Raw genomic sequence first — 144,179 nt, forward strand, 5'->3', positions numbered from 1 at the left:
TTTTCCAAGTCAGTCTGAAGTTTTTTTTACCGAGACCTGGGTCTTAAGAGGTAATTATGAATTATTATTCACATTTTATAGATGAAGAAATTGAGCCTCATTAAGGTTCAGTTGGTTAAAGTTGCACTGCTCCAATAAATAGACTGACAGAATTCCAGGGTCTGATTTCAATTCTGTTACTTTCCCTTGAAAATAAATACGGACCAGGAGAATGAGGGTGGGTGTGTGTGTGTGTGTGTGTGTGTGTGTGTGTGTGTGTGTGTGTGTGTGTGTGTGTGTGTGTGTGTGTGTGTGTGTGTGTGTGTGTGTTTTATTTAGAACTTACCCTTTTTCAAAAAAAAGGACTTGTGATTGCTTTTTGCAAATTATAATAGCCTGTATATACCTGTTCGTTATTTTGTTTTATTCCAAACAATTCTATCTGGTTGATGAAGGAACACTTGGACATTTTTGAGGCTAAATATATCAGGGTAGAAGATCCACTATTTAATGGCAAACTTGTTTTTTTTATTTGGTGGCTGGATTGTATGGGGACCCAAATCCTTGACCTTGGTGTTATAACAACACACTCTGACCAACTCAGCTATCCGGCCAGCCCCCCAACTTTCTTTATGCACTGGGCAACTTGGTATTCTCAGCCAACACCAAAAATTCATAAACTACTTTTGTGATAACACAGGGGTTCCAAGTGGAGTGGAGTGCTGGTGCACCCTTGAGGGTGTTTTTCAGGGATTCGGAGAGAGTATGCCTCTTCCACACACACACCCAGTTTGGAATGCACCTGCAGCCCCAAACAAGAATGGGGCGGGACTAGATTGTGGCCCTGTCGGACGTGGCAGAAAAAAACAGCAGTTGCTCTTTCACCTCCTTTCTGACAGTCAAACCATGCAGTTCCTTTATATAGTATTTGGACGTTTAAGGCAGAATGTAAACTCATAATCTAAAAAGATTAGTTACTTGGCTAGCCCAGGTACTGACCGTTGCGGGGGCGGGGTCACAGTTCTCTGCACTTGCGAGTTTTGTTACCTGCCTTATAAAGCCCGGGAACCGAACCCTCTGCCCCTTGCGAGGTGTGATCTTCCAGGATGCCACTGCAGCCCACCTCGAGTGTTGGAGTTTTTGAACCCTTTCTGGGACCTAAGTTCCAGCACCCTAAGGGCGGCCCCGCTGCCCGCTCAGAGTCCCGCCCACTTTGGCCGGGGTCCGAGCCGCCGGGAGCCAGAGCCGGAGCCCGAGCGGCTGCGGCCCCTTTAAGGAGCCGCTCTGCGGTAACCCGAGCCCGCAGTCCGGGCGGGCGCGGCGGCCGCGGTGGTGTCTGTAGTTTCCGTGACTGCTCCTCCAAGCGGCTCGGAGCCCACGACTTCCCTGGCTCCCGCGAGCAGCTCGCGGGGCGGCTCTGGCAGGCGCCAGCCCTCGGGCCGGGGCGGATGACCAGGCGCTTGTAACCACCCGTCGCCCTCTCCCGGCCCGGCGCAGACGCCGCCCGTGCGCGAGTCGCCCCGAGATCCGGCACAGGTGACGCCGTTTGGAGGTCTCGGGGAGGAGGGTGGGCTCTCTTCGCCCCGCGGCTCCCCCGGGCCGCCGAGAGCAGCCAGCTGGCAGGGGCGCCGCGGCTTCCTGCCCCCGGCCTAGTGCGGCCAAGGGCTTCTGAACCCGGAGGCTGGGTGGGCGTCCCGCGCGCGGGAGGTGACCCGGAGCCCCGGGAGGGATCCAGCAGGTGTGTGCAACGGGCACAGCATCCTCCCAGCCCCGCGGGCCCTGGCGCCGCTCCGGGGGCAGATGGTGTCCCGGGGCCCGCGGCCCCCGCGCCGCCAGGGCGCCCCGCATTCCACTCGCGTTTCCCGGGCTGCACGAGTCGGCTGCCCTGTCCGCCTGGCGGCGCCTCCCAGGGCTGAGCTCAAAGAAGGTGGGTGCAAACCTTTGGGCATCCAGGATAGCGTTAGAGACCAGCACACAATCAGGCTCATCAAGTGGGTAAGGCCCCCTTTCCCCTCGCTGCCTCTTTCTGAAACAAGTAGCTTTTATTTACCCTTGCAGTTCTCAAGTGGTTCCCATTTTTAGCCATCGAGTGCTGAAGAGTCTGGTGGAAAAGGACCCGGCGCAGAGTCAAAGGGAGAAATTGGTTTCTATTTCCGGCTCTACCACTGTAACCCGTGGCAAGTTTATGAAACTAAGTGCCTCGGTTTACCCAGCCGTGAACTGGGGTTCGTAATGCCAGCATTCTCTTACCGCCCCAAGACGGTAGGAAAACCTCTGTGAAAGCACTTTGAGTTGTCTAAGTTCATTGAAGAGTCACTGTTGCTAGTCTGTATTTTCTTAATTGTGCACATTTGAGTGTTAATGTCGAGCACATTTTTGTATGAAACTATAAAATTTACCTTAAAGAATGATCTTTGACAATATTCAAATTAATCCAGATACCAGTTTGGGGACAAGATGGAAGAGTTTGTGTGGATGTTATAAACTGATGTGTGAAATAGAAAGAAAGCTTTCGTTTTAAGTAAAATTTTTAAGCAGTCATAAATGGTGCTGGGAAAAATGGTCCTTGGACTGTGGTGTTTTAAAGTGAGATACTGCAGTGTGTGCACATGGTATAATTGGAATGCAGCTTCATCTTTGCCTAGCCAATTAAGGTAATAAATTAGAGAATCCCAGTTGCCTTTTAGGTGTGCTATATATGAGGTAGAGAATTTTTTCCCCTTGTTTATCTTTTCCTCAAGTTGTGTGGGTGAAACTAAATTAGAATAGCGAACTCCCGCCATGCTTGAAAACTTGAAAGAATGACTTGAAGAACCCTGGGTTTTAGTTTATTTGCCACCTCCCTCCTGTTCTATCTGATGGTCCAGAGAAAGTTTATTTTGACGGCACTTCTTTTATTTATTTATTTTTTTCCTTCCTACCCCTGCAATTCCTTCTGTAGCATTGCCTGCCTCTAGAGTTCAAGTTTTACTGTGGGATCTTGCAGGAGTTTCACTGGTCTAGGCTGGATGCCGCAGACCCAGCTGCTCAGTCACCATTATTAACACTATTAGCATTCTGTTTCTATTCCCTTCACTCTAAGTCTTCTTTGCCCTGATAGAAAAAATAATGGCTCTTCACTGCTAAAGCTGTATACTTGGAGGTGACTAGGAATGGCAGTGACCAAGGGGCTGAAACTTTATTACAGATAGGCTGGGGTCTTCTGAATAGACCCTGGAGCAGGGATGCAAGAGTTGGCCTATCTTTTCTTCATTTTCTGAAATCTCCATTGGAGAGATTAGTTTGATTACCAAGGGAAGCTTTGGGAGCAAGTTAGAAACCTAACTTGGTGCTAGTCAAGTTAAGAGTATTCCCCGCAAAAGAATAGAGAGGAGGAAGTAGTGGCTTGAGAGGGAATGGACGGGCCCTCCCTATTACCAGATAACCAGCTTGGTAAAGGAACCTGGATTCCCCAATGAGAAAGGGGCTCGGTTGCAAAAAGGGATTGGCACAGCTTTGAAGCAAATTTTGGAATGTACCGAGGTTTGATGGGACCTTCTCTCCCTTTCCCTTTGAGGGTGTTTCTTGCCCCTCAGATTCAAGCGCAGCTATCCCACAGTTTTCAGCGCTGTTCACTTTGCTCTTTTGGAGCTCTTAAGGAGGCCCAGTGTTTCTGTTCCCTTCTCAAAGCAGGTCTTAGATGTATTAGAGGAATCCGAGCAGTTTAATTTGTAGGCAACCCTTCACACCTTAGTGTATCCTCCTGCCCTTCTTTCCAAATTGGTATCCCGTATCCTACAGATTAAGGATTCATTTAGGCTTCAGTATCTTTTAGTAGGTTAAAAAGTGTGACACTGTGGCTGGGAAGAGTAAACCGAACAGTTTACACTGAGATATAGAAAACTAGTTTTTCTGTCGAGGAAGATAATGAATTAATTATCTGGGTGAGAATTGTAGGCACTTGGACAAGGGAGGGCAGGACTAGGGTGGAGTTGTGCTGGACAGCTTGTGCCCTGTCCTTGAGAGAGGAAAAGATACCACCAAGCTAGTATAGTCGCCTTGTGCTTTCGCTTCTTCCATTTGCCTTGTGAGAGGAAGAAGATGACAATATGGAGGTGGAGTAACCATCTGTTCTCAAGGATGGAAAACAGACTTCGAATGAACACTAGGAATGAGCTATATTCACCTGGCATTGGTATCAAGCACTGGATATATTACACCAGAGAATTACATCAGGAAAGTGAAGCTAATTTTGTAAGAAAATCTAAGGTATTTCAAGAGTGACTGGTGTTATTTTTTCTTGCTGGAGATGAAAGGTAGCACACAAAAAAATGGAATCCTGCTGTTCTGAGGCTTGTTATTCCTGGTGAGGCTGTTGGATGTCTGCAAGTTGATCCTAGACCTGAGAAGGCAGGATAAGGCAGGACTAGCAAAGGGTGTTTCTGGTGTTTCTTTGCTCAGAACATTGGTCTGTTCAAGGAGAAGGCAGTCTGTCCTGTGTATTCATGAGAAAGAGCTTATGAATCAGTGCAAAAAGCCAAGGTTTTTGAAAATAGTCAATGAAGAAGATGGGTGGAAGTCAGTTCAGAGCTTGAGCCAGCATGAAGGAAAGAAGTTGCTGAACAATGGGACCAATATCATGGGGGGGGGGATTGACTACATTGACAAAGGCTTGTCTAAAGCAGTGTTTCAAACACTTTTGAATTACAATAGTACAAAATGCATTTTTACATTGTGACCCAGGACATAAGTAAGTGTATGTGTATCTGAAAAAAAATTCTGTTTTTATTCTCTTTCTGTTTCTGTTCTGTGTTCTTAAAAACTCATAACCTATTAATGGATCACAGTCCACTATTTAGAAGCCATTTGTTTAATGGGTAGAAAAACTGGTTTCAGTGGAGCAGGGTGGGCAGGGGGATTGGAGATGCTGGAGGAGGTGAGGGGGAGCATAGAATTGATTGAGAGAAATCTGGATCCCTGTCAGTGGGGACAGAAAAGGGTGTGAAAACTCATCTGGTGTCTGACAGGTACAGGACTCACATAGATGAAAGGCAGCTGGATGCAGCAGATGCAAAAAAGGGGACTTCCCAGCAGTTCTATCCACTTCAAAGCAAAACTATTGTTTTGGTTGTTTTTTTTTTGGCGGCTGGCCAGTAAGGGGATTCTTGAACCTTGGTGTTATAACACCCATTCTGTAACCAAGGGAGCTAACTGGCCAGCTCCCAAAACAATTGGTTTTGAAGAAAGAGGAAGTGTGGAAGGGGTGAACTGGATTTGAAAGCAAATTTCTTTAGAGCAGTAAGTTTTTCTCTGCAGGTTAAATGGGAAGACAAATGGGTCCAGACCAATTGGCTGATGGATTTAGGGGGCTAAATTTAGGAGGCTAATTTAGCCCACTTTCATGGGCTGGATAGGGAGCAAAGGGGCTCAAAATGCAGAGTAGGTGAGTAGGAGGCTCACACCTCACCTTCCAGCTTTGAGAAGTTGAGCACAAGAAGTGGATACAATGTGTTGTTTCAGTACCCCACTTGCTGATCAGACTTGTTAGGACGTTGGCTGCTTGCCTCATAAAGAATTGGAAAAGTGTCCTCATATTTTATAAAAGGGTTAGACTATCAAGACTTCCTTAGAAGTCAATTTCCGGACCTGCAATCAATCTCAAATCATCATTCATAGTCCTTGGGATTGCCAAACAGTCTTCTTGGAGAGATAGGTGAGGCAACACCTAGCATCTGTGAGCTAATTCCAGTATCTGCCCTGCAGTTAGTCAAAGGTAGAGTCTGTCTATCTACAGGCTTTTGATTTCTTTTTCATAACAATTAACATCTGACTCAAACATCTACCACTCCATCAGCAAGTAATAAAGCCTGGAGAAATAGTACACAGGTATCAGAGGTCACCCCAGCAAGTTACTGCTTGTTTTTATCATTGACATTCTGACCTAATTGGATCCTCCCTCTGACCTCGCCATCTCTTGTCTGACTTTCTAATCTCAGTTAATATTTTTTTCAGAGTTCACCCTTCCTGGTATTTATCTAATACTTTCAACTCTGGTTGCTCTAATGTTATCTCTGACACCACCCCACCCCACCAACTTATGAGTCCACCTCACTATTCCCATGGGGCCCAATCTTGGATCCTGACTTGTGCCATGTTATTGTCCATTGTACTCTGCCACAACAAACCCTAGAAACAACTGCCCATTGATGGATTTATACATTGGTTTTAATTTAACTTTAAAGTTTTGGGGACATGGAGAAACTATCTTGGTCAGGTTAATTTTAATTAGTTTTCTCCAAATAGGCTTAAAAATTTTGAAAAGTATATTTTGAAGGCATGGAAAACTTCTTGCCATTTGGTATGTATATATTTTGTGGAATGGGAGGAAGAAGGAATTTTCATTTGATGAAAAATTGTGAACACATTTAAAAGCCCCCTTTATAAAGTGTTACTATTTAGAGATGTGATTCTTAAAACTAATCTTGTTCAATTAACATGTTTTGTTCTAATACATATAAAAATATTGAGACAATTAGGAATTTAATTAAATGTTTTATGATTTTTTACATGCTACTTTAAGGACTTAAAAAAAGACTATAGCTTTGTTCAGATTGAGAAAGATTCTCTTTTCATATTTTTAAAACCTGTGTGAGTGCTACCAACCATCAATTTCTTACGTACTTTGTGGAAAAATGGAGGAATCCAGGGCAAGATAGGGGCTAGAGGGTGGGAAGGCCTGATCACCTGTAGCAAAGGCAGCATGTCTGGTAATACCCAGCTTCATATCTCTGAGCCAAACCCTTAAGACATTTGGCATTTTGAGGACTTGAGAATGCTTTATAGCCTCAAGTCCCTAAATAGTTTCTTTAAATGTTTTTTTAATTACAAAATTGAAACTAACATGTTATAAAAAATATTACAAACAACCAATATTCAAGAGAATGAAATGAAGGTTCACCTCTCCCCGCTTCCCCAACTCCCTTCTTCTGTTGTTTCACTTGTAAACACAACCAGTTTTAGGGGTATATCCCTCCACACACTTTTCTCTATGAATAGCAAAATGTGCCCAGAGCTATTTATCTATGAAAAATTTATAATTTACAGCTTGCCTTCCATATCACCTTGTTCATTTAAATTCCTATATAGCATGTGATAGTACAGCTGATTCAATCTTTTTAACCATTTTCCTCTCAATGGACCTTAAGTTTGCTTCTAATGATACTGCAATAAACACCCTTTTACATATGTCTTTTCACTCTTGTGTGAATTTGTTTTGAGGGTAAAAGATCAATTCGTTAGTATATACTGCTTATTTCATAATTCTGGTATCATAGTGCTATCAAAATTTACATATTCTGTTTAATTCCACAAATATTCATTTAGCAGTGAAATCACAGTAATGGACGCTATGGGGGTTTCAAAATGGGGCAGTACACAGACCTTGCTTACAAGAGCTCACTATCTAGTAGGAGGATTAGACAGGAACATTGACTATAATATGTTTTATTTATACCCTACCTTGTTCCAAAAAGGATTTGGGATGGCTTACAAAGATGCATACAATATAACAAGATAAAATAAATTTCATATAAAAGAAGGAAAATAAAATGGAAATAAGAATGAGGCTAGTTAGTGTACTTGCTCTCTTGTAAAAAGTTCTGGCTGTAAGCTTTCCAGCAGCCAAAGAGAAGAGGCAAATGAGCCATAACAAGCTTCAGGGTGTAAAGAAGAGAAACCAAATTAGAGAAGCCCACCTATTCCTGATTCCAGGAGGGAAGATACATTTGTCCTTTGGGTTTCATTAAGGAAACACTGCATTTGCAATGGCCAGCATTGTCAACATCATTCCCAGTATCGTACAGTAAAACCTAGTGACTTTGCTTTATGATGCCATTTCATATCATGTTCCTCAGTGCTAGCCAGGGGTATCATGCCTTGGTACTGCTTAGTTAAAGATCAGTAGGAGGAGGTATAGGTTCAAGGATTTAGTCCAGAACTAGCTTTAGGAGGATCTAAAGGGACACATGACCAATGAAAACAGCAATGTGATATTGTTCCTTGACAAATTTTCCACAAGGTAGTATAGAATATACAATTTTAGTGGAATTTCTGTGAGTAAAGCCTATTTGCCCAAGGATACTAGGCTTGTAACTTACAAAGCCAGAAATGAGAATGTTTAGTTATTAGAATTAGCTTATTAGAATTATAACAATGGTTGAGAAAAATATTTTTCTAAAAATAAAACAAAAAACAAAATTCTGCACTTGTTCCATGCAAGAAGTATGGTATTTGTTCACATTGATCAACCCCAAAAGTTAGAAAGGCTCAGAGCTACCTTTCTAAGAAGTCTTAAGAGCCTTTTCAAGCTTAAAATTGTTAATAGGTTGTACAGTGTTGAGAGTGTTACCAGGGTTTAGAGATCTGCAAGTTGGGGCAGCTTGACCCTATTTCATAAAGCTGGGAAAAGTTTGCCTCTCAAGAGCCACCTGGATCTGAGCTGCCATGACCACCTTCACCAAATTCTTGCCTCAAGGAACATTGCTGCAGAATAGTTCTTCATTGCCAAGTCTATGAGCCAAACCTTTGAGGTCCTTTTGCATGACTTACCATGCCTGAATTTAAACATGAGCTTAGTGGTGAGTGTTAAACTTTAGGCCACATGTGGTTTGTTTTGCACATCACTAAACTGTGAAGAGGTACAGAGAAACATGTCACTATTTAGATTTTTTTGGCTGCCTGATAATGTCAAACCGGATATTGAGTCAGGTAGATGAATACCATGTTTATTGGAAAATAGTGCAGCTGGAACCAGTTTTAGGTGATGGCAATTTTATGCGAAGAGGTAAAAGAGAAACCACTTTCAAAGTACCTCAGGTAGAGTTTTCTTTTTTCTTTTTTTGGCAGCTGGCCAGTAAGGGGATCTGAACTCTTGACCTAGCTGTTATCAACACTGTGCTCTAACCTAGTGAGCTAACTGGCCAGCCCTCAGGTACAGTTTTAAATGCCCCCTAGGTAACAAGATAAAAGGCCACCCATAGAATTTAGAAACATTGTGAATGTATTCCCATTTTAGCTATCAAATTCTCCAGTCAGATTATAGGTGTAGACAAGCTGCAGGGTCCTTAGGTTAAAAGAAGGGGGAAATGATCATATTGCTTCAAATACAGAATATAATATTCCTCTATGTTTTGGTGCCATTAGAGAAATAAGGGTAACATTTTTTGGTTAAGAAAGGGCTAGTAATATCAGGAGCTATTCTGTATTGAGTGGTATTTCGATTTACTGCTGAATAACAAACCACCCTTAGTGGTTTAAAACGATGATTTATTATTTCTTGTGATTCTGTGGGTGTTGGCTAGGCAGTTACTCTGCTGGTTATAGGCTCACTCCAGTGTGTGCATTCAGCTGGGGGGGGTGGCTTGGCTGCAAGATCAAGATGGCTTGCCAGCATGGCTGGTAGTTGGCATTAAATGTTGGCTTTCATCTGGGCAGCCTCAGTTTACTTTTTGTGGCCTCTCATCCTCCAGTGGACAAGACAGGTTTTCTTACCTAATGGTCTCAGAGCAATTTTCCAGGAGAGTGAAAGGCAGATGGTGCAAGATCTTTGAGGCTTACCTAGGCTCCAGAACCCTCTTAACCTCTCTACTACTCTCTTCTATTTGTCAGCAGCTGGCAAGGTCAGCCCAGATTCATAGGGGTAAAGGGACATAGACTTTGACTCTGAATTGGAGGATTGGAGTGTCAATGTCACATTACAATGGAATTTATTGTCATTAAATGGTTTAACACAAGTGGCCACGTGTGCCAAGCACTGTGCTACGTGCATTTAATACATTTTCTCACTTAAGCCATGTAACCATTGCTGTTGATTGAATCTCCCCCAAACTAATTGAAACTTAGTCCCCACTGTAACAGTGGTACGAGTGTGGGAAATCCTATTATGGTAACTGAATGCTGGGGGCCTTTAAGAGTTGATTAGATTTGTGTGGACTCTGCCCTTGTGAATGGATTAATCTATTGATGGTTTAATGGGTGGTCATGGGAATGATTCTGATAGCTTTAAAAGGAGAGCAAATGAGCAGATTAGCTCTCTTGCCCAGCCAGTCTCACCATGTGATACCCTGTGAAGAAGGCCCTCACCAGATATATTCCCTGGACTTTGGACTTACCAGCCTCCAAAACTGTAAGAAATAAATTTCATTTCTTTATAAATTACCCAGTTTCACATACTCTGTTATAAGCAATAGAAATGGACTAATACAACTATTTCGCAATGAGGCATTCTTATCTCCATTTGATATAACTTGCAGGTCAGAGGGGTCAAATTGTTCTTGCCCAAGGCCACTTGATAAGTAGTGGGACTAGGATTTGATTCTAGGTCTCTCTCTAGCTGAATGGAATTCATCTTAAGAACCCAACAAGTGGATAAAATTTGCTAAATTGTTCTTCAGCCCCTCTACCCCATATAATACTATCTTATTTCCTGTGGGGAACAGGCAAAAAAGAAAGAAAAAAGGCAGAAGGTAAAGCCCTACCTTAGTCACTGCCCTGTATCCTAAGGACATTCTCAGGGGTAATCAGAGTGACAATTTGGAGGTGAGAAGAACCTCCCCGTCCGCTTAGGTTCTGACTTGTAGGTGGCTTGGCAGGTGTCCCAATGATACTTTAAAAAAATAACAAAATATATTTGGGAAAAATCATACTTGTCCAGCTTTTCCTTGATTTCACAGTGTTGGCAGAAAGCTAAGAGATGTTCCCAGCCAGTAGGCTCCTTCTGTGATCCCTCCAGGAAGGGAAGAGCACTGATATGGAAATAAGTACATTAGAAGCTGGGTAGAAAAGGTTGGCTGCAGAACCTCTTTCCTCTTCCCAATGCAGTGCATTCCCCCCGGCAATGCAGTGCCACTTGGTCCTTGGTTCTTCAGGGTCCCTTACTCGAACAGTTTCCTTCTAAGGCTCTTTTCTAGTGTTGTATTTGAAATGCTGATTTCCTTAAAGATGGGCCCTCTAATTGTATAAGCTTCAAAACCTTTACTTTTTATTTGTGCCAGTTACTGTATTACTGTGACCTCCCAATTACTCTTGTCTCCTGGCTTAAGGCATTCTGGCTTATCCAAAATTCAGTGGCTGTAATTGGAACACATAGGTTTAAAAAACAAAGACTTCTTTATAAAAGTTTTAAGTGGGGTGAGATGCTGGGAATCAATGTTTATCACATAAATCACATGTGCCATCTGTACTCTGAGCCTAATTAAGGCCCTAGAAAATGATGTCCTGAATTTTCCAAGGGTAGAATTCTTCAGGGGGTTTGGAGTTGAGAAGCAGAGGAGCAGTAGGGAGGGCTGGGGAAGGCAGCCTTTTTCCTTGTAGGCTTTCTTATGGTCACACTGCTTGTTAGGCATTGTAGAAACAAATCCCAAGTAAAGGAATAGTATAAAATGGAGTAAAAAAAAAATTTAAGTAAGATGAAAGATAAAAAGTTGACACAAAACAGATTAATTTCATTTTAAGTTAAAAGCTAGAACATGTAAAAAGTTTAAATAAATGTAAGCTAGGAAAATAAGAATAAGTTTTGCTAAACGCCCAATTAAAAATACCTGTAATGAAAGGGGGACCTGATCAGGTGTTTGGGGAAACCAGGGGGAGAAATTATTTCTTGTAGGAGTAGGGAGGGGTGAAAGAGATGGGATAAGCCCCCACACCAAAATCTCTTAGTGGGAACTCTGGTCTGTTTGAAAAAGTCTATATCAAGAGACCTGTTTTCCCCACACAAAAACTGTAGAAAGGAAAACTACAAAATCATCTTCACTGGTAGGAATAAGCAGAATATATACTGAGAAAGTAGTGTGTGTGTGTGTGTGTGTGTGTGCATGTGTGTGGTGGGGGGAACTCTGGGATGTGAAAATTTGAAAAACATTGAATTAGAGGTATCAGAGAAAGATTCCTAGATGGCATTTAATATGGGATATAAAAAGGTGGATGACATATAAAGGGAACTCTTAGATTAAGAGATTCATAGCACAAATATGAATTAACTGTAAAAACCATACCTTGAGCTTTAGTAGCATGGTGGGGCCACCTCATAGCCCCTGAGTATGGATACATTTTTGTTGGAGGTGGATGACCTGTACAGAGTCCAGTTTGGGGAACAGGGTTTAGCCTCCTTCCTGCTGTAATAACCTGTGTTTGTAATAATTATATAGAATTGTGGGAAAAATAAAAGCTAGTTAGAAATGTATGAATATTTAACCTTAAATATTTTATTTTTGTTATAATTAAAACCATCTGTAAACAAAAAAGATTGTTTCAGGGCAGTGTCATTTGCCAGAGTCTATTGCAGGCAGGATTGAACATTTTCTCTTTAACTTGAATTTTGTTGTATGCCCTTGGAGAATAAAACGTTAAAGGAATAGGAAACAGAAACTAAAAATTAAAAGAATACTCTTATTCAAAGTTTAGTATCTTAACTAACAGGTAATAATTGTAGAGAAATCTTTTCTATAGTCATGAGCAATACCATGTTAAATCTTAAATAACATCATTTATCTTAGGGAGTGTAACTTAATCATATTAATTTAGGGTTCCTTTGCCTTTCCTGGCTTTGTCTTCATTTTCTTCCCATTTGCTTCTGTTTAAAAGCATTACCATAAGACTATGGGTTGAATGTGTCCCCCAAAGGTTCATGTGTTGGAAACTTGATCCCCATTTAACAGTGTCAAGAGGGTGGGAAATCAGACTATGGCAGTTGAAAGGTGGGGCCTTTAAGAGGTGATTGGATCATGAGGACTGTGCGCTCATAAATGGATTAATCCATTCATGGAGTAATGGATTGTTGTGAGCATGGACTGGTGGCTTTATAAGGAGAGTACATGAAACAGCTCTTGCCGTCCTCACCATGTGATTGCCTGTGTCACCATGGGACCTTTTAAAACCCACCCAGAAGGCGGCCCTCTCTAGATGCATCCTGTAGACCTTGGACTTCCCAACCTCCAAAACTAAAAACTAAATTTAATTTTCTTATAAATTACCCAGTTATAGATATTCTGTTACAAGTGACAGAAAATGGACTAATACACATGAATTAGAAGATTTATAGAAGTTGGGTTGACTCTTTTATGCATCTGGCTTCCTATAGACTTTCACACTCGTACTAATGATTCTTGAACCTGATGCTCAGAAATGAAAAAGAGATGGAACGTTTTCTGCATATAATTCTCCAAACTTTTATTTCCATGTAGGTGTCAACACACAATGTAAAAAATGAAACAACCAGAAGCAAAAACTGTAACTGCAGTTAGCTGGGATCTTTGTAAATGTATGCTTAGATGCTTAACAGTTTTTATATGAATTAAAAGTCAAAAGTGAGTAGTGTGATAGTTATTCTTTCCCAAGAGATTTTAATGTCTCTGGTCAACTACTGACATTTTATCAGCATTGAGACAGATAATTGCAATGTACTGTATATATGAAAATAGAAATGAAAACCAGAAGGGGTGGAGGCAGGTATGCCTTTTTTACAGGGCATTTTGTCTGTTCAGCTTGGTAAATAGCTCATCTTCTGCATGCATGTGTTCATTTACAAATGATTTACAGTTTGCACATAGAGACTTTTTAAAATCCTAGTGATAGGGCTACTGATGATAGTAAAGAAATCAGTAAATAAGTACTTCTGCAGTTGATAAGAATATGAAAAAGTGCAGATTATAATTATATATATGTATGAAATCTTTGAATACATATCATTTGATGTAAGGAATTTGTGTTAGACAAATGAAATATACTTAATATTAGTTCATTTGTAATATTGGTACTCTTTGCTTTTGGACATATTTGGAGATGAGAATCCTTTTCAAGTCAAAATAATTTCATGCCATAATATTAGGGTTGTCTATTTAGAAAATTGTTTTTCTGGTATTCTGATTACATTAGTAGAATGAGTGACCTGTACCTGATGAGATACTAGCAGACAATGGTAAGCACATGCAAGAATGTGAATGTTTGTTTTCATTATTTTATTTAATGTACATTTATTGAGTACATGCTATATGGCAGGCATTGTTAGGCACGGGAATACAATGGTGAGGGGAAAAATGGCCATGTTTCCCACCCTCATGGGGCACATATTTCACTGAAGGAAGGAGGCATCTGTTCAAGTTGCAGCTATAAAGGAGAGGGACGTGGCGCTATGAGGGCTGGTAATGGGGGAATTGACATGTTGACAAATCACAGAGAGGTCTTCCCTGAAGAAGTGAGGATTGACCTGAGAGGTGAAGAAGCATGGGAATTAGCTTGGGAATGGAGGGGCAGGGATGGGAGTGAAGGAATAGGACATGCAGTGCTCTTATGGAGGGAGGAAACATGGCATCTTTAAGGGACAGAAAGAAGGCCACATTGGCTGGAGTGCAGCAAGCAAGGGCAAGTGCCAGTTGAGGCTGGAGAAGGTAGGACCCTCCTCATAAAAGCATTGAGAAGCCAATGAAGGTTTTAAGCTGAGGGTCAGGGAGGAAGTGACATGATAGGAGTTAGCTTTTAGAGAAGATTCCCCTGGAGCCCTCCAGTCTGTTCTCCACTCTAAGGAGACCAGCCAGTTTGGCGACAATCCAGTAAAGTGGTCGTATTGGTTTGAGAAAGATGGATCTTTTTGAAAGCTATTTAAGAAATAAAATCCATAGGATTTGGTTGTAGATTGGATATGGTGACAGAGTAGGAAAGTACTGAAGGCAAGTTGTCCCAGTGACTCCTGGGTTTCCGGCTGTCAGATCTGGATATAACATGATACCATAAACTGTGATGAAGAACCTAGGTGAGGACCAAGTTTAGGGATCAGGTCATGAGCTTGGTTTGAGATGCCTTTGAGACACTGTAGTAATGACCCATAGCAGTTGGCTATGTACGTCAAGAATTCAGAGGAGAGACCTGGGATGGATATTTAAAGTTGAGACTTTTCTGCATATAAGTGGTAACTGATGCCATATGTACAGGTGAAATCATATAGGAAACTAGTAGAGAGAATAAGGTCTGGAGCCTTAGAGAATTCTGTTATTTAGTGGTTGAGTAGGGGAAGTATACTGTTACAGAAGCATAGGAAAAAAATGTTTCAAGGAGGAAATGGTCAGTAGTGTCTGATGTTTGCTGAGAGGTCAGATGACATGAAAGCTGCACTTACAAGTCATTGTTGACCTTAGCAATGGCTATTTCAGAGGACTGATGAGGATGGGGACAAGAATGGAGTGGGTTGAAGAGTGAGAGGGTTGAGAAATGATGAGAGAGTATGGACAGATCTTTCTAAAACTCTGTCTGTAAAGGGGTTGGGGTGGGGGGAGGGAGAGACCACAAGCACAAAACTATGAACAGGAGAGAGAAAACCGTATAGGAAAAGAGACAGGATTGAGGAAGAGGTTGTGGGTCTGTTGATTTTTGTGTTTGCTGGGAATTTGAGACTGCCTAAAGGCTGGTAGAAACAGCCAGTCAAAGAGGAGAGAATAAAAGATAATGGGAACCAAAAGTTTCCCAAGAAGGCCAGAAAGGATGGATCCAAAGAACACAGGTTAAGGCTGGCCAGTTAGCTCAGTTGGTTACAATGTGGTGTTATAACACCAAGGTCAAGCGTTTGGATCTGTACCAACCAGCTGCCAATAAATGAATGAATGAATGAATGAATGAATGAATGAATGAATGAATGAATGACTCAAGAAGGGTTTATCTACAAAAGGATGAATTATAACAGTATGGGCACAGTGTTGGGAAACCACATACAAAAAAAACATTCAGGAAGCCTGAATTGCATTAAAGGAGCTGTCAGCACTGTAAGGTCCAAGGGAAAAACAGGAGGGAGGAAGAGGTAAGTGGAACCTGAAAGAGAGGGAGAATCCTCTAGAGCAGGCTCCTTTGGCTAAGGGACACACCAAAGTGCACAGGTTAGAGTGTTGGCTTTAGAAGGGAGGACAGATGGGTGCAGATGCAGGTAGCTTGTATAGTTGGTAGTGGGATATTGTGAGTTTTCATATGTTGGCTTCTATTTTTTCATGAAGAAGGATGTGGGTTATCTGCTGAGAATGGGGGTGAATGGTTGGAGGTTTAAAAAGAATAGGGGCGATTTGGAAAATTTATTGTTTAATATGAGAGGATTGGTTGGCCAAGGCAGTGTGGTTGGAGTGCAGGGCATTGATGAGGGCTGTTTGATCCCTCTGCAATTTCATTCTCACAACTTCAGTCTCTTCTGGTGTATGGCATCCTCCAATAGTGCTCTGATTGTTCAGGGCTCATCACTGAGTAAATAGTAGGGCATATCCAGGGTTGGGATTTTGCCAGCTCTTAGCAGTGGAAAGGTAATGTAGGGTGTTAATAAGAGTGTTAGGGAAATGATGGGGGCTCTAGGATCTAAGCTGATTAAAGAGGGAAGTAAAAAAAGGAAAGGGCTAATGGGCTGGGGAAAAGCTGAGGGATAAATGGACTTGAGAATGTTGTAATACTGAACAAGCTTGAGAGAAGGGAGGCTCTGGTCAAAGAAGGGAATACTTGAAATGTTATTTTAGAGGCAGAAAAATGATGGGTAAGGGACAGTAAAGGTCCTTGGGTGGTTGAGGTGGCATGGAAGAGCTGCCATTCCAGATGAAGATGAAAGGACTGGGCTGTCAAGGAGATGCTGAGCCATCTAATAAATAGGAAGTTACTCAGGGTGATGGTGGGGCTTGAGGGCATCAGTGGGCCAAGGCCAACATCTTTGAGGGAGAGGAAATGGAAGGTTAGACTATTATACCAATGGGCGGGGGGGGGGAGCGGGAAAGGAGGATATAACTAACTGAATGGCAGGAGCAAAAAGGATAGGGGTCGGGGTGGGGGGAATGGAGGAGTAAGGCCTGAAGTGGACCATGAGGAGCAAGGAGGATACTTGGGCCACCTTCTGACTCCAAAGTGTGAGAGGCTAGGTAGCCAATGCCTAAGAGGGTTGCAGGAGAAAAGGGATGTCTTCTCAGTGCTGGGAGGAGAGGCCAAGGATATAGCATTATTTTCTGGGTGTAGGGTGGCAGTTCTAGGGGATCTAGTGGAAGAGTTTAGGAAGTAGAAGGGGTGATGGGCTGGGTCAGGTGGCTGGGAAGGAACTTTAGAGTATGGAAAAATATTCAAGTGGTAGAGGATAGATTTCTGCAGTGGACACTGCCTACATTTTAAGTGTTGTCTGATTGTATGTCCTGCATATTGCTGGAGATGGAAGATAGTGGAAGCAGGAACTAAGTGCAAACCATATGCTATATACTGTTCTAAGTGTCCAACAAACATTACATCAATTATTTCCTATGACAGCCATGTCAGGTTAGTACTATTGTTATCTCTACCCTCCAGATGAGGAAACTGAGGTACAGTTAAGACAAGTTAAGTAATCTGTCCGATGTCACGCAGCTAGCAAGTGGTGGAACTGAGATTCAAACTCAAGACTTGGAGTGAGCCTGTGTTAAATGTATATATAACACACCATGTTATATGTTCTATGTTATAACCCATTGTGTTGTATGTACTTAGCATTTTCTTACATGTGAAATTTTGATGTTTTTTAACATAAATGATAGAATATTGAAAAGTTTATGTAGCATTTAATACAAAATTCTTTTTGTTAGATACCAAAATTAAGTTCAATCCTAGACCCAGAATCTCACTTCGAGAGCACTCTGAAGGTTAGAATAGTGCCCACCCTTCTGCAGACCAAGCCTACTAGCTGTCCTCTTACCACTTCCTTGATGGATGCTAGGACACGTCTAACTTGTTAAAAGGTTCTTCTTTAAATTAAACTGAACTCTTTCTTCCCTGTAATTTTTGCCTACGTGTGTCATTTTGATTAATGCAAGGTAAGTTCCGTTTCTCGTTTTTTCATGTGACAGTTTTTTAAATGTTCAAAGAATACTCTCAAGTCCTTTCTAAGAAATCTTGTTCCCAATCTAACATTATTCAGCCCTTTAACTCTTCATGATATGATACACTTTCTAAAAATCACTGTTTTATTTAACCTGCTCTAAAGATGCTTTGGTTTGTGATTAATTCAGAGTAAAACGGGACTAACACGTACCTTGATCAAAAGGTAGTCTTCCACCCTCTCTAGTTATAACTGAGCCTGAAGTTTGCTTTTTTTTTTTTTTTTTTTTTGTCTTTTTCGTGACCGGCACTCAGCCAGTGAGTGCACCGGCCATTCTTATATAGGATCCGAACCCGCAGCGGGAGCATCGCCGCACTCCCAGCGCTGCACTCTCCCGAGTGCGCCACGGGCTTGGCCCCTGAAGTTTGCTTTTTGTGTTTAGCCTCTTTGTTATACTGTTGTCTATCACTGATTTGTGTCACTGAGGTCTCATGTTTGGCTATTATGCCAAGTCCTATACTTGGATATTGCCTTTAAAAAAATTGCTTCTTTTATATTTTGCCTTTGTGATTGGGATTCATTATTTCAGCTAATGAAGATAATTTCAAAACCTAATTCTGTTAACCCAATATGTTAGCTATCTTTCCCAGCTCTGTGTTATATGCCAATTAAGTAAGCATACAAATATTCGTAAAAATATTAACTGAAACAGGACTGAGAAGAGAAAAACCTTTCAAAATACCAGGATATATTTCTCAGGTTTACTTCAGATTATTTATCTATACACTGCTTTGAGTTTTTCAGCTAGTTCTGGATTTACTTAATTTTGTTATCTAGCCACACTTCTTCGTATTATTCATAAGGCTATCATGAGAAACTTTCAGAACTTTGCTGGTGCTATGGTCTGCATGTCTCTGCAAGCTCATGTTGGGGTTGGGGCTTAATTCCCAATATTGTATTTGAAAGGTGGGGCCTTTAAGAGGTGAATGGATCATCAGAACTATGCCCTTGTGAGTAGATTAATCCATTCATGGTTTAATGGGTTAATGGTTTAGTGGGTTACCATGGGAGTGGCACTCATGGCTTTATAAGCAGAGCCAAGTGAGCATGTTTATCAGCTCTTGCCATTCTCATCATGTGATACACTGCTTTTCCAAGGGTCTCTGTACAGAGCCTCCATCAGGAAGAAAGCCCTAACTAGAAGTACCCCCTGGACTTTTGACTTCTCAGCCTCCAAACTTGTAAGAAATAAACCTCTTTTCTTTACACATTACTCAGTTTCAGGTATTATGTTATAAGCAGTGGAAAACAGACCAATACAGCTAGAATCAAGTTATCCTTAATTTGATATTCTCCAATCTACCAGGATTTGTCAGTCAGTTATTTGTGGGAGTAAGGGATAGGAAGAAGTCAAGGATGACTGAGTTGTTCTAGGTTGGAAGATGGGGAATGTGGATGGCAGTGTCATTCACTGAGATATGCAACTGAGATTAAGTTCAGCTTGGGCCAGGTAGAGCCTGTAGGGCTTCCAGAGTGCCCACATGGAGCCATCCGGAGGGTAGCTGACCATCCAGGACTGGTGTGCTGGGGTGTGGTGGGGTCTAGTTGCACATAACATAAGCAGTGTTGAAAGTGTGGGGTGCATAGCCAGGCAGAGCCTATAGTGTGTACAGAATGCACAGTACAGGATGCACTGGGTGGGGGGGGGGTTAGTAAACATTGCCAAGTTGAGGGAGTTCATACCTGATAGCCTTCATTTTCTTGGTGAAATGGGAAGAAACCTCTTCTATTATAAGAAGGAGAACTAGAGGTTTGAGAGTAGTGCGTATTTGGAATCAATGTTGGAAATAGGAAAGAGAGCTCATAAGGGATGGAAAAAGGAATGCTAAGCATGAGTGGGGTGTTCTTCCCAGTGTCCATCTTCCTTGTTGCCCTTAAAGACAAACACACAGATCTTTCCTTCTCTTTTTAAGGGTTTTTACTGCTAAACACTACAGTAGCAGTTCTCATCTGGGAGTCATGTCAGAATGTGAAGGAGTGGGGTTGTTTGCAACATGGAGTGGCATTGGTGATTTCAATGTATTTCCTAAGAAATCCCTGTACTTACAAGGGAATAACAAATGGGGAAATAAGAGTAGTGGTGTGTTGGGGAGAGGAGGTCAGTAGTTCAAAACTCATCTGGTGGAACTGAGTCTTTTGGGCTTCAGACTCAAAGTGTTTGTTAGGATTTTAATAGAAGAGAAGATACCCTCTTGGTTCACCTTGAATACCTTTGGATATCTCCTCATTGTTTATTTGTCATCTCTGCTAGATATTTATTCCCTGAAAATCAGGGAGTGTTTCCTGAGCACCCCAAACTTACTACCTTACATGGCAAGGATCAATTTCTGTGCTTTCCTACTGGCCTGTAAGCATATCACCCATTTTGTATTCCTAACACCAGCACAGGGCCTAGCATGTGGTAGACAAGTGACAGATGTTGGGCAAACTGTTTGCTAAAGACTGGATCAGCCTTGGCTGTGCTGTTCCTGGGGGTCCTTCCTCTGAGAGTCCTGCTGGAAGAGAAGGGCTCTCATAGCTGATGGCTCAAACCTTTTATATTCTTTCCTACTAAGAAACCAGCTTTAGTTAAATTTTATGTAAGCCATCTCGGGGGGAAAATATAAACATCATTGTATTCAACAGGTCTCTGGAAGTTTCTTTGGTGTCCACAAATTCCTGTGAGTCAAGATGAGCTACTTACACTGTAGGTTCATGTCTAGACTCTTGTAAATTGCGACAGAAATATTTCCCATATCTGTTTCAGCTGCTTTTTAGAATAGCTAGTATCCCAGTCTTCTGCTGGGTCCTTATAGAAGTATATGAACTAAGTCTAATGCTTCTCCTCTCTGTATATTCCTGTACCTAATAATCACCAAACTCTCAAAGGTCTTTAATCTATGTTCATAATGAGCATCATTTGGTTTTATTAATTTTTACCATTTTCTTACCTGATTCGGGCACCTAAAGTGAATGAACAGGGACTTTCTACCAGAAGCCTTTCCCCGGGTTTTCTGAGGAAATTTGTGAAGATCTCTGGATTAGTCCTTGATTTGGCATGACTGATTAAGCAAGCAGCTGCTTATTAAGAAGCAAAGCTTGGGGTAGAACAATTTAATTAGCTTCTTTCTGTTGCACCTTTAGTGGAAGCCACAGCTTGACTATATGGAGCTCTTTATTTAGTTTTAAATGAAACATTTTTGCAAAGGGAGGCTCTTGACATATACACCAAAGACTTAACTGAAAATAAGTCTGTTGAAAATATAAAATATTCATCCAGTGTAACAAAGAATTAATAAAAACTATATATTGGGGGAATGATAAATTTCTTAATGGTGAATTGTTTGAGTGCTTTTTAAATGTATAGTTAAATTAACAATTCATAAAATGGATAATGTTGGATGATATAAGTATATTTTATGACAACTTTTAACAAACATTCGTGAAATAAATGCTCATTATATACACTGAATTCTAACCAAAGTAAATGAGCAGCCCATGCCTATCCACTGCTCCAGGACCATCAGGGAGCGTACAAAAGCCTTCATGGCAAACCGTCTTCACATTTAAGATTATGCTCTCCACTCTCTTCTGATTACTAGTCCCATTTTCTTCGGTTATCTGTCCACATGGCTTCCAGATCCCTATTTGCTTTAATCTTAGAAAAACATTTTCCCCTTTACATCTCACTTAGCAAGTTATAATATTTACTTTATGTACAAAACTTATTTTTATGTATTATTTGGTTATTGTTAATCCTAGGCTAAAAGGCCACAAATTAAATTTTTTAATACCCAATAAACACATGTTCAATTAAAAAAAAAAGACAATTGAGCAGTAAAGTTAATAGAGTCTCACAGAGAAAAAATTGAAATATCAATATTTTTACCAAAGTACACACACCAAAAAAAAAAAAAAAAAAAAAGAATGAGGAAAGAATTCATTATAGACATATGAGTTCTGTTGGAAGGGGCCCTGTGGGAGACTGATTCTTATTATGATATCCTAGTTAGAAGGGAATGGAGTGGAGCTGCTGCTACTGCAGTCAATGACTTGGTTTTTCTCTAGTGAATTGGCTTCAATAGGTGACTTTATTTCTCCACATTAGGAAGCTGGAAATGTGTATCGATTCATTTCCTTTTCATTTGAGGATCATCTCTATCAAAGATGCAGGCATCGAAATGCTGTATTTGCTGGATATGAACAAATGCTTTAGTGTCTTTTTTTGATCTGAATGTTCCTATAGAGTTAAGAGCCAAATAAAATTCAGCTCATTGAGACAGAAAACATACTTTGTGTATATATTAATATTAATATTCCTTCCACTAACCTTATCATTAAAACCTGAAGCTCTTTTATTAAAATCTCTTTTTTTTTAGAAGCTAAAAAGCCATGGGGGGGTTTTGGTCCAAGGTTATGTGTGATTGCAGAATTTTTTTAAGTTAGATAGTAATTTAAGCAGTAACAGTGATATGTTTTTATTTCTAAGACTGTGTTATTCTTAAGATTTTAATTTTTTAAAAAATGTTCTGCTATACAATTAGTTTTTGTTATGTAATCAGTTTTCATTCGGTTATTGCAGGTAATGTTCTACTATGATTTTTGTCTTGTTTCTTAGAAACTAACTAGTTCTCATCTTATAGATGAGGAAATTAAAGCAAAGAGAAATCAGATGATATGTCTTAAATTGAATTAACGATAATATTATTAAAAGAATATTTTTGTTATAGTACTTGAAATTCCCTCTTAATGTTAAATTCTAAGACTCAGATAATTGGAGGAATGGGGACAGTGGGCAGCTGGCCAGTACAGATCCCTGTAGACTTAGATAATTTTGAATGTCAAAATTTTTAAACGTCTTCTTAAATTTATAATGTAGAGATATTTAAGATGTTTTTTCTTTTATTTTAAATGCTAATATAAAATTCATGACAAATACGAGGGTACTTCACAAAGTTCATAGAAAGACTTGTATTATTTTTCAATTCCATTTTTTCATGAACTTTTTACAGTACCCTCATAGATGGTAAAAAGGTGAAGAAACACACAAAAGGTTTGAAATTCTTATAGTTTCATTGTATTCTTACATTTGTGATAAATTTTTAAAATTATTAAAAATACAAGTATATACTCTTTAAAATTAAAAATAAATACCTAGGTTTGTCATGAGATAGCAATTTATAGTCATTATTTCTCTTACCAGGTTGAAGAAATATGGATACCAACACGAAACTAGTCATCAGCATTCTTTGTACCAGCTTTTTCACCTTTCAGCTTCTTTTCCACTTTGTAAGTTACTGGCTTTCAGCAAAAATTTCTCCAGGTTTTAATAGTCTCAGCTTCAAAAAGAAGATTGAATGGAACTCAAGGTAAAGCATATGGAAATGTAATAGGCTAAATAAAAAAACAAAAACAAACAAAAAAGAAACTAGTTTTATGAAATAAAATTATTTAAAATATTTTTTAAACGTCTTTCATTTAGAACCTAACAAAATCTAAGGCCAATTTTTTTTCTTTGACCTTAGGAATAAAAGGAAAGATAAGTGAATAGATCTCATACTAGTATAAGAAAATTTTAAGAATTTTTATATTGAAAGATGTTAGCAAAATTTTATTTAACTTTATGGGCAATTGTGGGAAGATTAAATTGACTACAGCTGACTGTGAAAGTGTACTGTTTTGCATTCTTCTCTGAGCCAAATTGTTTTGCCAGCATCCACTTTTATAACTCAGACTGTGAATTTAATAAGACTTTAGTTGTTTTCTTTTTCACTTTACACTGATAGGTTCATACATGCTACAGTTATTTTCATACAGAAAGAGAGAATTATTTTTCCACATACTTTTGAAAAATAACAGGTATGACTCATCTTAAGATTAGCACAAAAATATTATTCAAATGCATTGTACTAGAGATATGGTGGTTTTATTATTTATTTATTTATTTATTAAAAGATGACTGGTAAGGGGATCTTAACCCTTAACTTGGTGTTGTCAGCACCACGCTCTTCCAAGTGAGCAAACCAGCCATCCCTATATAGGGATCCAAACCCTTGGCCTTGGTGTTATCAGCACCACACTCTCCCAAGTGAGCCATGGGCCGGCCCTGCGAGATATGGTGATTTTAAAAAACTCATTCTAACATATGAAGACAAATGGAATGGTGGGAAAGAAAAGGTGGGAAAATACATTCTCTGATTAGATTTTGATCTATTTTCACTTCCCTTTCACCATGGTTAGGATAGGTGAAGGCATTTGAAACTTGGGTAGCTGCAAGCCAAAGAAATAGGAGGGTACAGAGAGAAGCAAAGATGAAAATGAAGTGATGAAATTGAAAAATATTTTGTGTTATTCAGTCTTATCACTGTCATTCTATGATGTGGGAAATTATTGGGAAAATGATTTCCTACTTGAAGAAGGAACCTGGGACTACATAAAATTCATTTAGCTATTCTAATAGTGACTTCTCTTTCTTTCGCTCAAATTTACTCCTGCTTCCCACTCCAGCTTGGTTTACATGGGACTTAAGCTGTGAGGTAGAGAGTGCAAAGAAGGAAAAAAAAAAGGCTTTTTTTTTTTTTTTTTTTTTTTTAGCAAAGGGCATATATACTTCTTAAAATTCAGCCTCCAGCCTTGAAACTTATGGATCAATAGAGCACACATAATTCTTCCTAGTAATCAGGAATCTCTGAACAATGGGTGGTCTAACCTATCCAGCAGAAAAAGGACAGGAAGAAAAAAAATTACTTGAAAATGCTTACTTGAGAGATAACAGTTTAATTCTAAGTGAGAAATTGTTGTACTTAATTGCTGCTTTTTTTGAAAATACATGCACTTACAGGTGTTACTTATATCTTATAATTTAAAAAAATATTCTTATTTATATCCAGTTGCTTACCTATGGCAATGAAAGTCCTGTTGTATTGAAATACTACTAATTTTTAAATCTACTTCTCCAAAATTTAACTCTCCTTGTCTGTTTGAGCTGTGTAATTTATATTGGCAATACTTATACTGCTTGCAACTGATTAAATCAATAACTCTAAATTGCTATTCTAAAATGGTCATTAATTATTTTCTTTAAAAAATGCTGTCTCTTTAGGCACAACCATTTATTTTTAACCCTCTTTTAAAAAATTGAAATATTTTATCGTGGGTAGCATCTTAGTGTTTGTTTTTAGATACTAAGGAATCTATATTTTGCTTTGCCAGGAATCTGATTTTAAAGAATAAAATATGAAATTTTTACTAACAGAAGTTTCTGAAAGCATAGACTTTTAATATAAAGTAGTGTGTGACTGCAGGGTGTGTGCTTTTCCTGTTTATTATAGTAGGAGCTGTTTGACTGGACTCACTAACATTTAACTTTTCTCTTATGAATTGTGTGCCATTTCCATCAGCCAAAGTCTTATAAATACTTTGCATTTACCATAAAACATCTCAAGAGAGAAGGGACTTTGAGCCATGAGTGCCAGAAATAAAAAGTTAGATTTTATCTGAAAGGAAACTTTTTGACTTATGGTTACTAAACACTAAAACAGGTTAGTGAGAGAGGTTACGTTTTTTCATTTTGTAGAGTTTTTGAATAGCAAGAGATAGCTGGCTGTATTTAGATGGAGTGTTTTACTTGATATCAAGGAATTTTTATTTTTATCCTGCTATGCTCAAGTAGAATACAGATGTGCTTGGAATGAAAATTCCAGACTTGTAAACCAGATAAATTGTGTTAATTATTCACTTTAAAATGATCCTTTGTAATTACAAAGGATTCTTTGTCAGTGCTTTTAAATTAGTGAGGCTCTTGCACATTTGAAATATGACTTGATTTAGCATGATGTATCTATTTAGGGACACATCATCTATTGGATCAAGTTAATTGATTTTTCAAGTTACAATGAAATTTTTTAATATTAAGCTCAATATTGGTTGATATATTTCACTTATTTTTAAAGACTTGGGGTCATGTTTTAGAGAGAAATTCATTGCGTACCAGTAATTTCAAGAGAGAAAACTTTACTATTCCGTTTAACTTTTATTCTAGTGAAGAGAAAAGAAACTTCATTACGTGTAAAATTCTCAACAAAGATGTAAGAAATCTGAAACTGTTGGGTAAAAAACTTTATTGTATGGATAAATACACAGTATCCTGTATAAAGTTCTTTAAGTAGCATATCATTGTGTTTGGGTATTGGTTGAGTCTTAAATTATTAGCAAGATATATTCATAGAAACCAATGTTTTTCTTATAAACCTTATTTTCTTCTTTATAAGAAAACTTGATCTGGGTCTTCTGAACATCTTGCTTTCACTTGGGTGTTTCTTTTCTTTTTCTTTTTTCTTTTTTATCATAACTCATGGTTTAATGCAAATAAGAAATGCTTCCAGAGAACAATACAAACTTTGTTTAGACTTTCAGAGAATAACCATGGTAAAAAAAAAAAAAAGGTTAAACCCCTGGAACAGGACAAAATTCATGCTGAGATTTTGAAGCAAGGAAAAGAAACATTGCTTGGGTGTTTGCATAACATTCTCCTTAATATTTGATCATAGAGGGACTAAAACTTGATCCCTTTTTTCTTTGATTTTATATATTGTTAAAATAATCTTTAACATAAAAAGCAAACTTGGGTTTTTTAAAATGGATTTTCTGTATACATTTATCAATTTTTCTGTTTAGAAGTGCGTTGATAATAATAAAGACGTTTAATAGCTGCCCTTGCTTTCTCACAGACTTGTTACGAGAATCGAGTGCAATAATGCATGTAAATGTACATTTGAAACAAATTTCCAAGATAATAAATCTTTCTATCATGATTTATTCGAATTTTTTTAAGAATGTGGAGTTGGTTAAGGCCAGTAGATTTGGAAATCATTCCCAGCTGATTGGAGCAGGAAACTCAGCCTGCAGTAATGCTGTTGGGTATGGAGCTGGGAGCAGGGTACAGGGTAGTGGCCTTACCAGTTGCCATCTGTCTGCAGGAAACTTGTCAGCTGCATCATGATGTATGCTTCTGCTTTAGAACTTTTAACCAGGAAGTGATTCACCAGTTTTTGAGCAAGAAATTGTAGATTTTAGCATTCTACTTGTCATTCGTTCCAAAGTAAAGTTGTGGACCTTGGATTTCTAAATGGCAGTTTTATATTATACTTTTGGATGTGCTCTACTCCTATATTTAAGTACTTTGAGTTCTAACTTGTTCAGAATATTAAATGTCTTACCAGGATGAGTTAAAATTTATTGCAAAGAGTCTAAAATCTTTGTGTGTATCTTATTTTATTTCAGGGTAGCATCTACATGCCATTCCTTGGTGGCTGTGAGTTTTGGCCTGTACCTTTTCTTTTTTGATGAGGCTACTATAATTGATCGACTTTGGTAAGCTATTTCTTTCTATGATAGTCAATTTGATTTATGTTTTGATATTAATTATTTATAAGAACCTTTCTTACTTTAAAACAGAAAGCTTATTGATGGTATATACTTTATTAAAATGCTTGTGTTCAGACTTATTTCAACAAAATGCATTAAAATTATTTATTTTAGATTTGAGTACAGATATGGGTCAGTTTACCTTAGTATCATAATTGTTATCTGAAACAAGGAGAATATGATGATGATGTAAACATTTATACTATTAAACATTATGCTGTTAGTAAAACCAAATTATTATTAGCACAGTTCTGAGCAAAAACGAGTCATTATTGTGATCAGATAGTCAACTTGGATAATGTCTACTTAACACTTTGTATTCAAATTAATATTTGATCTGTCATTTGATGTCAAAGAAATGAAGTGAGAATTATAGATGGACATGTGAGAGGAATTTAATACCACATGAAAAGATTTGAAGCACTAATAATAACTATGTTTGATAATAAGATAATTTGTAAGATGGTTCTTTTTGAAAAATTTAAATATAATTTCAGTGGCAGAAGTTTTGCAAACATCATTTCCTGGCATTATCTGAGAAGGCCAAGTTCTGTATAGTTTGAGAGAGGAGGTGTGTTTTGAGAAAGCATTGCATTGGGATGTGGTAGTTGTGGGCTCTGGGGAATGTAGGGCAATTTAACCAGGTCTTTTGACCACTACTATTTGATTGCAAGTATGCTGTTTTTTATTCATAAAAATGAAATTATTTCCATCAGAATTATACCAATGTTGATAAATTTTTATTGGGAAGATATTTTCAAAGTGAATCAATTTAGCAAATTTAATTTCTTGACCAGGTTTTTGTATAGTCTAAACAATTTCTATCTTTTAGAGAAATTTTTATTTTTATTTTACATACATGATTATCAGCAGAGTCAGTTCTTTTGCTAAGTAAATTTTATAGTGGAGATTTGATTCATTGGTCAGTTTTTGCCTTTGCCTTATCAAACTTTAACTTAATATAATTTTTGATATTTTTGCATTTTCTTTTATGCCATGATTTATTCCAAGTCCAATTTTTCTGGGTCATATTTGCAGATCAAAATTTGTAAAGAGGAATGACTTCTGCTAAATCTTTCCATTTGTAGTTTAGCTGTTGTCAGTTTTATTTTGCATTAATTTCAGGAGTACTTCGTATTATAAATCAGATAAACGACTGATAATTTGCATTTGTTTTTTGGAAGAGCATTAATAGGTCAAAAGTGTAGCATCTTGAAATGTATAAAGGTCAAAACAGCAGGTTTAAACTGTCCTGATCATTTCCTAATTGTGTGATAGTAGGCAAATCCCTATAGTCCTCAGTAGAATGATGATAATAATACTTGTACTATATTGCCTCAAAATCAGAAGTGGGCTAGATGATTTCTTGAGGTATTTGAGCCTCTGATTCAGAATAAGGAATTGGAAAAAAAAATCAGCATCTGGAATTCAATTTGAGTTCTATTGCACACAAATCATATGAAACCGCATTTGTAAAAATCTTGTTATCTTTTGGAAAAATTATTTTATTAGAATTTTTAGCTAATATATATAAGAAACTATGATTAGTCATGCAGTTAGAAGTACTATCATAGCTAACACAATACGTTGTGCATTGATAGGTTTAGAATAGGATCCAGAATTACTAGTGAGATACTCCTTAGGGGACTTAGTACTTTGGAGTGTCAACTGTAGTGGGCCCTTAGGAATCCTCTAAGTCCATTGTAATTGCCACTGGTAGAATGGATGATGCCTTTCCAATTTAAAAAAACAAACCTTATGCCATGCCCCTGGATTTGGAGATTCTGGGAATAGTTCCACAAAATTAGGTTCAGAAAATGCACGGGGTTCTCTTAGCTACCCTCAGGAGGTCTGTTCCTATTATTGGGGACCTCAAAATGAATTAGCATTAGGTGCTTTAACAATATGAGCCGAGTGTGAATTCCAAGAGTTGGTTTATTCTCAAGGAAATTTTGGAGACTGGCTTGGGCCTAGAGTAAACCTCATGGCAGGTGTGAACTACATAGATCTCTTGATTAAAACAATTCATCTTGGACAGGAAGGCTACCAGATTTCCTTAGTGGCTGTGGGTTCAGGTTATCCTGGAAACAGCATGTCTGCTAGTACCAGTATCACAGGATATATCACAGTTCTGCTAAACAGTTATTGCGTTTTACAATTTTTATTTGAAATGTCAGTTTACCATTTGAGAATCTATAAAAAGCATTTTCATTATATTTATAAATCAGTAGGAAAAAAGTAGCTGTCACCTATAACCCATGAGCTAAAAAAAAAAAAAAATGAAACTTTTTTTCTTTTTAAATATTTATAGGGGTGATCCATCACTTGTGAAAATGAATATTGCTATTGCTTCAGGCTACCTCATTTCTGGTATGTGATATGTTGTTCATTGTCTATTTCTTTTAAAATTATCCAAAGAATATGAAATTATACAAAGAATACGTAGTATATGCTTTCGGTTTATTCATTTGAAAAGTATCTTGTAGGACCCATACAGAAGAAGACATACCTGCGATGATGGTAGAGCATGAAACGTTTTTTTTTGTTGTTGTTGGCTTTCTGATTCTCTCTGAAGATCAGAGTTGCAGAGTGGGGCTGCAAACAACTGAGGCCTGGACATTTTTTATTAGCTATGGTCCCTCTCTGACCTAAAGAGTCTCTCAGGTATAATTACTGTGAAACTAATGTAGTTTAAGCCTCAGGGTTTTCCAGTTGTAAGGGCCCTTGACATGTGTTCCAACAGTCATGGTTTTGTATTCTTTTGGTAAAATTTGCAAAAGTAAGCTATTTTAGCTTTAACCTGTTAAGGTTGTGGACTCTTTCTACTCCACATTCCTGTCTGTCATATTTTCCCTGATGTTGGATGGAGTTGGAGTAGCCTTTTTTACTCTGAGGCAAAGAGGAAATTAAGTTGAGGCTATGTCCTGTTACAATTTGAAAAGACATTTTTTAAAAAATTTATTTTTTATTAGCACATTCATTGTTATAAATCACACTTATTCTTTATGTCCCTTATCCAATCTCTCTCCTACTCCCTCTCCCTTGAAAAGATATTTTGGATCATCTTAATAAAACAGGAAAGAAATAACAGATTTTTGATTTGAACTTTTATATAGAAAACTCTATTATGTAATTTTTAAACTTACTAAATAACTGAAAGAAAATCCAAATAAAATCAATGAAATATGAAACAAAAGTGACAAACATAAGTGATGAACTCAATAGAAAATTTTCTGCCATCAAGAAGTGAATTATAACAAAAAAATATATACCAAAACACAGTCATTCAATTAGAGAAAGAGAGAAAATTTTGAATAGAAATAATGAAAAGGCTGTTGGAATATCTGATAGCCCAATTAAAAGAAGAGTGAACCATGTGAACACATTAGAAAAAGATTTGTTTACTTGACACAAAATGATGTCATTGACAAGGATAACACAATAAGTTAATAAATGTCAATTCAGAGTATAGTCCTTCCTCAGGAAATCTTGTATGAAAAAAACTTGATCAAGGTTTTCCCAAATAAGATAATAATCCAAAAAAACTTACAAACAAGAGTTATAAATGGAAACAAACTTTTCTAAACCAAGCTGTATGCAAAGTGAATTCTATTTTATTCTCTTTATAAAACATATTGCAAAATCATTGTCATATAAGTAGGTGACCAAAGAGCATACAGCCAAAATATGTAAGGAAGATAAATATATTTAGGGTGGTTTATCAGACAGGTAATTACTAATAACGTTGTATTTCTTGATTTTCTCATTTGTAGTATTTGTTTTCTCTTTAAAACCTTTAATTTGATTATTACTTTTCTCTTTCTAAATATTTGTATCTAGTTTTATATTAGAAATTTTTGTCTTTATAAAAGAAGGTTCCCACATTATATAAGCTGTAACCCCCTAAAGCCTGAATCATCCCCTGGTCTCCATTTATGATAGCCATTTGTTTCCATGTTTTCATTTCATATTTACCACTTAGTAAAGAAAATAGTTGTGTTAACATTTTGAACAATTTCTAATTTGCTAAATTAAACTATTTTCTAAATCATGATCTTTCGATTCATGACTCTTTAAAGAAAACTTGATATCTTGACCTCTCTCTTTGTCTGTCTTTTTAATAGTCATAGTTCTTGATGGTTTTACTATTTTGAATTAATATTTAATTACATCCTCTGATTTTTTAAAATATTTTTTGTGGAGTTTGTGTTATAAATGAGTTAGTCATTTTGTACATTTTCTACCTTATTTTGGAGGAGCCACAGTAGAGTGGATGATACAGGTATGCAGGAGCAGATGCTTTATGATAACATGAGTAATTGGACTAGCTGAGTTATGAACAAAGTGCTCAGAGTGGACAAAGGGCTCAGAGTGGAGAGTGACAAATTATTGGGTGAAAGTTAAATACATTTGAAAAACAATGCAGCTTTTTTCCTATGTAATATCTTACTTTTTTTCTTCTTACAGATTTGTTGATTCTCATTTTGTATTGGAAAATGATCGGTGACAAATTTTATATAATTCACCATTGTGTGTCACTGTATGCCTACTACTTAATACTGGTGAGTGCCAGGATTTACAGTAAGATAACAAGCAAACAAGATTAGGAATAGTGACTGAAAGGTGAACATAAATCTAAACATACAATTCTCAAATTATGAAGATCATCTCCAAATGTATCCAGGGATTGTTGTTATGATATCTTGTTTATTAACTAAGATAATAACTTTACATGTGTGTCTGTATTAGTGTGTCTATTTGTATTCATAAACTTTGAGACAGGCAGATGACCATAAGTCCTTGGATTTTCACTTAAAATCTTTAGGATATTTGTCTGTCTATTTAGTTGCATTTATTATTTAATAGCCAGAGGTATGTATAGATTCTTGTATAACTAACTAAAATATTTATTTTCTTTAATTCCATGTACAATTACATGTACATGCATAATTACATTTAAGTAGGCTGGAACACTGGGGGAATCTTGCTAAGAGACTTCATCAGAATTTCAATACTGAGGTTAATAGAGGATTCTTGCAACAAATCTCAGGCAGAAAAGTATATTAAATTCCATTATCTAAAATTATTTTTCTGCACATACATTTGAAACTAGCAACTTTATATCCCTTGCATGTTTGTTAGGTTTCTTACAACCAATTATATTTTCAATGTAGAGATACCAACAAGCTCAAGATAGATATTTGTAAATAGTAGATAGATATAAGTAACAGGGAATTACACATAACATGAAACTTATGTCTATGCCCATGGAAGTATGTGTCATACACAATGCTATCTGCCATGGGTGTATTGGATTAAATGCTTGAAAAGTCATTGACATGTTGATGTACAGGATCAGAAAATATAGAAGCAAGACTACTGAAGCATTAAACTTAAAATTTTGTTTTACATATTGAATCATTGTATACAACAAAGCAACCCTGGTGATCTTGTGTCAGAAAGCAAGGAACCTAATCAAAAACTAATGGGGTTGTGTCAAAAGGACACAGGATCCAACATGAAGGCTCTCCTTTTGGTTATAATTGTGACATTTTGATCATTAATTAGAATAATGATTGTGGTTGGTTGAAACCCACTGACTTGTGTGTTCTTAATGATATTAAAATAAGAAGGCAGGACAGTTCTTGCTTGAGGTCTCAAGTGGGTGCTGTTAGATGGCAGTTGGGACTGGAGTCATATAAGGACTCAAGTGGGGTGGATATCTACTGGACTTGTTCATGTGGCTGGCAGTTGCTGCTGGTTCTTTACTGGGAGCTCAGTGGGAGTTGTCAATTAGAGTATCTGTATGTGGCCCCATCATGTCTCTAGGGTTTCTCACAGCCTGGCAACTGTATTCTGAATGTGAGCATTTCAAGGATGATTGTTCCAAGAGACCCAGAAAAAACTGCAAGGCTTTTTATGACCTAGCGTCTGATGACTCAGAACGTTAATTCCACTGCATTTTATTGGTCAAGTGAGTTGCTAAGAGCAGCCCAGGTTCAAGGGGAGGGAAATAAGGCTTCACCTCTCAATATGAGGAACACTATGCACATACAGGGAGCGAAGGCATTGATGGTGGCCATTTTCGGAGACTGTACACTTCTTAATCTGTCAGTGTTAGATAACCATGTTAAATAATGTCTTCTTGCTGTGATGGATAGAATTTAACTCTCATACCTCTGTTTGTCTTCTCTTTTCCACACAATGTAGTTAAAGTAATGCCAGTTGTCTCTCATTTCCTTTTAAAACTGCAAATACTTTTATTTCTGGTTCCATAGCATCTTTTCTATAGCATAAATTTTAAAGTGAAGGTGTTAGTGCTCCTGTCCTTTCTTCTACTTCTGTAACTCCCAGTTTGCTTTGCAGTTACCGTCATTTGTACTTGTGCTTTTGAATTGACGAGATTTAAAAATATTTACCTCTGTTCTGTAGTCATATTAAGTTTCTTTATATCCAGTTGATCCTGCATATAGAAAGTCAATAAAGTGTTTATTCTGATTATACTAAAATTGTTCACTGCAGGACCAGGATTACATTTGCCTGTCTAATTTTTTCTTGGAGTTTCTAATTGCGTTCCTTTTTTTATTGAATTATTTGCCTTTACCACATATTTGAGTTATTTCCTATTCTCAAGGATGATATCACATCTCTGCAACCATCTTTTCCCAGATTCTTGCCTTTAGAGCTTGCCATTCTCCTGCTGCAATCTGAAGAGATTGCTCTCTGGGTCTGCTGCCCAGTGTCCTGGGGCTCCCTGTCTTTCTTCTCCTGGGTTGGATTCGCTGTTTCCTGGATGCAATGTCCTTAACTTTGTCGGTTTACTCACTTATTTTGTCGCAGCATATCCTCAAATAATATTCTAAAAAAGGGTGTGAAGGAGGTAAACTCTGAGTCTTTTTGCAAGTACTAAAAATGTTTTTATTCTCAGACTAACTGGTTTTATCATTATCTCTATTGGTGGCACATGGATGTATAATAATGTTTATCAAATTACCCATTGTTGTGTGTGTATGTTTCATTATTATATGTAACTTTGAGTGAACATCCTTACATCTTCCTATTTGTGCACATGAATAATTATTTTCAAAGAATAATTTTGTAGAAGTGGAATTCCTGGGCAAATTGTATGTACATTTTACAGATATTGATATTTTCTGCTAAAATTCTCTTCAGAAAGGTGGCTTGGCACCCTCAGAAAGGTGTATCTGTGTATGTGATTTAACCACTTAATGTGAAGAGATTATCATTTGTAAATGTTTCTTTCACCAAGTGGGTGATTGGTTTTTGTTGTTTGTTTTGTTTTTGTTTTTGTTTTGTGAATACTGGCAGTTAATAGGGCTCAGGAACTTTGAAAGGGATTAGGCAGAAGGGTCTTTACCTGAGAAATGTGGAAATGGTACCTGGAAAGAAGACAGACATGTCCTGTCTTTAAATATTAGAAAGGTTATCATCATATGAAAAAGAGATTTGTCTTTTTTGGATTGCCAGGATCAGAAGTAGGACAGGCAGGTGGAAGTTATAGAGAGTGTCGTATAAGTTCTGGAACTTTTGAATAGCAATCCCAGGATGGAGTAGGCTACTTATACTGCTCTCCATGGAGCTGTTCAGGCATAGGCTAAGGGGCAAATTGGAAGAGCTTTTGGAGATTTGTCTAAAATATCTGTGGGTAATGGAACTCAGTAATTTTCAGAGTCCATTTCAATGCATTGGATCAATAAAACAGTTTACCCTTAGAAGTTTCATTTTCCTTTTCAACGTGGTTGTTTTCCTGTAACAATTAGAGTAATATTACTTTTTGAGGGGTGATTTGTTCACATAATGTATCTTTTACAGTAAAAATAGCAGTAATGAACCTACCTTTCAATCCTTCCTAATTGTGATGGTGATCTGTCTTATCATTCATTCTCCATGATCATTCAGGCCTGACCCTTAGGCCTGTGTAGTTACCCCTGTATCAGTAACTAGAGATGGAGGATTTTATCTAAGCAGAAAGGAAGAAGTTCTTTTAGGTCTTGTCTTTCAACTTATTTTATCTTCTTTATGTTAAGAAAAATTACCTGGTTTAATTTCACTTTTAACTAAAACAATTTTTTTCTTTTTTTGAGTGCCTTTTCTGTTTCAGTATTTTTCCATATTGCTCTCAGTATACTTCTTATTTTATTCTCACATCAGTCCTCCTATAAATATGGTATTATGCCCATTTAACAAATGGAGAAACTAAAATTCAGGTCAGCTTTGCCCAAGGTTGCCAAAAGATCTAGGATTCGAATCCTCGCCTCCATACCACCAGCCTTTGATCATTAACTATCCCCCCTCCTAAACTTAATTGCTTAATGATCATAATGAATGACACAAATAAATGAAGTTTTTGAAAGATTTATAGTAGTCAGTTAGCCAATAAATATTTATGGAAATTCTACTATCAGCAATGGAATATAGTGGTGGTATCAAAAGGCATTCTTAAACACTTTTATCTATCAGTTAATTTTAACTCTCTTATTCCATTGTTTTATAAAGGATGATGATGGTGATGGTGGTAATGGCAGCCATACAGTCCTAACAAACAGCCCCATTAAAAGTATTAACCCTATTTTATAGAGTTCTTGGAAGAGGGTCAGAGAAATTCAATAATAGCCACAAAGTCACACAGCTAGTAAGGACAGAGCTATAACCCTGGTTTATCTTTCTTTTAGACTACATCCGATTACTCCTTAGTTTGCTAGTGTGCTCACTAATCACCTGCTTCTAGATGTTTTTCTTCTGATAGGTAGCTGGTACATAGCCCTCAAATTTCCCTACCTCTTTTACTTGCCAGTAAGTAATTCTAATAAGTACATTCTCTTTTACCTGCCTTGCTTGACTAATCTAAATTGTAACAAAGTTTGGAGATTAAATTTCAGACATTTTTTTCTCATAACAAATTTAATCATCTTTAATTCTATTCCACTGATTTCTTTACAAAATTGAAATCTATATATTTTTCCTTCTCTTTTAGAATGGAATGCTCTTTTAGAATGGAATGCTCTTTTAGAATGGGATGCTCTTTTAGTGCTTTTGCCCACTCAGAAATAAGCCTGAAGGACTCTTAGGATTTTGACTTTAGAGGCGATGTGCTTGTTTAACGCTGTTGAGCAGGCAAGGTCCAACCCAGGAAACATGGGCCAGGTACTGGGGTAGGCTTGATGGATTCAATAGTGAGTGAGGCACAGGGAATATGGATGCTTATTAGGGGCTCTAACAGACAGGTGGAGAGCTCTGTGTAGACACTTGGCTCAGCTTACATTCAAGGTGGAATGTAGCAGGTCCCACCTTGATAAAGCTCTGGGATCTGGTGGAAGTCTTTGTAAACCTTCACTAATCACAGTTTCAGAAAAGTAGGGAGTTAGCTCCTAAGGGCTTAAAGATCTCTAGTTATCTCTAGGCTAGGACAACAGTTCTCTCACTTTAATATACATTGCAATCATCTGGAGAGCCTGTTAAAGCACAGATTGCTGGTCCTCTATTCACTATGTCCAGCATGGGGCCCAAGAATATGCATACCTAGCAAGTTCCCAGGTTGTCACCTCTCACAGAGTGATGGAGATGCAAAAGATTACTCGAGCCCATTCAGAGCAATGAGAAGCCCAAAGGGACTGCACCAAGGGAAAACTCCTTCAAGAGAGGAGAGCCCAGGCACAGCCCCAAGTCAGTTTTTGCCTCAGTTTTTGTTGTAAAGACAAGAAAGTTACAGAAGAAAAACAGATGGTTAATCAATCATAGTGAAAACATAAACAAACTGGCTATATAACACTCTTCATTAAAGCATGTGTAACTTAAAATAGTTCAAGCAATTTACCATCAAAAGGAGTCATAAAACTAAGCTATGTGATGTCCGAAAAGAAACAATGAGATAATCACCAAAGCGCCTAACTCCCTAAGAAACTCAAAGAAACAGCTTAGGGTGAGATGTGGAACGTCTCCCAAACACTAACTAGCAGAATATCCTTGAAGATTTTAGCTCACATACTTTCCCATCATTTAGGTTTAGCTGAACTAAGGGCATCTGCCCCCAGAGCACCCATTTTTCACTGTTTCAATTCTCTTACCTACATCAAAGGCTTTAGTCCTGTGAAAGTTTTCTGGTCTTTCTTAATATTAGCATGCCTACATGTTTTCCTAAAGGGTTGGGCTTTGTCCCCTAAACTAAGGACTTTTGTCCCCTAAACTACAGGCTTTGGCCTTCTATGCTAAGGACTTTGGTCTTCTAAACTACGTGTGTTTTATTTCTGTCTCATTAATATCTTCTTAGTCAATATCCTTCACATCAGGTGATTCTGATGTTGCTGGTCTGGAAACCACACATAGAGAACTGCTGTGCTAGAAATCAGAAAACTAACCATTCTCTTTGGGAAGAAGAGAGAAATTAAGAGAAGGGCTAGGATGTTATGACTAATTTTTTACAAATTCTAAAGAAAGTTTCCTCAAGGTGTGGAGAATTTGTACTTTATCCAAAGTTGTTTAAATGAAAACAGCATATCAAATGTACTGTGTTTACTAGTAACTTTTTTAACATTTAAAGAATATCATAAAGTCAGGTTTTATTTGAGTTTAATTTTGTATTTTGCTTAATAATTACTTTTTTTTTTTTTTTTTTTTTTGTGGCTGGCTGGTATGGGCATCCAAACTCATGACCTTGGTATTAATAGTTACTTTAATTCTATACCGGTATGAAAGGAGTTGGAACAAATAATCTTTTAAACTCTCAAAACATGTCTTACACATAGTATATTTCATGAATATATTTTTTGTATTTTTAAAGTAATATTAACTAGAATGAAATTTTTAGAATTGTTTTTGAAAGTTTAAGACTCAGGCTATTGCTACTGTATTTTTTAAATACTTTACATGACTTTGGGGTGTGTACTTTAAAATATTTTAGAAGTCATAAAAATGAAACAAATTTTGGAATTGGACCATATTTTTGGAAAAACTATTTATTTGAAGGATACAGTAAATAATTTAGCAGGGATTTTGGCTGACCTCAGGAACACATTAACTCATAATATTTTGCAGGAGTCTGGTCTGTCATATTCTCTGAACACTGGACATAGTTACGTAGAGTGCCATAGACTTAAAACAACCAAAAGAAGATGAAAATTGTAAGGAAAAATAGATTGGAGAAAGAGCCATCTTTAATTAAGGGGCAAAAGGCAATGTTATGAATGAGAAAATTTATCCTTAAAAAAGAGTGAATGTTTATTACATACACGAATTAATTATAGGAAGGGATTATATTAATAGAAATATTTCTAAGATTTTGTCTGATTCAAATAAAATCTCACGAAAATAACTTTTTTCTTTGTACTTTTTTACCCCCCCCCAAGAGTCATGTTCTAGTTGTATACATTTTCAAAGAAGTTCTCCTTTGCTCTAATTCACTGCAGAGCTTAACTATGGAGGAAGAGAAAAGCAGAACATTTCAGCCTTCTTATTTAACATGGAGGATCTACAGCTAAACACAATTACTTGTTCCTCTAACCTATTCTTAATTCAAATATTCCAACCAATTCTTTTGGACAAACTCACCTAAACTTTGGATAAGTCACCAAAACTTTTTTTTTTTTAAAGGGTACAAAATATTCAGGAACTTGAATTGTGACTGGCAATTTGTTTCCTATTACCTTTAAAATATTTCTTTATGCTGGATGAATTAGAGAGGTCAGACATTTGTTCTTTTCTCATCCCTTTGTTTCCTAGCTGCAAATGTGATTTCTATTATGTATTAAAATGAACTTAAAATAAAACAAAGATGGGAGTGGCCTGCCCAAGACTGTCCTGGTTTTACCACTTCACCACTGAAAATCCTGCATCCCAGGAAATTCATTCTCATGATGCAAAAAAATCGTGGCAACCATGATTTGCAGTTCCCAACAATGAATGATGCAACTCAAGTGTTTTGCAATCATGAGCAGTAACAGTCCATCTTTGATTTTGCCCATTGGATTAACTGTTGTGATTTCTATTGAGACAATGTTAGTTTAATCTACAACAATAAATACTGTGTATTTTCTAAGACCTCTATGAAACTGTCCTAAAGGCTGCAGGCAGTTCAGAGAAGTATTATTAGAAAAGGAAACAGAAAGAGTAAAAATATTCCACTGTATCATGGGACAGAAGGAAACATTTCATTATTTTTTATTTGATCTAGGTAATAACTTTAATTAGTCCTATTGTATTTACATTCTCCTTTTAATAAGTATTATGTTTATTATCTTAAAAACATACACTTATATAGCCTACTACATTTAAATATCCTTAAAGAGGCAGAAGAAAACATAAAAATATTTTTTCACAAGTTTTTTTTTAATTAGTCCTACTATTAATTACTGCTAATTCCCACTATTAATTAGTCCTATTGTTATTTTGTTTAAATAAAAGCACTATTGCAACAGAAAAGTAAATAGATTAGTCTTGAAAACCTAATTCTTGTAATCCAGCTCTGAATTTTAAATTCCTAAGATAATTCTCATGGATAAGTACCCAAAATCTCCAAATCAAATGTTTATCTATTTTTTTTTTTTAATGCTGCATATTGTTCCTTTTTGGATGGCAGTGTGGTCTAACCAGTAGAAAAGCAGTTTCCAAAGTTCTGTGTATATCTCATGTATTGGGAGTGGGTAGGACTATTTCTTTTGACATGTTATTATAATTCTGATTTAATTGGAAGTGCTGGAGTGACTCCGTTTACCTAGTGCAATTTTTAAAGTATATTGAATAAAATTCTTGAAATGCGTACTTCTGATTTTCTCTTTGATGTTTAACTCTGCTGTACTTTTCATATTTTTTAATTGGTGGAATGTGCTAGGTATTGTTTAAATTTAGAAAGTTCCCAAAGGTGTGTGTTTTAGCTGTAGGATCTTCTGACTGACAAATATATTTTTCTGGTCAAATATGAAGAACAGGATTTGGCATGTGTTGTTAAATTCAGCAAATATGCATCTGCTCACAGGCTTATATATTGTTATTTCGGATAAGTATACTTTTGACGTTTTTAAGGTGCTTCTACTTAATAACAGATATAAAGATGAGTTTCTGTTAGATTTTGATTGTTATAAAATTCCTCAACTTCTGAAACTCACACTACTTTATGGTCATTCTTTCTCTAGTAATTTGAGAGTAACTGTTACTAACGGTTATTTTCAGAGTTCATTAGTTCAGTGTGAAACAATTGCTTAAAACCTGTTTTCATGAGTGATTATGTACATAAGTGAACATAAGTGTACAGTATACTATCTTTTAAAAATACTATAGAATTCTAAGGATATTCTTAAATTTTCATAAAGAAAATCAGTTTAGCAGTAAAAGATAGAAAACTTGGTTTGTTTTGATGTTGATTGTTATATTATGCTGAGAAACTTTTGAATATTTCTTCAGTATTTGGAAATTTTGATAAGAATGTTACCCCTGACATTGTGTTTTGTGTTTATCATCCAGAAAGAAGGAGTGCTGGCGTACATTGGAAATTTTCGCCTGCTTGCAGAGCTTTCCAGCCCTTTTGTGAATCAGCGGTAGGTGACTGATACCATTAATTATTTTACGTGTGTGTGTGTGTGTGTGTGTGTGTGTGTGTGTGTGAGAGAGAGAGAGAGAGAGAGAGAGAGAGAGAGAGAGAGAGAGCTGGCCTGTAGAGCAGTCTAAATTCTTGACTTTGGTTGTGCTGTTTATTTTTAGTTGGAGGAATTTTTTCCCCAAGACCCTAAGTCTACTGTATAAAAAATGACAAGAATTTTTTATCACCATTGCACCAATGAAGAAAGTGAGCCTTGGAAAGTTTAAAATAATTTATCCCATGTTCCCTAGCTTGTAAGTTGGGTGCTAGCTTTTGAACCCTGCTCTCTTTGCAGTAGGATGATACCTTATACCTGGTTCCAGGACATTCTTTCACCCTCCATGATATATATACTGCAAGAGAACTGTGTACTTTGAGTCTTAGAATTTAGTGGGGTTCTTCATCTTGGGTCTAGTTCACATTCCTGACACTAACTTCCTCCTGTCCCCAAATTATTTTTTTTTAATAATTTATTTTTTAATTGACACATTGATTGTACATATTTATTGGGTACAGAGTTATATTTCAGTACATGTATACAGTGTGTGATGGTCCAATCAGGGTAATTAGTGTATTTGTCATTGTAAACATTTATCATTCCTTTGGTGGGGATGTCCTGTTTCCTTGTTTTTTCATGTTTTCCACATTGATATCTAACCATCTGGTTCAATAGTCACTTCTGATTTTCTGGAGTAGTGCTTGAAGGGAAAGAATCTTTCCTGTAGATATGTTCTGTAGTGTCCGATGGTTGGGGTGTTTTAGGTTTGGTTCTGGGTAAGCACACTAGTGTAGTCTCTGTGTGATTTCTTCAACTTTATTCAATGTTGAAGTTGACTATGAGCGCCTTTGTGGCCTAGGCGCTGGGGTACTCCAGAGCTCCCTGCTGAAATGGGCAATGCTGGATGGGGTTGCTGGGGCTGCAGGTGGGATCTTGAGCCCCTGGGAGATGTGCTGGTGTGCTCAATGATTCCTCAGCTGAAGAGGGTGACCCTGGACGGGGTTGTTGGAGTTGCAGTCAGGATTTCATGGTCCCAGAATAGGTGCTATGGCAATTGGCTTTCCTCTGCTAAAGTGGGCAGGGTTGCTGGGGAAATGGGCCAGATTGTGGACCCATGGTAGAAGCACTGGGGCACTCTGTAGTTCCTCAGCTGGAGTGGTCAATCCTCGCAGGAGATTGCTGGGTTCTGTGGCCAGGATCTCAAACTCCCATGGAAGGTGCTGGGGCATTCTGTGGCTTTTTAGCTGGAATATGTGATACTGGGCAGGGTTTCTGGGGTTGAGGATGAGATCTTGGGCCATTGGAAGAAGTGTTGGGGTGTTCTTCTGGTCCTCAGCTGGAGTGGGCAACTGTGGGCAGGCTTACCAGAGCCACAGCCAGGATCCTGGATCCCCAGGAGAGATTCTGGGGTGCTCCTCAGCTCTTCAGCTTGATTGGGCAACCCTGAGATGTATCATTATGGCTGCACCCAGGACCTTTGAGACTCCCAAGAGAGATACTGAGGCACTCTGAAGCTCCTCAGATGAAGTGGGTGACTGAGTGGGGTTGCTGTGGCTGTGGGTGGGACCCTGCATCCCAGCAGACATGCTGGGGTGCTCTTCACTTTTCAGCTGATGTGGACAACACTGGGTGAGGTTGCTGGGGCTGTGGGTGGGGCCCTGCACCCCCAAGAGAAGTGCCAGGGTGCTCTGTGGCTCCTCAGCTAAAATGGGTGAGCTTGGCCAAAGTTGCTGGGGCTGTAGGTGAGATCTTGTGACCCAGTAGAGGAGCTGCAGGCTCCACAGCTGGAGTGGGTGAATCTGGTTGAGGTCACTGGAGCTGTGGGTGGAACTCTGTGCCCTTGGGAGAGGTGCATGGGTGCTCCACTGAAGGCAGCAGGGCTGGCAGTGGTGGCATGAGGTCCTGATTGGTCAGCTCTCAGGCTCTGGAAAGTGCGAGCATTGGCTCCCTTTGTCTTGGGTGTGACCTTCCCACTATGCTGGACCTCCTGTTCCTAGAGGTGCAGGGCACTGCATAGATTTAGATGCTAGAGTCATGGTGTGATGAGGAGGCCTTAGGGATGTGGAGATGCCAGGGCTGTTGGGCCTCAGGGCAGAATGCAATCTGGTGTTGGCTCCAATCCCAAAATGGTGACGTACTGTGTCAGCCTGGGTACCAGGGGATGGGGAGGGGGGGCTCAGCCTGAATTCCACCTCTGGAATAATGCTGTTGTGTGGCTCCAAGCCTGCAAGGACTGTGTGGCTCTCTTGTAGCTAGGATTGCAAGTATCCATAGTGAGTGTGTAGAGTTTTGGGGGTTTTTCACTTACGTTTTCTCCATAGTAAGGAGTCTCTCCTGGCTCTGAGCTGATCCTGGTCGGGCACCTCCCTTGTCTTTCTATGCTGCCATCCCAAGTTTTTGAGCCTCAGGACATCTTCCTCACTGTTACTGAATTCCAGTGTTTTCTCCTAGACACTCTGTTCAATGTGTGATTACCTATTTCTTGTTTTGGACTTTGTGTCAAAGGCGAGAGCAGGGTGTCTCTAGTCAGCCGTCTTGAACCTGTCCCCTGTCCTCAAATTCTTTTATCAACATTGGTCTCTCATTAAAAAAAACCTTTTTATTTTATTTATTTTTAAAATTAGACTATTTTTATTTCAAATACAGTATAAGTAAACTAACAATATATAATAGTGTTAAGTATTTTCACATTGTTGTGCAGCAGATCTCTAGAACTTTTTCATCTTGCAAAACTGAAACTCTATACCCATTAAACACTAATTCCCTCATCCAAAGCTCTTGACATCTACCTTTCTGCTTTCTGTTTTTATGCTTTAACTACTTTAGATACTTCATATGAATGGAATCATACAGTTTTTGCACTTTTGTTACTGGCTTATTTTGCTTAGCATAATGTCCTCGGTGTTCATCATGTTGTAGCATGTGACAGGATATCCTTCTTTTAAAGGCCGCATAATATTCTGTATGTATATACCACATTTTCTTTATCCATTCATCCATCCGTGGATGTTTAGGTTGCTTCCACCCCTTGGCTATTGTGAATAGTGCTGTAATGAATATGAGTGTACAAATATCTCTTCAAGATCCTGCTTTGAATTATTTTGGATATGTAGAAGTGGGATTACTGGATCATATGGTAGTCCTATTTTTGAGGAACCTCTACACTGTTTTTCATAATGACTGCACCTTTTTATAGTCTCACCAACAGTGCACAAGGGTTCTAATTTCTCTGCATCTTCACCAATACTTGTTATTTTCTGTTCTTTTGATTGTGGTCATCCTAATGGATGTGAGGTGATATCTGATTGTGGTTTTGATTTGTGTTTTTTGTGATTCATGATGTTGAGCATCTTTTCTTATGCTTACTGGCCATTTGTATCTTCTTTGAAGAATTGCCAATTCAAGTCCTTTGGCCATTTTTTAAATAAGGTTATTTGATTTTTTGTTGTTTTTAAGTTGTAGTAGTTCCTTATGTATTCTGAATATTAACTCTTAATCAGATATATGATTTTCAAATATTTTCTTCCATTCCATAGGTTGCCTTTTTACTCTGTTGATTGTTTCTTTTCATATGCAGAAGTTTTTAAGGTTGATGTAGTCCCATTTGTCTATTTTTGCTGTTGATGTCTGTGCTTTTGGTTTCATATCCAGGAAGTCATTGCCAAATCCAGTGTCCTGAAGATTTTACCCTAAACAGTACTTTCTTGTAGGAGTTTTATAGTTTCATCTCCCATTTAGATCTTTAATCCATTTTGAGTTAATTTTTCTATGTGGTGTAAGGTAAGGGTCCAGCTTCATTCTTTCGCATGCTGGTTGTACACTTTTCCCAGTACCTTTTGTTGAAGAGACTATCCTTTCCCCATTGTGTAGTTTTGGCACCCTTGTCAAAAATTATTTGGCCATATATGTAAGGGTTTATTTCTGGGCTCTGAATTATGTACCATATCTGTCTTTATGTTAGTACCACACCATCTTGATTATTGTTGCTTCATAGTATGTTTTGAAATCAGGATGTGTCAGGCCTCCAACTTTGTTATTCTTTCTCAGGATTGTCTTGGCTAATTTGGATACCTTAAGATTCTGTGTGAACTTTAGGATTTTTTTTTCTATTTCTGCAAAAAATGTTATAGAGATTTTGATAGGTATTTAATTGAATGTAGATTGCTTTGGGTGGTATGGACATTTTAATAATACTCAGTCTTTCAACTGATGAGTGCAGGATGTCTTTCCATTTATTTTTATCTTCTTTGATTTCTTTTAGCAATGTTTTGTAGTTTTCAGTGTACAAGTCTTTTATCTTCTCGGTTAAGTCTATTTCTAAGTATTTTGTCCTTTTTGATTCTATAGTAAATGGAATTATTTTCTAAATTTCCTTTTCAGACTGGTCATTATCTTTTTATTTTAGATTTGTAGAAAAGTTGCAAAGATAGTACAGAGAGCTCTCTGTTGTTCGTTTCCCCTATTGTTAACATCTTATGTTACTATGGAACATTTGTCAAAACTAAGAAACCAGCATTGATACTTTTGTATTAAGTAGACTCTAGACTATTGGGTTTCGTTAGTTTTTCTTAGTGTCCTCTTTCTGTTTAAGTATTCAATCCAGAGCACCCCATTGCATTTAGTTATCATGTTTCCCCAGTCTCCTCTGGTCTGAAATGTTTTTTTTAGCCTTTTTTTTTTGTTGTTGTTGTTGTTGTTTGTTTGCTTGTTTATGACCTTGACAGTGTTAAGGAGCAGTGACCAGTTTTCTCATAGAGTGTCCCCCAATTTGGGTTTGTCTGATGCCTTTGTAATGAATAGATACAAGTTATGAGTTTTTGTAAGGAATCCCACAGAGGTGAAGTACTCTTCTTGTCATATCTTATCAGGGGTACCTGACAGCCATACGACATCACTGGCAATGCTGACCTTCATCATTTGGTTAAGGTGATGTTTGCTGGGTTTCTTCATTAGAAAGTTTTTTCTTTTCCATACATTACATTTTGAAAGCAAGCTTTGAAGTGTAGTCCATCTTCAAGGATTTATTGTTATCCTTTATTGCTCTTTTCATTTAATGAGGGTTGGTTGTTCCTTTAATTTCACATCCATCCTTCTAATTTAGGCTTTCAAGGTTTGAGTACTGCAATAGCTTTTTTATTGACTTCCCTAATTCCGGGTTCACCCTCTCTCAATCCTTTTCTTATGGTGCTACCAAAGTCATCTTTCTTATGTTTCATTTTAAGTATCTTTTTTTTCCCTAAAAACTTCATCCTGTTTACACCTCTCCCTCTGACTTTTGAAGTTCTCTATTATGTGCTCCATGTATCCCCAGCCTTTTTTCTTACTGCTTATTGGAGTCAGTTTTGTGTCCTTACTATCTCACATATCTGTAGGTTGTTCTCACCTTTCATTCTTTACTTACATCCTCCATTTCCCCTCCATTTCTGAAAAATTTACCTATCCTCAAGTCTTAGGTCAAAGTCCAAAACCCAGGGAAGGCTTCTGTGATTATATGTAGTCTTTTGTAACTAAGTACAGGGATAACACAGAGAATTGGGAATATCAAATCAGACACACCCAAGTTAGAGAGCTTACCCTTTATCAAGCCTTCTGAATAATTTTAAGGACACTGGCAATCATGAGGCACAGGCAAAGCAGGGAGATATTCAGGACCATCAACATGGCTCCCTTGTCCTTTTTGCATTGGGCACACTCTAGAACAAGATTAAGTGATGGTCTGTAAGTGATGGGTGTAGTTCATATTGCTGACATAGAATGAGCTCTTTTGGTAATGAAACATCTCCATTTAATACTGTTACATAGCTGATGTGACATTCTCAAGGTTGTCAGGTCCCATAAATCCATACATTCCTGGGTTGTTTACCATAAGTAATCTTAGACTAGGTATATGCTGCTAAAAGCACCCCACAGATGAAGTCTCTGCTGATGTCAGTACCATTAGTTTATTTATCAGGAGGTTCAGTATTAGTATGCTTACCAGGCAGGTAGCCTGGATAGCCTTTTTTCTTGCTAAAGGTAGAGGAAAGCTGGCCAGTTTGCTCAGTTGGTAGAGCATGGTGCTGATACACCGAGGAAAAGGGTTCAGATATCCATACCGGCCAGCTGAAAAATAAAATAAAATAAAAAAAGGAAGGAGCTGTAGCTTCCAAAAAGGCGGGGGAAAAGAGGGGCGGCGTTCCACCCCCAAACAGGAAAGAAGGTATTGCAGATCTGCTGTTCAGTTTTTTCTTTCCCAAGTATTTATATACTGTCTTATTTTGTTTGCCAGTGTTCCATATATTGTAATCTTATTTATTCAAAAAGATAATCGGTTCCTTTGGCTTGAGGCCATTTAAATATTTCTAAGAAATAATTATTTGATCCTCAAAGACTCTAATAAGGTGAAAGCATAGAGGAAAGAGCATGTTCTTTGAAGTCAAAAAACCTGGATTCAAATCCAAGCTCACTCTCTCACCACTGTGTATGAGTGGAAGATTATTTAACTACTCTGAGCCTGAGTTTTCTCCCTTACAACATAGGGCACTCACGACTTCTGGTGAACGCTCTTTTGTGCCTGCCGTACTGTATCTCTCTGTGGACTGAGTCTGTTGATCACATCCTTTCAATGCCGAATTCCCTCTGCTTTTCTGACACTGCACTCACCTGCTTCTTGTGTTTCTCTGATCATCCCTTTTCAGTCTTTTTTCATAAGAGACACTTCCTTAAATGCTGGTGTTCTTCAGGGCTCTCATCTAGACCCACTGATCTTCCCTCTACTTCTCTCTGGGTGAGTTCTTCCCTCTCAAAGTTTCAGTTATTACCTGTTTGGTCTTCTTGATGTAATGGACTATGCCTGATTTTTGGATCAGATAAACTCAAGTTGCAATTCAACTTTTCCACTTACTTACTATGACCTTGTACAAGTTACTTACTATCCCTGTACCACTGTTGCTTTCTCTATAAAAAGAGCATATTTAATATTACCTGCTTCTTTGTGGTATAATCAAGTGTTTTTTCCTCTCAGGGAGCCCATCACATTCCACATATATAAAATAATGTGACATATTTCCTTCTGTATTCTCTTGTTCAGCATGTGGCCCAGCTGTCCACTCAGTTACCCCTGCTTGACATGTGAGAATCATCTTTGACTGTTTCTCCTTCACTTTGGTCTATCACCAGGTCCTACCATGTCACTTCCTAAATATTTCTGACCTTTGCCACCTCTTCTCAGTCTCTACTTTCAGTGCCCTGGTTCATCATCTCTTGCCTGGGCTACCTTACCTGCCTCTAACTCTGTATTGTCCAGTACAGTATCCACAAGCCATATACGACTACATTTAAGTGAACTAAAATGAAATAAAACAAATAAACAAAGTTTAACTTTTAACATTTCAAGGGTTTCATAGCCCTATGTGACCAGTGGCTACTGTATTGGGTAGCACATCTATGGAACTTTTTTGTTATTGCAGAAAGTTCTTTTGGATAGTGCTGCTCTAGACTAGGCAAACTGTGGCTCATGGGCCAACTCCCCTGCCTGTGTTTGTAAATAAAGTTTTATTAGGGCACAGTCATACTCATTTATTTCCCATGACTGCTTTCACCCTACAACAGCAGAGGTGAGTAGTTGTGACAGAGAACTAATGGCCTCCAAAGGCTACTACTTTAATATTTACTATCTGGCTCTTTATGGAAAAAATTTTCCGATTCCTGCTCAAGACCATCTACCTGCCTCCAGTCTGCTCGCTTTTCATCTGTCTCCTCTATTATTATCTTCCACAGAGAAGATAATATGCAGCTTCCCTGGTTAAAACCTCTCAATATCTCCTGCTGCTTATAGGGTAAAATATGAGCTCTTTAATGTGGCACAGAAAGCTCTCCAACTAGGAGCTGTCTTATCTCCTTCTACCACATTTTCCCTTACTTTTGTCTCACACCAACTTGTCTATTTGCTGGCAAGGCCTCCCGTCTTCTTACTCATTCATTATTCAAGACTCAACCCAGGGATCATTTCCATCACTAAACCCCATCTCTTTCCAGGCTGGGTTGAATGTCCCTCACCTGTGCTTTCATAATAGCAAAATATGTTTATATTACTATGCTTAATATATTTTATTGTCAAATTTTCACTTGTTTTTCTGTTTACTATTTATCTTTATATTTCATTAGGTCAAGGGCCTAATTTTCTTAGAGTGTAGCCACTTAATTACTTTTTGAATGAATAACTCAATAGGTGATTAGTTAAGCTTTGATAAATTCTGTCTCTTCAATATGATTCTGATTACAAGATTTTGAAGCAGGAGAGCTAACTTTGACATGGGAACCTCCATTTGTTTTTATTTGAAACTGTTTTCAAGAAATTAGAGATAGTTTAATTTATTATTTAATTTTATAGTAAAAAGTTATACTATAACTTTATCTAAAAGCTTTGAGTGTTCTGTAAATTAAGAAAATGTGAACTGGGGTTGGAATATGAGTAAGAAATGATATATTGGGTAGCAAGGAGGTTATAACAAAATTGAACACAGCTACCTAAGCACTGTTCAGAGTTTTCCATGGTTTGTTTTCTTTATGCTTTGTGGTATTTTTATGTTCTCTCCATTTTAGAGCTTTGTATAATTTAAGAAGCTATATGGGTTGCATGTGGTGGGATATAGAGTAAAGGAGGACTGAAATAAAATATTGAGACACCTGGGCTTCAATTAAATTTCAGCTGCTGAGTTATACTCATGTGCCAGGTTTCTTTTATAAAAAATTATTTAATGGTGGTAACTTCTTTCCTGCCTAAATGCCTTAACTTTTTTTTTTTTTTTTTAAATTTTATTTTGTCAATATACATTGTGGCTGATTATTGCTCCCCATCACCAAAACCTCCCTCCCTTCTCCCTCCCCCCCTCCCCCCCAACAATGTCCTTTCTGTTTGCTTGTCGTATCAACTTCAAATAATTGTGGTTGTTATATCTTCTTCCCCCACCCCCCCGGTTTGTGTGTGTGTGTGTGTGTCTGTGTGTGTGTGTGAATTTATATATTAATTTTTAGCTACCACCAATAAGTGAGAACATGTGGTATTTCTCTTTCTGTGCCTGACTTGTTTCACTTAATATAATTCTCTCGAGGTCCATCCATGTTGTTGCAAATGGCAGTATTACATTCGTTTTTATAGCTGAGTAGTATTCCATTGTGTAGATGTACCACATTTTCCGTATCCACTCATCTGATGATGGGCATTTGGGCTGGTTCCAACTCTTGGCTATTGTAAAGAGTGCTGCGATGAACATTGGGGAACAGGTATACCTTCGACTTGATGATTTCCATTCCTCTGGGTATATTCCCAACAGTGGGATAGCTGGGTCATATGGCAGATCTATCTGCAATTGTTTGAGGAACCTCCATACCATTTTCCATAGAGGCTGCACCATTTTGCAGTCCCACCAACAATGTATGAGAGTTCCTTTTTCTCCGCAGCCTCACCAGCATTTATCGTTCATAGTCTTTTGGATTTTAGCCATCCTAACTGGGGTTGATGGTATCTCAATGTGGTTTTGATTTGCATTTCCCGGATGCTGAGTGATGTTGAGCATTTTTTCATATGTCTGTTGGCCATTTGTATATCTTCCTTAGAGAAATGCCTACTTAGCTCTTTTGCCCATTTTTTAATTGGGTTGCTTGTTTTCTTCTTGTACAGTTGTTTGAGTTCCTTATATATTCTGGATATTAATCCTTTGTCAGATATATATTTTGCAAATATTTTCTCCCACTCTGTTGGTTGTCTTTTAACTCTTTTAATTGTTTCTTTTGCTGTGCAGAAGCTTTTTAGTTTGATATAATCCCATTTGTTTATTTTTCCTTTGGTTGCCCGTGCTTTTGGGGTCGTATTCATGAAGTCTGTGCCCAGTCCTATTTCCTGAAGTGTTTCTCCTATGTTTTCTTTAAGAAGTTTTATTGTTTCAGGGTGTATATTTAAATCCTTAATCCATTTTGAGTTGATTTTAGTATACGGCGAGAGGTATGGATGTAGTTTCATTCTCCTGCATATGGATATCCAGTTGTCCCAGCACCATTTGCTGAAGAGGCAGTCCCTTCGCCACTGAATAGGCTTGGTGCCTTTGTCAAAGATCAGCTGACAGTAAGTGTGTGGGTTGATTTCTGGATTCTCTATTCTATTCCATTGGTCAGTGTGTCTGTTTTTATGCCAGTACCATACTGTTTTGGTTATTATAGCTTTGTAGTATAGCTTAAAGTCAGGTAGTGTTATGCCTCCAGCTTTATTTTTTTTGCTCAGCATTGCTTTGGCTATGCGTGGTCTTTTATTGTTCCATATAAATGTCTGGATAGTTTTTTCCATTTCTGAGAAAAATGTCTTTGGAATTTTGATGGGGATTGCATTGAATTTGTATATCACTTTGGGTAGTATGGACATTTTCACTATGTTGATTCTTCCAATGCAAGAGCATGGGATATCTTTCCATCTTCTTGTATCCTCTCTAATTTCTCTCAGCAGTGGTTTGTAGTTCTCATTATAGAGATTTTTCACCTCCTTGGTTAACTCAATTCCTAAGTATTTTATTTTTTTGGTGGCTATTGTAAATGGGCAGGCTTTCTTGATTTCTCTTTCTGCCTGTTCACTATTGGAGAAAAGAAATGCTACTGATTTTTGTGTGTTGATTTTGTATCCTGCTACTGTGCTGAAATCATTTATCAATTCCAGCAGTTTTTTTGTAGAGGTTTTAGGCTGTTCGATATATAGGATCATGTCATCTGCAAACAGGGACAGTTTGACTTCATCTTTTCCAATCTGAATGCCCTTTATTTCCTTCTCTTCTCTGATTGCTCTGGCTAGTACTTCCAACACTATGTTGAATAGGAGTGGTGAGAGTGGGCATCCTTGTCTAGTTCCTGTTCTTAAAGGAAAAGCTTTCAGCTTTTCCCCATTCAGGATGATATTGGCTGTGGGTTTGGCATATATGGCTTTAATTATATTGAGATACTTTCCCTCTATACCTAACTTATAGAGGGCCTTTGTCATGAATGAGTGCTGAACTTTATCAAATGCTTTTTCAGCATCTATAGAGATGATCATATGGTCCTTGTGTTTGAGTTTATTAATATGGTGTATCACATTTATTGATTTGCGTATGTTGAACCAACCTTGCATCCCTGGGATGAATCCCACTTGATCGTGATGAATAATTTTACATATGTGTTGCTGTATTCTGTTTGCTAGTAATTTAGTTAGGATTTTTGCATCTATATTCATCAAGGATATTGGCCTGTAGTTATCTTTTTTGGTTATATCTTTACCTGGTTTTGGTATCAGGATGATGTTTGCTTCATAGAATGAGTTTGGGAGATTTGCGTCCGTTTCAATCTTTTGGAATAGTTTGTAAAGAATCGGTGTCAATTCCTGTTTGAATGTTTGGTAAAATTCTGCTGTGAATCCATCTGGTCCTGGGCTTTTCTTTGTTGGGAGCCTTCTGATAACAGCTTCAATCTCCTTTATTGTTATTGGTCTGTTCAAATTTTCTACGTCTTCACGGTTCAGTTTTGGGAGCTTGTGTGTGTCCAGAAATTTATCCATTTCCTCCAGATTTTCAAATTTGTTGGCGTATAGTTGTTTATAGTAGTCTCGAATGATTCCTTGTATTTCAGATGAATCAGTTGTACTATCGCCTTTTTCATTTCTAATTTTTGTTATTTGAGTCTTCTCTCTTCTTTTTTTTGTTAGCCATGCTAATGGTTTGTCAATTTTATTTATCTTTTCAAAAAACCAACTTTTTGATTCGTTGATCTTTTGAATTGTTTTTTGGTTTTCAATTTCATTCAGTTCTGCTCTGATCTTAATGATTTCTTTCCATATGCTATCTTTAGGTTTGGATTGTTCTTGTTTTTCCAGTTCTTTAAGGTGAAGTGTTAGGTTGTTCACTTGCCATCTTTCTATTCTTCTGAAGTGAGCGTTTAATGCAATAAATTTCCCCCTCAATACTGCTTTTGCAGTATCCCACAGGTTTTGGTATGATGTATCATTGTTTTCATTAGTTTCAATAAATTTTTTGATTTCCTGCTTGATTTCTTCTTGGACCCATATGTCATTAAGTAGAATGCTGTTTAATTTCCATGTGTTTGTATAGTTTCCAGAGGTTCGTTTGTTATTAATTTCTAGTTTTAATCCATTGTGGTCTGAGAAGATACATGGGATAATTGCAATTTTTTTGAATTTATTGAGACTTGATTTGTGACCTCATATGTGATCTATCCTGGAGAATGATCCATGTGCTGATGAGAAAAATGAATATTCTGAGGTTGTTGGGTGGAATGTTCTGTAGATATCTGCCAATTCCAATTGGTCTAGAGTCTTGTTTAGATCTTGTGTTTCTCTACTGATTCTTTGCCTAGATGATCTGTCTAATATTGACAGTGGGGTATTCAGGTCCCCTGCCATTATGGTATTAGTGTCTATTTCCTTCTTTAGGTCTAATAGAGTTTGTTTTATAAATCTGGCTGCTCCAACATTGGGTGCGTACATATTTATGATTGTTATGTCTTCTTGTTTGATCAGTCCTTTTATCATTAAGTAGTGTCCCTCATTGTCTCTTTTTATGGTTTTTAGTTTAAAGTCTATTTTGTCAGATATAAGAATAGCTACTCCAGCTCGTTTTTCTTTCTGTTTGCATGGTAGATCTTTTTCCATCCTTTCACTCTTAGTCTGTGTGAATCTTTATGGGTGAGGTGGGCGTCTGGTAGGCAGCATATAGTTGGGTCCTCCTTTTTGATCCAGTCAGCCAGTCTGTGTCTTTTGATTGGGGAGTTTAAGCCTTTTACATTAAGAGTTATTGAAAGGTGTTATTGAAAGGTGTTGATTTATTCCTAGCATTTTATTGGTTGTTTGGTTGTCTTAGGTGTCTTTTGTTCCTTGCTTTCTGATTTACTGTTTGGTTTCTCTGTTTCTTGGTTCCTTAGGTTATAGACAGCGTTTTTGTTTGCTTGTTTTCTCTTCATGAATGCCATTTTTATTATACTAGTGGGTATTGATTTTTCTTGGGTTTTTATGGCAGTGGTAGTTACTTTTCAGGAACCAAACCCAGTACTCTTTTGAGAATTTCTTGTAAGGGTGGTCGTGTGGTAGTGAACTCCCGCACTTTTTGTTTGTCTGAGAAACATACTATTTGCCCTTCATTTCGGAAGGATAGCCTTGCAGGGTAGAGTATTCTTGGCTGGCAATCTTTGTGTTTTAGTATTTTGAAAATATCATCCCATTCCTTTCTAGCTTTTAGAGTTTGTGATGAAAAGTCTGATGTTAGCCTGATTGGGGCTCCCTTATAGGTGATTTGACGCTTCTCTCTTGCAGCTTTTAAGATTCTCTCTTTGTCTCTGAGTTTTGCCAATTTGACTATGACATGTCTTGGAGAAGGCCTTTTTGGGTTGAATACGTTTGGAGATCGTTGAGCTTCCTGGATCTGAAGATCTGTGATTTTTCCTATACCTGGGAAGTTTTCTGCCACTATTTTGTTGACTATGTTTTCCATGGAATCTCCATTTTCCTCCCCTTCTGGAATACCCATGACTCGGATATTTGAGCGCTTAAGGTTGTCTGATACCTCTTTCAGATTTTCTTCCATGTCCTTGATTCTTTTTTCTTTTTTTTTGCCTGCTTGTGTTATTTCAAACAGCCCATCTTCAAGTTCAGAGGTTCTCTCTTCAACTTCGACAAGCCTGCTGGTTAAACTCTCCATTGTGTTTTTTATTTCGTTGAATAACTTCTTCAGTTCAGCAAGTTCTGCTACATTTTTTTTCAGGACATTGATTTCCTTGTACATTTCCTCTTTCAGATCCTGTATACTTTTCCTGATTTCATCATGATGTCTAGCTGAGTTTTCTTGTATCTCATTCAGTTTCCTTAGAATTATCACTCGAAATTCCTTGTCAGTTATTTCAATGGCTTCTTGTTCTATAGGATCTATAGTTTGAGATTTATTAACTTTTGGTGGTGTACTTTCTTGATTTTTTGTATTTCTGGTATCTTTTTTTTGGTGTTTATTCATTGTGGCCGGGGGTTTCACAGTCCACCGGTTTGAGACTAATGACTAACTAGGATGTTGCTGTGGTTGCCAATTTCGTATGGCTCCCTCCATGACTGCTCAGTTGGCCTCTAGTGCCTTGTGTGTGTGGTTGCCTCGGGTCTTGGGCTTCTCCGGGGAGCCAACTTTCTGGTCAGTTTGGACTCTGCTGGGCTGGTGGATCACGTACCACAGGGTGTGTGATCTCTGTTGAGCTTTCACTTCCTGTGTAGGACTTCTCCCCGTTCCGTGTGCTCTGGCCCAGGCTGTTGGATCGTGCAGTGGCGACCCCACAGGGTGTGTGGTTTCTGTCGAGTCTCCGCCTCCCTGGCCGCACGTCTCCCCACTCTGTGCACACTGTGCTGGGCTGGAGTGTGTCTTCTGCACCCCTCGTCTATCAGCTGGGCTTTCAAGACCCTGCTCGGCACCACCTCGCCCAGGAAGTCTACCAGGTTTCTGCTGGGCACAGACGACCGGTCTCTCTGGGTGCCTTTGTAGCACTGTGTAGATCTTTCTCAGGTCTTGTTCACCTTTGTATCCCCCCGGCATAGACCGAATCTAGCGCCCACCTGCAGCCTGCTCTCCGGCAGGTTCAAGTGGACCTGGGAACTCTCCTACCACACTATTCCCAACCAGAAATTGGTTAGGCTTTTTTCCGATCTGGTGTCTGCAGAGATGGTTTCTGCCTCCCAGTAACAGGAAGTTTACTGGGGGCCGGAGTCCAGGGTGTGGGGGAGTGACAATCGGCCCGCCCGTACTTCCTTGCCCTCCCGACACTGGCCGGGGATGCCCCCCGCCACCAGCCCCGGCAGAGAACCACGGAGGGAGTGGGAGGGGAGGTCAGCCCACAGGCTCCGGAAAGCCCCGCGCCGGGGCAAGCAAGTGGGAAGGCTCAGTGATGGCCGAGCCGGGAGAAGCTGCCAGCACCTGGGAAAATGGAGGCAGCCCCGGGGTGGTGAGTGGCCTAGTGATGCAGGCAGGAGCCGGGTGGGCGTAATCCCCCCGAACAGAGCTGGGCCAGGGGTCACTCACAGGGTTGTGCCAGGTCGGGTGCTCACTCTCTGTCTCTGGTTTGTCGCCTTCCCTGTTCTTGGCCGCTGCCACCTCGGGCTGTTCAGTCGCGGCGCAGCTCGGGCGCTCCCAGGAATCTTCTTTAATGCCGGCCTGAAACCTCAAATCCTGAATAGGGCAGCTGGCCGCCTTCAGCGCGGCCCCGGCCTCCGGGATCCTGTCTGCATCCACAGCAGCCCTGGCGCCGTGTTCCCTGTTTAGAGACTTACTTTTGCAGCTAAGAAACAGTTCTTTTCCTGCTCCATACTTCAAAGCTGTTGCCTGTAAATGAGGCAGCCTCTCCTGCCGGGGGCAAAGTGGCGGTCACCCCCCACGACCGGACAGCAGCTGCGGTCCTCCCTTAAGAGATGGCAAGAGGGAAGTCCACAAGTTTCCCGGCTGCCTGAGGCCCAGTGGCCGCCTTTTCCACCTCAGCTACTCCGCACCAGTCGCCGCAGCCACCGCCATCTTGAAAACCGACCTTGAGATTTCTTTTGGTTGGCTTCTGTGTTCCTTTAACATAAAAGAAACATCAGTTTGGTTGTTGATTACTTCCTTACTTTTTGGCACTACAAGATACTCTAAGAGGTTCATGTTGCATATTTTCCGTTCCCAGACCTAGAATCAGCCATTCCTCAAAGAGCCCTGGTTTCTTTTATTGGAGAATGTGTTAGAAACCAAGATGTGGGCACTGGGTGTGCTCACTTCTACTGAAGCATCATTGTATCTATGCCCTCCCAGCTGACAGAAAATGGAAATATGTTAACCTGTGTATATGCACATATCTGTATTTATTTCTATATGTGTCCATTTTTATCTATATTAAACTAAATATAAGTTCATACTATTTCCAGATCTAATCCAGTATTTCATGGATCAATCTGGCCTTCTCTCCTTGCTTATCTGTAACTTTTTGCTTCAACAGTGAGAAATCTGGTTCCTGCTATTCACCATCAAATTTACTTTATATTCCAATATATAGTCCTGATATACATGCATTGTACTTTCAGAATTGTTAACTTGCTTGCCTATGAGACACAACTTTACCAACTAGAGTATAGTGTCTATATACAGTTTCTTTTGTCTTTATAATCTTAGTCTCCAATCATTTTCAAAGTTATTTAGGTAAGAATATTTTTTGACCCCACTCCCTCAGTGAAGTTACGTCATGCATTTGTAATACATTAGATTATTCTGTCACAGTCTGCATTCCATCTTGGCATTTCCCAATATCCTAATTGAGTTTTCAAAAATTGCATACATAAGTCTCACTCTTTGTGTAGTTCTATGTGTTTTGACAAATACGTAATGTCATATATCCACCACTTGTAGTATTACACAGTATGGTTTTACTACCCTAAAATATCCCCTGTATTTTACCTATTCAACTCTCTTCCTGAACCCCTGGCAACCACTTCTTTCTGTCTTTATAGTTTGCTTTTTCCAGATTATGATATAAATGGAAACATATGTAGCATTTTCAGACTGGCTTCTTTCAGTTAGCACTTAAGATTCATCCATGTCATACATGAATTGATACTTTGTTTCTTTTTATTGCTGAATACGACTCTATTGTGTGTATGTACCACAGTGTATATCAATATTCACCTATGAAGGACATCTTGGTTGCTTCCAGTTTTGGGCAGTTATGAATAAATCTGGTATAAATGTGCATGCAGGATTTTATGTGGACATAAATTTTTAAATCAGAAAAATACCTAGGCGTGTGCTTGTGGGATTGTATGCTATGAATATGTTTAGCTGTATAACTGCTAAACTGTTTTCTAAAGTGGCTGTACCATTTTGCATTCCCACCAGCAATGAATGAGTGTTCTGTTGCTCACATCATTCTCAGCAATTGTTATTGTAAGCTTTTTGGATTTTAGCCATTTTAATAGATGTGTAGTAGTATCTCGTTTTGATACGCATTTTTTAACTACAAGCAATGTTGAGCATCTTTTCATATGCTTATTTTCCATCTGTATATCTTCTTTGATGAGGTGTTTAAGATCTTTTGCCCATGTTTTTAATTGGGTTGTTTCCTTATTGTTGAGTTTTGCTCCCAGTGTGTGGTTGTCTTTTTCATTCTCTTAACAGTGTCTTTCACAGAGCAAGTTTTTAATTTTAGTGAAGTCCAACATCAGTTTTCCTTCCATGGTTTGTGCTTTTGATGATGTACCTACAATGCTATCACCAAACCCAAGTTCATGCAGATTTTTTTCCCTGTGTTTTCTTCTGGAAGTTTTATAGTTTTGAATTATACACTTAGGTCTATGATCAGTTTTGAGTTAATTTTGTGTAAAGTGTAAGGTCTCTGCCTAAATTCATTTATACATATACAATTTTGTGTTTGTTGAAAAGACTTTTTTTTTCTGGCGGTTTACTGGTATGGGGATCCAAACCCTTGACCTAGGTGGTGTAACACTGCACTTTAACGAATGGAGCTAACCAGCCAACCAGAAAAGACATTCTTTCTCCATTGAATTACCTTTATGCTTTTGTGAAAAATCAGTTGAGTATATTGTGTGGGTCTATTTCTGTTCTAGAACACAATGTAGAGCTAGCGCCCTGTTCTATCCTATTGATGTATTTCTCTGTTCTTTGACCAATGCCATGCTGTCTTAATTACTGTAGCTTTATGGTAAGTCTTGGAAGTGGGTACTGTAAATCCTCCAACTTTGTTCTTTTTCAGTATTGTTTTGGCTATTCTAGGCCTTTTGCCTCTCCATAGCAATCTTAAGGGGATGTTCACTGAATTTTAAAAACAAAACCTAAAATTAAAATGGTTAAGCCTAAGCCTCAGAGATGAGGAGTAAATGTGGTCTGTCTTTAATTCTTTTTTTTAGGTGGTTTTTTGAAGCTCTGAAGTATCCAAAGTTTTCCAAAGCTAATATCATCAATGGAATACTCATGACGGTGGTGTTCTTCATTGCACGGATTGCCCCAATACCTCCTTTTTATGGCTTCATATATTCTGTGTATGGAACAGAACCCTTCATAAGGCTCGGATGTTTAATTCAGTCTTCCTGGATCGCTACTTGTGTTGTTTTGGATATGATGAATGTCATGTGGATGATCAAAATTACAAGAGGGTGCATCAAAGTCTTATCTCTCATCGGACAAGAGGAAGCCAAAAATAGCCTTCAGAATGGGAAACTTGACTAAAAGTGTGCTGTTGATAAGCGAACTTCATTACTACCCAGCATTCTGTCAGCTGATAGGATGAATTCTTGGCATGTTCTTGTTCTTTATTAATTATAATTGTTATTCAGGGTTTCCGTGTCCTTTTTTTTTTTTAACCTGTAGAAAAGAGAAACTAAAATTTAGTTTTTGTTCCAAGATTTCTTTTCTGCTTTTCTTCTTCATTATAGGCATGGATAAAAGCTTAAAGGTTTAAATAAAAAAACATAAATATAGTCGTGAATCTTTTCAGAAATCTTTTAACCTGCATTGGTATTTTTCTCTGTGTAAAGATGACTATGCTAATTTGATGCATTTGATTTTATGTCACCAATTTTGCTAAAAGAATGGGAACTGCTTTTAAATCTATAAATAGCTCTCAACATTTTGTTCTGCTACACTCTTTTCTTACTATGACTGTCAACACCTATGTAGAATTTAATTTCTAATTTGTTGATATGTTGTTTTTTTCCTAAGGCTACTAGAAGTGATATATTTTTCATTTCAGATATGCAATCATCTGTTAATGATGAAGTATTTTACTCCTTTGGGAATATTTCATTAGTTTAGTCATGGAAAATACTCATATTTCTTGCATTTTAAGATTTTTCAGATGTCACTTCCTTATTTCTATTTTTAGCATTTCATCAGATTACTTTTATTTTATAGTAAGGCTTAAGACAGGTCTTATATACCTCCTTAAAAGATGAATTTCTTCTTCTACAAATGCATGTTGATAGATGACTATTTATGCTAATGGGAGGAATCATTAAGAAAAAAGCTTTAGCACGGCTGTCCCTATCTGCTTCCCTTGCACTTTTTCTATGAAAAATATATTATTTCTACTTGCAAAATATCTCTTGAATTTAGAACCCAACATCATCAGTACCAAAGTGTTATGCAATATGTATTTATCATGCTCTTAAAATAGGCCTCTTCTTAATTAAACCAAAACTACAAAAATGTCAGTATTCATATTTTTACTCATTATTTACATACATGCTTGCTTAGTCAGCATTTTGAGTGCTTTTGAATTTCTGTATTTCTTAAAGGACAGAAAGAAAATAAGGTAATTTAATCCAAGTATACTGAGTATCAAAAGTATTGTCTTATTATGTAAAGATAAATGACTAGTGACTCTGGTTTTGCTTATGTGTGAGGGTGTGCTTTTACTTTGATTCTCACAATCCAAATCTAGAATTATATATTTAGCTATTATCACTTTTATTTATTTTTCTCAAGTACTTGAATTTAGTGATTGTTATTACCTAAGAAAAAAAGAAATTTAATTCACCTAGTGGTAAATACTTGAACTTAATAGAACCTAATCCATTTAGTTTCTTAGCTAAAGGAGAATGTTTGACTCACTTTCACTGTTCATTTTATGATGATGAACAAAAGCTTGTTAAATATAATCAAGACTTTTTAATTGATTTGATTTGATTTGATTTGGTTGTCCAATGCAGATAGAACCTGATAGGTTTTAGAACATTTAAGGAAGAGAATTGAAATCTCAGTCAATAACTAAATGATAAAATGAGATTGATTGGCTTACACTAGGTACATTCATTTTTGAAATAATTAATGTAAAAAATAGTTATTGGTTTTAAAGCAGCTTATGTTACGTTGATAATTTGTTACTAAATTTAGTGCTGTTATATCATAGGCACTTAAATATATATTGGTTGTTTGGAGGGTATCAGAGCAAATGATTTTATCTTGTTCTTGCTCTTTTGTAAGAAAAAGGGCTTTTTAAAAAAAGGAAAACATTTATATTATGAAACTATTTTGGAAATTCATTCCTTTAGAAAGAAATAAACCTTGAAATAAATATTTTTGACTTTGGATATTGCTATAGTTCTGAACACAGATTTTAAACCCACCATCAATATGAAGGCAATATAAAGCTATAATGTTAGAGAGTCTCCAGGTAGCAGTTTCAATTTTTATAGTTGCTGTTTCATGCTTATACCTTTATTTTTACTTTCACTGATACTACCTTTTATTGGTATAACTGCTCACTAAATAAGTATGTATATTTAAATATCAAAACTTTGAACTAAAGTTTGTTACTACCTTAGTCAGCTATCGTTATCTTACACTGGCTGCATGACAGTTAATTTGCCATCCAGATTCAAAATCCAAAAGTAGTTCTATATATTTCCTCATGAAACAGACATAAAATGGAACTGCCACTACAAATCACCATGCTACTTTAAGTCTGATCTTTACAGGAACTATACTTTGCTATTCTATGATTATATCTACCTACCTAAAATAAAAATAAAGACAGAACATATCACCTTTAAATGATTAATTTTTCATTTATTAAATGACAACTTTTGCTAGTCATTTGAGATGTTAAGTATTTTGAATACATGGACTAATTAAAAGATTCTATTAGGCATTCTGATATTTACAACTGTGTTAAAATATTTATAGAAAATAAAAGCAAATTGATGTAAAATTTTAAGCAATTCTATTTTTGTAGAAAAGATTAGTGAAAACCTGTAATTATAAAGATGTTATTTGACTATACAGTATTCCAGAAAATAAAAGTTCATGTGAAACTTAAAAATGAATGAAAATCAACTAATACCATGCAATATCACAGATTCTGCATAAAATATTTTATTTGTGAGAATTTACGAATTATGAGCTATAGTTTATAGAGTTTGCATTCTTCTATCTAAAATCTTTTAAAAGGATTGTTTGCATTTATTTAAAACTCAAATATATATGAGTGCAAAGAAATTAACTCCTGCTTAAATTATGTTTTGATACCCCATAGTAAGTTGAAGTTAAATTTTCATTTCAGCTGTTTAATTTTGTTATTTCATAGACTAGCCCTAAGAAATAGTTATGAATAGTTACCATCCCTAATAATGACTCTGATAAATAATGGATGGCTCAGTACTTTCTTAAAGGTCTAGTTTTAAAGACTGCCTAGTTTATATGTATTTGAATCAACTTCTTTTCTAAATTTTAATAATTTGAGTCAAATCAAATTTTTGCAAAAGTGTCAGTTTTTAGATTGTATACTTTCCCTGAGGCGCATTGGGCATTTGTAGAACAGTTCTTCACTGGTGTGGAGAACCAGCTTCACTGTTAGTTGCACCATTTGTTATGATGTGTTTAGAAACACTTTTCTCATGGAGATATAGAGGGTAAAGTAGTACTGTTGTAATGCACATGCTTCTTCTGTGTCATTTTTATAAAAGTTCCAGAAGACAATATTAAAATAAATTTTTGAACAAATTTCTGATTCTAGATTGCTCTTAACTCCAAAAATGTAAATATGCATTTGCATTGGCTTAAGTGGTTTAGTTGGTCGTTTGAAATTGAAAAGTCCATGTATTTGTTGACATCATCAGATATACTTCATGGAAGTTTATGTATTTCTATGTATCTTGGATTCCATGAGAAGCAAATTTGTATAATTTTATAAGAAGAGTGGCATGGTGTTTCCCAACAGGTATGAGCCAGCACAGCAGCAAGACCCTTCCTGTGATGAGAGACTCAGCTTTCCGACAAACACACTCAAGCTACTGAAAGTGAACTCTGATGCAAAACTCATGTATAGGACCAATGAAAAGCCAGCAGGACCTGGTGTGGAAGGAGATGCTGAGATTGCTTTACCCTTAATTGCCATGATGATGGTCCTACCTTGATATAGAAGTTTTTTCTTTGAATCCTTCCAGCCCTTCCATTTCTTCTCCCTAATACAAAGATTTCATCAGCACCTCCTTCCTTATGTCAGCACTTTTGTAGGTCAGCTTTTGAGACCTCTCCATACATCTGTAAGCTTCCCAGTTTCTTGTGGCAAATGTAAAAGTTTTCTAATGGGTTCTCTCACTGAAAAAAGCATTGCAGTAAGTTTAAGTAGAGATCAGACAAACTATAAATTCTTAAGAGGCTACAGGAAGCCATTTAGCATGTAATACCTGTTTACTACATGAGGCAAAGCTAATAATGTTATGGTTTTATTGAGAAACGTGTAATCTCAAACTGGTTTAGCAATAAGAGCTTTGTAATGTGTCTCAGCTGGGGTTTTTTTGTAAGCGAGTAAATTATCTGAATGTTCTTAGACCCCATGACAGGAAAGGGGAGGAATTGAAGTAACTCTGTGTTATGAGCAGGGGTGCTGGCTTGGGGCAGCATTATAGAGTCCAGCTCTTTCAGAAGGCAAACTTTGCTATAGTAATGTTTCTTTAAAAGCAAGCTTACCAGCAAATAGATTACTTGATGTTTTCCAAAGTGCAACACCCAAGGACTTGAGCCCTACCCTTTTCTAGCCCATACTTCAAACAGCCTCTACTTGCTTTGATAAGTCATACCTTTATTGGAAGATATTTTGTATAGCAGTGAAGAGATGAAAGCAACTCCTAAAGATTGGTTTGTTTGCATTGAAAATGTTTACACTTATTCATTCTGAGCAGCATACAGTTTTGATATCAGGCCCTGTACATAAGACCAAAAACAATGAGAAATATTTCTAAATCTCAAAGATTTATAAGTATAATACCTTTGGCTGAAAACTTGTTAAATATCATCTGTATATTTTTTGTTTATATTTTTATGTAATTCTGCATTAGGATTATTTGCTACTTGGTTAATGAAGGCTAAAAATATAGCTAGAAGTAAAATGTGTTATATATCTTTCTGTTTCTTGTTTGGTTTGTTTCTGGTATGATTATGTCTACTTTTTACTTACGGAATTTTCATGTAGCTAATACTCTAACTTGTAATGAGGTAAGTTATGAGATTTTTTTTTTTTTAGTAATTAGAATTTGTAATAACATTTAGACAGATTTTATTTGAAAAAGCTACTTGAAAACTGCAGTAAATGTGATAGCTATAGTGATATATATCTGTATAAAATTTTTTTCTGAGAATATGTAATATATAATAATTCAAGATTTTTGGAAGTCTTTCAAAATATACTTAATATCATTTTGAGAACATGCCTTCTAATTTATTTCCATAAGGCTAAAGAACTATTATTTACAAAATGTAAGACTAGATAATTTATAAATCAGTATTACTAAGACTTATCAGTAATTAAAATAGCAATTTAGTATTCTTATTTTGGTTTCTGATTGTGCTTTATTTGAGGGATAATAAATGTCTTTAGGTATTTCCATTAAAATTTCGAAATGTTTCTGTACTTTATTGTATGTGTGCCATTTTTAAGTATATTCAAGTTCTAAGCAATAATCTGCATGTTGTACAAGGTCAGCATACTTTGTCATGACAATTTTATCTAATTTAAGAGTGATAAAATGAATATCCTATAAATCATCCCTGCCCATGAAAACCTTGAGACTTTCTTGTGCTAAAACACTATTATAATGTGGTGCAAAGCTTTGTATTTTGTGAAAGAAATTAATAAAATCAGAATTATTTTATGCAAAAGTTTGTCTGCAAGGTGTATGCCTTCATAATGATTAGTGAATAGATTGATGATAAAATTCCTCAAGTCAAATCATCTCTTCCAGTACCTGGATCCTAAAGGTAAGTTTTTTATTCCTCAAAATGCAGAGCTTGTTTACCTCCTTCCTTCCCTTTTTCCCTCTGAGATCCCAGCCTTGTAGCAAACCAGAGAGATGCAAAGGTTTTAATCATGCTTGTTAATGGAAGGAGTGGTACTATCTAATCAGTAGGTGCTTTGAGATTAAGTAAAACTTTGGCAGTTATGTTTTTAATCTTCCCTTTGTCCCTTAAGTCTCTTATGTGGTCTCTACTGCTTTTTTTTTTTTTTCCCCAAAGACATTGGCTGGAATTCCAACCTTCTTATATTGCCTGTGGTCTTAATCTTGCATCTTGGTCTGAGAATATCCAGTAGATCAGGAAGCAGAGCACTAATTGAATAGAATACTGAAGTGGTTTGGCCTTTGGAAAGTATCATGACTCATGCTTCTGCCTAAAATGTTGTGTGAAGACTGGCAAAGAAACAGCTGAATTTCAAAATGAAAATAGCAATCACAGCTGTCAGTGAAGATGGGCCACAGGTGGAATCACAAGGATTCAGAACCACTCAAAGCAAGTGTAAATGGGTCTTGCTCCCCCACCTCAGGCTGTCTTAAACATGTCCACCCTTTATTCTCCTAAAGTCTTTACCAAAGTCTACTTTTGATGGTCCTTAAACATGCACAAAAGAAGTGCTTTGGCAACTTTATAACTTTTTCCCATGTTAGTAACATGATCTGACAGATGTTCCTGGATTCTCCTCTCCCTACACCCCCCACAATTGGACTCTTCATCTTTTTTTTTTTTTTTTTTTTTTTTAAAAGATGACCGGTAAGGGGATCTCAACCCTTGGCTTGGTGTTGTCAGCACCATGCTCAGCCAGTGAGCTAACCGGCCATCCCTATATAGGATCCGAACCCGTGGCCTTGGTGTTATCAGCACCGCACTCTACCGAGTGAGCCACGGGCCGGCCCTTGAACTCTTCATTTAAGGACTGTGCCCACCACCCTCTGCTTGAGTAGCCCTGCCCATTGTCATTTATGGCACAGTGCTCCTAGATCCTCCCTGCCGTTGCCAAATAGTCCCTTCCTCTTTTCATCTACCTTCAGCTAAATTCAGTTACCATGTCTAGTCGTATCATCTCACCAGATCGTTGATTATACTAGCAGAAATCAAAAGAGACTCAGAGACAGAAATGGGAATAGAAATGATGGGCTGCATTTCTACTGAGGATAAAGATCAAGGATAGATAAAAATTTGGAAAGAATGACACAAAAGGAAGGAAGAAAGGTCTTCAGAGAATAAGAAAAAAATGCTATGTATATATACCTTGCATTTTGGAGGCCAGAAACTTACCAAGAAAAACGAATATCGTAAAATGTCTATATGTGGTACTGGAGTATAAGAAATTTTATGCCTTTTCTATATTAAGCTACAATGTGTATGTATTATATTTGCTTCACTGTATGTAGGTGTGTGTGTACATATACATAGATACATACATATAAACATTAATTGTCCTGTACATATAGCATTAGTGATCCCAGTGGGCTGTCTGAGCTTGTGAGAGCCCAACTCCTGATCTGTTGTAGTTATCAAAAGTCAAACTATGGCCAACAATTAAGCTTCCTGGAATGATCTATGATGCCAGGCAGGCTCACCATGGGAGAGGTTTTCGAAGGCAAAATGAGCAGTTTTAAAGTATACTGTGTTGTTGACAGAAAGGATGAATGAATGAATGTGGCACAGAGGATGGGACTTTGTGCTGTAAACTGGAAAAGAACAACGAGGGAAGAGTAAGCCTATGGTAACCGTGAAGAAGTGTCTTAATCTCTCGGAATCTTAGCTTTGTATCTCTGACATTCCTTCCAACTCTCCCATCCTATTAGCAAGAGCTTTAGTTTGAAACAAGGCAATTAGGAAGGAACAAACATAGCTATGAAGGCGTAGTAAGATGATTTAAATGACATTTGAGGGAGAGTCTTGTTGTCAAATTAGATCAATGAGTACAGACTTAGGATAAGTGATGGAGAAACTGGCTAAGGAACTGCAAAGTGGTTGAACCTGATAGTTGGCCTGAGACAAAGAAGATGAGTAAAAGGGGCAAAAAGGAGACAGGTGCCACTGGGTTGAGATGTCAGAATGTGGGGAGCCACAGACTCGTAGGAGGTTGGCAAGTAAGCTGGTGGCAGCTCTTAAGGGGACCCTGGATGAGAGGAAAAAAGAGAAGTCAGGGTCTGAGGCATTTTCCACGAATGAGGAAAGAGCAGGTGAGCAGTTAGAAGAGCAGGGTGTAGCCTGTGACAGACATAACATAACGGCAATGTTGTGCAGAAATCAATCTGGGAGAAAGAAAAGGCTGTCTCAAAGTGCCACATTGTTGTGGTTTTGATTGCTTTTCTGGTTTCTGACCCAGTGTCTTGACTTGGCCCCTCATATCTGTATTCCAGGTTCCTGACTGGTCACTGACCCGTGGTTTCCTCACAACCCTTTCAGGTACCCCACCGTGTCCCCATGGCTCATTGCTCCCCATGGTGTCAGCCCCACCTTGTCAAGGTAAGAGAGCTTAAGAAAAGCCTAGAGATGATGGTAAGAGGCCCAAAGAACAAGGCCCTTCTATGGGGTTTCAGGCTACTGTGGATGGGGACACCACAGCTTTGCAGTGGGATTGGCTCCCTAGGAGAGGTGGTCTTCGGGTGGTGAGAGAGCAGAAGGAGCTGTGTCTCCTGGAGCAAGGGTGGAGGCTACAGTGACCATGTCTGGTTTCAAGTTTTGGTTTATGAATTGTTGAGAGGTGAAATGGAGTGGCACTTTTAAAACATTCCCTGGGACTACCATACAGTCTCCAATTTGGTCTCTCCGACTCCAGACTGTCCCCCATCCATCACATGCTGCTGACCGAGTCATTGACTTGGAACACATCCTTAATCTTTTGTCAGAGTCTTGCTCAAAACATCCAGTACTCCACTCCCAAGTCTCAGTTCCTTTAACAGAATTGAAGGTTCTTGATGATATACTCCTACCCTATCTGACCTCACCATCCACCTGAAAGTTCTGCCAGGAGGGGCCCCTGTCTTCCACATGCTCAGCCAGCTCGAGGCACCAGCATGTGCTGGACCTCTAGCTTTGGAGGCCCTTTCGTCTCCTACTGATCTGTATCTGACTCATCCTCAAGACCACCTATTAAGGGAATTGGTTCTTTTTTTTCCCACTAAAAACAAAATAAAAATAAACGTTTAGGTAGAGTTCAGAGGAATAAGCTCATTAAATTATTTTAACATTTATTGAGCGCTTGCTAGATTGTCAAGTGAGTTCCTGGAACAACCAGGAATAAATAAATTCATTCTTGACTAACAGCCCGGATCTTAGAACGTTCTGTCCTGAGTAAGCTTCTATGGCCACAGCTGAACTGCTATATTTTCTCTCAGCCTAGAGGTCAAAGAAATTCGTTCACACCCCACCTCCTCCCCTGCTGCCCCCACCGCCCTCCCCACCCCCAACTGGGGCGAGTAGTGGAGCACAGCCTCTTCAGGCTCCAGCACAGACTCCAATATGTTGAATAACATGGTGGAAAGCCTTTCATCTGGGAGTCTAGAAACTGGATTCTGGCTCTGGCTCTACTACCTACTAGTAACCATTTTAAGCAAGTGCTTTCACCTTGCTGGTGTTTGTTTTATCATCTGTAAAGAGACGAGTTGAACTGGGTGAACTGAAAGCCCTTTTTCTTTCAAATTCCATCATTCTATGATTATGGTAATTAGAATCAAGGTTAGGGTATATCCCAGGGTATGGCAGGCTATGCGTGTAATTCCTTCAGACTGCAATTCCCAAATATTGGTTTCGCTTGTGTAAGGTTTTGGAGGCGACCTAAGTTCTAATTTTGATTGTGACTATATGCCCTTGATTGAGGCCACTTGTTTGTGACTCCATCTGCCTCCATGCAAAAGGAGACAGTATCACTTGCAATCAATAAACCTAGCCAAAAAGCTGAGTGTAATATCTGCTGAATGCTTCAACGTTCTTAGGGGAAAGAGATAAAGTTTTAATGATGTACTTTCCCACTATTCTTGTAGCCAAGTTTTTTTTTGTTTGTTTTTGTTTTTTTAATATTCTTCCTAGTGTTAGACTTTGAAAGATGTAAACATCTTGATCATGGTATCCAAATATGGAACCCATTTTCTTTGTTACCCATAATAAAATATAATCATCAAAAAGGAAAATAAATGACTAGTGAAAACATAAACAGTAAGTTATTTGTTCCTTTCTCACCAAAACAGAAAAACCTAAATCCTCTAGTTATGTTGAGAAGCCATTCTATCATTATTAGGTCAGTTACCTTGGTTGACTCAGTGTTGGGTAATCAGGACTTTCCTTAAGATTTCTGTGTTCTTAGTGACCCTAAACAGAGGCTGCTGGGGTTATTTTGTGGACTATGTGGGGAGTCAAGGCCAGGATGAATTGGGATGGGGGAATTATTATGACAATGTTTATTGTCTGTGACTTGGTTGGGTGGTACTCTTATTTGTCTCCTACAACTTGAAATTATCTATAATAGATCCATTCCAGATTTTTACAATCAGTAGATGTACTCTGTGAGATACTACATCATGAAGGAAAGTAATGTAAGAAGTAAATCTGCATTGTTCTAAGGAAAAATGTGGATGATTCCTTACCATTGTCATGAGCAAAAATAAATAGTAATTAGAATTTATGTTCTAAAGGATGGAGTGCGAAAATAGATGTGCCAGTATGTTAATGTTTTCTTTAAAAATGACTACTCTAAAACAAAAATTTTTTAAACTTTGGACCATTATTTTTTAAAAGGGATCTGAGCTGTTTATTTAAGAAGTGAAGCCAGAAGAAGTCCACACTCTATTGTCTATCCCTTTCATCACTTTCTAACCATTAGCTTCAACTCTTAAATATTCTTACCCTAGATCAAGCCAAATATTTAAATTTTCTATGGTTAACTGAAGCTGCAGAGACCTGTTGGAAAGTCATTGAACCCTGTGTAGTGGAGTCACCATAAATTTAAGATCCCATTAAACTTAAACTTTAATCCAGTAGGTACCAGGCATCATGAAAAACAGAGGATATAACGGTGAGCAAAACTGTCAGGGTTGTTGCCCACAGTGAGCTTAGAGTCTGGAAAGGAATAAAGGTCACAATGGACTAAATGTTTATGTCCCTGCCAAATTTGTACGTTGAAAATCTAACACCCAAAGTGATGATACTAGGAGGTGGGATTAGGAGATGATTAGGTCATAAGAATGGAGCCCTCATGAATGAAATTAGTGTCCTTATAAAAGAGGCCTCAGAGAGACCTTTGCCCTTTCTACCATGTGAGGTTGCAGTGAGGTGGCTGTCTGTGACGAAGCAGCCCCTGACCAGACACCAAATCTGCCAGCACTTTGATCTGGGACTTCCCAGCCTCCAGAATGGCAAGGAAATAAATTGCTGTTGTTTATAAACATCCAGTTTATGGTATTTTGTTATAGTAGCCCAAATAGACTAAGACATAGGTAAGAAACAGGAGGAAGCATACAGTATGTCAAGTGATTCTGCAGGGTGTGTTTCTTAACTTTGATCCTCACATCTGGCATAGGTGTCACATAAGTCAGTCACCGTATAGTAAGTCGATCCAAAAAATTTATTTAGTTGTACATACTTTGTGCCAGGCTGTATTTTAGGCTCTGGAGATACATCTGTGAGGAAGGTGGGGAAGGAAAGCTTTGCTCTCTGAGAACTTACATTCTAGCAAATAGAGATGGGCAGTAAGGAAGTCTGAAAGAAAGAAATAACATACAAGGTAGTTTCAGATAGTAAAAGGTGCCATGAAAGAAACAGAAGATAGTGGAGATTGGGGGGCATTTTAGAAAGGCCACTTTGTGGAGATGGCACTTGTAATAAGACCAGGAGGAATCTTCAAGTATTGTGAAGAACATTCTATGCAGAGGAAATAGCAAGTGCAACATCCCTGAGGTGGGGATGCTTTGATGTGTTCAAGAAAAAGGAGGCCAGTGTGATTGGAGCATGGATAGTGAGGGGATGAGAGACAGAAGATGTGGCTGGAGAGGGAATGAGGCACCCAGTCATGTCGGGCCCTTACGTCATCGTAAGGTGTTTGGCTTCTTATCATGCTTAGAATAAGCACTCCAGGTTTTAATCAGTCCAGGTGAGAAAAGATGTGAGCTTAAATCTAGGCTTTCAAACATTTTTTTACCACAATTCACAAGAAGAAACATATTTTTTGTGGTGACTTGGTACATACACACACATACACAAACATTTCGTGACATGATGCCCTTACCATGGGTGATGCACTCTGAGATTTTCTATTCTCTTTCACTGGGAAAGAAGAAATGCTGGTTGTCATCCACTAAAGTGATTCCATAACTCATCAATGGGTTGCAATTCACAGTTTGTACAGTGTCGGTCAAAGCAAAGTGGTGCGAGAGATGAAGAGAAATGGATTCAGGATATATTTTACAGGTAGAATTGACAGTAGTTGTTAAGAGACTGTGGGAAGGTGAAAGGAAAAGCCAGATAAATGATGATTTTCTGTGATTTTGGTTTGAACAAATGGAAGGATGGTGGTTCTATGTTCTAAGTTGGAAAAGATTAAGGAAAGTAAGTTTGAAGGGAGAGGTAGAGGAAAAATCAAGAAATCTTCTCCAAATACTTTTAAAAATTCTGATTATATATGTTCATGTGTGTAGAGACTTGTAATATTAATTGCTCAAATTACAAACCAACTATAAAAAAATCTTTTTATGTAGACTCTTAAATTAAAATACTTTTTAAATGTTAATTTTAAAAAAGAAATGTGAGCCATAGTCTAGCTACACAAAAATGACCATGCTTAGTTTTTAAATATTTTCTCAATGTAAGTTTTTCTATGCATAATTTTTTTTTTTTTTTGTAATTGCCTAAGCTTTTGTAAAGATAATCGTTTAGGACTGGAATTATATAAGCAGTCTCTTAGCCCATTTGGCCTGCTGTAAGAGAGTACCTTAGACTAGGTAATTTATAAACAACAGAAATTTATTTCTCACAGTTCTAGAGGCTTGGAAGTCCAAGATCAAGGTGCTGGCAGATTTAGTGTCTGGTGATGGCCTGTTTCTGTGTTCTACTTTCCTGGTTCACAGAAGGTGTCTTCTCACTGCATCCTCAAATGGCAGAAGGAGCAAACAAGCTCCTTTGGACCTATATTACAAGGGCAATAATCCTATTTATGAGGGCTTCCCCCCATCACTTCCCAAAGGCCCCATTTCCTAATCCATCACCATGGGGGTTAGGATTTCAACGTATGAACTTTGGGGAGGGCACAAACAGTTTAGAGATGATCACTGCATCTGGAAACAGTGAAAGTCATGAGCATTGATGCCTAATGGGTAGATTTATATTATTAGTCATAAAATAGTTTTAATTGGGAAACCAATAATTTAGTCCAATATTTTTCACATTTTAAAAATCCATGCAAATAATCACACCATAATTTTCAACCAGTTTTGGATATGTGCCCAGATTTGGACTTACATACTCCATGCACAATCCTTCAACATCTATCCTTACCCTGACTGAGAATCATGGTTTTTTTTTCATTTCTCAAGTATAAAATAATAGTTAAATTTGCTTGTCCAAACTACATGTGCCCTATCTTGTCCCCTTTATCCCCTTTATCCCCATCTCCTAAAAAGATACATCTTTCTAAAAGCTGCATGCTTCCCAACCTACTCCATGACCTCGTTACTTGATAACCAGTGACTTCATCAACCTCAGTTGGTCTGTACGTACAGCAAGGCTTATTTTGCAGTTCTGATGAGACTGTTGGACACTGTATCTGTAGTAATCTGAAATCCACAAATATATTGTCTCTTTTTATATTTCAATGCTTATTTGGTGCTCTGTGTGAAGTATTGTTCTAGGTTCTATGTAAACAAGTATGAGAGAACATGGTGCCTACCCTCACGGAGCTTATAATCTAGACTTGATGCCAAGCAACTTTAAAAAAAATAAACTTTTTATTTTAGAGCAGTTTTAAATTTACAGAAAAATTCTGAAGATAGTACAGGGTACCCAAATATCCCTAACTCAGTTTCCCCTTTTATTAACATCGTACATTAGTATGGTGCATAATTTTACACTCAATTTAAATCATGGTATGTATAGAATTTTAAATTCTGAACTTTCCACTTTACAGTGTGTTGTAAGCATTGTTCCCACTTAAAACAAATATTGATGCTGTCCAGATACTCTAGATATTACTTGTGCCAGCCACCTTATTTTTCAGATAAGAAAACAGAGGCACAGAAAGACATTCAGTGTTTTGGCTAAAACCAGGATATGGAGTAAAACCAGGGTTTCAGGCAACCGTCCCAGGTCAGTGAGTGTCACGTGGCTGCTTCTCATCTACCAGGGAGGAGACATGAGGATGTAGGAAATGCTACTCCTTCATTCAACCAGCCGATGTTTACTGAGTACCCAGTGAGTATCGGTGATTGTTTTGGTGGTGGGAAAAAACAATGAACCTGGTCAACCTCTACCCTCAAGGAGCTTACATTGTAAATGTCAGCAAGTCGAGATCTCAGAACATTGAGTTTCTGCTTTAATTCAGTGAGGTGCCAAGAGCAAAGGGTACTGGGGAATGGGAGCTGAACACAATTTCAGAGGGTCAGAGTGGTTGGCTGAATAATTCCCCCCGACTCCTGCCAAAGATGTTCATGTCCTAATCCTCCAAAACTGTGAATATGTTATGTTACATGGCAAAAGGGAATTTGCAGATGTGATTAAGGTTCTTGGTTATCTGGATTATCAAGGAAGGCCAATGTAATCACAAGAGTCCTTATAAAGGAAAGAGGAAGGCAAGAGAGTCAGAGAAGGAGAGGTGACTAGAGTGGCTGCTGGCAGTGATGGGATTATTGGCTGGAGACAAAGTATGTGGGTATCATCAAAAGGCTGGAAAAGGCGAGAAACAGATTCTCCCCAGAGCTTCCAGAAAGAATGCACCCCTGCCAACGCTTTGATTTTGGCTCCATAAGACTCATTCTGGACTTCCAACCTCCTGAACTATGAGAGAACAAATTTGTGTGTGTGTGTGTGTGTGTGTGTGTGTGTGTGTGTGTGTGTGTGTGTTTACATCAATAAATTTTAATATGACAGGGTACAGAAAGTTTATTGGTACAGTTTCAGATTCCACATAACTAAAATTTGTGTTTTAATCCATTAAATTTGTAGTAATTTATCACAACAGAGATAGGAAACTGTTGAGCTGGCTGGGCAGAGACTACTTTTTATGAAAAGAAGGAAGTGGTATTTAGATATTATAGTATTATAAAATGTTAGATTCTAAGGTTCATTTCTGCTCTATCTAGTCTGATAGCTTCATTTTTTTAGTTGAAAATAATAATGAAAGTATCTACCAATTTTTCCTTATTTAACTGATTATATTACTTCTGATTTGAAACACTATATATAGCAACATGATTCATAATAGTCCCAAACTCAAAACAGGCCAAATGCCATCAATAATAGAGTGGAAAAACAAATTGTTATATAGTCCTGCAATGGAATATTACCCAGCAATGAGAATGTATGAACCACAATTACACACAATATTACAGATGAATCACTTGAATTCATGTTATCACTGGAAAGAAGCAAGATACAAAAGAGTTAATACTGTATGATTCCATTTATATACAGTTCAAAAAGAGGCAAAACTAATCTACGATGTTAAAAGTTACCTTGGGGAGGGGGGCTGGGTAAATATTGGGAGGGGGCAGAATGGAGGCTCCTGGGCTTTTGGCAATGTTCTGTTTCTTGATCTCTGTGCTGGTTATAGTTCACTTTGTGAAAATTTATATGATTTGTACAAATTTCTGTATACTATACATCAATAAAAAGACTACTTAAAATAATACTATATGAACGTGTGTGGTCCCAGTGATGGTTGTAGCAGTAGCTTGATCTAAATAATATGTGAGCTTTTGGAGGGAAGATAATGAGCAAAATCTCCTGCTGGGCCCTTCCCGGATCCATTGCCCAAAAGGAGAGCCAAAAACCACCCTGGCTTTAGAATATTAAATATAAAATTTTGTCCTAAAACACATTTGAAACACTTGTCCTCTGTTCTACTTATTAACCTCTATCCCTGCAGGACACAATATTTCAGGCTGGTGTTTAAAAATATTATTAAATTGTGGCTAAGTAATCTAGGCTGGAAAGGAAGTCTTTAATAAGTTAAAGGTAAATAACAGTTGCCTAATTATGATTCTGTGGAAGAGCAAGTCTTTCTGCTGTGTTTGGAATTGTGTCTACTAGGGACACCCTTTATTTTGAGCAGGATGCAGGTGGAAAGTTGCATCCAAAGTCTGCCTGAGATCCTTCACATTAAAAACTGTACTGAGATGATGTGTCCAAGACTGATAAGTTCACTAATAGGCTGCTGAACAATTCATGTATTAAACAGTCTCTAGATTAAGTGGTTTAAATAATAAGCATTTAAATAATAACCATTCTGTAGTTTCAATGAAAAAATAGAATTTCCTATGACAAATATGTTTTATAGGATATGCAGTCATCACATAATTTTTGATTTTCTGGAAATAAACAAAAAATTTGTAGTTAATACTTGAATATCTTGGGGAACTTCTTGCTCTTCAGCAAACATTAAAGAGAACTTCAATTAAATTTTAATAAGTTCCTTACCCTTCCAGGCTAGTGTGCTTTTGAGGTCACTGAAGTGGGATCACTTCCAACATTCTCTTATCTTTGCTAAGAAGGATGAGAACCAACACAATACTTAGAATTCTCAAAGTACTTATATCAACAAGATTATAAGCGTACTTTAAAAAGTTTTTGGAAAAATAGAATTAAAAGATAATACGTGAACTTTCTTCGTATTTCTGCACAAGATTCATTATCAATTCTCATTGTGACCCCAAGTTTTTCTTTAGTTTGCCTAAGGATGAAAAAAAATACTTATTTATTGATAATCAAGTGTAAGAGTTTTCAAAATAAGATTTCCTTCCTCCCTCCCCCTCCCTCCCTCCCCCCTCCCTCCCTCCCTCCCCCCTCCCTCCCTCACCTCCCTCCCTCCCTCACCTCCCTCCCTCCCTCTCTCCCTCCCCCCTCCCTCACCTCCCTCCCTCCCTCCCTCCCTTCCTTCCTTCCTTCCTTCCTTCCTTCCTTCCTTCCTTCCTTCCTTTCTTCCTCTCCTTCAGCATTTGAGTAAGGTTTAGTGCCAGACTCGTAGTGCTTTTCAATGTGCATATAAAGCATTGAGGGTTTTATCCAAATGTAGATTTTCATGAAGTAGGTTTGGGATGGGGCCTGGGAATTTATTTTCTAATGTGCTTCCAGGAGATGCCAATGCTGTTGCACCTTGGGCCACAATTTGAATAGAAAGGACTGGAAAGAATAGCTCCTTTTCAAAGTGTTCACAGTCTCGTTACAGTCACTTTCATTCTCCACTTTAGTTCAGAAAGTTTCAGCTTATTTTTCAGATTATGTGTACAACCCAGATGCCAACAGGGAGCTTCACTCTCCTCTCAAGATCTAGATAGAATTAGATCAAAACACATCCTCCATTCTATAGTCTATGAAAATCCAAAGACTTTCCCACAATTTACTGAATAAGCCCAGAGGTGAAACTTGGTCCTTCTCCAATTTCCACAAAAACTCACTCACACAAAGATGTTGTCTATTTGTGGGCTTTACTGAGATCAACAAATGAGGAGTTGATGTAACAAGTCAAAACACCTCTGAAAGGAACTACGGGCTCCTGCTTCCACGGATTAGCTCTGCATCTGGATCTTCCTGCTTTTGTGGTGCTGTGTCCTTTCTGCACCACATGCTGTAAATGCCATCCATAAATTCGTACTGCCCAAATGGGAGGGAGCAAACCAGCATTTGAGCTGCATCTAATCAGATACCTATTTAGAATTCTTCTTTCAAACAAGCCAAACCTTCCTTCTGTTTGGATAGATCCAGGAGAATCTCTTGTTAACAATAAATGCTTAATATGTAATAAAAGTAAGTAATATTTAAAAACATGGTGAAATGATCAGACAGAATACTAGACAACATAAAGCAATGCTTCATTAGTTCGTAAGGGCTGGCTGTGTGCCAATGTACAGATCAAACATCAGGGGTTCATGTGACTTCCTCTCATTCTTCTTTAAGTCACTTAAGCACATAAGCAATAGCATAGAAGTGTTTAGTATTTTACTGTTATATAGGACGACATACTGCCGATGCTCTTCAGCCAAAGACCACCAGCGGCACACTTGTGATTGAACAAGTTGGGTTTATTACTCTGGCAGCAAGAAGGAATGCACCTCTGGGAAACAGAGGGGGCCATTGAAGTAGGATGGTGTGTGAAAGGGTTTATCATAGGATCTGGGCTGTGTTAAGTGATTTGGGGGAGGGTTTAAGGAAGCGGGCTTTGCTCAAGATTGCATGTTGTCAGGAAATGAGGTTCATTCTATGGGTATCTTAAATCTTCTCTAGAAGAGAAGACTAGAGGGAGGCTAAACTGTAATTGGTAAAGAAGCAGCGGTCACTTGTCAGCCAGGATAGGAGGATATTTGGTCATTTTTCTGTCTTGGACAAGGCTCATGTTGTGTCTATGTTCAGATACGATTATGAAGTGTTCTTGTTTTTGTCCCATTACATCATGGTCACAGAAAGGTCAATGAAGATAGATTAGTGACAGTTGATGGAAGTGCCACAAAAATGACCTCATTTCTATCTTGGTTAATGTTACTATTAGGTTAGGGGAATAGATTTTTGGTGAGCGTGTGGTGCACTTTGGGGAAATACAGTCATTTTCTGGTAGGCTGATTTGAGGTTCTAAGGAAGATCCAAATGAAGCTAGGAAGGCAGGCGGGGATACTGGACTGGAGTTCAGAATTCTTTGCTCTTGACACAGATATGAGAGACCCTGGATTATACTCTTAGGAGATAATAAAGCCACAGATCGGATGGAATTATCTAGGAATATAAAATCTTCAAAAATAGCAATAGTTATCGGTTAGGCAGAATGAGCAGAACTTGTGTGACTGGTGTGACCTCACAAATGTACTGTACAAATCTGATCATGACTTTTGCTTAGCAAATTCAGCAAATCGATTGAGTCCATTTTTGCCATGTTAGCAAGGAGTTTTCATATGTTTCTTTCTCAAAAATTTCCAAGAATGGCGAGTATCCATTTAACCCAAGTGTAGGGAGCTATGTGGGTCAGTCCACTTCCAAGCATCGAGAGGAGAGAGCACTAGAGTCTGATGAGTCCGTTGCCTTTATTTCTTGAGTCCACAGGATATCACCATTGAAGACTGGTCCTGCAGTTTTATGGATGATGTTCGGGTGCCCTTGTTGCTCCCAATAGATGACTGTGCAGACAACAGTGGTGTCAGAGACTGGCCATTACGGTTGCAGCTACTTTTAATTCACACATATGCTTAGTGATTTTCCCCAATGTGCAACCACCATGATAGGACGGTTGGATCTGAAGGAAATTTTGCCAGCCTGTGCTGAAACCAGTGTACTCTCCTCTCTACTTCCATGAATTCTGAGGTCCTTCTGCTGACATCTCTTACTTTCCTGGTGTATTCCACTACTGGAATCCTTGGTCTATTCTCCTAGCAGACATTGGTCAGGACTCCTTGATGAACTCTTCCTAACTTTGAATTATGGCAATTGGAGTCTGGGGTTTTAATGTCTTCTCTTCAAGAAGGCCCAGAGTTCCTTACAGGGAGGGACTGAGTCACCTCCTCCCCAATGAACAAGTCTGCACACTAAGGGAAGAGACAGTTATTGGTAAAACAAACAAACGATACGTCCTTTACTACAGGATACTGGGTGCCTACTCACCTACATTTGCATATCTAAGAGGGTTACTCAAATAATCCTTCTCCCGACCAAGAACCTCAAGTTATATCAGTTTTAAAAAGGCAGAAATAAAAAATGGTGGAGGGTGGGCATCCTGCAATTTACTAGCAAAGGAGAAGGAAAGTTAATAGGAGAGAACAAGGGAGACTGGTAAGGAAACTGAGAGTTTTAAAGAAGTGAGTCATCAATACTTTTGGTCTCCATCACGTTAAGTAAGATGAAGACTGAGAAGAATCCACTTGAGTCATCGTTGGGTAGACACACGAGGGCAGACATTTAAAGAATGAATGAGATGTGAAGTAGAGACAAGCAAGAACCTTGGCTGTGAAAGGAACGTGAGAGGGAACGCTGTGGGGGTGGGGGTGATGCTGGAGGTACGCTTCCTCAGAACAAGAAAGTGTGGCTCCAGATAATTCCAGCTTCACCCCCATTACCTGCTTCTGTAGGAATTTTGAGTTAACTGAGAGCCTGGTATAGAATGACCAACTGTTCAAATGCCAAAGTGATAAATGAATTATTTTTAAAATGAACTTTATTTTTTAGAACAATTTTAGATTTACAGAAAAATTGCAAAGATAGTACAGAATTTCAATATGCCTTACACCCAGTGTCCCCCACTATTTACATCTTATGTTAATATGATACATTTGTTACAGTTAGTAAACCAATATTCCTACATTGTTATTAACTGAAGTCCATACTATATTCAAATTTCTTTAGTTTTTACCTGATATCCTTTTCCTGTTGCAGAAGCTCATCATGAATACATAACATTTAGTCATATTTAAAAAAAAAATTTGGAGGCCAGGAGGCTGTGTCACTCCAGTGTTCTGGGTTCCCACGTAAGCAAACCTTGAAACCCAAATCAGAGTATCTTTACCAATCAGAAACTATCAACTAATCTCTATCCAGAGACTTTAAGGCTACTGCTCCACCTTAACCAATCATAAATTTTCTTTGCTTTGCTTCCATGAACACCTTATAAAACTTTTCCTCTCGTATGCCCTCGATGGGGCCCAAACTGCTTGTGGTCTGGCGCTGCCTGATGAATTGCAGTCTGCTCAATAAACTCTTTAAATTTTTCATGCACCTCAGTTTATTTTCTAACAGTCTCCTCTTGGCTATGACAGTTTCTCAGACTTTCCTTGTTGATAATGTTATAGCCGAGTTTCAAAGGAGACACACTCAGAAGGGAGTTTTAAAGATTTATTCCGGCCGGGACCGCAGCAGCCAATTCAAGCTGCGGCGTCGAGCCAGATTTACTTTCGGTTTTTATGCTTAGTTGGGCACGATCGGATGATTGCTTGTTTTGTTTTAGCCAATGCAAGCAAGCCTCGTGTATATAAGCTAATTTTTGCAGTTAGCGTTTGGCAGGCACTCAGGGACTCAGGGACTCTCTGACAGTCCTTGGTCAGGACTTTCTGACCGTTCTACCCCCCTCCCTATTATTCTTGAAATGAACCAAAATAGATGTTTTTGCAAAATGTTGTTATTCATATTTAACCTTGAGCCATTAACTAGAGACATCCTGCAAGGCACACAGGCAAGAGCAAGCATAGCTGGTTTACAGAAGCTAAAATATGCAAGTTATAGCAAGATATAAAACTTTTCATACAGACATAATTTTAAATAAGCTTTGGGTAAGGGTCTTCGTCACATCTAGGTACAAAGGCAGGAAGGGGGGGTTACTTGAGGAGAGTCCTTCTTCTTAAAGAAGTAGACTTGCCTATTTTCTACTTATAGAAAAGCTAAGAGCTAGCCGCCTGTGGTTTCTTGCTTACACGAGCACAAGCCCATGATCACAGAGCTGTAGGGTACAGAAATATTCAGCATCTTGTATTGGAACAAGAAGGGCTAATGATGTTACCTGTAACAATAACTTTGGCAGTTTTGAGGTGTACTGGTCAGGTATTATTTTGTTTTTGTTTTTTTCCCTGGCAGTCAGCCAGTACAGGGATCAAACCCTGGACCTTGGTGTTACCAGCACCGCACTCTAACCAGTTGAGCTAACCTCAACTGTGATATGTCTGACGCTTTTTCCATAATTAGATTGGGTTATGGGTTTTGGGGAGGAAGACCACAAAAGTAGAGTGTCGTTTTAATCACATCATATCACATCGTATCAAGGGTATCCACTATCAATGTGACTTACCACTGTTGATGTTGACCTTGTTCCTGTGGCTGAGGTGGTATTTGTCAGTTTCTCCACTGTAAAATTACTCTCCTCTGCTCCCCTCCCCCGCCCCGCCCCGCCCCTTTCCATACTGTACTGTTTGGATGGAAGTTACCGTGTGCAGTTTGTATTTAAGGAGGGGGGAGTTACGTCCACCTCCTGGAGGGTGAAGTATCCATATAAATCATTTGGAATTTTTCTGCACCAGAGTTTTTTCTCTTCCCCCCAGGACAAGTGAATTTTTAAGCCTAAAAAAGACTCAGTGACTTCATGCTTGCTTACTAAGATTAGACTCGTAAAATAAATTTCATCCAGGAAGTTAGCTGTTTGGTTCAATTTTTTCAATACAGATTAACATGCTGACAGTAGCGGAAGTTGAGAGCAGTGAAGAAGAGCTTGGCAAAAATAATATTAAAAGTGTCTTATCCACATATTTCTTTTTCTAGTCATTAACATTTCCACAGGCCAAGAAGTCATTTAATGGAAACTACTCATAACTGAATGATTTGAATAACACGAAGCTGAAGTATTGGATCAACATTTTTATTTGTCACTTTTCATTTTCTGCTTTCTGAATAGGTAGCACTGTGTAAAAATTTAGAGAGTTTCTTGGCCTTATAATTAGCACAGGGAATGGAAAAGAAACCCCAGAATAAAGCAAGATGGTTGCACTGGGCTGCCATCTAGGTTCTACCACTTATTAGTTGTGTAACCTAGGACAGATCTCAACCTCTGCAAGCCTCAATTTTCTAATTCAACTTTCATAAACTGAGGAAAATAATAACACCTATGTAACAGAAATTTGAGGACTAAATGAGATAATATACTTCTAAATGTACAAGTATTTATAAACTCTGAAGTTGCACTAGTTGCTGAGGCTACTTACTAGTTCCTGTGGCTGACACTCAGCCAGGGCACACTGCTGCAGCCAGTGTGATGCTTATGCCTCATGTTCTTAGATTGGTCACAACCCAAACTGCGTTAGCTGTTAAATATTCTGTTTTAAAAAAAATTTTTTTTAGGTCATTATTTTGGGAGAAAAAAGCAATCATATATTCTATTTTGGTATTAAAAATTGAAATCAATTAGTCCATCAAAAACAAAACAAAACAAGAACATTTCAACCTTCTTCTCATTGCCTAACTTAGGAGATTTGACTTCAACTGCAAGGATGTATGCTGTTATTCTGGGGTAAGAATGGAAGCTCAATATACCATTTTAGAATTTGGTGATCTTCTTTTTTCCAGTCACAAATCTTGTAGGATGAAAACTATCATGAAATAGTTCCTGGAGATAAGGTTTATAATATCAATTTATTCTTTTATTTTATCTACAGGTATTTTATAGTTTTTGTTGTTGTTGTTGTTCTTACTACTGGACAAAACTGTCTTATTTTCATTTAATTTTGTTAGGCATATCACTCGATAATGTTGAGCTGAATTTTATTAAGAAAAAATACATATCTTCAAAGAAACTGGGTGTGGAATGGGCTGTGAAATCCATTGGATTTATTCACACACAGTAACCCATGCAATGTCTGGATGACTTTAATCTGTGCAGGAGCCACGAATTTTAAATCGAGAAAGGTTCTTAGAAATCATCTTGTAATTTGTATCTTTTTACAGTGGAGGAAACTGAGTTCCGTCAAAGTTAAGCAACTTGTGCTAAAACATGGAACTGCTCAGAGGAAAACCAAGCTGGCTCGTGGTCCTGTGTTCTTTGAGCTTATCTCACTGCTTCTTACCCAGTGCTGATTAGGCCATAGTTTAATCCTAAAGAGAAGCAGGCGCTTCCAGGGTCTCTGACTGTAACTGCAACAGCCAGCTTCATTCATTGCACAGCTTAAAGAAGTGAGCCGGCAGGGCTCCAATTTGGCTGTTAGAGGTGTTAGAAATAATATTTTATTATTACTAGTAAAACGTACGTATGTATTAAAGTTGTAAATGATTACAGTAGTATGCTTTTGGTTGCAAATGATAAAATCCCAAATAGAAATAGCTAAGGCAAAAAAAGAGGATGATTTAATGTTGGGATTCTAAGGTATCTTACATAATTGCAGGAAGAACTGCACCACCAAATTAAGGATAAAGGTGGCTTTGAGAACAACCTGAACAGGAACTGAATGCTGCTGAGATTCTCGTTTCTCTCTCTCTCTCAGCACCTTCTTTAAGCTTTCACTTTGAACTACGGAGGGTATTGGGGGCAGTGTGTGGGGAGGAAGTTACTGTACAAAAATCAAGACCTTCGGGGGTCAGTCAAAACTAGGTTCAAATTCAGCTTTGCGAATTTACCTTGGACATGTTATTTCATGGCTCAGAAGGGATAAAAGTTCAGTAATAACTCTCAGGGTTTTTTGGGAGAATTGCATGCAATAACATGTATAAAGCACTTAGCACAACAGTTGGCCTATAGTAGGTATTCAATAAATTGTATTACTATTATACATTCAAGATATTATTTGATTACAGGTCTTTCCTCCCTACTCTTCTATCACTCCCATGGCTGAAAAGCCAACATACAAAAAGCTGACTGACAAAGATTAGCTTTCATGGAATCTAAGATGCCATCAGTTGTGAGATGGACCATTATTTTATATACCATACAAAAGAAAATACGTTGCCAATTATACTATGGCTCACAGATGAGTTGAAATTTTAATTTTATACTTCTTGAAAGAGCTCTTTTAGACTTACTTAGATGTACATCGCCAAATATCACTATTGTGCATACGTAGAATGAAAGATATAAGCAAAATACCTGGCTGAAGCGTTCTTAAAACTCATTTACATTCTGCATCTGTGAACAACATTTCAACTCAGAGGTTTTGGTGTCTCTGTTTTTGTACAATATTATCCTTTGTTTCACTGATAGTATTGGTGAGACTATGTTTCTTCAAATAAAAGAAAAAAAAAAAAGCTGCACTAACACCTTCAAGACTTTTTTCCAAGTTGTTATTAACCATTCTGCCATTCTGTGAGTTTTGCTGCTGGTGCTCACTAGATCTCACTAGAGATCATCAAGAAAAAAACCACCAAATTAATGCATGTGCAAACATGCCAGTTACATCATGTGTACTGCGTGGCTAGGGGCCAATGTAAGTTGACATCAATGGTCTGAAGCTCCTCAGTTTCAGAGATATTAAAATGTGTGCATCTAAGAATTGATGTGCAAGTGGTACTAGACTGCCCACTTCACTACAGGTCCCTCACTTTGCCCAAAACAAACAAACAAACAAACAAATATACATCATATAAATATTTGAAATAGTGAGTTTGTTTATTAAAAAATAAAAAAATATATATTAAAAAAATAGTGAGTTTGTGCATTAAAAATTATTTGAACAACCACTTTTTAGTGTATATAAAACGAGGTGTACTTGCATCGATCACTTTTTTTTTTTTTTTTTGATATCAACAGACAAATGGTATGGTGAGCTTTCAGGCTAAAAACAACTTGCCATTATGAAGGAATGGTTTTCTTCAGTTCTATTAGCATCCCGCTCACGGAGACAAGTTGGTGCCATTTGAAGACACTTGAAACCTGCAGCTTTTTCTTGCCAAGATTTGTTGTTAGGACATGAAAATCAAGCAGCAGGCTTCAAGATTTTTTTAAAAGAATAATTTTTCTTTAACTTTCAAGCCGAGGGCATACTCCGTATACATTTGGGGAGGAAAAAAAGGAATCTTATAAAAGTATTATGAATTTACTAACTTGTCTTTTATCCCCCAACACTTTTTTAAAAAATTGATGTAGATTATACATAAGATAAAATGCACAGATCTTAAAGGTACCATTAAATGGCTTAAACTCATATAACTACCACCCCAATCAAGAAACAGAATAATGCTATCACAACAAAAAGCTCCCTTGGGCCTCTCTCCAGTGAATCCCCTGCCCCTTCAACGTAATCTGGTCTTTTAGTTTAAGCCACAGTCAATAACATATTGAGGCCTCAGAAAAAGAAGAGAGGAAAAAAAAAAAAAAGAAAAAAGAAAAAGAAAAAGAAACTTCTTAAGTGACCATGAGTTATATAGTAGAAAATCTAAGAGCCTCAACTTCTTAATTTTAATCACTACGGTTACATTGTTATATATCACTAGCCTATCCTCAAGTGACTTAGTTCTTTTTAAAAAATGATTAATATTAACCTGTATAGTAACAAAATATAATACCCTAGTCACATATTTGGGTGGAAGTATGATATATTTGTAGCCAGCATGGATCAGGTATCATGTGGTTTACCACTTCAGTTTGAAACATAAACTCTGTATACGAGGGTACTTCTAAAAGTTCATGGAAATATTTGTATTATCTTTCAATTCTATTTTTCCATGAATTTTTTGAAGTACCCTCATAGATTTACCTACCATGTAACTTGCAGATTTAGCCCAGTAATGTCAAAACTATATTGTATATTAGTTATAATAATTACTTTAAAATTCATTTTTTTCTTTATACATAATGTAATTAAGTGTAGTGGCAATTGTGAACAACTATTAATTCAAATGTGAAAAGCTACTGTATGTGTAATATACTTTCCCCCTTTTATCTCCCACATGAAACCATAGGGCTTTGTTAGGAGTAATTCACTGTTTCTTTTGCCCTTTTGTACTTTCTTCGTTACTCCAGATATAAATCAAGTAAAGAAGTGGGTAGCAATCTGCTTGCTTAACATTGATGTGTGTCAACTTGCTCAAGAGATAATGAAATCTGGTAGGAATCAGAGTAGAGGTAATAGGAAAAGTGAACTATAACCTATTTACCTACACACTATAACCATGCATTTATTCATTCTTGATTCATTCTACAAATATTGAATGCCTTTTATATGCCAGGCATTGCACTAAGAGTTGAAGATACAACCAAAGATAGAATAGAAATACTCCCTCATCTCATGAAAGTCATATTGTGCTGGGGCCAGAGACAGACCAGCAAATACAGCACAGTCTGACAAGTGAGTAAATATGGTAAGTGATGGGGAAATTGTAGGAGGAGTCCTCAACTCAGACTTGGAAGGAGGTGTGGGGTTTAGATTTGAAGAGTGAGTAAGAGTTCGCCAGGCAAAGAAGTGGGAACGTATCTTAGGAAAAAGGAGAAGGCAGTAAGGATGTAGTAAGTGGTAGTATGATCCCGATAGCAGAAACCTTGCCTGTGCTTCATCAAGATATATAATGTTCATTTTGAAACTAATGAAGCTATCATTAAAGATTCCTGGCTAATTGGTGTTTCAAAGGGCAATGAGAATCACAAAAATATGGCAGGATTTTATCTGAAACAGCAGTAGACAAAGTATTCTAGCCTAAGCTTTTATTCTTAGTTTTTATATCACTGAGGCAGAGAGAGAGAGACAGAGAGAGACAAAGACCGAGTGGTATCACCAGGTGATAATAGTGCCACAAGGTAGATTTTTTTTTCTATTTTCTCAACAATTTTTCTTCTCACTAAAAATAGAATAAAATAAAAAAATGAAAAATAACAAGGAAATACAGAAACACTTCCACAAAAGGACTATTGTTTTGATTCAGATTATGTTAGAAAGACCAGCAAAAACAGTGTTGCTTTAATACATCACTATCACTGTGAAATTCCTGAGATGTAGGCAGGCAATTTCATAGACTTCCATGATTTCAACAGGCTGCAGGTTACCAAACCTGTGATCTTTTAAGGTCTGTATCCTCCACTCCACTACAACTTCTAAGAGATCCATGTTGCAAACCACAGTTTCCCTGGGACCCGGTATAATACTTGGCATATAGCAAGGTGCTCAGTAAATGCTTCTTGAAGAATGAATGGAAAGACCTATCTTTCCAGACACCTTCCCTTAGGTTTTCTTCCTCTTCCCCTTACCCTGTGATGGGGAACCTCTATCACAACTTCCTAACCAGGCCTCCTGGGCTTCTCCCATGGCCTTCCACTCACCTGGTAGGACCCTTATCTCCCCATCCCAGGAAAGTTTGGTGCCCCTCCTGGATTAGATTCCCAGCTTCTGGAGGGCAGTGACTGTATCTCATTCACTCACAGAATGCCTGAAACATCTTAAAGTAACTAGCATATAGTAGTGTTTGACAATATTTGATAACTCTGTTAAATAAGTGATTTTATCAAGAATTCATAAACTTTGCAATGAGTTTATTTGTATCAAAAATATTTATTGAATTCCTAATTTGCCTGGCACTGTTTTCAATGTGGAGGATACAAATGTAAATAAGAATGATAAGGCTCTGGTCTTATGAAAGTTTAAACTCTATAGGAGATAGACAATAAGTATGTCTGACTCCATTTTTGACATTTGGCCACTGACAGTGTTCAAGTCCCACCCCTCCCTCTCTCTCCTTCTGCCCCACCTCTGGGAAAGCAGGTAAGAAAGCCTGGGCACTCCTTTCTTGTGCTGGCAGGGGTGTTCAGGCCGTGGAAACCCCAGTGGTGTGCAGAAGATCTCACCCCAGCTCCACCCACTAACAAAAACGAATATCAAAATCATTAGCCCCTCCCTTCATTCAAGCCATTTGAATTGCCCTGCTCTTCCCAGAAAGCCTCAGCATGTGAGTTACGAACCTTTTCAAATCCTCTTGGTGCATGTGTCATCACTCTGGACATCTGAACTGATTTGGTGGTGGTGGTAGAGGGATTGATCCTGTAGGGAGTGGGTCTCTGTTGGGTATCTCTGTGGAGTGGGTCTCTGTGGAGTGTCTTGTCCATCTGGGCTGTCATAACAAAATATCTTAGACTGAGTAACTGATGAACAACAGAAATGTATTTTTCACAGTTCTCAAGGCCATGAAGTCCAAGAGCAAGGCACTGGTGGTATCTGGTGAGGGCCAGTTCCTCATAGACGGTGACTTCTTGCTGTGTCCTCACATGGTGGAAGGGGCAAACAAGCTCCCGCTGGCCTCTTTTATAAGGGCACTAATCCTATTCATGAGGGCTCCACCCTCATGACTTAGCCATCTCCCAAAGGCCCCACTTCCCAACACCATTACACTGGGGATCAGGTTTCAACATGTGAATTTTAGGGAGACACAAACATTCAGACCATAGCATGGGCAACCACAAGATATGAACAAACAAGGTGACTAAGTAATAGTAAATGTTACGAGAAAAACAAAACAGGACAATGAGAGTAAGGGGTGGTGGGGGTTAAGGGATGGGGAAGGGCTGAACCCTACAGAATTATGTGACTACTTAATCTCTTGACAAAAACTCAACTTGATGTGGCAGGGACTGCCAGCTGTCTCCCAATGGTGTTTCTCCTTTCTCCATAATAAGAAAAATAAAATTTTATTTCTTCCTCTATTTTAAGCTGGATACATGGCCTCCCAGATTACAAACACTTTCTGGCCCTCCTTTTAACTGGGAGCAGGCATGGGACTGAATTCTAGCCAATGAGATCAGACTGGATCCAATTCTTCCAGTTGGATATAGATTTGGTGGTTGAAACTCCAGAAGCCACCCTGGTCCATGTGGGAATCAAAGCTGTGCAGAGCAGATCACAAAATACAGGAGCTTGGATCCTGACACTACCTACCTCCGCACACTGAAGTCTTAACGTTTTGTGCTTTTCTCATCTGAACTAATTCTGAATCATACATCTGTTAAACATATCATTTTAGAACCTGTTATCTCCTGTCTCTTAATATCTTTCACCACTCTATTTGCACTACTTAGCCCTGGTTTTCTTCTTTTCCCTTTATTTCTGTCCTTTTTTTACCTTAATTAAGCATTATGCAAAACTCAAATGTCTTTATGTGTTATATACTGAATACATTTAAAAAATTAACTTTTATTACAGAAAATATAAAATACACAAAGTAGAGAGAATAAAATACCGAATCCTTATGTACCCATCACTCAGCCTATCCATTATTAACCCATGGTCAACTCCAGCCCCTCCATGCCCCCACCCTCTTACCCCTCCTACCTTATTTTGAATCAAACCCCAGACCTCATATTCTTATTCAATAAAATTTCAAATCTCTTTATTGTTTAAGAAGTAGTTGAATCAATCTTCTTCTAGATATTGAGCCAAATTCCTAACTCGTGGTTTCCTTAGCTTCATAAAAATCATCCTTTTAAAAACATTTTCTGAAGCATTTATCTTCCTATTTCCCCTCCCTTTCTCCTTTCCTCCTCCTCCTCCTTCCTCTTTTTCTCTCCTCTTTCCCTTTCTACCTTCTTCCCTCCCTCCACTATTTTTTTTTTTTTTCAAAATCTGGGTCTGACTTTTCCCAATCATAGCTGTGGTTCCTTGATATACATCTCTCTTTCCATGTTCAACCACTGAGAATCTATTTTGCTAAAATAGCAAAGTTTACTCATTTATAGTCCCTGTATAAATTTGGAGAAAAGCATTTTTAAAAATTCACAATCCTCACTTCCACCTCAGATGATAAAAACTAGCTAAACTAGTGATACTCAGTGGGAGAACATAATAAATAAAAAGCATCCATTTACAGTAGTAACCAAAATTAAGTAGTGAGTATTATTTTAACTAGACAAACTCTAAAACTGTAATGAAACCGAGGACTTGTTTTTCATAACATTGATAAGGCATTGAACTTTTATCTCAGTGGACCTCTGGACCTCGGCCACCGTGGATGGTTTCCCACAAAGCAAGCTGGAGCTATTTTGATACACTTATGCATATGAATCAGGCATAGGCAGAGTGCAGTCAATATTTTGGAGGGAATACAGATTACCAGAACATGGTAGAGGCAGATCCTTCCACAAAACAGTATGATCACAGAGTCAGTGCCAAATACTTATAGATTTCATTTGCTTCTACTTGTTATCATGGTGAAAAATAAATTTGAGATTTGTACTCTGTAACAGAATGAAACAATTATGACCAATGAACATCACTGACTTTGGATACTTTTGGAAACCTACCTTGTTCTTGAACATTACAAAATTATTTGTCTGGGGGAAATTGTGAAAGATACACACTATTCCCACTGCATTGCTCTCACCTACTTCATGACATTGACTTTACACTGATGAGGAAGTGTGGTAATTCCAGTGGCCTGGGTTTGCAGAAAGAACTTGTAACTGTTGCATATTGTGTTTACCTTCTAGAGGGAAGAGTGAACTCGTTGAAAGCAAGACTTGTTCCTCTCATCTCAATATCCCAACACCCACCTTGCCAGCCAGGCCAACCGTGAGTGAGTGCGGGAGAACATTTTACGAAATAAATAAATATAGAAACCCTTTAGACAGAACCAGTAGTGCAGCTTCTTGGAGTTTAGGTTTATTTAGGAAGCTGGCATTTAATGCTTCTTTTGTTCTTTACTCTTTGTGGTTCTTGAAAGCATGTTTACTTTTCTGATAGTATTGATATGATAATTTTCTTTACCAAACCCCACTCCAGTATTACGATTCTCAGCGTTTTTGACATACTAACACATAACTTCTCCTAACACTTTTAAAATTGTGTGTTTTCATTTCTATGCCCAAGTGGGTTTTGACTAAAAATTTCAGACTTAGAGCTGAGTCTACATATTACTCATGAGAAACTGAGTAGAATTGTTTTCCTCAAAATGTTAAAAGAACTATCCCCTGGGTTAATGGTTTTAACTGTAGGTGAGACGTCTTAAACTTTCCCCCCTTACAGTTTTGGGGAAGCAACTATTTAGAAAAATTGCAAGTAAAAATAATATTATTCTAGGAAATCACACACTGGTGTGTGTGGGTGGAGTGGGGGTTGGGGGAAAGGAGGAAGACAGAGAGAGAGACAGGTAATGCTCTAAGTATAGACATTCACTCCACATTTAAATATTTAAAATTTTCAGTAGCCTGTGATACAAGAAAACTTATTACATTAAGGTAGACTTTAGAGATTTGACATGGAGATGATATTTTCAGTGTGAGAAATATCAAGCTGACATTATGCTGTGTCTGTGATGATTACTCCCAAATGTCAGAGTGCAAAAACTTATTCATAGGACTTCAGTGCCTTAGGATAGTGTCAATTTAATAGACATTCACACTGGCTTCTTTTGTATTTAAACATTCTAAATGAAGTATGAAAAGCAGAGTAAGAAATCAGTGGAGAAAGGAGGAACAAAAAAGAAATCTATTGACACGAAAATTTAAAATAATAGATTGATACACTCTTACATCAATTTTTACAGACCCCTTGCTAATGGCAGGCTTCAGTGACTGCCTCCTAATACTTCTGACAGCTGTAATCTTGCTATTCATTCACTCATATGACATATTGAATTTGGAAAATTAAAATTAGGACAAGTACTACTTGATTATTTTGCAGATTATCTTAACTAGATAAATCAAATAACTAAATTAATATTCTCCTACCATTTTTAGTAGTAACATTGGACTTCAAACTAAAATAACTTAGTGATGTTTTAAATTAAAAATTAATTTTTTCACCAATCTCTTTAGCAGTTAATTATGAACCTATTGAACTGCTCGAACTGCTATTATTTTGGAAATAACTAAAAGGAGTTTATTTATATTTTTTTTACTTTTTAAACATATTGGCCACACCAGAGATAATTATTAGTTTAAATAAAGCTTTGTTTTTCCATTTATGTGTGCAGCAGGGCTCCTGATTACTCGGGGTCAATGAAATTCCATGGTATCCTTTGAAAAGCATTTTCCCTGCAGTCCATCTTGTTAGCTTTCCTTTCTGTTCTGGGAAGCCAGTATCTTTTCAAATTCTTTTTTTAGCAAACAGTGGGAATGATGATGATGGTGATATGGATTCAGAGTCTTAAAATCAACCAAATTTGTTCTGACTTCTGTAGGTCAATGACAGGAGTCACTGTGTAGCCACCTAAACTCCCAGATTTATCTCACGAAATGTTGTTTCTGATACAAACAGAAGTCGTGGGACCTCCCTGAGCAAAACCAGCTGCTTTTGGGGTTGCCAAATTTAAAATTGTTACTTGAAAAAAGAAAAGGACAAGCCAAACACGCTGAGAGACAGAACTGCTACAGAGGAGCACTGTCATCTTGAATCAAAGCCGAAACAGAATAGGTTGCTAATTCTGTTACCCTATTGATATTGCTCAATTTTTAAATATAGGTACTGGAGACAAGGGTGATCATTTCATCAGTAAATTTCGAGAGTCACAATGGTAATACACACATTGTTTTGTATGCATTGAGTATCACGAAATAACAAACATTGAAAAGCTAGCGTTTGCTAGTCTTTACACTCTTGTATCGGACCCCCGACACCAACGAGCCCCACTGGCCATTTTCAGCATGGCTGTCCCTTGTGAAGGCGGGAGACTGACGCGGAATCCAGGACTCTGCTCCCGGGGATCTTGGCGCACAGCTCCCCCAAGGCCCAGGGCCAGCCCAGCAACGTCGTTAGAAGGCCAGGGCTGGCAGGTCCTACCCACGCCTTTTGCACCCGTGAGGGGGAAGAGGTCCCAGAATCCGGAAAAGATCAGCATGCTGAACGTTGTTATTAACCCCAGCCTTTTCCAGGTTTCCCCAGACTGCCTGGGTCACCAAGAGCTCCACCAAGGACGAGAATTTCGTTTGTTTTAATTGCGGTATCTCCAACACTTAGTTCACTCCAGAACCGGACAAGGGCTCCCCTCGTCTTCTGGTCCCTACTCGTTTTCCAAATTCCTTTCTCCCGGTCCATCCCCACCCCAGTTGCCCAAGGCCGAGTCTGGGCTTGGATGGTGTGTTCAAAACCTGAGGCTAAAGGGAGAGGATTTCGATCTTTACTGCTCCCTCAGCTCAGGAAAGCCGCAGGCGAGCTGGGCGGCCGTCTCAGGCAGAGACCCAGGCGCCGGGGCTTAGGCTTTTGAGAACCATCCCAAAGCAAGGCGCGGAGCCTCCGGAATCCCCGGCCCCGCCCCCGGCCCGCCTCCCGCCCCGCTGCGCAGGCGCGGGGCGCCCCCCGGTGGCCTCTGGGCCGTACTGCTCCCGGCTGGTGAAGGCGGCGGCGGAAGGGGAGGTGCTGAACCAGCCGGCCCGCACCGCCATGGCCGAGCCCGTGCGGGAGGAGCTCTCGGCCCTGGCGGCGATTTTCTGCGGGCCCCACGAGTGGGAGGTGCTGAGCTGCTCAGGTGACTACCCCCGCGCGGGAGGGACGCGGCGCCCTCTCCTCCCCACGACGGAGCCTGGGCACCCGGCCCGGCCCCACAGTTGGGGATCGGGTTAGTTCAATGATGGAGGGACGCGCAGCGGGGACTGGAGTTGTGCCGGAGCAGGCGGGAGTGTGAGGCGACCCCCTAAAACGTGCACAGAGTGGTGCGGCCCGCAGGAGGCCTCTGCCCCTACCACCCCCCGCACCCTCCACTCCCCTGGGGCCCCTTCGCCCCCCGATTTCCCCGCGCGCCTGTCCTGGCCATCTCCTTGTCCTTCAGATGTCACCTTCAAAGGGGGCCTACGCAGACACCCCCGCTGAAGTCTAGCTTCCCACATTGTTCTTGATGAGCCCTGTGCAGGAAGCCGGTGAGAGCACACACCACAGCTTTACCTACACGTCTTCAGTCGTACGAGGACTGTTCTGTAATCACAAAACTCCAGGCACCTAAAACAGTGCCAGGCACGTTCTGGGTAGTCAGTTAATGTTTGTCGAATGAAAGTTTGAATTGGCCCAGCGTGCAGCGCCAACCGTATCTGCGTTATGTTTCTAAGTTGATGGCTGTTCTCATAGTTTTTCTAGTTCGCTGAAAGCTGGTTGTCAATAACAGGCTCTTGGTTGCATGAATCATTCCCCTCACGTTTATCGGATCCCTGCCCTCAGCAAACATCGACAGGTTTTCAGAGGTACCAGCCCTGTCCTCTAGGAGCTTACAGTCTAGAAAGGTTCTTTTGACTATTTTTTGATGATAGCTGAGGCTTACTAGTCCCCGTCTGTGGCTTCTATTAAGTAAAAAACAAAACTGCCTCTCATGAGAAAGTGGAGTGCTGCATATAATTCTCAATTTTCAAATACATCATGTACTTTTTTTTTTTTTTTTAGCTTGGGATTTATCCTTCTAGTGTTTTATAGTAGCTACTAAGAAAATTGTCTTCCTGACCGTAAATTGGTTACCCTTTAAGAAGGTAGTCTAAAATGTGCTGGATGTTGTAAGAAAGCCATCTGTGATTTTAGAGTTTCAAGGTCTCCATGTGTTGTGTTATTCACTTACAGAGCAGCAGTGGCTCCTTTTCGCTGATTGCTTCTTGCATTCACCAGTCTACACACACTCCTTGAGCACTGTTACCTTCCAGGCAGTGTGAACCTATTAATGCAATGGATTACTTTTTAGTACCCAGCCTGTCTTGTATCTTTGAAACAATTGCTTAAAGTCCCTATGAAGGGATTTACTTCATAAACACTTTATTTATGAAGTAAATTTGTTTTTGTTTATTTACTTCATAAACACTTTAGTGTTTTCTTGTCACCTCTCTTCTCATTGGATAGCATTACTCTTTGTGGTCTGTATCTCCATTGCTGATGATTGCTTCTGCCTGAGGCAGCTATTTGAAGAGATCATCAGTTTTCCAAAATTCCTTTATTATGGCTCAGTTGGGAATATACTGGAAAAATGAATCTGTGATTTCCCATCACACCTTAAGGAAGATAGTGTGGTAGTGGTCTGGGTCATGAGTACATGGTTGAGCATAAAACACTGCTGACGGGTCAGAGAATGTCCAAAAAAAGTAAGCGTAGAAAGAAAGAGAGCAGTTTCTTAATATTGAGAACACTGTGGAGCCTTTATCTGCTGTTAAATTGAGCGTGACTTTCAAGCCATGCCTCCTAATTAATTTAATTCTGTGTTCTGGCACCAATAAGTAATTGAATTATAAAATAATTCAGTGTAACAATTTAGGACATTTTGTTGCTTACAGTTTCATTGGAGAGTAGAAGAATTCAGTGATTGAAATAGGGATGTTTGATGTTCGCAACTGGGAATTAAGGGAAGGCAAAGACTTCTTTAACAGACCACAATCAACATGCACCAGGCTGCTGGCTTCCACTTATTATCACTGTCAGTTCAGGTTGGAGGACGTAAGCTTGATATCAGAACACTCCGAACACCATCAGTTCCTTCCTGGCCTCTCCCAAATAAGCTTCTCCCTGTTACCACTGGAATCAAGAGAGTGTTGCAGAGGGATTGCACTTCTGGTAACGAGATAGCCTGGGAAGGCTCAGGCTGCTAACCCAAGGGTTTCCTATAATAACATAAGATGAAGAGGCTGAATAATTGGATTCAGTTTAGCTGGTTTAATTTTTGCTGAGAATTTCAGGGGAGTTATCTGCATTTTGGCCTTTTTACCATGGTTGTAGTAAGTTTGCAGTAAGAGGCATAGGTGAAACTATCTCTTAGGGGTACAAATTATGTAAGCCTCCACACTCCTGTCTATGAGGGAGGGCTGCAGGTAGACCAAATCAGGGATATTCTGTTCCTCTCTATGCAGTGTAGTCAGTCCAGGTGCCAGGTTTAATGGGGTCACCCACCATGTACCCGATATTTTAAATGCATCTTATTTGATGAGGGGTACTCTTGGATTTATTTTACAGAAGAGACAACTGATGTTCATACTGGTTAAATAACCACCAGGCTCCAGAGTGTAGGGACCTCTGTACTGCATCATACTCCTTAATAGAGATAGGGCTGCTGCATTTGGAAAACAGTTCTTGGGGAGCAAGGAGACACCCAGAAAGACAGCATTAATGAGCTCCCACAGAAAAAACACAAACATGACCCACCTTATGCTCAGAACAGTTCTGAAGTTGAGTGTGTATATGTGCCTGTGTGTGCACATCCATGAGAGGTGAGATTGGTTTTGTTACATATCTTCATTTTCCTGATGGGGAAGTTGAGGGTCACAGATTATATTGCTATAGTCAATCCTCATTATATGCAGGAGTTGCATTTCTGGAAATCATCTCACAGATCAAAAAGTTGTAACATAGGAGGTGTATAAAACCCATTATCATGTAATATTTTGCACAGTAGCTTCAGAGTGAATTTTGGTGTTAATTATTAAGGCTGATATTCTGATTGGATTGGGCCCTCTTACAAAATGAATCATGATTGTCACACACTGACCCTCCTCTAAATCTGCTCAGCTCTGTTTTCTGCTGATTGTCAGTACTGAGCTCACCTCTGTAAAACCAATTCAGCCTTGAACCTTGCTTTTAAAGGATGGGATTGTCACTTCTAGTGTCATTTACTTTTAGTTTTCTTTTCTTCTGTAACCATATTTTACACATGTAAAAGTCGAGCTCAAGCATAAAACAAGCACTTGTGTATGCACAGTTGTGGTGAGCTACCTGAGAAGGAAAGTCATTCCTGTCACATGATGTATAAGAGGGTGCTGGAGGCTTCTTAGTGGTTTTCTGCACAAAGTCTTACTTTGAGGATATATAAAAATTGCAAAAAGAAAAAAAAAAAACGAAGAGCAAGTGTAGGGAAAGTCAGCCATATAATATATGTAAATGGTTTCTTAAGGGGCTCTAAATGAAGAACCAATTCTCTTAAATTTTGTTTACCTTTTCCAGTGTCTTCTGTCATTGGACTGCATTTATTGAGTTTCTATTATGTGTTGTAGTCTGTGAAGCAGAGTGAAACCTTTAACAATGGCATTAGTGTGGAATTTGGGGTTCAATTCAGTTTTTCTAGTTTGAATTTCCATTGCCTGGAATGTGGTTAGGAGCATAATTTCTTTCATGTGTTTGTAAGGAAGGGTAAAACTTGAAACCTATTTCAGTTTTTGTTTTAGTTATGAAATCAATACAGTTATTATAATGCAGAGAGACTTGTAAAGTACAACTAGCAAATATGTATATGAACTTCAACCAGAGGGCAAGACCTACATCTTTTGGTAGCATCTTTAGATAGATGCAAATAGCCTTGGAACTTAAAAAATTTTAGTTTTCTGGGCAGGAATAAGTTTTCTAGGGCATAGGTGTTTATTGAGAATGGTGAATTTGTGAGTTAAGCTTAATACCTGGATTTTTGGGGGACCAGGGAGGATCAGAGATTAGCATTAGATTTAAAGCTTAATTATTTTTGTTAATCACTCTGTTTCTAAGCTGTTAATAACCTTAAAGCAGATAGGAACAACTTTGTTTTCTTTTTTATTAGAAAAAAAGAAAAAGAAAATCAGGCTTACAGTGCATGTGTTGCATGAAAAAAATTCTGAGACAAAAGGAGCCAGTTTAATTGCTTGTACAAACTAAGGCAGATGAGAAATGGAAGGGTAAGATATGTACTTCTAGAGTTTTAGGGAGAAAATGAGTTTTTAAAAGAATGTGTGATTTTATTACCACACTAAATAGCAGAATGGGATATGTTATTGGACTTTTCATTTTCTTACAGAGATAGCATCATTTTGTGTAATTTTAGTTTCAGCCACAGTGTGTGGGGGCAGGGAAAGGGAATTCACCAAGACCAATTAGGAAGAATGTTAATCCTTTCCAAGTCTTAAAGGAACTAAAGCGGTTTTTCTTCTGAACATATAACTAATAGTTTCACGATTTTTTAAGATGAAAGTCGGGGTTTTCCCCCATTGCTGTTCTGTTTGCTGACTAGGACCAGAAAATAACTGAGAGAAAAAACCGAAAATTGGTAAGGATTTGCATGGCTGGCTCAATAGCCTTTCAAGACTGTTTCCCTGGACTGTTTCTGTCATTTCCCTGTGCTGGGGAATAGCAGGTGGATATTATATGGCAGAGGTTGGAGAACACTGTGGGTTTCAGAGTTTTGATCAGAAAGGATTTTTGACTCAGGGGAAAAGCTTGCTGTGGAGGCACAGATAGAGTATTAGTTTCCTGAGGCTGCTGTAACAAATGTGTGGTGGCTTAAAAACAATACATATTTATTCTTTTGCAGTTCCAGAGGTCAGAAACCCAAAATCAGTTTCACTGGGTTGAAATCAGGCTGTCAGCAAGGCTGTGCTCCCTCCAGAGGCTCTAGGGGAATCCATTTCCTTGAATTTTCCAGCTTTTGCAGTTGTATTCCATGACTCGTGGTCCCTTCCTTCATCTTCAAAGCCTACAGAGTAGCATCTTGCTTCAGTGGATACATTGCCTTCTTTTTTGGTAAAATCTCCCTTTGCTTTCCACTTATAAAGACATTTGTGATCACATTATCCACCTGGATAAACCAAGATAATTGCCTCATCAGAAGATTCTTAGTTTAATCATGTCTGCCATGTAAGGGAACATATTCACAGGTTCTGGGGAGTAGGACATACACATCTTTAGGTCCACTATTTAGCTTACCTGAGATACCAAGGGCTTCTGCACCTGTGAGATCTATGATTACAAACTACTAGCATAATTCTGAGAACTATGTAACTGTAAAATTTATGTTTTTTGTAATCCTTTTAATTGTTGTTTAAAAATAAAATTGAGGTATTTCAGTGGTGGAGAACATGTTAATTTGGTTCAACTACAATAATTCTGGGTGTGAAAAAGTTTTACTTATTTTATACCATAAAATAAGTTTAAAGTACCGTGGAAGTCATAAGCAGGTTCTAGAGAGTTACCACGGAGATTGACAAAATTCCAGTAGGCAGAAAATCAGATCAGGGGCCTTCATGGAGGTTAGGATAGCAGGAGCAAGGCCCAGAGATGGGAAACCAGAGGCTGTTTAGGACATAGTGCAAAAGGGGTTAGTTGAAGTAGGAAGTGAGGAGAGAGGAGCTGGAGTGGTAGGCTGTCCCTAAGAATTGTTTGACATCCTTGGGAGAGGGGCAGAGGATAATTTTGGGTGAAGGAGAAGCAGCTGGCAAGGAGACCACTATTGCAGAGAAAGGCCTGAATTAGGAGGGTGGTACTGTGAATGGAAAGGAGAGAAGTTCTGGAGAACTTGTGGTGGGAGTGTGGCAATTCAATGTTAAGTATGAAGCAAGGAGGGAAAAAGTCAAAAGTGGCTCTAAGATTTCAAGCCTGGATAACTGGAACAAGAAAGTTGTTCATGGAATTATGCTTTTCAGAATGCCTATTGGGTTTAGGAAAAAAAGACAAAGCAGTGAAGGAATGAGAAGAGATATAGGAAGAGATGTGGTGTCTGGGAGGTAAGGGAAGAGAGGATTTAGAGGAGGAGATTGGTTCAACAGATTCAGATGCTGTAGAAGGATAGGATAGGATAAAGGACATTGAATGTGACTGTGTCAGGGGTCCCCAAACCACCCTCAGACTCAGTGACTTGCTAGAAGGACTTACAGGACTCAGAAAAGGTGTTACACTCAATGTTGCAGTTTATTACAGCAAAAGGATACAGATTAAAATCAGCAAAGAGAAAAGGTACATGGAGTGAAGTCCTGGGGAAACCAGGAACAAACTTCCAGGTGTCCTCTTCCAGTGGAGTCACATAGACATGCTTAATTCTCTTATCATTAATGAGTGACAGCATATGAGAAGTGTTGCCAAGCAGGAAAGCCCAATTGAGCCTTGGTGTCCAGAGTTTTTATTGGGGCTCAGTCACATAGGCATGCAGCACTTGTGCGACTGACTAGCTACTCCCACTCCAGCCTTTAGATCAGTAAGATACACCATAAGTCACATTGTTGCATAAACCATTTAATCAAACTGGCACTGTGTGGTCCAAAGCTTTAAGTTTACATAAGGCTCTCTTACCAGGCAGAATACTACAAGAGCTCAGACCTCATCTCTTAGCCAGCCATGGGCCAGTTCTGAAGACAGGCTTTTTGTGGGAATGTGCAGGGTTTGAACAACCTAGGTCTGCTGAGTTAGCTCTTTCCTGCACAGTGGCAATTAAGAGGTCATTGGTAATGTTTGAGAAAGGAGCTTCAGAGAGAAATGATGTTAGAAGCCACAGTACAAGTAGTTATGGAGAGACTGGTTATGGGAACATAGTTGCAGGTGGTGAGAATTATATAATGCTACTTCAAAAAGTTTGTGGAGAAATAGGATTAAAAGATAATGTGCATTTTTCTACGAACTTTTTGAAGGGCCCTCATATTTTAAGAGGACTGAGAATGAAGGGACAGAGAAAGAGACTGTAGCTTAAGGGCATTGGTAGCGTTGGATTTTTTTTTTTTTTTTTGGAAGCAAGGAGAAGATAAATATTTTGTAAGTGGAAGAGAAGGAAACATTAGAGGGAGGGATAGAAAATGCAAGCACAGAGTACTGATAATGACTGGAACAAAGTCTTAGAAATGTGACGGTTTCCTGTGGAAGGGAGAAAGGCATGTATTCACTGTCAAGTGGCCAAGCAGTTCCTGAGTAGCAGCAACAGCTGCAGCGGCGGGGTCACTAGCACACTTCCATAGATTCACCTGGGAAGGAGACAGTGAGCCCAAATGGATTTAGACAGGTTGTTGCTCACTGTGCAGTAGGCAGCAGGCGCTTCATTGGTTCTCTATGTCCCCCAAGTCCAGGGCGCGATGTGCGGGTGGGCCCAGGTGGATACTGCACATACACTTGATCTTTGTCACAGCTGAGGAACACTGAGTTTAGGGACCCTCCGATCTTATAAGAGGGCTGCTAGTGATCCTGCTCAACCTTTGTCCTGAAGGAATATGTTATCTTTGTTATACTGGTTGGGAAACAAATCTTCCCTCTGTCCTGGAGAGAGAAACTCTCTAGTTTCCAAGGCTGCCTGTTACGCAGATGTCCTTGAGCAAAGTTATCAATGCCCTTTGCTTAGAAGACATTCAGAAATGCCAGACCCCTGGAGAATTGTCTCCCAACACATATTTATAGTTATATAAATTATATGTATATATACATATAATTATAAGTAAGTAAATTTTTAGGTGTAAAAGAGAAGTCGAGAAACATCACTTTGGATATGTGCACCCTTTCATGTTTTGAAACGTTGGATCAAGTCAATATGGCAGGGTCTGTGTCTTACCCTTGTTTTCCCTCAGAGACTAGTACAGAGCCTTGGGCTTAGTAATGCTCAGTGAATGTTCATTGAATGATGAATGAAGATCTTTAAAAGTTATACCTCCTCCTTTGAGAGAGAATATGGACTTGCTACATGATCACTGGAATATTTATTCACCCTAATGGTCCTATGTTGTCTGCGGGTCTATTTGTAACACCCGTTTCACATAGTGAAATGTATTGATCTAAGTAACATTTAGCAGCGTACTTTAACTATAAAACATCTTTTAAAAAGGGTAAGTAACTAGATGGAACAAAGAAGTGTTTTGAGAAACATAATGGATTTTAGAGGAATGTACCAAGTTAGGTTTGGAAAATTTTCTTTATACATTACACATTTTACTTACATAGTACAAATTTAAGTGATATGATTTTAAGATCTTTATAATGGTTATTGCCTGTGTTTCCGGGTGGGGTCCTAAAATAGTAGTTTCTTGCAGCTGGTACTGAAAAATCTGTTAAAGGAAAACTGTGTAACAGATGTGCTTGGTCCTGTATGAATCAATGTCTATAACAATGGCTTTTATATACACGGAATCAGAGGCCAGGAAGCAATTTTAATGTTCTTTTAGGTTCTTTAAAATGGAGATATATGCAGGTTTCAGTTGTTGAGGCTGTTGGACAGTAATCCAAGTATGAAAATGAGAAAGATTTGACTTCTCTTGTGAAGACAAATAAAACAAGGGCACGTGTAGAAAGAAGTAGGGGTCGAGAGAGGCAAGTTAGCTCAAAGAGATTCATTTGCACCCCATTCTGTTCTACTCTGCTCTTCTGATATGTGTGCTCTGCACCCTGCGGAATGAATCAGCCTTACGTTTTATCAACTTTTCGAAAAATGGGGTGAAGTGGTGTGGAACACATCAGAGTGGGGAAGCCGAGCAAATCTGAAAGAGAGCAGAATATTTCATCTCATATCCCATGCGTGCTTTCCCCCTCCCTCTTAGGAGCCAGAAGAGGCTGAATTGATGTCCACTCAATTTTAGTTCATCTTGCTACCTTCATATTACACTGACACTAAAATACTTGAAGTTAGAAAAGAGCAGGTCCAGGCAGTTACTGTGTCACACACAGTCTTCAGTTTCTCTGCAGCCCCACAACCACACTTCCAGCACACATTCCAGTGTTTGCTTTGACTTGGACTCACCACAAAATTGACCTTCAGTGGATTTAGTTTATTACTTTTCAATTAATTACTGATTTTACATACACATGGTACTGTTTCTTTGAAGGTTCATAAGAGTTTATTAGGGGTTCCCAGAATTATCAACTGAGTCTAGCTAGAAAAAAATTGTATGGTGAAAAACCTTTCTGGTAACTTAATAAAAACGGGGTGATGGCATCTGTAAATGCCAATTAAGTCCTGGGTGCTGGTGTGTGTGAATACATGAATATATGTGTATGGTTGAAGAAAATAATCTATAAATCTCGGATTTGTTAGTGTTATGTGTTTCTTCATAAAATAACTCAGTTTTCCCATGAAAAATCAATTGATATTTGAAGCAAAAATTTTAACTTGTTAGTATTCCATTTAAATTGAATTATGTCCAGCTAATAATTGTTTTTGGATGCCTTCCAGAGACAGATGGGACTGTGTTCAGAATTCACACAAAAGCCGAAGGACCGATGGATGTGGATATACCCTTAGAACTGGTGTTCCATTTACCGATCAATTACCCTTTGTGTCTACCTGCTATCTCGGTTAACTCTGAACACCTGACCAGGGCCCAGTGTGTGACTGTGAAAGAGAAGTTACTTGAGCAAGCAGAGAACCTTTTGTCGGAACCCATGGTTCATGAGCTGGTTCTCTGGATTCAGCAGAATCTCAGGCATATCCTCAGCCAACCGGAAACTGGAAGTGGCAGTGACAAGTGTACTTTCTCAGCAAGCACGACTGTGGATGATGGATTGTGGATAACCCTTTTGCATTTAGATCACATGAGAGCAAAGACTAAATATGTCAAAACCGTGGAGAAGTGGGTTTCAGATTTAAGGCTGACAGGAAGACTAATGTTCATGGGTAAAATAATACTGATTTTGCTACAAGGAGACAGAAACAACATCAAGGTGCCAAAAAGTTAAATGTTGAATATGAATCTGGCTATTTTCTGCTTAAAATGGTGTATCTTTAAGTGTGTTTTGTAACAATGGGATAATCATTAAGATGTTTCTGCTTTCACTATTACCATGTTAATGGATCTTCATTTTCTTTTTTGAGAATGTCTACCTCCTAATTACAACTACAAACTTGCAAACCTTGAAGAATAAGTATAAGATGATATTTTAAAAAATCGTGCCACTTAATGAAAGTGACAGGTTATAAAAAAAATCTCCATGGCACATGAGTGTTTGTATCTGTAATTGGCTGTGAGCCTCAACTTTATAAATGTGCACTAAAAATTAGTGCTTATTAATATTTCTTTTATAGTTTAGGCACAGCAAGGTGTATATTTGAAGGTAGTCTGCCAAATTTATAACTTTCTGGCAGTTAAAGATAAGTTCTGACATTTTAATTTGGTATCTATAAAACCTAGAAGGAGGAGCTTGTCCCTTATAACCGAAATTTAGTGTTAGTAGAAGTAGAATCGTTAGGGCTGTCAGCTTGTCACCTCCTGCCTAACTTTTGCTTTCCACCTGACTTGTCTCAGCAGCTGCTTTCAAAATCATCATCTTCAGATTTTCCAAGTTCTTATTCTAAACTCACTTAACCTGTTTTATGTGGGATCAGACAGGGAACACTGCTTATTATATTTTAAATCTTACAAGAGCTACAAATCATTTAATAAGTTTTATCCTCTCAGATAAGTTGGGTCAGGAATAATTACAGTTGAATTCATTTAAAACAGATTAGCATGACCAACCTATAATCTTAAAGATTTGTAGAATAACGAACTAGTTTTTTTTTTCATAATGGGCTCTTACCACAAAACTACTTTGGCATTTGGTCAACCAGATTCGTGCTGGGTGATAGTATATATAGATACAACAATAATTCAAATTTAGTATAATATCCTAGATTGCAGCCCACCCAAGGAACCATGTATTTTAAGGTGATTTTTAGTATATCTATAAAATTTGATCCTTTTGGGTAAAATACTGACTGACAAAAATGAATACAAATTAATTTCCTTGCTCAAATTTACCTGAAAGGCTCAGGTTTTTCTTAAGCCAGCTCAGGCATATCAGGCTAAATGTAGCTGTTTTGCAGATGCTACTTAGTTTGAATCATCAATTAACAAATATTTGTTCATATGACTAGAACTCTGCTAATGTAGAGAAATGGTACTTTTCTAAGAGTTCTTTTTTTTCCTAGCTGTCTCTGAAATGTCATTTAATGTAAATTTCTCTGTTAAATTTTTTATAAGATAGTATGCTGGGACTGAGAATGTACAGGTACATGCATATTAAGAGTTGCCATCAATTTGGATGGTGAGTGCTGTGTGCTTGATAACTTCATTTAGATGCTGAGTTGGTAAATAATAACAATTGCTTGTGCTCCTAAGTGTGACATAACAATATGTGCCAGGTACTCCTCTAAGTGCTTTGCATGTATTATCTCATTCAGTCATCACAATTCCCCAGGAAATAGGTCCTGTTATGAGTCCCATTTTATGGAGGAGGTAACTGAAGCACCGAGGATTTAGCACAGAGTCAGAGTTAGTAGGCAGACCAGTCCAGACTTATACTTGAGTAGTTTGATTACATCATTCTTTACTCCTGCATTCACTAGTACATTATTCTGCCAAGTATGTAAAAACATGGTGTAACTCTCTTACTGCTTGATTCAGAAAGACACTACTCTTTTAGCCTGAAAATAAGCCTGCAGGTTTATGGCTCCTTTGAAACTAGGAATTTGAGACTCAGAGTAAGATATGTATTTAACGTACTGATTTATCATTTAGGAGTACCTGGTTCTTCAGAAAACCTCCAAAGTAGATGTGGACTCAAGTGGAAAGAAATGCAAAGAGAAAATGATTAGTGTACTGTTTGAAACAAAAGTACAGATGGAACACAAAAGGTATAATTTAGTATTATTGCAGATGGAAAAGCAACTGAATCGATAATTATACTCTGACAAATCTAGGCATATTCATGAGTTTCTCTTGTATAATGCAGGTTTCTGGCATTTGAAGTCAAAGAGTATGCAGCGTTGGATGAGTTACAAAAGGAATTTGAAACTGCAGGACTTAAGAAGCTTTTCTACGGATTTGTACTTGGGCTGGTAAAATGAAATGGAAGACAGGAATCTTTTAGTAAAACAGTAGTGGTTTTTTTTGTTTTTGTTTTTGCACTGGATTTTGGGAGTGGCTAATTGAAATAGGCATATATAAGGGAGCAATTTTGAAGTTTCTCTGAAGCAGAATGATAGATATCATCCTAACTTCAGGAACAAAAACCAGTTCTGTTTTATGAAATATTAAAAATCAAAACACCCTGTATATGTAATGTTTGCCAGGAAAGGCTAGGTTCAATAGATGGAACATTATTTGAAAGATAAATAAAAAAGATGATGGTAAATGAGCCTTTGTATACAGAGAATTTGTTTGGAACTATGCAATTTTCTGGCTGATTTTCTTGTAATTAAATGATTTTTTAAAAGAGATGTGTTTTCATGTTTACTTTTTTCCATGTTTATATTTTTAGCATTTGATCACAATTTTTCCCCATTCATCTTATTATGCCTGATGTTTTAAGTTGAATGTTAAGAAAAATATGACTGATTTCTTTGTGGAAATGCATAAATTAGTTTAAGTACACATCAAACAAGTTCTATAGAACCTGATTTATAATTGCTTTCTTTGGAGTTCCACAATAGCACGGTACTTGCTAGCTATAGGACTAGAGATATGATTTAAATAAAAATTCTTATTTGAAAAATTTACCTACTGTTTTGATAAGGGGAGAAGTGTTCTCACAAAATGATCTTGGATTGCTGGATTGAGGAAATTATATAGTTATTATTTTTTATTTCTCATGAAATCTGTTAAAGCATTATAAAATAAGTTTATTATGATCTAAGGAGAGAAGAAGCCATAAAAAAGGTTGTATTAAAATCTATAACAGAAATGTAAGTAGGTATTTGTATCTAAGAAAGGATATTTGTGTCAATAAAGCACCTGGGCTTCTAAAATAGGGGCTGAGTCATGGAAGAAAGGCCAAGCGAATCCCTCCCACTGCATCCTATGAAGTACAGTGATGTCATTACAGAATTATAACTGATGGGGGAGGGAAGTGAGGAAAACATCGGCGTGCTAAATAGTGTTTCTTGATGGTACTGCTCTATGACCATGACAAATTAGTGAATTTAATTTAAATTTAGTGAAAATTAAAATAGTGAAAAAGAATTGAGTTGAGAATATTGGCCATATGGTTGAGATGCACTGAAGGGGATTGTGACAAGTCATCACCATCAAGGCTGTAACAGTAACAGAAGTAGGAGGCTGGGTTTGAATTGTACCACAACAGAACTTCTATTTTACCTCGACTCTTCTGTGCTAAAGTGTCTCCTGCTCCATGTTTTATGGTACTCTTTTGAACTTTCATCTTCAAATTTGACTCTCTACCCCTAAAGCAGAGCTTGAATCATGTCAAACTGAATGTTAGTAATGACTTTCTCCAACTTTATTCCTGTCTGCTAAAATTATGTAAAAAAAGTATTGGTTATTATTACTTTCTTGGATGTTTTATATCTAAGTCTTTCATGAATACGTACACATTGGAATGGAAAACTAAACCATGACAGTGTTAGCAATATATATAAATTTAATTTAAACTCTAGATAAAAGATTTAAAATTATATACCAAAAAGTTGTAAGAGTCTCTGTGGTATTCCTTTCATTTTAGTATTAGAGGAAGAGAATCTTAATTGTTTCCCTTGAAATTTTTACCTCTTACTCTGCTGCTTTCCCTTCAGTTTGAGGTACTTATGAAAGGATAATTAGGACTTCTGTGTCAGTGATGGCAGACCAGCTTCTCACCGAAGAAAACTAAAAACAGAATATAAAACACATACTCTTAAAAGTGTCGAAGTCAAGAAGATAGTGAGAATTGCTGGGCTAACCCTAGGAAGGGAGAGGAATCCAGAGAAGTAAACCCAGGCCTTGGGGCTGTTTCTTTTCCTAGGGTGTATTTGCCAATCTGAAAGTTAGCTGAAGGGCTGAATTAATTTTTGGCACTTTGAAGATCAGGGATGAAAAATTTGAGGTCTGGAGGGCCAAGAGCTGGGACCCTCAAAAGACTGCAATGTAGGAGAAAGGGTGAACTGTTAATAAATTAATCGTCCTAGACTATAGCTAAGCTTTGAGGATTCTGGTAGGTCCAGAAAAATTTAAACCTTGTACTTGGATTAAGATAATCCATGACTCTAATGCTCTCAAATCCTCCAAATCATTAGAAGAAAATAACACCATACTAGTCTTCAAATTATAAATATAAAGATTCAGTATTTAGTAAATAATCAGAGGTCATTGGACACATGAAGAAACAAGATACTGAGTGAGAAATAGTAGAAACAACAGGCAATAGAGATAGACCTGCAGGGACTCTAGATGCTGGAATGATCAGACATAGATCATGAAACAGTTATGCTTAATATGTTCAAGGAGGTAAAAACCAAACTTGAAGCTGGGATTAGATACTGTAAAGGTAGCATGGCATATTTAAACAAAACAACAACAAAATAAATTCTAGCACTGAAAATGCAACAATTCAAGGGATGATTAATTGGTTACGATCCAGTTAGGAAATCAGAAACCAGTCTAGGTTATTCAAACAGTAAACTTAAAACAGACTTTGAGTACAGACTATGAAGACTGGAAGAGCAAAAGGGAGAGGGAGCGGGGCTGGATGAGAGAAAAGAAAAGGAGAGGAGGGTGATGCTAAAAGTCTTTACTTGCAGTTGCACCACTGGAGACTTGTAACTGGTTCTAGATCGGTTCACATGCTGCCTGGACCAGAGCTAAAGTTACTGATAGATACTGTCTTTGGTCGACTGGAATTTGGAATCACTGCACCCCTCTTGCCATGGTAACAACTGCCAACAACTATCACAGTCTACGGTCTGATCTCCCAGAAGTGCCTCCTATTGACATACCTAACAGGAATGGAACTGGCACAGACGTCTGGGAAATGTAGTTTGCAGAATCCCACCCTGAGGAAAACCGAGCAGACTCTAGGAGAGGGGTGTGTGTGTGTGTGTGTGTGTGTAAGTGAGGGAGGGCACCAGTATTGAGCATTAGCACACCTCCTTCTACCCATATTTAAATTTCTATACAATAGCAGTTTTATGCTTCTGTCTACACAGATTTAACTATCTTTTGTACAAAAAGAAACTCTCATCTCATCAAAAGGGAGAAATAAAGTCCCATAAGTTGCTATTATCCTTACTGGTATAAATTCCTCTAGTTTAGTCACAATCCCACCTGGATATTCTGTAACCTGAAGATTAAACTGTAAAGTTCACTACCACCAGCATTCCTTGTAAAACATGGTAGGGGACGGGGAAGGGAAAAAATAGTTACTATATACAAAGATAAACACAGCAAGCAATGAAGCAAATTTGCTTAACTACTTAGGTACTTCTTTCTATAACTTCATGAAGCTATAGTTTCACAACATTTATAACTTCTTTCTCCATTGATTTCTCTTTGCTCCTGGCCAGCACTTCAGCTGGTTGGGGTCCTTTACCTAGTAGGGTAGCTGAATCTTCATTCTGGAAGGTCTGAGTTCTGAGTAGTTGGATTGCTTTTTCACTTTCACTATTAAATGAGTCTTCAGTGGTAGCCCAGAGAATCCCCAGGGTACCTGACATAGTCTTTGTTGACCCCATTGTGTAGTAGCAACCCAATATCCCTATAATGATCCAGATCAATCACCACAGCCAGTATAGGAATCTCTTTGCTTGTTGGTTTAGTGTCATAGGAAACCCAACATATCTAGATGTCAGTCTCAAATTCCAATTCATTTGAACCATTTCATGTGCCCTGGTAAAATCATTCTTTCCTTGTGCACTAAGACCTGTAAACCAGCATAATCCAAGTTTTCAGGAATGAGAGTAGAAAATTCTGTGAGATAGCTACTAAGTATAATACTGAAAGGAATCAGTGCTATTTTCTTTCCTTGTTTCCTGGACCCATGCATTCTGGTAATGAAAGAAATAACATCATATGTTGACCACTGGTTCAGAGTATATTCTACATCTTGTATGATGGCACCTCCACCTCTCAGGGTCTTATCTGTCCCTGGCCTAATAACTGAGTCTTAGTCATTATTCTGTTGTGCCAGGCACTTCTGGGTGATTTGATACATGGAAGGACCTGTAAATTTCATAGCCATGAGCCTATTAATACGTTTCTTTTGTTGTGAAATTAAGAAGTTATATTGTGAGGGCTACCATGTCTGTAAGATCATGGTTGGTAGTATTATAGGAAGGGACTTCAGATTCATATCCAGAGGAAGTATCTACTTTAGTAAGAAGAAATTTTTGGCCCTTCCATTAGGGAAGAGCCAATGTAATTAACTAGCCACCAGGTAGCTGGTGTTTCCCAGGAAGTGAAGCCTTATTGGTGTCACTATTGGTCTTTGTTCTTAAGTTAGTCATTCAGCGGTGTCAGTTGCAAGATCAGCATTGATGAGAGGAGCGTCACATTGTTGAGTTCATGCATAACCTCCATCCCTGCTGCCGTATTTACTTTGTACACAAGCCCACTGAGCAAGCTCTTGCGTGCTAGGGAAAGAGGCTGACTGACATCCACAGCATGAGTCAGCCTATCCATTTGATTAATGAAGGCTTTCTCTGCAGTGGTTGCTCTTTGAACAGCATCACATGAGACACAAATATCTCCCATTTTGTGCTCATCCTGAGAGGTCCATTCATGTACCTCTGCCCCAGATCTCCTTGTTGTCAGTCTTCTGATCTTGTTCTTTTAAAGTTCCTGACCACTTGGCCAACTTGTTCATCACTGCCTATGAAGTATTGTAGATTTATACCTCTGGACATCTCTTTACCTAGATATAGTAGACAACCAGAAGCACTGCTCAAAGTTCTGCTCTACTGTGAAGATTTTTCTTCAGCTCTGTCTTTCAGAGACACTCCAGATCAGAGTGGAAATTGCTGAAGCATATTACGAAGAACCACTCACAAGCGAGGCCTGAATTATTTTTTCCTCAGTTATCAAGTTATGGGTAGACCATCGGTGTGGACTGAGGAAGAGAAAGCTGTGCAGAAGGAATAGGTACTATAGAGATCCAAGCCAATTGATCATGCAGCTTGCTTGCCCCTTCAGGACCTGCTTGAGCCTGATCTAATATATATCATTTCATTTGTACATGTCCGACATAATTTCATGGAAGAAATGCCTGGTTCATGATATGTAGCTCAGGTCCCATGGTCAAGAAGAGCTCAATTTCATCTAAGATCCAGTAGCAAGCAAGGAGATATTTTTCAAAAGAAGCATAATTATCTTCAGAAGAGGTCATGGCTTTGATTTAAAATCCTAAGGCTCTGTTGGGCTTTTGAGTGGCTCCAATACAGCATCACCATAGGCCATAACTACATTGAGCTCCATTGGATCTAAGTGGGTCAGAAGGCCCCAGAAGCAGGGCAGCTTGCACTACATTTGGGATCTTCTGCCTTTTCTTGCTCTGGGCCCCATTCAAAACAGGCTGTAAGGGTTAATCAGTAAATGGATCAGAGCATGGGATATATTGCCTCCAAAATCCAAAGGTGCCTAAGGAAGCATTATACTTTAATGGTAGGAATACAAGTTGAGGTAGCTCACCTTTCACATTGGGATATCCTGGGATATACCTAAAACACTAGACTCCTAAAAACTTTACTAAACTGGTAGGCTTCTGAATTTCGGTGGGTCTTATCTCTCTTCATCTGATACGTATGTGTTATCTAAGGCATTTAGAGTGCTTGCTACTTTCTGTTCACCAGGTTCAATCAATATGTTCAGTGAGATGTTAAAATGAATAAAGTCTTTGAATGCTGAATTTTGACATAGAGACAGAAAGTTAATATGGTCCTAAAGTAAGATATAGTACTGAAATGGAAGTGGATGGCTGTACTTGCTTCTAGTAGTCTTTGCAAACTGATATAGAGTAAAGAGCATTTACCAGATCATATTAGATACCAAGTGCCCAGAGCTATGTTGATTTGCTCTGGTATACGACTGTATTTGAAGGGCAATTGCAACTGAAGTCACCATCTACTTAAATTTGATAATCTACATTCATTTTCTAAGACTCATCTGCTTCTGCACAAGCCCAGTAGGTGAGTTAAATGGGGGATGTTATAGGAATTACACTTGGCAAGAACAGTCTTTTCAATTAGTCCTGGAACAATTGGGTGTCCACATGAGAAAAAAAGTTGCCCCTACTTCATGTCATACCCTAGATTAATTCCAGGTGGATTACAGACCGAAGTGTGAAACAATACCTGAATGAAAAGGGACCAACCATAGGAAAATGAACAAAGTTGGATTAAGACAATTTGGTTTAAAATTAATTGGTTGGGGCCGGCCCTGTGGCGCACTCAGGAGAGTGCAGCGCTTGGGAGCGCAGCGGCGCTCCCGCCGTGGGTTCGGATCCTATATAGGAATGGCCGGTGCACTTACTGGCTGAGTGTGGTGCGGACAACACCAAGCCAAGGGTTGTGATCCCCTTACCGGTCACAAAAAAGACAAAAAAAAAAAAAAATTAATATGTTGGATTGAGTAGTATCAGTTACTTGTTTTTCATCTACTAGTCATTTTGGTGAACCATGGACTAAGTAGTTTTTGCAATGTTTGTATGCACTTTTGAGCATGAAAAAGACACACATGTGTGCATGCACACACACACATGCAGTCTTCTGTACATTTGCCTCTCAAGGTGTGGCTCATGGATCAGCATCATTTATAGTTAGAAATATAGAATCTCATGCACTACCCCAGACTCACTGAATTAGAATCTACAATTTAACCAGGTGCCCAGGTGATTTATGTGCACATTAAAGTTTGAGAGGCACTACCCTATAATCACATGTTCCTAATCATATGTGAAGAGATTGAATGTAAAGAGTTGAATAATAGATGTGCATGATGTAAGGGGCATTCCGGTCCCAGAAAGCCAAGAATATTATAAAATTCCTAATTACCCTTTGCCTATCAAACAATATTTTATCATATGTTTCTAGAATTTCTTACATATTTTAAATTTTTTCCTTCATCTCATAATTGAACACTCAAGTCAGTAAAGATTAATGATTGAATGACAGAAATTGTATATCCACCATTTTTAGCATACCAAATGATCTCCATCTTACCTCAGTTATGCTAACTTCATGAGACCTGTGCTTGTTAGCACTATTTTTGATCATTTAATTTGATGTTTCCACTTATTTTTGTACAAAAGGGAAAATATAACATTCAAATAATTGTATGAATACAGCTATATAAGATGAGGATGCTGCTGAAATTTTGAAATCATCATGTGATTGTTTTTGTAGCTTGATTTGTTTGTCAGTTGATGCAGAAAAGCCTGAATTAGAGAGAGAGAGAGAGAGAGAGAGAGAGAGAGAGAGAGAGAAAGGGTGGGAGGGAGGGAGGGAGAGATTTGTTTCAAGGAATTGGATCACGCAATTATGGAGTAAGGAGACTGGCAAGTCAAAAATCTACAAGGTGGGCTTGTAAGGCTGGAGATTCAGAAACAGCCAAAATTGCCGTTCACGTAGGAAGTCTGTCAGACTGGATATCCAGGCAAAAGCCAATGCTTCGGTTGAAGTCTGAAGACACTCTCCTGGCAGAATTCCCTCTTGCTCTAGGATAGGTCAGTCTTTTGTTCTATTCAGACCTTCAACTGATTGGATGAGACCCAACCCCCTAATGGAGGGCAATCTGCTTTATTCAAAGTCCACCAATTTAAATGTAAATCTCACTCACAACACCCTCACAGAACCATCCAGAATAATATTTGACCAAATATTTGGCCCATCCAAACTGAAACATAAAATTAACCATGACAGCTCTCAAGGAATATCCCATCAGTAGCTTTGCTTTTAGAAGTGAGGAATATGGCTTTTAATTCTTATTTGTTTAATTCATTGTAATCTCTTCCCTACCATGTTTTCACCACTATAAAGCATCAAATACTGATATGAATTTGTGGTAGCATTGGTAAGAAGGATACTGTTTCCAAAATAAGTTAACAACTTGACAAATCATTGTTTACTTTGGCTTGAATAGAGCTCCCCTTGAGTCAGAACTAGTCATAATAACAGATTCCACAAAAAGCTACATTTCTGCTAGCCCAGGAGTATAAAAAATGTGGACTCAAGGACATGTATTGATTTTTTTAAAAAGTGAACTCATCTGCTTTGGGGTATCTTCCCAGAGCTCTAAACTTGTGTTTCCTCAGTTTATTGCTAGCAAGGCACCCTGAAGTAGTTATTAGGAGGGAATTCAGGAACTGTGCTTTGTGCGTGAACCCCAAGCCGGTGCATTTCTGGTGTGTCTGACCACGCTGCTCCTCCGTCATTAAGGGATAATTAGCCTCTGCTAATCTTTAGCAGCAGACCTTTCCTGTAACTAAGAAAGCTATGCTGTAAAGTGCTAGTGATTTACCAAAATTCCATGCATGTATTTTTTTCACTTCTTCATTCCTGAGAATTTCATCCATTTCCATAGCTTTCATTATCCCCTCTATGTGACAGAGTCTCAAATTTATACCTCAGGTCTTGACCTCTCTCCTGAACTTTAAATGCCCATTTTTAACTCTTTGCCTCACACCACAAACTAGGTGTCCTGCCAACACCTTAAGTACAACATGATTAAAATGAACTTGTTAATAATCTCATTTTTGTTGTTGTTGATATTGTCTCTGAAACTTACCAGGCTCTCAGGATTAACCTTGGATTTTCCTTTGATTTCTTCCTCACTTCTTCATCTCCAATTAGCTGCCAAGTCGGGTTCCCAGTGATTCTTACATTCACCCATGTTTTCCATTCTCATGGCCACCACCCTAAGTCAGGTTCTTATTTTTTCTGCCAGGACTATTGAAAGTCTCCATTCTGGTCTTCTCATCTCTGTTCTCTGTCTTCTATCTCATCCTACACATTACTACAGTTGACAATCTCTCATCTAAGACTCTTGGGGTTAGACATGTTTCAGAATGTAGATTTTTCTTTTTAATTCTTGGATTTTTGGAAAGGTAACATGGTGAAAATACTACATATTACAAAGTCTCCCTAATGGGGACTGGAGCAACATCCCGTAATCAAACCCTGTTAATTCTGCAGTGAAATGTATGAATATTCACACTAAGATCAATAAAGAGTATAAGTGATTTTACATTAATTCAGGGTAAACTTTCATACCAAGTGAATTCAGGTGAGATTGGTTTTTGTATCCAAGTAAACGATCAGAAAAAAACCCTATATTTTTGGTTTTTAGAATTTTTGGGGTTTGTGGAGAAGGATGGTCAACCTGGACTAGATGAATCTTCCTCAAACCTTCCTCAAGTCATCAAATCACCCCCATTTCCTACCGGACTAGTTGTGAACTCTTCACTGTGGTGGTTTCAAATGCTTTCTCAATTTGCCTCCAAACCATTATTTTCTGGTTTTATCTTTCACTTATGCTCTACATGTCCTTTTTGCCTCAGCTGCACTGAATAAATATTGCTTATTTTTCTTTCTGCCACAGATACTTACGATTATCCTTCTTCCTGAAATGTCCTTCCTCTTATCCATTCTTCTGCTAACTGCAGTCTGTCTATCTTTTCTATATTTCCAAGGCCCTTTTCCTCTTTAAATTGCTTGATCCCCATTCTGGGATCAGTAGTTGCTGTCTGGTCTGAATTCTTGTAGCAAGCTTCAGTTTTACCATAGGTACAATTAGAATAATGCCACTTTCTTATCTCAGAATTACCAATAGATTAAATATTGTTCAAATGCACCCAGCACAGTATCTGACACACAGTAGGAACTCTAGTCACATCAGTTCTTCCCTTTTCCCCTCCTCCTCCTTCCTTCCCTTTCTTAGTAGGTGCCGTACTTTATGTTCTAGTCTTAGTTATTCATTTATTTTGGCGGCTGGCCAGTATGGGGATCAGGACCTGTGACCTTGGTGTTACAAGGCTGCACTTGATGTTATAGGTTTAAATGTACTTTGTTCTTCCCATTACTGGGTTGGAAGTCTTTACAGGTTAGAATCTTGCTTATTGGAAGCTTAGTAATTATTGGGTTTTGTGAAATGAGTACAAATGTTGTTACTAGAGGAACTTCAACTCCTCTGGATTCTGAAACGACACTAGTTTGTGTACATTGAATATGAATGAAAAACTCAAACAAAACAAACAAAATCTATGATCACAAATATAAGACTTCAAAATTTCCATGAATAACATTCTAATTGCCAAAGTCCACCCAGTATGACTCCCTATGCACTTCCCCCAGTTCAAATATTCTCTGTACTGTTATTCTGGGCTCCTTCCTAATCTGGAGACAGGATGGTTGTCTTTTTCAAAGTAAAACCTTTTACCTACACACTTGATTCCATCCTCTGTCTTCTGTGGGACTTTATAACACTAATTCTCTCTTGCATTTTAAATCTTGAATAAAGAAAATGCTCAAATCTTCCCTTTTGTAAATAGTATCTTCCAATAACTTAGATTCCCACTAACTTTGTTTTGCTCATTGAATTGAAATATATTGTTATTATATAATCACATCCCATAACTCTTTTTTAAATTAAGTTTATTTTTTTTGTTTATTTTGGTTTTAAAAAATTTTTATTGAAACATAGTAGATTATACTGTGGGCTACAATATCAATATCTGTGTGCAATATGTGATGTTCAAATCAGGATAATTAGTATATTCAACATTTTACAATGTAATCAACTTTCGTGGCCCTTTACCGATTCTCCCCTTACCCCTCTCTCCCTCCCTATCCCACCTCTGGTAATCTCAGTTCTCTTCTCTTCTTTTGAAAGTTTGGTGTATTTTTGTGATTGTTGCATATTTCTTTCTTTCTTTTTTAGTTATTTATTTATTTAAAATAAAAAAAATTTTTTACGTTAAAAAATTAAATACAATTTTTTTAGTTCCCACTTAAAAGTGAGGACATGCAGTATTTCTCTTTCTGTGCCTGGCTTATTTCACTTAGCGTAATTTTCTCTAAATTCATCCATGGTGCTGCAAATGGCAGTATTTCATTCTTTTTTATAACAGAGTAGTATTCCATACCACATTGGTTCCAACTCTTGGCTACTGTAAATAGATCTGAGATAAACATGGGAGTGCAGGTATCCCTTCAACATGATGATTTCCATTCCTTTGGGTATACGCACCCAGCAGTGGGATTGCTGGATTGTATGGTACATCTATCTGTAAGTTGTTTGAGGAACCTTCATACCATTTCTCATAATGGCTGCACCAATTTACAGTCCCGTCAACAGTGTAGGGGGGTTTCCCTTTCTCTGCATCCTCTCCAGTATTTGTTATTCTCTGTCTTTCTGATAATAGCCACTGTATGATATCTCAAAGCAGTTTTGATTTGAATTTCACTGATGCTTAGTGATGTTGAGCATTTTTTCATGTGTCTGTTGGCCACTTGTATATTTTCTTTCGAGAAATGCCTATTCATCTCCTTTGGCCATTTTCAATTTTTTTTTTTTTCTTACTGTTAAGTTATTTGAGTTCCTTGTATATTCTGGATATTAATCCTTTGTCAGATGCATAGTTTGCAAATATTTCCTCCCCCTCTGTAGGTTGTCTTTTCAGTCTGTTAATGTTTCTTTTGCTGTACAGGAGCTTTTTAGTTTGATATGATCTCATTTGTTTATTTTTCCTTTTGTTGCCTGTGCTTTTGGAGTTGTATTCACAAAGTCTTTGCACAGTCCTACATCCTGAAGTGTTTCTCTATGTTTTCTTTTAGGAGTTTTATAGTTTCAGGACATATATTTCAGTCTTTATTCCATTTTGAGTTGATTCTGGTATATGTTGAGAGATACGGCTCTAGTTTCATTCTTCTACATGTGGATGTCCAGTTTTCCCAGCACCATATATCAAAGAGGCAGTATTTTCCCCAATGTATATTCTTTCAAAGATTATTTGTGTTGTGAAATACAACACTTATACAAAAATGAACAAAATTTAATTGTACAACTTAAGAGATTACTATAAAGTGAAATCTGTATAACCTACACTTTACTGGCATCTTTACATTTCCCAGTCTCAATACCCTGAAATTGATCCCTATTTGATGTTTGTGACATCCGCTTCCTTGTTCTTTTTCATTTTACTACCTAAATATGCTAACAGTATAGTTTAGTTTTACTCATTTTGAACTTTATATAATAAACTCTGACTTTTTCTGCTCAGTTTTACATTTGTGAGATTCATCTATTTTATGTGTATAGCCGTAAGCTATTCATTTTCATTGCTGTGTGGTTTTCCATTATATTTATATACCATGATTTACTAATCAGTTCTACTGTGGATGGCTATTTGGACTGTTTTAAAGTTTCTTGCTATTACAAATGATGCTGCAATAAATATTCTTGTATCTGTCTCCTTGTACATGTATGCATGCATTCTCGTTGAGTACATACCTAGCAGTGCAATTACTATGTTTTAGTGTTTGCATATCTTCAGCTTCACTAGATAATGCTATACCATTTTCCAAAGTGCTTAGGGCAGTATACTTCTGCCAGTAGTACATGAGAGCTCCCCTTGCTCCAGATTCCAGCCAACACCTGGTACTATCAGTCTTTTTAATTGTAGTTATTCTGGTGTGTCTAGTGGTCTTCTATACTCATAAGGTTGAGCACATGCTAATATGTTTATGGAGCATTTGGATATTCTCTTTTGTGAATTGCATCTTCAGATCCCTTGTTCATTATTGTACTGGGTGGTCTGCTATTGCCTTATTGGCTGTAAAAGTCATTATATTCTGGGTACGAGTCCTTTATTGGATATATGTGTTGCAAGTAGCTTCTCTTACTCTGTAGTTTGCCTTTTCATTGTGTCTTTTGATGAATAGATGTTCTTAATTTTAATGTGACTATATAAATAAAACGCACCCATTTTAAGGTTATAGGTTGATGACCTTTGATTAATGCATGAATCTGCAACCACTATACCAATTTGTAGGGTCCCCTGTGGTCCTCCTCCCTCCTGCTTTCTTTCCGTGTCCTGACTGAGAAACACAGAGTGCTCTGACCACTCTGTGACCTGGCCAGCTACATGTTTTCCCCTGCATGCTTGAAATTAAGCTGGGACCTTGAACATTCCCAGATACTGATAAAGCTGTTTAGATTGTTGTTGGTAACAAGGAAAGATCGATCATGTTGCTAAACACATAGCCCCGACCCAAGCCAAATTCTTTAAACCCTCACATAAATTTTATAACCTGCCCCCTTCGTGGACATACCTAAGTAAAACATCTCTTCTCATTGTCGCTCAGCAGGACAGCCTGCAGTCTCCCTTGGGATGCAAGCTCCCCTAATAAATGCTTCGGATTGACCACCCTGTTGTTCAGTGCTTCGTTCTTTGGAGTTCCAATCAGCTTCATCTCAGGAAGATTTGGGGCAATCCCTTGAGGGAATTCTGCCTCCACTTTTGGGGTGACTCCAGCTGCTGGGTTTGGCCAGATGGAACACCAACCTAGATATAGAAACTTTCCACTTTCCATGTGTCCCTTTGCGGTCCATATTCTCCTGTACTCCTTTCCTCAGGTAATCCCTGTTCTGATTTCTATCACTGTAGATTGGTTTTGCTGTTCCAGAACAAAAGTGTTATCCCATAATAAGTACTCTTTTGTGTCCAGCTTCTGTTGCTGTCTGTGATTCAGCTACACTGTGCACCAGTGGTTTGTTCCTTTTTATTGCTGACTAGTAGTCCACCTTATGAATTTATTTATCCATTCACCTGTTGATGGACATTATGAGTAAAGCTGAGATAAATATTTAGGTACAAATCTTTTTAGAGATACAAACTTTCATCTCCCTTGTAAATATCTAGAAATGGAATGTCTATGATAAGTATATGTTTAACTTTATAAGAAATAGCCAGACTGTTTCTGAAGTGGCTGCTCCATTTTACACTCCTGCCAGCAATGTATGCATGTTCCAGGTGCTCCATTCCTTCAAGAGCAATTGGTACTGTACTTTTATAATTATAATCACTATAGTGGGTGGCATATCCCACCAAAGTTTGTTTTCAGTCTTCTCTAGGTTTTTAAAAATCATCTGAAACAAGTAATTACCTAGGAATGAATTTTAGAAGCTAATGCTAATGAGAGTACATCTATAAAGAGGGTATTGTTCACCACAGCCTTGGTTCTGGCAGAAATCTTGAGCTAGTTCTGTGCTAGTGTGAAGTGTGCTCATGCTTTTATATACTACTAGGACCTGTCTTGAAGGTTAGTGTCATCATTTTGGTTTCAATTGTCTTCTGAATGTACAGAGCCATTGTAAGGCAGGCCATGACAAGTCTCGGGGCGTAGAGGAGCATATTACTTCTAGTGTAGTAACAGGCCAGTGTGCAAGTGGGGGTCTCTTGCCAGAACCCAGTGGACAGGATGACTGATGAAGCTCTTCTGTACTGGTGAGATATGGTGCTTACTTGCATGGAACCTGGATAGTGGCAGGATGCTGACTCTGCTCCCATATTGTTTCCTGGGGTTCACTCTTGGTGGTCTCTGAGTGCCACCTCTGCTTCCATCTACCTGGTCCTTTTAGGCTGGCTCTCCTTATCTCCAGGCTGTCCTATCTCTCCCTCTCAAAACCTCTCCTCTAAAGACCCTGAACCCCCAGCCCACAGCAAATTATGTTCTCTTGAAAGAGAAAAGCTAGTGATGGTAGAGATTACTAGGTGTTTACCTAATTTCCATTCAGCCATCTTTCATAGCAACTGAGCTCAAATTTTTACTTAGGTACATTGCTATCTACAATAAAAACCATGTTTTTCAGCTTTCCTAAAAGATGGGTGTGGCAATAAGACTAAATTTGGGTCAGTGGAAGTCCTGAAGGTAACTTTCTTGAAGGTGTTGGCTCACTGGGGTCTGGGTCACCTCTGCCCTTCCCCCCTTCTACTTTCTGGAATGTGGATGGGATCCCTGAAATTCCAGGAAATCTTGGATTATGAGGTGAACTTGAGGGTGAAAGTGGAACAGAAAATAAGAACTACCTTCTGAAAATTTTTTATGAAAGAATATATCTTTGTAGCTTTAATTCATATGTCATGAAATCCAGTCCTGATGGATATGAAATTTCATACCTAGTACAAGTAATAGAATCTAAAATGTGATTGGATGTGAATTATTCCAAATCTATTATTTCTGGCTTAGACCACTTGCCTAGAGTTCTTAGAAACCTATATTTTCTTAACCCAAAGTAAGCATTTGAAACACAGTATCCATCAATTTAACTCTTTTGTTTACCTGTGTCCAGTTTTAACAGCCATTTTCTCACCAACAAAATCAAGCACAAAAACCATATGATTATCTCAATAGGTGCAGAAAAAGCGTTTGACAAAATTCAGCATCCCTTCATGATAAAGACTCACAGCAAATTAGGTATAGAAGAAAAGTATCTCAACACAATAAAACCCATATATGACAAACCCACCACCAATATCATCCTGAATCCTTAAGAACAAGGAACGAGACAAAGATGTCCACTCTCACCACTCCCACTTAACAGTATTAGAAATACTAGCCACATCAATCAGGCAAAAAAAAAAAAAAGAATAAAGGTCATCCAGATTGGAAAAGATGAAGTCAAACTGTCCCTGTTTGCAGATGACATGATCTTAACTGACTTCAAATTATACTACAAAGCTATAGTAACCAAAACAGCATGGTACTGGTGTAAATATAGACACTCAGAACAATGGAACAGGATAGAGAACCCAGAAATCAACACACATACTTACAGCCAACCAATATTTGACAAGGGCAACAGGAACATACACTGGGGAAAAGACTGTCCCTTCAGTAAGTGGTTCTGGGAAAACTGGACATCCATATGTAGAAGAATGAAACTAGATCCATACCTCTTGTCATATACCAAATTCAACTAAAAATGGATTAAAGACTTATATATAATGCCCCAAATTTAAAACTCCTAAAAGAAAACACAGGGGAAATACTTCAGTAGGACTGGGAAAAGACTTTATGAGTAATACCCCCAAAGCACAAGCAATGAAAGAAAAAATAAACAAATGGGATTACATCAAACTATAAAGCTTCTGCACAGGAAAAGCAACAGTTGACAGAGAAAAAAGACAACCTACAGAATGGGAGAGAGTATTTTCAAACTATGCATTCATCAAGGGATAAATATCCAGAATATACAAGGAACTCAAACAACTTAGTAACAAAACAACCTGATTAAAAAATAGGTAAAGGAGCCGAACAGGCATTTCTCAGAGGAAGATATACAAATGGCCGACAGACACATGAAAAAATGCTCACCATCACTCAGCATCAAGGAAATTCATCTCACCCCAGTTAGACTGGGCATTAACAAAAAGACAGAGAACAATAAATTCTGGTGAGGATGCATAGTAAGTGGAACCTGTCTATACTATCGGTGGGACTGTAAATTAGTGCAGCTGTTATGCAAAACAGTATGGAGGTTTCTCAAACAACTACAGATAGAAGCACCATATAATCCAGCAATACCACTGCTGGGTGTATACACAAAGGAATGGAAACCATCATGTTGAAGGGATACCTGTACTCCCATCACAGCTGTATTTACAATAGTCAAGAGTTGCAACCATACTAAAAATATCCATCAATGGACAACTAGATAAAGAAAATGTGGTATATACACAATGGAATACTACTCTGCCATAAAAAGGTATGAAATTCTGCCATTCACAGCAATATGGATGAACTTAGAGAAAATTACATGAAGTGAAATAAACCAGGCAAAGAAAGAGAAATACCTCATTTCCTCACTCATGAGTGGGAGCTAAAAACAACAACAAAAATAACAACAGAAACTGAATAAACAAAAAAAGAAAGATACAACAACCACAAGAATTCATTGAACTTTCAAAAGGAGAGAACGGAACTGAGGCCACCAAAAGTGGGAAAGGGGGAGGGGGAAGGGAGTTAGTGAGAAATTTAAGCGCCGCAAAAAATGATTACATTGTGTAATGATAAATATAGTAATAATCATGAAAAAAATAAATTTCTGATAAAAAAATAAAACCTTTAAAAAACAAAAACAAAAAGCCATTCTCTATTGTAGTAAAGGTAGGATGCCCTTACTGTTTGGGCTGAGGAAAAGATACAAGAAAATACAAGGGGAAAAGACAAATAAGTTAGTATTTTTAAATATTATCCCACATAACTTCAAATAGATAAACATTTCTTTGACTATTCATAGGGAAATATCAACTTAGCACATTCTTAATTTATGTTCCCATGTTTCTAATAACGTGCACATCAATTTGGCATTCTGTTGTTTTTATTATTATAGTCTTTCTGTTTCCTAGATTTACTACTAATAATTATTTGAAATTTGCATGTGGTGCTAAGACAGTAGATTTAAAATGACTCTAAACTTTTCACTCTGAATTTTCCTGAAGACACAGATTCCTATGCAATTAACACAAAGAGAAAGAAATAAAGAAAAATCTGCTGTGAATATAATTTATGCTGCTCACTTCTTGGTTTTCATTAAGCCACCTGCTGGATTTACATTATGAGCCCACACAAATGTGAATTCCCAAGAAATCCAAGTAGAAAGAGAATAGAAAAAAGGGAAGAATACATTTGATTTCTTTGTAGTTAGAGCTTTGTTCTAGGCTCTCAAGTATGAAATTATTTATATCCATTTATAAATCATCCATGTAACTATATACAGAAACACACTCTATGTACAAGGGAGCATCTCAGTTAACTTTGGATGAATGAGGTTCCCATGATAGAAAGGTCAGTTCCTTAGTTAAGAAGACTCTTTGGGAAACATTTGGAGATGAATATATTTTAAAAATGTTTTACAGTCATGTGATCAGCAGAGTAGATTGTCATAATCTAAGTCCAATGCGCTGGGGTTGGCATTAACAGCCCCGATTTCCCCCTGCTGTGATATAAGGAGGGTCTCTCCAGGTCTGCCGAGGGAGAAGAACCTCAGCTTCCACTTCTGTGGAGTGACTCCCATTGCTTTCATGTGCCAGGAGGTGTTCGTTTCTCTTTTTTCCTCTTGCTACCTCTGCTTCATTCTTCTCTCTCTCCCTTTTCCTGATCGCTATTTCTGATGCTTCTTTTAATCTCTGCCATCGCAGAAACTCGCTGCTTATTGGTGTATTTCCTCTTCCCTCTTTTAGGTCTTTTCTTTCTTTGCTATCTCTTCTCTTCTTTTCTTGCCACTTCTTCCAAATTTTATAATTCTGTGGTAGCAGGGATTAGCTTTTAATGTCATCATCACCAACGAGAGTGTATGTTTTTTCCATCAGTATGACAACTGATCACAATGTGCCTTCTTAAATTCATCTCTTGCTCCTTTTTATTATTTTCATTGGCAGTAATACTCACAATTACGGGATTTAAGAATTGTTTTTAGGTTCGTGGTTTGTTCCTGAAGGTTGGCAGTGCTTGATTTCACAAGTGGAGTATCATACATAGAAGTCATAGACCTTAGAACCAGAAAGAACTGAAAGGATTGTTTAGTGCAACAGCTTTTTTTTCCCTAAGTGGGGATACTGAAGTAGGTTATTTACCCAAGGCTGCTCATACATCTGATAGCAAAACCAGGACTAGGACATAGGACTATAAACCTACATTTGGAAGACAATTATATTAGCTCTTCAGTCCTAGGTATAATGCGAGGAGAACTCAAGGAGCCAATGACCAATTGCCTAATAGTCACAGCCTTCTGGGGGGAAATCTGCTCCATTCTGTTCCAGCACATTAGAGAGAAGAGATAATTTCCTTTATTCTTAAATTGTAAAATTATTCCTAAGTTTATACTCGTAGTAAATTCATATGGTTTCCCCATAAATAAAAGCTGCTTTCTTATAATTGCAATTGTATATATATGAATAGAACATATAGTACCTGATGCCTGAAACTTGCTATTCTTCTTATTTCATACATTTTGCGTGCTTTAAATGACCAAATGACTCTTTTTGTTTGGGAGTAAGCAATCTGTATCACAGAATCTTATAATTATTTCCATAAAAAAAAAAAATACCAAGAACAAAAACAAAAAACAACTGAAAATATTTTGCTGTTAGAGAAAGGGACATACAGTAAAAAATATCCTCTTGAACTACACTTATGCATTTCATTTTATCTAGAAAAAATAGAATCTAAGCCTTAGAAAGAAACTTGGAGATTTTTAGTCCAACTTTCCACCCAGTGCAGTAATTTCTTTTCTTTTTTTTTTTTTTTGTCGTGTTTTCGTGACCGGCACTCAGCCAGTGAGTGCACCGGCCATTCCTATATAGGATCCGAACCCGCGGCGGGAGCGTCGCTGTGCTCCCAGCGCAGCACTCTACCGAGTGTGCCACGGGCTGGGCCCTTCAGTGCAGTAATTTCTAAAAATTATAACTATTACAGGCATTTAACTTCTGCTTGAAAACCTCCAGAGGTTAGTGCCACCCTCATGAGGCAGCTGTTATTGTTACTCGACAGCACAGTAGATATAAGCTCTTTCTTGCATTGAATCAAAATCGGGTTTCCTTAACTTCTGGTTTTTTTTATCCTAGTTCTGGCCTCTGGAGCAACACAGAGTTAGTCTACTCTTCTCTTCATGACAGCTCTTCAGATATTTGAAAGCAGATGAGATGCCCTTCCTTGTTCCTCACCTCCCAAGTTTGAATAATTTATCAAAAACTGTAGCTTCTCCCATTCACCTGGACATTTGCCTTACATTACATTCTAATTGGTCAATGTCCCTCTTAATATGGCATCCAGAATTGAATTCTTTGTTACAGATGTGGTGTAACTAGCCAGAAATATAATAGAACTGTCGTGGGTGGTGATCTGCGGGTAGTAATTTCTTACAGAAGCCTTATCCTTTACATTATTAAGTCCCTTAAAAGAAGGGGCTTGAATGAAAACACTTGGTAAACTGTAAAGTACTTTATAAATAAAATAATGTTACATTCCATTTTAAGACTTTAAAGTACAACAAGTAATCAAAGAATGTATTTTTTTTACAAATTCTTTTAGAGTATTTTACACAATGCGGATTTCAACCTTTGGGTCTGCAGAGTTAGCAAAAGGGCTAGTATTCTTTCCTTGGCAAGAGTATAAAAACACTGTAAATCTCAGCCATTATGGTGGGGTACTAGGCCTTTTCTGAGTTGAACAAATTTTAAATAATCTAGTAATTTTGGAATGTGCTTTATTTGAAGCAAATTATAAATGTCATGTTTTATCCGTGCATATTTATTTAATGGACAACAGCAGAACCTCCTATTGACAAGAGATTTTAATAAGTACAGCCATTTTCACATTGAAAGTTGAGATTTAAATATGTAATCTATATCTTTCATCTGAAAGTGTTCTTTTACTCTTTTCTGATTTTAACTAATTTTGAGTAGAATTGGAACCTGACCTAAATATGGTTTAATACTGTCCTCTTACCACTCATTCAATTGCTTATTGAGTATCGGTTACGTGTTGACTTGAAAAAGACATTAATAAATTGTTTCTCTAAAAGAATTTGAAAAAAATAGCTTTCTTCTAATGTGCTTGGCATGAATTTATACCCTGAACATTCCAATTAAGCATTCTAACATTCTAACAGTAGGTTATAGTTGGTGAATATAAATGTGTATAAAAATAAATATGAGGCCCAACTGGGCTAATGGTTATGATGAGAGCCCAACATACTTCCTGGCACTTAGTAGATTCTTAATATTTGTCATATGAATAATGCATAGTAGGGGAGTATTATTCCTAATCTCGTCAGTGAACCTGCTGTGACAGCTGGACGTTGAGTTCTATAGATTTATGTGCCACTGTCCAAATGAGTGAGACAATTTGGGACTGCACTGTATTTTAAGATCTCATATCTTTTTTGCAGGAACTTTATTTCTTAGTCAAAAGAAATTACTGTATTTTCTAAAACATGACAATATTGTGGTCATGATAGTTTGATTTGTTACATATGTCAAATACTCTGAAGAGCATAAATTATTTAAAAATACATAAATCTTCAGAATAAAAATAGGTTGTTTAGTACTGTCTACACTGGGAAGAAATTTATTAAAGAAAATCCAGTAAGTCACTTCCAAGGATTATGATATTCCCAAATTTATTTAGAAAGATAAGAAAAAAATTAGAATTCTGGAGAATCATCCATTTGTTGGCACACCTTTTTTAAAAATTGTGCAATTTAAACTTCATTTTTTTTCCTTCTTATGTATCATGGCAATTGGGGCCATGTAAATTGGAGCATGCCTGCTTTGTAAAATTAGATTTGGAATCATATAACTTAAATTTATATTACTAGGTCCAGAATTTCCCTTTCTATTGAATTTAATTTCTTTTTAATAGTTTTTTTTATTAAAAAATTATTATACAAATAGGTAAACCTTTCCAGAGAAAGACTGCTTTCTTTTTATATTTTGTAAAACCTAATCTTCCTAAGCTAGGTATTACTTGGTTAATTGTACAATTTATAGTCATACATGACTGAAGAAATATAAATATTCTAATAGCATCTAGTGGATATTGTTTTTGGCTATATGGATGTGTGGGCTTTTATATCAATATTAGTGTTTTCTAAACTTCATAGTATTTTCCTCCAGCAAAGAGCTGTTTCTCTTCTCAGAAGGAAAACTTGCTTATAAAATGAGACCATTTTGCATATTAATTAGGAGGTCTTTGAACTCTAAGAATAAAATCCGTTAATGCTTTGGGTATGGAACAATTATGCATTCAAGGACTTTAATTTTATGCTAATAATGCGACAGGCTTTACATTTTTCTTTGTTTTGTTTGCATTTCCTAAAGATAATTTAATGCAAATAATCCATCCATATACTGCATACAGCCTGTCGGATGTTTTCCCTATAGTTAAGATTGTATCAGCATTACTATTATGAATCTCTATTACCCACGGTTTATAATTTAATTGAAAAAACTCACTGCAGGCGGAAATTCAACACTTAGGGTTTCAGGCTAAAAGCAATATTTCTCTTTTAAAAATTGCCTCCTCTATTTAATTTCATAGTTAATGGAAATATAAGAAGTATCGTCCTGGAGCTGATTTTGAACAAAGCCAAAGAGATCATTGTCGATGACTAAAATAATTTCTAAATAAAAGTAGGTGATATCTTATCATTGGCCTAACACTACAGCATTTAACTAAATAAAGATAACAATGGAATCTGTTTATCTTTCCTCTACACAAAAAATACATACAAGGAGAACAAGAAAATTCTGTAAGACCAGACATCTGTAAAATGTATATTTGACGATATCATCTGAGATGTTAATATTTTTGTTTGATTTCAAAGTGCACACTTTACTTCTTTCAGTGGATCTGGGCTAAAGCTGTGGAATCTGCTTTTTGTCATACTGAGATAGGAAGAGGGCATAGGGTGGGCAGATACGTGCTCCAGAATTCTTTATCTGCCATATAAATCTTCATCTTAAATTTATGCTTCAATTACCTTGACGGGATTAAGGGGTTAATTAACAGGCATGGCAGTTTCAGCCAGCTTACACAGTAGAATTGAGAAGATCAGTTTTTAGACACATGGTGGTTTTGTCATCAGCTTTTGAACCCAAATCCTGTAGTGTAGAAAGGTTAACCTGCCAGATAACATGCAATCTCCACTCAAGACTTCACTGTAGTTTTATCAAGCCCAATGAAACAAAGAAAATGTGAGTGAGTTAGAACAAGATATACTCTATTTCCCTCAACCCATCAACCTTTTCCTATTTAATTCTTACTTGTAATGCTGTACGTGAAATACATGCCATGATTTCTAACCCTAAGTAGTCATTGGAAACTTGCTTAAAAATGGTCTGGCTCTATCTATAAAATGTATTGTGTTTCTAAATCAGTTGCTTTTGAAACCATAAGGAAAATTATTGAGGACAATAATACAAACTCACATCTCTTACAACACTTTGCTATTTACAAAATAGCAAATATTACACATAATATACACAACTGCTTGGACAGTATAGACAGTGGACGTGAAAAGATTGAATAACTTGCTCTAGATCACACAGCAAAGTAGTGGAGGTCAGCACTTGCATTCTGTCTTCAGTCTAGTGTGCCTTCTCCTGTAGCCCTTAGTTCTCTTCAGTGGCTCCTCAGTTCTTTTGGGGAGTTCATATTTTAAACTTTGGGAAATAGAGTCTAGTGATACTGTATTAGTCTTTTCCTGTTGCTTTAGAAAAATACCTTAGCCTGGATAATTTATAAATAATAGAAATTTATTTCCCACAGCTCTGGAGGCTGGGAAGTCTAAGGTGCCCACAGATTTAATGTCTAGTGAGGACTCACTCTCTGCTTCCAAGATGGTGCCTTGTTGCTGTGTTTTCCAGAAGTGACAAACACTGTATCCTCACGTGGCGGATGGGACTGAAAGGCCAGGCAGCTCTCGAAGCCTTTTTTATAAGGGCATTAACTTGATTCACGAGGGCAAAGCCCTCATGACTTATCAGTTTCCAAAAGGCCCACCTCTTAATATTACCACAACGGGGATTAAGTTTCAATGTGAATTTTGGAGGGACACAGACATTCAAACCATAGCAGATACCGTGATGAGAATGCCTTGTAAGTACTGGATATCTATTGTCAAAGACAATAAGGAAATTCATAAAATTTCCAAGTCCAATTCTTAAAATATTTCATATTAGCTTAGACTCATAAATAAGGAACTTAGAGCCTAGATAAGATTTATATACATCTAAGCTACATAATAAATCAGTGGTAAAATTAAAGGAAGTCATGGATTTACTATTCCATCTCTTTGGTTAAAAATTGTTCTTAATATTGATGTTTTGATTATATCAAAATATTGCTTAAGTATAAAGGTTATGGGAAAAGATTGTGTGAACATGCGATTGTTCAGTCTTAAGAGATTTTCGAGAAAATAGTAGATAATTATTTTTCAAGAATGGTTGAAAAGTAGTGCTGGTATAATGAAACAGGGAGTACACTAGAAAACCCTTTAGGGTTGCTTTGAATCTGGAAGTCCATATTTTTTGTGTATAGTGAAGAGCAGACTATCTTCTGATGTTTACACATTGATAATAATTTAAAAATTTTCCATCATAAGAATTTTAATAGGTCATTGCTTACTCCTATCCCCTTTATTTTTGTTGTTTTTGAATAGTATAAATTTAGAATGTAATGCAAGGTTTACTTTTAAACTTTTTATTCCAAAAGTTTTCTTGACTCACTAGGTGTTGTGAATGTGTGATATTGAGTTTTGGCATTCAATTTAATAACATTTTATGAAACTGAATGGTCAATTCATGTACCACGTGAGAACCAGTAATCTTGTTTTCTTCTCCTGTTCTGTCCTGTGAAGATGCTATCATTTTTCACCTCTTCTATCTCTCTTCATTCCTCCTAGCTGAACTTGCTAATCCTCTTTTATTTCATTGCACTGAAATACTATGTAGATGGCCACCAGAGACCTCTTAATGGCAGGGACCAATGGTTAATTTTTAGGCAGTATCTGGACAGGCAGTAAAATGTACTTGAAAGACAATGTATTTTGGATTTAGACCAGGAGTCGGCAAACTTTTTCTGCAAAAGACCAGATAGTAAATATTTTAATCTTGTGGTCCATACGAACTCTGTCACAACAACTACATTCTGCTGCTGCACTGTTAAAGTAGCAGTAGAGAATATATAAACAAATGAGCATGACTATGTTCCAATGAAATCTTATTTATGGATACTGAAATTTGAATTTCAGATAATTTTTATGTGTCATAAAGTATTCTAATGAGTCATTTCAACAACTAAAAAATGTAACAGCCATTCTTGGTTCATGGGTCCTAGAAAAATAGGAGGCAGGTGGGATTTGGCCTGTGGGTTGTAATTAGCAGATCCCTTCTTTAGGCAGACCTGGCTTTATATAGCAGCTCTATTAATAATTGGCTTTGTGATGTTGAGCAAGTTAGTTTACTTTTCTTAGTATCAGTTTTGTTCAGTAAAATGGGAATTGCACCTATTTCATGAAGTAAGGATTAAACTTGATAACATATATAAAACACTGTTACATATGTTAATAGTAGGTGCTTTGTAAATTGTAAATACAAAAACAGTACAAATTTTAAATCATTAATGATTAATTTACCTGATGGCTCTTCCTCAATGAATGGTGTTGACTTCTTTTTTCTCAGAATGGAAACATCTTTCTTATTCATGATTAAAAGTAATGCATGGTCTTTTAAAAAATAAAACAATATGAAAAAGATAATAAGAATAAAAAAGATAATACGAATAAGACTAACACTTACAAGGTTAAACCTATAACAACCCTATAATATAGGTACCATCATCTCTTTCATTTCATATGTGAGGAAGCTGAGGCTCAGGGATGCTAAGTAATTTTGCTTAAGGTTACCACTTACCTAGTGCTTACTTACCTTTCTCCTGCCCGGAATAAAATCTCTCTTTTGGCGGGATTGTGCTTCCTCTATTCCAAACATGTGGTTGTCGTGGAGGTCAGTCGAAATGCTCATGTCTGTTAGCCACAGGGTAGGCATGTGTGCTCAGAAGGGGCAGTCACCATGCCCTGTTCCCCTAGCCTGCTGTATGATTTGTTCAGGGTTGACCGTGCGATCCAGCCTTGCCCAATCAATGGCATTTCCTGGGATAATTTTTTTTTTTTTTTTTTTTTTTTTGTCTTTTTCGTGACCGGCACTCAGCCAGTGAGTGCACCGGCCATTCCTATATAGGATCCGAACCCGCCGCGGGAGCATCGCTGCGCTGCTAGCGCAGCACGCTACCGAGTGCGCCACGGGCTCCGCCCTCCTGGGATAATTTTAACTGGAGCACCAGGGAGATTCTTTTCTATTTGGCCATGAGGCTTGAAGAATCTGAGGTTAGTATTACCTGTGGCTGTGGATTGAACTTGTGGGAACAGTTGGCCTTGAGAGAAGGAAGCCAGCATGAGCAAGCAGCCTGATAGACTCTGGGAAGGGAGCGCCAGTGGGTGGAGGGAAAGAGAAAGTAAGAGCCCAAAGAGGTTTGAGTCCCTGGATGCCCACAGTTCAGAAGGCAGGCTCACCCCTGGCTTCCTCGTGGTTTGGTGGTGAGAGCCCTGACCAAAACCATTTCCTTAGATCAGTTTTATTTATTTATTTTTTTACAGTCAAAAGAGTATTGACTAAGCAGCTAGAATCAGGATGAAAACCCAGATCTCGCTGACCCTAGAGCCTTGAGCTTCCCTCCCAATTCTCTTGAGAGACAACCACTGCTAATGGTTTGATATTTTTCTCACTGACTTTTTTTTTTAAGTGACCAAAGAAATATTAAGGCACATATGAATATTTAAATTTGTGATTTGTTGCCAAATCCTCATCCAATTTGGCTTTACCAATTTATACTTGCCCCAACCAACACTTGTATAAGAGTGTCTTTACTCTACATTTCATGTCAAGATTTGGTATTACCCACGTTTTTAATCATTTCAAGTCTCAGAAGGGGAAAATAGCATCTTGTTTTAATTTATATATTTTTGATTATTATTGAGTTTGAACATCTGTTCATATGTTAATTGGCTATTTGCATATTCCTGTTAATTGCTTGTTAATATTCTTTGTGCATTTTTCTTTTGGGTGATATCGCTCTCTTTCTCTTATAAATTCCTATTATGAGTGGAATATTTTTTTTCCTATTATATTTTCCAACTGATTGTTGTTAGTATAAGTGAAAATTATTGATTTTGTATCTTGGTGTATTCTTCTGAACTCTTTTATTAGTTTTAATAGATTTTAGTTGATTCTTTTGGATTTTCTAATATCATTTGCAAAGAATGATAATGCTGTCTCTTCCTTTTCAATTAATTTATGCCACATTTCTTTATCTTGTTTTGGCTAGATCCTTCAAAACACTGTTGGACAATAAGGGTGTTAGTGGGTTAGTGGGAATCTTTGTCTCATTCCTGACCCTGACTCGGCTATTCCCAGGGTGTGTTTCACAGCATGCTGCCACGGACAGCTCCCCCTTGAGAAAAGTTCAGACTCGTACAGGAAGCACTGCACACTCTTAGAGAGTCCCAGTGCACAAGGACATATTAAAGTCTCTGAGGTTTTTTTGCTGCTGTTGTCCTTGTCTAATGTAGCTCTGGTACCAAATTTTATGCAGTATATTATCAGCTCAATAATTTACATAGGTCCTGGAGGGCCAAAATACAAACGAAATGTTTTACCATAATATAGCTAAACCACTGTGGTTTTATGCAAAAATTCTGACTGAATTATTCGAAGGTTTATTTATAATGTTTGTTCTTAATGCTTATAACTGTAGAAACTAAGCCACTATGTTTTTTATTTAAGGGATCATATCCATCCACCGTTTTGGCCCATTTTGCCTTCCAAAGAAATAATTTAGATAAAAAACTAACTTAAATGGAAGGACGGGTGTTAGGATACCATATAGTTCTCACTTCCTCTCCTTCTCTGTTTTACACACACCACACCATCCACACATGCACCACACACAAAACAAACAGACAAAAAACCCAAACAAATAAAAAACGCCATCAACCAATGGGCCTCAGGTTACCGTCTTCTTTCAAGTGCGTGCCTCCTTCTTAACACCCTTCTCTCTTTTCTGCTTCCTTCCCACTATTCCTCCTTCCCTCCTTTCCTCTCTTCTAACTCAGGCTTAGTCATCTTCAGAAAAATCTTTCTCCATCATCGCTTTTTTCATGCCAATTGTAAGCTAAAAATTATTCTTATTGTTGATAAAAATAAAGTTAATATTAGGTAATACCTGCAACAAGGAAAGGGAAAGGCACTCATTTTTAAACTTACCATAACTGCACAATTAATACTCACATTGTTGTGTATTCACATAAAATTAAGCCCTAATGCAGAACTGGTGATCACAACCCTCCAAAACGTTGAAAAAAGCCAGAAGTCCTCTTCAGAATCCTCACAAATGTCTCATGTACATTTGCTTTCTCTTCCAATTAAATCTGTTATTCTTAGAACATTTAAGAATAATAAACTATCTTTTATTCAATTTGACTTTCCATTTTCTTTAATTACTAGTATTGGAACATTTTTGATTTCTGCTATATTTTATTGCAAATCTCTGAGCTATGCTATAACGCTAAATTAGGCTTTTATAGATTCATTTTTTAGGATAAGCCTAATCCCCATTTATTGTTTCTAGAGTAATATTCATCTTTAGTTTTAAAAACTGACATGTAAATAAGCTCATGGAAAACAGCTCACTTATAGATTGGCAATCTCCTTTGTGATGAATAAAAAGAAATACTAAAAGATACTCTCCTATATTTGCAGAATTTTTTTAGTTAGTTCAGTTAGATTGGAATTTGTGGGTGTGAATTTAAATATTTCTATGTTACTATAGAATTACAGAAATTCTATAGTACCTCAACTTAATTGTTATCCCATCATTTTGGTCATATGTTCCTATTTCTGATTTTAGATCAAATTTTTTTATTTCTGAAGTTGGAATTCAAATGTTTAAAAGACTAGATCTATGACTTTATGCTAAATGGAATAGCATACTAGATTTTTTTTTTTTTGACAAGGCTGGGAGTGGTGTTTGGCAAAATGCCTTTTTCATTAAATAGATTTGTACAAAGAAGAGTTCGTTATTGTTAATGAATTCAGGGATTTTACTTACTAGAAGTAGTCAAATAGTCTGGTACAAAAATACACATCGCATTATAAACCATAACATTGCTAGGTTTGTAATATGAGATCTGCTAAATATATTTTGAACATCACAAAGACTGTACTTCTTGCCTGGAGCATGCTCTTTGTTATACCCTTCATCTCATATTCTTATCTTTTTTATGAGGAGTAGTGAATCTCAATAAAATCTATGGATTATGTTATGTTTAAAGGCTCTTTACTGAACCAATATGTTCACAGATAAGATCAATAATATATGTGTAAACCTTTGAAATTTAAATTGGGGAGGAAGCTGCCTAATAATACTCTGGTTCTGAATTTTGTACAGCATATACCAGCCTTTTAATTTTATATTCAGGTCCCGAAGGACCAGAAGATAAACTGAATACATCTGCAGTTTTCTGGATTAAACCATGATGGTTTTATGCAAAAACTCTGAATGCACTTAAGGTTTATGTATTGTAAAGGCATTATGTAATGGTGACTTATTTCTTTGTTAAGAGCCTTTGTCTAATGTTAAATTTTTGAATTACAAGTTTTATGTTTACACCTATTCAGTTGGACCATTAGTTCAAAATGCAGACTAAGGAAGCGTTATAGTCCTAAAAGATGTTTTATTCAACATTTTTATAGAGATTGTATCTAATACTGTATTTGTAATGCCCTCAGTTATCAAACCATGTATATGCAAAATTCCTTTTGAAGCTTTCAAAAAGTATTTTAATTAAGTTTTCAAAATTGCTTTTGGGTCACACTCACAATTCTTCAGTGCTTTATTTCCATTAACAAAATAGTAATTAAAATTAAATTTTAAAAGAAATAACCACAGTAGGTCATACTTTTATTAACTTGTGGTAGATAATGAACCTGTCCTATATAAAGAAAGAACTAAATCTGCTGAGAGACTGGGGATAGTGTATTTTAATTAAGGTAATCCTTATTTGCATCTAACAAACAGCACTGCTACTTAGAAATTTAAGACCTTAGTGACGCATATTAGTACATTATCTCAACAAATCTAATAGAGATTTAATACTTGTGTTTTAAGGAGCAATTTGTCATGAATTAAGAGCATTTGCATAGGAAATTTCAAGGATGTTATTCTTTGCAGAATTTTCTATAATTAAGGAACACATTAACCATTAAAATTGTATAATTTTTGTAGTGTTAGGAATGCTTGCTTTGTTATTAAACTGTGCCTCGTTTTCAGTGGCACAAGACCCTATGGAAAAGTCCAGCTTTAATAAAGACATAATGAGTATACTGTCACTAAGGTTCTTTTCCCTCTTAAATCTGAGCCATGCCTTATGTGTTCAAAGAGTGTTTTAGCATGCAAAATGCAACTTTGAAGACGTCTATTCAGTTGGATGGAGAGTATTTAATCATTTAAAAAGCAGGCCAAAGAGACTTCCCCCAAGCACACTGCTAAATAGTTATGAGCTGCATCATATATAAATTAAGTGTTCTGTAGTTGGGGATAGGATAGAATCTTTCTTTAGTCAGTTAAGTGTTTACAGTATTAGTTTCTACTTTAGTTCGTTACAGTAAAGGAATTACAGAGCCCATTTTAATTAAGAATGACAACTTTATTCTCAAGATTCCTTTTATTTTGACGGTTAACAAGATAATTTTAGCATTTGCATTTTATTGATCCAGGAAAATGATTTTATGAAGTATAGCTTAGGATAAGGCTCAACAGCTAAATACACCTGTGGTCAAGTGAGTTTTTGACTTGTAGTGAAGTCCTCTGTCACTTAGACATTTATACCTGGGAGTGGCTTAGGGTATGAGGGACAGGTTCCTCAGAGAAGAAGGAATTTCTACGTTACTCACTTTACCTTAGACTGCTGAGTGTTCATTCTTCTCATCACCTTCTTTCATAAACCCACAAAATCCCTTTGCTTTTCCTAGCAAGAGGGAAGAATCTAGACAGTGTTTGCCACCAGTATCTAGAGAGTTCATTGGCTCCTCCAGCTTGGAGTAGTTTAAAAAAGTTTCCCCTTGGCAGGGAATGCACATATTTATTCAACATTCATTCAATATTTTAAAGGATTAATTCAGGTTATATGGGTGAGGGCATTGTATGTCTCGTAATTTTTAGTTCAGTGTTGCATCAATTCTAACAATAATTCTAAAATATTTAGGTACCTGGTTTTATTATATATTGGAACCAGTGTAGAAGATGTTATTTCAAGCTGTTCTTATAATTGAGAGATTTCCATGCTATCACTATATTTTTATTATTCATATTATATAGTGGCTAAAATAGTCTAATAGGTATAATGTATTAAAACTAGTTATCTCTAAGCAATAATAGTAATGAAAAATAATATTTGAATTCCTCTTTTCATTAGATCGGCAAGTCTAGGTTGTGGAAATAATAGGCACCTGATGACAGTCAATTGTGAGTTCAAATCTCAAAGTTGTGATTACCGGCTGGGTAATATCGGGCCTTAATTTTCACATTTGTACATTGGAAATAATGTTGCAAGATTAAGAATTGGTTTCTTCTTTCCTCAACTTTAAAAGACTATATTAATTCAGTTTCAAGATGGCGGCGGCTGCGGCGGCTGGCGCGGAGTAGCTGAGGTGGAAAAGGTGGCCACTGGGCCTCAGGCAGCCGGGAAGCTTGTGGACCTTCCTCTGGCCATCTCTTAAGGGAGGACTGCTGCTGCTGGCCGGTCGTGGGGGCTCAACGCCACTTTGCCCCTGGCAGGAGAGGCTGCCTCATTTACAGGCAACAGCTTTGAAGTGTGGAGCAGGAAAAGAACTGATTCTTAGCTGCAAAAGCGAGTCTTGAAACAGGGAACACGGCGCCAGGGCTGCTGTGGATGCAGCCAGGATCCCGGAGGCTGGGGCCGCGCTGAAGGCGGCCAGCTGCCCTATTCAGGATTCGAGGTTTCAGGCCGGCATTAAAGAAGATTCCTGGGAGCGCCCGAGTGGCGCCGCGACTGAACAGCCCGAGGCGGCAGCGCCGAGAACACGGAAGGCAACAAACCAGAGACAGAGCGAGCGCCCGACATGGCACAGCACTGTGAGTGATCCCTGGCACAGCTCTGTTCGGGGGGTGGATGCCCACGCGGCTCCCGCCTGCACCACCAGGCCACTCACTGCCCCGGTGCTGCCTCCATTTTCCCAGGTGCGGGCAGCTCCGCCCTGCTCGGCCATCACTGAGCCCATTTGCTTGGCCTGGCGCAGGGCTTTCCGGACCCTGCGGGCCGGCCTCCTCTCCCACTCCCTCCGCGGTTCTCTGGCGGGGCTGGGGGTGTGGGGCGTCCCGACCAGTTTTGGGAGGGCTAGGAAGTACGGGCGGGCCGACTGTCACTCCACCACACCCTGGACTCCGGCCCCAGTAAACTTCCTGTTACTGGGAGGCAGATACCATCTCTGCGACCACCAGTTTGGAAAAAAGCCTAACGAATTTCTGGTTGGGAATAGTGTGGTAGGAGAGTTCCCAGGTACGCTTGAACCTGCCGGAGAGCAGGCTGCAGGCGGGCACTAGACTCGGTTTATACCGGGGGGGATACAAAAGTGAACAAGACCCGAGAAAGATCTACACAGTGCTACAAAGGCACCCACAGAGACCGGTCGTCTGTGCCTAGCAGAAACCTGGTAGACTTCGTGGGCGAGGCGGTGCTGAGCAGGGTCTTGAAGGCCCAGCTGATAGACGAGGGGTGCAGAAGACACACCCCAGCCCAGCACAGTGTGCACAGAGGGGGGAGACGTGCGGCCAGGGAGGCGGAGACTCGACAGAAACCACACACCCGGTGGGGTCGCCACTGCACGATCTAACAGCCTGGGCCAGAGCACACGGAACGGGGAGAAGTCCTGTACAGAAAGTGAAAGCTCAACAGAGATCACACACCCTGTGGTACGTGATCCACCAGCCCAGCAGAGTACAAGCTGACCAGAAAGGTGGATCCCCGGAGAAGCCCAAGACCCGAGGCAACCACACACACAAGACACTAGAGTCCAACTGAGAAGTCACGGCGGGAGCCATACCAAATTGGCAACCACAGCAACATCCTAGTTAGTCATTACTCTCAAACCGGTGGACTGTGAAACCCCCTGCCACAATGAATAAACACCAAAAAAAAGACACCAGAAATACAAAAAATCAAGACAGTACACCACCAAAAGTTAATAAATCTCATACTCTAGATCCTATAGAACAAGAAGCCCTTGAAATAACTGACAAGGAATTTCGAGTGATAATTCTAAGGAAACTGAATGAGATACAAGAAAACTCAGCTAGACATCATGATGAAATGAGGAAAAGTATACAGGATCTGAAAGAGGAAATATACAAGGAAATCAATGTCCTGAAAAAAAATGTAGCAGAACTTGCTGAACTGAAGAAGTTATTCAGCGAAATAAAAAACACAACGGAGAGTTTAACCAGCAGGCTTGTCAAAGTTGAAGAGAGAACCTCTGAACTTGAAGATGGGCTGTTTGAAATAACACAAGCAGACAAAAAGAAAGAAAAAAGAATCAAGGACATGGAAGAAAATCTGAGAGAAATATCAGACAACCTCAAGCGCTCAAATATCCGAGTCATGGGTATTCCAGAAGGGGAGGAAAATGGAGATTCCATTGAAAACATATTCAACAAAATAGTGGCAGAAAACTTCCCAGGTATAGGAAAAATCACAGATCTTCAGATCCAGGAGGCTCAACGATCTCCAAACGTATTCAACCCAAAAAGGCCTTCTCCAAGACATGTCATAGTCAAATTGGCAAAACTCAGAGACAAAGAGAGAATCTTAAAAGCTGCAAGAGAGAAGCGTCAAATCACCTATAAGGGAGCCCCAATCAGGTTAACATCAGACTTTTCATCACAAACCCTAAAAGCTAGAAAGGAATGGGATGATATTTTCAAAATACTAAAAGACAAAGATTGCCAGCCAAGAATACTCTACCCTGCAAGGCTATCCTTCCGAAATGAGGGGCAAATAGTATATTTCTCAGACAAACAAAAACTGCAGGAGTTCACTACCACAAGACCACCCTTACAAGAAATCCTCAAGGGAGTACTGGGTTTGGTTCCTGAAAAATAACTACCACTGCCATAAAAACCTAAGAAAAATCTAAACCCGCTAGTACAATAAAAATGGCATTCATGAAGAGAAAACAAGCTAACAAAAACACTTTCTACAACCTAAGGAACCAACAAACAAAGAAACCAAACAGAAAATCAGAAAGCAAGGAACAAAAGACACCTAAGACAACCAAACAACCAATAAAATGCTAGGAATAAATCAACACCTTTCAATAACAACTCTTAATGTTAAAGGCTTAAATTCCCCAATTAAAAGACACAGACTGGCTGACTGGATCAAAAAGCAGGACCCAACTATATGCTGCCTACAAGAGACCCACCTCACCCATAAAGATTCACACAGACTAAGAGTGAAAGGATGGAAAAAGATTTACCATGCAAACAGAAAAGAAAAACGAGCTGGAGTGGCTATTCTTATATCTGACAAAATAGACTTTAAACTAAAAACCATAAAAAGAGACAATGAGGGACACTACTTAATGATAAAAGGACTGATCCATCAAGAAGACATAACAATCATAAATATGTACGCACCCAATGTTGGAGCAGCCAGATTTATAAAACAAACTCTATTAGACCTAAAGAAGGAAATAGACACTAATACCATAATAGCAGGGGACCTGAACACTCCACTGTCAATATTAGACAGATCATCTAGGCAAAGAATCAGTAGAGAAACACAAGATCTAAACAAGACTCTAGACCAATTGGGATTGGCAGATATCTACAGAACATTCCACCCAACAACCTCAGAATATTCATTCTTCTCATCAGCACATGGATCATTCTCCAGGATAGATCACATATTAGGTCACAAATCAAGTCTCAATAAATTCAAAAAAATTGGAATTATCCCATGTATCTTCTCAGACCACAATGGATTAAAACTAGAAATTAATAACAAACAAAACTCTGGAAACTATACAAACACATGGAAATTAAACAGCATTCTACTTAATGACATATGGGTCCAAGAAGAAATCAAGCAGGAAATCAAAAAGTTTATTGAAACTAATGAAAACAATGATACATCATACCAAAACCTGTGGGATACTGCAAAAGCAGTATTGAGGGGAAAATTTATTGCATTAAATGCTCACTTCAGAAGAATGGAAAGATGGCAAGTGAACAACCTAACACTTCACCTTAAAGAACTAGAAAAACAAGAACAATCCAATCCTAAAGTTAGCAGACGGAAAGAAATCATTAAGATCAGAGCAGAACTGAATGAAATTGAAAACCAAAAAACAATTCAAAAGATCAACGAATCAAAAAGTTGGTTTTTTGAAAAGATAAATAAAATTGACAAACCATTAGCATGGCTAACAAAAAAAAGAAGAGAGAAGACTCAAATAACAAAAATTAGAAATGAAAAAGGCGATATTACAACTGATTCATCTGAAATACAAGGAATCATTCAAGACTACTATAAACAACTATACGCCAACAAATTTGAAAATCTGGAGGAAATGGATAAATTTCTGGACACACACAAGCTCCCAAAACTGAACCGTGAAGACATAGAAAATTTGAACAGACCAATAACAATAAAGGAGATTGAAGCTGTTATCAGAAGGCTCCCAACAAAGAAAAGCCCAGGACCAGATGGATTCACAGCAGAATTTTACCAAACATTCAAAGAGGAATTGACACCGATTCTTTACAAACTATTCCAAAAGATTGAAACGGACGCAAATCTCCCAAACTCATTCTATGAAGCAAACATCATCCTGATACCAAAACCAGGTAAAGATATAACCAAAAAAGAAAACTACAGGCCGATATCCTTGATGAATATAGATGCAAAAATCCTCACTAAAATACTAGCAAACACATACGAAAAATTATTCATCACGATCAAGTGGGATTCATCCCAGGGATGCAAGGTTGGTTCAACATACGCAAATCAATAAATGTGATACACCATATTAATAAACTCAAACACAAGGACCATATGATCATCTCTATAGATGCTGAAAAAGCATTTGACAAAGTTCAGCACTCATTCATGACAAAGACCCTCTATAAGTTAGGTATAGAGGGAAAGTATCTCAACATAATTAAAGCCATATATGCCAAACCCACTGCCAATATCATCCTGAATGGGGAAAAGCTGAAAGCTTTTCCTTTAAGAACAGGCACTAGACAAGGATGCCCACTCTCACCACTCCTATTCAACATAGTGTTGGAAGTACTAGCCAGAGCAATCAGAGAAGAGAAGGAAATAAAGGGCATCCAGATTGGAAAAGATGAAGTCAAACTGTCCCTGTTTGCAGATGACATGATCCTATATATTGAACAGCCTAAAACCTCTACAAAAAAACTCTTGGAATTGATAAATGATTTCAGCACAGTAGCAGGATACAAAATCAACACACAAAAATCAGTAGCATTTCTTTTCTCCAATAGTGAACATGCAGAAGGAGAAATCAAGAAAGCCTGCCCATTTACAATAGCCACCAAAAAAATAAAATACTTAGGAATTGAGTTAACCAAGGAGGTGAAAAATCTCTATAATGAGAACTACAAACCACTGCTGAGAGAAATTAGAGAGGATACAAGAAGATGGAAAGATATTCCATGCTCTTGGATTGGAAGAATCAACATAGTGAAAATGTCCATACTACCCAAAGTAATATACAAATTCAATGCAATCCCCATCAAAATTCCAAAGACATTTTTCTCAGAAATGGAAAAAACTATTCAGACATTTATATGGAACAATAAAAGACCACGAATAGCCAAAGCAATGGTCAGCAAAAAAAATAAAGCTGGAGGCATAACACTACCTGACTTTAAGCTATACTACAAAGCTATAATAACCAAAACAGTATGGTACTGGCATAAAAACAGACACACTGACCAATGGAATAGAATAGAGAATCCAGAAATCAACCCACACACTTACTGCCATCTGATCTTTGACAAAGGCACCAAGCCTATTCACTGGGGAAGGGACTGCCTCTTCAGCAAGTGGTGCTGGGATAACTGGATATCGATATGCAGGAGAATGAAACTAGATCCATACCTCTCACCGTATACTAAAATCAACTCAAAATGGATTAAGGATTTAAATATACACCCTGAGACAATAAAACTTCTTAAAGAAAACATAGGAGAAACACTTCAGGAAATAGGACTGGGCACAGACTTCATGAATACGACCCCAAAAGCACGGGCAACCAAAGGAAAAATAAACAAATGGGATTATATCAAACTAAAAAGCTTCTGCACAGCAAAAGAAACAATTAAAATAGTTAAAAGACAACCAACAGAGTGGGAGAAAATATTTGCAAAATATACATCTGACAAAGGATTAATATCCAGAATATATAAGGAACTCAAACAACTGTACAAGAAGAAAACAAGCAACCCAATTAAAAAATGGGCAAAAGAGCTAAGTAGGCATTTCTCTAAGGAAGATATCCAAATGGCCAACAGACATATGAAAAAATGCTCAACATCACTCAGCATCCGGGAAATGCAAATCAAAACCACATTGAGATACCATCTAACCCCAGTTAGGATGGCTAAAATCCAAAAGACTATGAACGATAAATGCTGGCGAGGCTGCGGAGAAAAAGGAACTCTCATACATTGTTGGTGGGACTGCAAAATGGTGCAGCCTCTATGGAAAATGGTATGGAGGTTCCTTAAACAATTGCAAATAGATCTACCATACGACCCAGCCATCCCACTGTTGGGAATATACCCAGAGGAATGGAAATCATCAAGTCGAAGGTATACCTGTTCCCCAATGTTCATCGCAGCACTCTTTACAATAGCCAAGAGTTGGAACCAGCCCAAATGCCCATCATCAGATGAGTGGATACGGAAAATGTGGTACATCTACACAATGGAATACTACTCAGCTATAAAAACGAATGAAATACTGCCATTTGCAACAACATGGATGGACCTTGAGAGAATTATATTAAGTGAAACAAGTCAGGCACAGAAAGAGAAATACCACATGTTCTCACTTATTGGAGGGAGCTAAAAATTAATATATAAATTCACACACACACATACACACACACACACACACAAACTGGGGGGGGGGGAAGAAGATATAACAACCACAATTATTTGAAGTTGATACAACAAGCAAACAGAAAGGACATTGTTGGGGTGGAGGGGGGGAGGGAGAAGGGAGGGAGGTTTTGGTGATGGGGAGCAATAATCAGCTACAATGTATATCGACAAAATAAAATTAAAAAAAAAAAAAAAGACTATATTAATTTGGCGGCTCTGGTGATTTCATGGACAAAATTTATGGCAACTATTCCTTCCCTGTCCTGTTTTTACTAACCACTTGTCACCCCTACCCTTCACTATTATTTAAGAGTTGAAAAACTAAAGCTTGGAAAGAAAAAACAATCAATTTGGGGTAAAATACTAAATAATTAAGACATAAAAATGAGTAGCAGACAAAGATCAACTCATCTGGGTCACTCAGTCACCAGAATGAATCAAATACTTCTGTGTGGGGTGGAGCACTGAGTTATATGACTAGGATTTAGGGAGAAACTGCCCAATTGTCCTTTACATGCAAGAATTTATACTTCAATTTCTTAGATTAGGACTACTTTCAGGTGATTCTGTTGTTTAAGTTGTGGTGTTTTAGATGCTTCATAAAACCTGGTGATTGGAAGCTGGTCAGCTAACATGCTGAATTGTGGATGACCAAATCTGCGTTCCATTATAGCCACAAGAGCTAAAAGTAGCATCCAACATTTAAATATTTATTCAGCACTTTCTAGGTGTCAAGCCCCAAGCACTTCATTTTTATCAGCTCATTTCATTATTAATACAACCCCATGTCATTGGTATTATTATCATACCCATTTTACTTATGAGAAAATTGAGGCATGAGGAAGATAAGAAAATTGTCCACACAAGGAAATAATAGAACTGGGAAGCTAATCTAGGCAATCTGGTGCTGTAGGTCAAGCTGTTGACGACTTTGCTTTCTGCCACTTATATTTAGTGGACTGTCTAAGGAGACTTGCTATGTATAGGGCCCAGCTCTTTCCTTCAGAGTTTATGTTTTCTGTTTGAAGTAGCTCTAGAGGAGGGCACACGTGGGAAAGGATCTGAGAAGAGCAGCAGGAGAGAGAGTATTCTCACCACAGCGTTTCTGAGTCAGCCAGATGTGACTTTGTGTGTTGGTTCTGCAGCTCCCTTGTGTGACCTTAGGTGAGTTGCTGAAGCTCTCTGAGTTTCCTGCTCAGTAAGGAGGTGAGGCTAATACTACATGATCTACATCATGGGTTGTTGTTTCATGTCATCTAAGTAGCAGATGCCTGTTCGACAGTAAGGGCTTCATATGCTGTAGCTATTACTATAATATAATAGCTCCATAGAAGTCATCAACTTATTTTGCCTTAGAGAAGTAAGAAATCTCAATAGTACTCTTTGGCTCAGAGTGCTATCATTCAAAAGTTAAAGTTTGCTGTATTTTTGATAATCTTGGTGATGTACGATGTCCCTAGTTTTTATGATATGGGTTTTATAGTTGTGTTTTCAAGTAAAGAAAAGTACAACTTTCTCTTCCGGTGTATATGTTTTTCTCACATAATAGAGTAATAAACATCTGCATGAGATTGGAGGCTCACTGAATAAATCCAGAGGCACTTACTTGCAGTTAATGCCTATGATAACACTCTGTGGGAATTAGTAGTGATTAAGTTTGTTTTAGAAGGAAAGTCCTAACATAGTATGTTTCCATTTGGAAAGAGGGGAGAAAGTTTCATTTTTTTGTTTCAATAAATATTTATGGAGCATTTATTATGTACCAGGTACTGT

The 144,179-nt window shown here is 38.0% G+C and overlaps 2 protein-coding genes across 3 annotated transcripts; both read left to right on the top strand.

Moving 5' to 3' along the window:
• Positions 1–1,364: 1,364 nt before the first annotated feature.
• Positions 1,365–59,544, top strand: TLCD4 (TLC domain containing 4). The gene is made up of 7 exons (XM_063106654.1): positions 1,365–1,515; positions 23,049–23,214; positions 27,128–27,217; positions 29,583–29,641; positions 31,739–31,833; positions 40,745–40,818; positions 58,784–59,544. The coding sequence occupies exons 2-7, from the start codon at positions 23,060–23,062 to the stop codon at positions 59,100–59,102; spliced, it is 792 nt and encodes a 263-aa protein (XP_062962724.1). The 5' UTR covers positions 1,365–1,515; positions 23,049–23,059; the 3' UTR covers positions 59,103–59,544.
• A 33,038-nt stretch (positions 59,545–92,582) lies between these two features.
• On the top strand, positions 92,583–105,047 carry RWDD3 (RWD domain containing 3). Of its 2 annotated transcripts, XM_063105582.1 has the most exons (4): positions 92,583–92,699; positions 102,066–102,553; positions 104,389–104,504; positions 104,603–105,047. In XM_063105582.1, exons 1-4 carry the CDS (start codon positions 92,615–92,617, stop codon positions 104,715–104,717), a joined length of 804 nt encoding a protein of 267 aa, XP_062961652.1. In that variant the 5' UTR covers positions 92,583–92,614; the 3' UTR covers positions 104,718–105,047. The 2 variants fall into 2 exon arrangements, with proteins under 2 accessions (XP_062961652.1, XP_062961653.1); XM_063105583.1 differs by lacking the exon at positions 104,603–105,047 and having other exon boundaries at positions 102,066–102,506; positions 104,389–104,465.
• Positions 105,048–144,179: the final 39,132 nt, after the last annotated feature.

The sequence above is a fragment of the Cynocephalus volans genome, chromosome 8 (genome assembly GCF_027409185.1).
Source record: "Cynocephalus volans isolate mCynVol1 chromosome 8, mCynVol1.pri, whole genome shotgun sequence".
NCBI lineage: Eukaryota > Metazoa > Chordata > Mammalia > Dermoptera > Cynocephalidae > Cynocephalus > Cynocephalus volans.

Bases quoted from the DNA above. Each gene is read 5' to 3' on its own strand.
- TLCD4 (XM_063106654.1), top strand. From the start codon at position 23,060: ATGGATACCAACACGAAACTAGTCATCAGCATTCTTTGTACCAGCTTT. The intron at 27,218-29,582 runs GTAAGCTATTTC...AAATATTTATAG, and splicing joins ACTATAATTGATCGACTTTG to GGGTGATCCATCACTTGTGA. The intron at 31,834-40,744 runs GTGAGTGCCAGG...TTTATCATCCAG, and splicing joins ATGCCTACTACTTAATACTG to AAAGAAGGAGTGCTGGCGTA.
- RWDD3 (XM_063105582.1), top strand. From the start codon at position 92,615: ATGGCCGAGCCCGTGCGGGAGGAGCTCTCGGCCCTGGCGGCGATTTTC. The intron at 102,554-104,388 runs GTGCCAAAAAGT...TTTATCATTTAG, and splicing joins GAGACAGAAACAACATCAAG to GAGTACCTGGTTCTTCAGAA. The intron at 104,505-104,602 runs GTATAATTTAGT...TGTATAATGCAG, and splicing joins GTACAGATGGAACACAAAAG to GTTTCTGGCATTTGAAGTCA.